Below are 108541 nucleotides of genomic sequence, written 5' to 3' on the forward strand. Positions count from 1 at the left end.
AGTCTTACGAGGCAAGCTCGACAGACCGGTAAATGTGGCGAGAATTGGGTACGTATTGCAACGATCTTACTGCCCGAACCGTATCCCGAATTTATACAATTTTCGAGTAAAACCCGGAAATATTTCTGAAGAAACGCACCGTTTATCGCATGTGCCATGAGGAAGCTGCAACAGAAATGTTAAATGACACAGGAAAATTTCAGAAAACTTACGAAAGGCATAAGACATTGAGAGAGCCGAGACGGAAGAGCTACTATAGAAGACAGAATAATAAAAGAACGTGTGAAGGATAAATTAAAAATTGATATTTGTGGAAACGGTTAAAATGAACGTCCGCTAATGTTTATTATTTTTTTATTCCAGCGTTATTATTTTTTCCTTTTTCCCAATGCGTCAGGACTCTACTCCTTATACTTCTTCAACAATCTTTCCCTTGATTATTGTTCTATAATAAATTCCTCCCATCAAATACCCTAATTTTTCTTCACAGAAATCTTCTTCATGATTCGAGTATCTCGGTTGCTGCATCTCCATGGCACATGCAAGAGACGGTACGAATTGTGCGAAGTGGTAATTTGTTACTATCGACGCGATGGATGCGGGATCGACAGTGAGATCGTTGCGAATACGGCCGGCTTCTCGTATCACGTTTAACACACGTCTAACGTCGACGAGGCCTTCATAACCACGATACTCTGTGAACCACAATATTCTGTGTCACACCAAGTGCATAAATCACGCGGCTGATAGACGCGACGTGAGGCAATCCACTTTCTGGGGCGGTATGTGCCCACATCCCTCGTGCGTTAATCGTGGTTAATTCGGCTTATCGGCTTGCTAGACGTTGGTCTTACGAGACAAGCTCGACAGATCGGTAAACGTGGCGAGAATTGGACACGTATTGCAACGATCACGCTACCCGGACCGTATCCAGTACTTATACAAATTTCGAGTTAAACTCGGCAATGTGTTTCCGAAGAAACGCATCGTTTATTGCATGTGCCATGAGGAAGCTGCAACAGAAATTTTAAGTAACCCACGAAAAATAAATGAAAATTTACGAAAGGAATGAGGTATTGAGAAAATCTAGACGGAGAAGCTACATTGAGAAGAATGATCTGGTTGGATTAAATAGTAGTTCTTGTGGAAAATGGTCGAACAGAATTTTCTGGTTAAATCTATTAGATTTCTAGTTGAGATAACTAGAATTCTGATTAATATAATTGTTCTGATAAAAATGTGAATCCTAGTAAATTTTACCAGAAATATTGTATGAAACAAAATTCCGGTTGTCTGTGAGTTAGAATTCTGGTAAATTTAATCAGAAAGTTTTGATCTGTCCATTTTGAAGAAATTTTTGTCAATGTACTACAGAATGGATGTTTTAAGCGGAACGTGCGATGGTGGGGGAGAGACGGGAAAGAGAAAATTTAGTTCTCGAAAAAGTTCGTGGATTGGTGCTTTGATGAATTAGAATTGCTTTTTATAATTTTTATATTTAATTTTGGTTAATTTGTTTGTCGTTTCTCAATTTCGTCTTGAACACATATGAAATATGACATTAAAATATATTGATTTTAAACTGATTAATGATATAATTAATTTTTATAACAATTAATATATCTAACTATTTTTTTATATTTTTATTTTTATGTCACGCTATATGCAAATACTGTTGTGACTTTGCAAATCAAAATATTTCTTTATAACATTTAACGTAATAGTATAACAATTATTTACATTTATATAAAAAAAAATCTCTGTATTATCGCGACACTGATCATTCTGCACACGAACACGTTACACACGTTATTAAAATAAGTTTCCGTTTTCTATTTGATTTTTGAAAGATATCTTCAAACTCGATGTAATTATGAAATAATCGTTATTTCTAACACTGGGTATGTTTTATAAAAAAAAATTGTTAACAATATAATTCATAATTTTGCAATTTATATTAATTTCACAATATGAATATCTTAAATTATGCCTGGAATTCTTATGTTTGCACAACGTTTATGTGAAATGGAAATAATTGTAAAGATACAACGAATAAGAAATGGCAAAATTGAATCATCATAGACCCAGTACATAATAACTGTATTTATAGCGACTAGATAATTTTATATGTTTTATCTGTGAAAATATTTATACTAATCGCGCTAATAATATTTTTATCATATTGACACTCCATCATTACTTTAAATTATACACTTTTTCTCTTATCATTTTGACATACTGAAGATAGCCCAGTTTTGGCCAAAACGTCTATAATTTATTATCTTTGTATAAATATGTACATTTAAATATAACTACCCGGTAAAAAATTTTTCATGCATGAATATGTATAAATATGTATAAACATACATAAACACAAATGTTCATAAACATGTATAATTATACATATACGAAATATGTCCATATAGCCTTCTTTCTTTTGTAAAATTACTTTTTAGTGTAATAAAAATAATAATAGTAATGTGAAAACATAAAAAATAATTAAAGGGATAATTTTCGCATTGCTTGTTTTAGAATAAAACAAGGTTGGAAAAATGTAAAAAAATTGCTCATACATAATTATGCATAATTTTATATATAATTATATATAAATTTTTTTACATTTCTTCAAACTTGATGTTTTCTAAAACAAATAATGCGAAAATTACCTTTTTAATGTTATTACATTACTATTATTATTTCTATTACAGTAAAAAGTAATTTTACACAAAAAAAGAATGTATGGACACGTATGAACATGTATGGACATATTTTATATAAAATTAGATATGTTTATGAATATTTATACATATGTATGTATATTTATACATATTCATGCATGACAAATTTTTAACCGGGTACTGCGCGAAAAAACCCTGCATTGTGACTTATAAACTCCTTATCAGTTGCATTTATATCATTGTTATATCACTTATAGTTGTAATGTGTATTATATGAATATCTTTTTTATAGAAAATTTTTCATAAAAAAACGTTAACATAATTTAAAAAGTTCTTGTGTATTCCGCTATGAGTAACTTATGGAATTTTATGTCACTTATTTTGCTTTATTTGTTGTAAATTTATTTTTTCAATCAAATGATTAAGCTACAATCTATTATGTTAAAATTGATGCTGTGCGTGTTCAAAAATTAATTATTTATAGTCATATGTAGTATTGTATTTTATATACTTATATAAGATATAAGATTATTCAGTCGTTGTAATAACATTATTGTATCTTTTTCTTGTAAAGAAGGACAATTTTTTCATTTATACGCATTGAAAAAATATTTTTTTTAATGTACATATTTTTTCTTTGCACCAATTTATAGCATATTTAATCTTGGATGAATATTTGGGAATGGGATTAAGAAAAATAAATGCATAGCTCGTTTAATTAATAGGTTTTGCTGTATCAAAATATTCTTTATTTTTATGTCACATATATTGAATATGTGAATATCCTGTACTAATTTAAGAATAAAAAATCTGTGGAAATCTTTGTATTTTAAAATATATATTTTATTTATACGAAACTTTATTTTTTCTTTACTTCTTCATTACTTATTTCATCAATTTTAATTTAAAAACCAATTATTTCAATAATTATTTTTATATCCATCAGCTTATTTTTATTAAAATGCAGTTTTGTATATAAATATTTTTTCTGATTTATATTATTAGTGAAGGAATTTTTGTTGGATATTCTTTTGAATTAAAAAATTTAATTCAAATATGAATGAATTAAATAATAATTCAATAAAATTATTCTAATATGTATGAATCAAATAATAATTCAATAAAATTAAACGGATTTATGTTCTTGTTTGATTTATTAATATTATATAATTTTATTAATATTATATAGTTTATAACACTAACTCATTGAATTCTATTTCATTCTCTTTTTTTATATGTATATTTGTATGAATATCCGGGAAAAAATATTATATATATTATAAATATATTTTATAATAATTATATATAATTGTATAGAAAATATGTTAATTTTTAATATAATTTTATATAATTATATATGAAACATTTTTTTTCCGGGTAACATAATAGCTTCAAGCATAATAGCACACCAAGACGCTGATCAAGTTGACAAATAATGATAAATAAATCCAAGATTAAATATGTATCATAATCGTTTGTAGCTAATCCATTTTAAAGTAATGGGTCTATAAAGCGTTATATTCATTTCTAATATAATGATAGATCTGTACATTTTTTATAGATTCGTTACCTGATAAAATCTTTGTCACTCACCGATCGATGCCTCAATCTCTCAGTACAAAGCCGTGCAAAATCTCCATTATATTTTACTGCACCTTCACAAACTGGCTAATAGCCTGATCGCGGCCGAGGTGGTTACTCGTACCAATAAAAGAAGAAGAAGGAAGAATTGATGCGTAGCAGTGGAGTTATCAGCTATGTGGTTACATGATTCTGTAATGTACAAATACAAGAGACAAATTAAAATAGCGTTCAAAATAATCAATAATTAAAAAACTAATTTTTATACACATTGAATTTTTCAATAGTTTTTCAATTATATATCCATTAAAATAATTATACATTTTCTCACACACACAAAATTGTCTTTATGAAAATAAATTTCCGTAATGTTTTAGATTAATTTTTTTTTCCAATTATTATTTTTAACCATCGAAATAAAACAACCTAATGGGAAGAAATGACTAATTTTTTATGCAAGTAAGCAATAAGTTTGTTTACCGCAAAGTTGGTCCATTGCTTTTCCTGAGTCTCCTCCTTCTCCTCATAAAATTGTCAAGTCTGCTTCTCACCTCTCTTCTCTTCCCATTGTTTGGTTCGCGACAGCACCTATCAGTTGAAACAAATAGTTTATTAAAATTTATATTATAGTTTATCAAAAGTGCAGTTGCAAATAATTGTTAAGGGTGCGCCCTGTTTTGCGCTTACAATGCTTGCAAATATCATTTATCCTTGTTTGATATTTGATAAACAAGGATGAACTAATGCTTACATCGTGTGAGCGTGAAAGCGGAACGTACCCTAAAAATATTATGCGACCATGTCATATTTTGTTTGTATAGTTGATATTAATTAAACGTGATGCATAGTTCATTACAGCAGAAAAATAAGAACGCAAGAAATTTGTTATGTTCGATACTCGCGATACTTTACAAATAAAATTTAGACATTGAAATGCATCTAAGATGGCGAAAGATTTTTGCACAGTTGACTTTATAGTCCGCGATATGGTATTCGGCTGCACGAGTATTGTGAAATACGTGCTCGAACGAATTATCCACATACTAGTGCCGAAACTATATTACACAAACAATTATTAGATATTTTCACATAATATATTAGATATAAATAAATTAATAAATTTTATTTACTAATTCAATAAATCGCAACAGCACTCATTTGGAGCCATCTCTTTTATATTTGCGCTTTATTTATCGAGATGTGTAAATGAATCGTAGTTATAATTAAGATTAGGAAGGCTTCGTTTTTGCGTGGTTAATTTTGCGTGCCAAAAGCGACGTGAACGACGCGGCGTAGTGATGCACTTCTCACTCTTGGCGTCGCGTTCATGAATTTTCCGTATTTCAAGATATATCTGATGCTTGAAATGCGACAATAACAATCATAAAGGGCAAGCGTATATTATAATATACGTTCTTCTTTTATGATTATTATTTCCGTATTGCAGATTAATATTCGAAAATCTTATTGTCAATTATTTAAGCGATATACTTTCGGTGAACAAGTTTTACGAAATACGCGTTCGAACGGATTATTAATATGCGATTACTGAATCTATAGTCACGCGGTAGTTAAATATCGCGTATAAAAACATATATTTAAATTATACATTCAGGTATTCAGGTATTATATACCTAAGCAGAACAACAAGTCATTATGATGTCAAAATGATTCCAAAATGATCATTAAAAGTCATTTTCCAATCATTTCCGATTTATTTTAATATCATTTTGACATTATCATGACTTGTTCTGCTTGGGTAGGTTTTAATTGCCATATTTGATATTTCACTTGTCTGAGAGCCAGTCCGTTCCGCCATGTTATTCTCTATCCGCCGCATTTCGCGAATGAAGTGTGAATGCGATCGAAATGGAGGAGAGGCGTCGTGTTCTGTGTGCGGCGTGCGCTCAACTTCACGCGTATAAAAAGCGACGCGCGACGACACGACATATCGCGCGTCTTGATTTTCGATCGAACGAGTACGCGAGAAATATACTTTCGATCGAATAATTAGTGCTAGTACTATACTAGATTCTGTAATATGCGATATTTACACTGTTACGAGAAGTAAAGGCAAAGTTAATTATTGATACCTTAGTAAAGAAATTCAACGATGAACGATCCTTTCATGCCATTTCTCGTCGTTTTATATTCTAAGAGATTCCGTTGTTTTATATTCAGCAGAGATTAGAATATAGAGAAAAAGTAGATTCGAAGACAGGGCTGCGAACTTTTCCAACGTCGATTTATATTCAGCAGAGATTAGAATCTCAGAGAGGAGAAAAGTCAATCGATTCGAAGACAGGGTTGCGAACTTTTCTAACGTTAAAATGACAGAACCACCCCGGCACCCCCGTCCCCTGCTCGAGTCGCAAAAGCGTGAAATTGCGATTTACGCGCTATTTATATAAGCCGTCAAGCGGCGAACCCCACCACTCGCATGCTAGCCAATGAGCGCGATGCCTCGATCGCTGCGGATGCTTATTGGATCGCGTTAGCTATCGAATTTGGTATATAAACGCTACGCGCAAAAAATTCGGTCTTTCAGAATTTATGATTCGCATGCCGCGCTTAGTCGCCCTGATTATTATGAGCAGGATGGACCTGTGTCTTGCCTGCTTCGGGTATTGCATCATCTTGCCCACATTTTTTGAAGAGCGTTTCCGGCTTCGACTGTGATTTGCATTACATTATTTCATCTATTACTCTTTTAGACTTTTGTTACTCACCGCATTAGCGGCATTTTCGATTCTGGCCGTATCGACGTTGTATTAGAGTCGGGTCAGTCGGGGCCATTCACACAAGAAGAAGAAGCGTGCCGCGCTTTGTAGAGAGCGGACGTGTTTTGATTTTGATCGGAAGTAGGGATGGGCGATGTACAAGGAAAGCATCGATTCTATAATAATCGATTATGATCCAATCCGATTTTTAATTAACCGATTCATCGTAGAAGAAAACATCGATGTTGGTAAAATCGATCATTGGGGGAAAAACTGATTACTAAATTTTATTTTTTTTTTTTATTATTAATTTTTAGAAATATATTGAATTATAATTTTTAAAATTATTTTTATCACAAAATAAAAAAAGAAATAGAGTACAATTCTATGTACCTCCACAGAAAAAAAAGTTTACTTGTTTCAAATAAACACATTTTCTTGAACTGTAATTTATTGATTCAAGAATTAATTACTTGCCACAATAAATTTGTTTTTTATTCCAATAAAATATTATCCCGAAGCAAATAATTTATCAATGAAGAAAATATTTTATTCTAATAAAAACATAATTACTTATCAGTAGAAAATTGTTTTATTAAATCTAACAAATGTCATTACTTGAATCTGATTGTTGTTAATAAGAGAACATTTTTCTTAAATTTATGACGACTATTAGAAACCGTACATTGATTATTTTTTATAAAATATAATTTTTATTTCAGAAAGCAATTTCTTGGTTACCAAAAATATTTACTAGTAATGAGAAAATTGTTTCATAAATAAATTAAATGCCTGCTAGGGACTGCCTCTCTAGTCTCTAATAAATCTAGAACTCTTGGATAGTTATATCTTTGGGTAGATCAATGAGAGCCAACCATAATCGATATCATTAAAAAAAAGATCGGCGTACCGATTAATCGAATTCTGAAACATCGAATCAAGCATCGACTATTGAGCGGGAAAAACTTCGATTTTTGTATAATCGATGAGACATCGCCCATCCCTAATCGGAAGTGTTATTGCGTCAGCATTTTTGGAAAGTGTGACCGGCTTCAAACGCGCAATTGAGTTCGTTACTCTTTTAGACTTTTGTTACTCACCGCATAAGCGGCATTTTCGATACTGCCCGTATCAACGTTGTACGTGATCGAGGCCATTCACTTCAAGAATTAGAATTTTTTCGGAATTTGTGGCTGTTTGCAGCTGTGCGTTTTATGAAGATAAAGAAACCTGTACGCATTCGGTAAGCGCTTTTACGATGTTAGCATGTATTTAGTCCATAATTCACGCAAGTATAGAAATATACTTATTACTTAACCCTTACCGTACTAATATATGGGTAACTATAGTGACCGAGCGATTCCTGTTCGTGCAAGTTTCTTTGAGTCTTTCGGTAATTATAAATTATACTACATTTTATTATTTTCCAAAATAAAGAGTCAATATTTATTCTAGAAAGTTGAAAGTATGTTGGTGAATTTTTAGAGATTTTTTAAATTATTTTGAAGAGGTGAGAAAAAACGATTTGAAGTGACCCTTGATGGTATGGATGAGGCACCAGATTGTAGATGGTACGGTAAGGGTTAAAGTTCTATAATAAAATTTTAAATATTAATATAGCAGTAGAACTTCACTGATTTGTTATGTTTAATATGTATATATATGTGTGTGTGTGTTTGTATAAATTACATGAATGGAATTTTTGTATTCATTATTAGGATTATTAAGTCATAAAGCGCCTATCTTATCGACGGTGCATCTTTTGAAATAAAACCGACTACTGACCACGTTGTTAACAGGGCCTCCAAGATCCTCTTGAAAACTAAAAAAAAAATTGGAATGCTGTCGAAAAAGGATACGGACATATTTAACGAACGAGCAGCCGCAGCGGTAAACTTTTCTGGCAATTAATTTCTAATATTGTAGATTATTATGATATTAGAAATTTATGATAATTTGATACTTTCGATAACTCAGACAGTTGTGAGGTTATGTGATTTTCATGCTGTCCAATATTGCAGGAGAGAGAAATACTCGGTTTAAAACAGCAACTTGAATCGCTGCAACGGAGCATTACGACTGATATTCCGAGTAATATAACTAAGGAGTTCGAGAAATTGCAACAGGAAAACGCCAAATTGACGCACAGGATAACGATACTTAAAAGGGTAGATTTTAAGTGTAGAGAATTTGTATTATTGTAACAGAATTTATTTAAGATTTTTATCTGTTTCACATTTGTTTATTCTTTGTTATAATTTTTTATAGACTGTGGAAATGCAGAGAGATAAACTAGATAATAAGATGGGATTATTTGGAACTGCAGATACAATTAGTATAAAAGACCATCTTTCTGCTGTTTTTCACAAGGCTATTGGTACTGCTTATCCTGATATACTAGATCCACCAGTAATAGTGACCACTAGCACTAATCCTAAATTTGGAGATTATCAGTGTAACAGTGCAATGCCTTTAGCACAACAACTAAGTAGTTCTGGTAAAAATTGACTACTTAAAAATATTTAGTATTTTATTCTCAGTATTGTATTCAACAAAACTTAACGAGAAAAAACATAAATTCAATATTATTTTTATTTATTATCATTATTATTACAGGTACCAAAATAAGTCCACGTGATGTTGCTAAAGAAATTATGTCCAAGCTGAAAGTATCCTCTGTTATTGAGAAATATGAAATAGCTGGTGCAGGATTCATAAACATATATCTAAAACGTGAATTTGGGCAGTCTGTTCTGTGCAATTGGTTATGGGCCGGTGAAGTTCTTCCTCCGTATGTTAAGAAAAAAAGAGTAGTTGTAGATTTTTCTAGTCCTAACATTGCTAAGGAAATGCACGTTGGACACTTAAGATCTACAATAATCGGAGACAGTATCTCAAGATTGTTAGAATACTTAGGACATGACGTGTTGAGACTCAATCATGTAGGTGACTGGGGCACACAATTTGGTATGTTGATAGCGCATCTTCAAGATAAGTTTCCCAACTATTTAACCATTACTCCTCCAATTGAGGATCTTCAGGTAATTATATAGAGGTAGTCATATAGTATAATTACTTTATAAATATACTGATAATTTATATATTATATTTGTGTACACATACAGACATTTTATAAAGAATCTAAGACTAGATTTGATGAGGACGAAGAATTCAAAAAACGTGCTTACGAATGTGTCGTTAAATTGCAAGCTTTTGAGCTTAATATGACAAAAGCATGGAAAATGATATGTGATGTATCTAGGCAAGGTAAATACAGTAATTAGCTGTATTGATATAATTAATCATTCAGAAAGAAGAATATTTTAATTATTTTTGTATTTGTTACAGAACTTGAAAAAGTGTATACTCGATTGGATATCAAATTGATAGAAAGAGGTGAATCATTTTATCAAAAATATATGGAGTCTATAGTTCTAGAGCTAGAATCAAAAAATATGCTAGAAGAAGATAATGGGCGAAAGATAATGTGGGGAGAGAAACATGGTAGTGGGGTACCATTAACTATAGTAAAATCTGATGGAGGTTTTACATATGATACGTCAGACATGGCTGCTATTAAGCATCGTGTCGAAAAGGAAAGAGCAGATTGGGCAAGTATCATTTCACATTTTATAAGCATCTTTATATTCCTATTATGTCAATAAATAATTTTATAATTTCTATAATTTTACAGTTGATATATGTGACAGATGCTGGCCAATCTCTGCATTTCCAAATCATAAGAAGTTGTGCCAAAAGGGCAGGTATCTTGAAAAGCTTTCATAGGATGGATCATGTTGGCTTCGGTGCTGTTTTAGGTGAAGATAAAAAGAAATTTAAAACCAGATCCGGTGACACTGTGAAACTCAGCGAATTATTGGACGAAGGTAATAAAGCGATCTTAATTATTAGTTTGGTACTTTTATTTCATTTCTAAAAATTTAACTGTTACGCATATTGCACGCACTTCAGGCCTGAAGAGAGCACTGCAGAAACTGAAAGAGAAGGAACGCGACAAAGTATTGTCGCAAGAAGAGCTAAAGGCAGCCCAAGAATCCGTGGCATACGGTTGCATAAAATATGCCGATTTACTACATAATAGAAATCATGAATATGTATTTTCATTTGATAAAATGCTAGAAGATAAAGGCAACACAGCCGTTTACTTACTGTATGCTTTAACTCGAATTCGTTCTATCGCCAGAACAGCAAACATTACGAAGGACGAGTTGCGACAGCGTTCGCATGAAGTTCCGATCTCATTAGAACACGAAAAAGAATGGAAACTGGCCAAAGTATTGTTAAAATTTCCCGACGTAATTCTTGGCATTACCGAAGATCTATACTTGAATTCGCTCTGTGAGTTTTGTTACGAGGTTTCATGTGCATTTACGGAATTTTACGACAAATGTTACTGCGTGGAAAAGAATCAGTCTGGTGAAATAATAAAAATAAATATAGGACGTCTCTTGCTCGTGGAAGCTACTGCGCTTATTTTAGAGAAATGCTTTAGTCTATTAGGTTTAAAACCTGTTGCACAAATGTAAAAGGATAAGAGAACAAACATACCATATATGTATACTTTAATATAATAAAATATAAAAAAGTAAATTATAAGAGAGTGTGAAACTCATTTATAGTATTAAAATCTAATAAAATCTAATTTAATAAAAAAGCATTATAATATAAAAATATGTCGATTTTTTCTTTTATGTAATTTTTCTATATTATTTATTCTGCTATATACAAAAACTTGAAAAATTAATAAATTATATTATTATATCCTATATAACATTAATTTTAAACATGTAAATAAAAAATTTATGAATTAAGCGTTCAAGAAATTGTATATATAAAATTTGTTTTTCAACAATTAAATATTTATAGATTAACTTGTTCTTTTTAACTACACTGATTCTGCATTGATGGTTCGTTCTTCTTTTTAAGGCACAATTTTATTTCAAACAATACCTGTGTATGTTTCGTCATCATATACGTATGTATGTGTGTGTGTGCGTCATGCGTGTGTAACGCTGGTTACAGGTTAGAGGGGTTCCATGCCGTCCCACGTTCCACGCCTTGAATTTTCGTGGAGTTCGCGACATATGTAATATTGTTACTTATTGCTGTTTGCAATAAATTAAGATGGTAAATATATGTGATTATTAAATAATGAATTTTGCTATTTTTATCACATATATATGTATATATAAGCATAAAGCAAAATATGCATATCTTTATGCATCTTAACCTATTTGCCGAATATGTAAAAATGATATATATTATTATATTATAAAAATCAGATATATTGAACGGTCAAACAATTGTTTTTATTACATTTATGGCAATTGAATATTATAATAGTTACATTATAATTTACCTATATCATAATTTATCGTAATTTTCAATTGTCATAAATGCAATAAAAAACAATTATATTATCTGGCCAATTTGATTTATAATAATGATATTCATATATTATTTTGCATCATTGTTAAAAAAATATTTTTCATAATAGACCTCGGAGAGGAAAGGAACCTTTAAAGTTGAATATCTTCAAGAAATTGAGAAAAACATACAAGCAAAATGGGAATCTGCAAAGGTATATGAAGTGGATGCACCTTCTATAGATAAGACTTCACAAGATGAAAAATTTTTTGCAACTTTTCCATATCCTTATATGAATGGACGTCTCCATCTCGGTCATGCATTTTCATTATCAAAATGTGAAGTATGTATATGCAATATTAAAAAATTTTTTTCTTTATTATTTTTATATATCTTTTTATCTGTTATACTTGTTTATTTTAAATATACGAATAAATTAATAATATGTGACAGTTTGCTGCTCGATACAATCGTCTTTTGGGAAAGAAAGTACTCTTTCCCTTTGGCTTTCACTGCACGGGTATGCCTATTAAAGCATGTGCTGATAAATTAAAGAGAGAAATTGAAACATATGGTTATCCACCCAAGTTTCCTGAAGAAATTGAGATAGTAGAAGAAAAAGAGGATGATGTGTTAAAGGATAAAAGTAAAGGGAAAAAGGTAAAAAATTCTAATAATTTTAATTTTAATAGCATAATAGATATTTTTAGGAAGATAGAGAAAATTATTTATATTAATTTCAGAGTAAAGCGGTTGCCAAGGCTAGTATAATTAAGTATCAATGGCAAATTATGCAAACTCTTGGTTTACAAGATGAAGAAATCAAGAACTTTGCCAATGCTGCATATTGGTTAGAATATTTTCCACCGCTCGCTGTGCAAGACTTAAAATCTATCGGTCTTCATGTAAGATAAAAAGTAGAATATTTATACTCAAGGACTCTTCTAAAATCAAAAATTAATATAAAGATAAGGCCAATAATAGTCAATTTTGTCGAGTGCGAGCGTGGCGTAGCAGGCAGCGCATGAGACTGCTATGCCAAAGATCCCGAATTCGATCCCAGGCAGAACCGAAAAATGTTTTTGAACACTCGTAGCTCCTCTCAGAAGGTAATGGCAAACCACCGAGAGTATCCCTTGCCAAGAGCACTTCTCTAATAAATCGTTCGGAATCGACGTTAAACTGTAGGTCCCGTATGACTGTACAACCAGTGTGCGCACCACAGGCATATGAGAGAAGTCACAACGCTCGGCCACAAGCAATAGGACTGAGGAGGAGGATATAATATTTAATGTAAGATAAGTAAAACAGACCAAGACGATAGGCAAAATCGATCGAAATGTGCAAATTTGTTTAAGTAGTTTGCTTAAAATCCATTTATGAGAGCAAAGTTATAAAATGTACCTCTACTCTCATATATGGATTTCAAGCAAACTACTTAAAGCAACATGTGATAACAATATAAATATCTGAGGATAGCTCAATCCGAGAGTCAAAACATGTAAGCTTTTGGTTGTACGTATATTTTTTTTACTATTAATAATGGTTTAAAGTTTTAGAAACAAAATTGACTCTTATTGGCCTTGTTATCTTTATATTAATTTTTGATAAAAAGTAGAAATTATTTTTATAGGTTTCTTAAGTTTCATACATCTGATTTAAAAATTTCTAGGTGGATTGGCGAAGAACATTTATTACAACAGATGTAAATCCATTTTATGACTCTTTTATACGCTGGCAGTTTCATCATTTGAAATCTAGGGATAAAATCAAGTATGGAAAGAGATATACTATTTATTCGCCAAAAGACGGTCAACCTTGTATGGATCACGATAGAGCCTCTGGTGAAGGTGTTGGATCACAAGAATATACGTTGATTAAAATGAAAATTCGATGTCCTCAAAAAATTACTAAGTAATACTTTTTTTCAGATTATATTAATATTATTTTACGATTTACTATTTTTAATATTATTTACAAAAAACACTAAGATTTTTTAATTCGTAAACTAAACAGTATAACTTTTATAGGAATTTTGACAATAAATCAGTTTACTTAGTAGCTGCAACTTTAAGACCAGAGACAATGTATGGTCAAACAAATTGTTGGGTTCATCCAGACATGAACTACATAGCGTATAGTTTAGCATGCAGGGATGTATATATTTCTACAGAACGTGCGGCTAAGAATATGTCCTATCAAGGTTTCTTTAAAGAAGAGGGAAAGATAGATGTTATACAAAAACTCACGGGCAAAGTAATATTTATTCAATGTGTGATTTTTCAAAATCTTTACATAAGAAATGTTTATAGGACTTACTGGGACTCGAATTGGAAGCACCTCTCACATCTAATAAGGTGATTTATGCATTGCCTATGTTGACGATAAAAGAAGATAAGGGCACTGGTATCGTAACTTCCGTTCCTAGTGATTCCCCAGATGATTACGCTGCATTAGTGGATCTAAAAAAGAAACAACCACTTAGAGAGAAATATGGAATTGCCAACAAGATGGTGTTGCCATATAATCCAGTAAGCAAATGATATATAATGTAAATTACTTAACTATAAAAGATTGGAAAAAATCATGATATCTTTCACATATCTTTACGTATCAGATTCCAATCATCGAAGTTCCAGAACTGGGCAATTTAGTAGCAGTAACATTATATGACCAGTTAAAGATTCAATCCCAAAATGATAAAGTTAAACTCACGGAAGCAAAAGAAATAGCATATTTGAAAGGATTTTATGACGGCATACTATTATTAGGTCCATATAAGGGCAAAAAGATACAAGATATTAAGAAATTAATTCAAAAAGAGATGATTGACAATGGCGAAGCAGTGATTTATTATGAACCTGAAAAAACTATTATTTCAAGATCAAATGATGAATGCGTTGTGGCTTTATGTAACCAATGGTATTTGGATTATGGAGAGGAAAATTGGAAGAAGGAGACGCTTGAGGCTTTAAAAAATCTCGATACCTTTCACGATGAAGTTAGAAAGAATTTCCTTGCTTGTTTTGACTGGTTACATGAGCACGCATGTTCCAGGACGTATGGACTTGGTAAATGAATTATCACGAAATAATTAGAATTATTTTTATAAATATCTTAATTTCAAATTTTTAGGCACCAAGTTACCATGGGACGAATATTGGCTGATAGAATCTCTGTCAGATTCTACTATTTACATGGCTTATTACACAATAGCGCATTTTTTGCAAGGCGGAACCTTTAAGGGAGACAAACTTAATGCATACGGAATAAAGTAAATAAGATTAAAGTTGATGTATATTGTATTTGTTTGTAATTAATATTTAATCGTTTTTGTTAGAGCTTCTCATATGACTTCGGAGGTGTGGGATTACATCTTTTTCAAAGATGCTAAACTGCCTGAGACAAATATTGAGAAAGCAGTTCTAGATCGTATGAGGCACGAATTTCAGTATTGGTATCCTGTAGACTTGAGGGTGTCAGGAAAAGATCTAATACAAAATCATCTTACATATTTCCTTTATAATCATACAGCAATATGGCCAAATCAGCCTGAATTATGGCCGCAAGGAATAAGAGCAAATGGCCATCTACTTCTCAATTCAGCGAAGGTAGTGCAAAATTATTCAAAATGTTTATATTATGTATAAAATTTTAATTGTTCAAATTACACAGATGTCTAAGTCAGAGGGCAACTTTTTAACACTTGCCGAAGCTGTAGAAAAATTCTCGGCTGATGGAATGCGTCTCTGTTTAGCTGATTCTGGTGATTCGATAGAGGATGCTAATTTCATTGAAAGTACAGCTGACGCAGGAATTCTGAGATTGTATAATTTTATAGAATGGATAAAAGATATACTAAATACGGATGCTTATTTCTGTCAAAATAATGTTTCACATGAATTGAAAAATTTTCATGACAACGTCTTTATAAGGTACTTCTATTTTTTCTTTATTTTTTAAAATTATTATAGAACTGAAATGATTTATTTTATGTATTTATTTGATGTAGCGAAATAAATTTAAAAATACAAGAAACTGGTGAAAATTATTCGAAATTACTTTATAAGGAAGCATTGAGGACAGGATTTTATGAGCTTCAAACAGTTAGAGATAAATATTTACAATTAAGTCCAGAGGTTAATCAGGATTTAATTAAGAAGTTCATAGAGATTCAAATAATTCTTCTATCTCCTATTTGCCCACATGTTTGTGAATATATATGGGGAGACTTACTGAAAAAAGTGAGTCTTAGGATTGAAGCACAAATATTTATAGATTATTAGATTATCTTGATAGAAATACAGTTTAAATAATATGGTTTATTATAGGATGGTAGTATATTAAATGCAAGATGGCCTGCTGTAGGAGATATAAGCGAAATTTTAATAAAATCGTCTCAATATCTCATGGATGCTGCTCATACATTTAGAATTCTTTTAAAAAATTACATGACACCGAAAAAATCTAAGACAAAGAACGATATTACCAACATAGAAAAACCTAGTCAAGGGATTATCTGGGTAGCTAAGACTTATCCTCCTTGGCAAAGTGTCATCCTTGAAACGATGAGAGAAATGTATTGCGTAAGTCGTAGTAACAATTTAATATGTTGTATAATTAACATTGCTTGTACATTAATATTTTTACTACTCTATAGAAAAATGGAAATAAATTACCAGACAATAAAGTTCTTTCCACAACGTTTGCCGGCAAAGCAGAGTTGAAAAAATATATGAAAAGGGTAATGCCATTCGTGCAGCTTGTTAAAGAGAAGATGGAAACTGTTGGTCTTAGTGCCCTGAATTTGACCCTTGATTTTGATGAATTCCATGTACTTGAGACCAACAAAGAGTATCTCAAAAATACATTAGGCGTAAGCATACACTACTATAATTTTGTACATTTAATGTTAAACAAGGACAGATGTTGAATTCGAGGCATCGGAGGCATCCAAGCGACATTTCCAAACGCAGCCTATGTATATATTAATGTATATCTACTATATTTTTTTATTTATCACCAGATTCATGATATTGTCATTAAATATACGGACGAAGCTACAGAAAAGACAAGAGAAGAATGTTGCCCAGGTGCTCCGTACATTAATTTTTTTGCAAAGCCCACAGTTCTCAAACCGATATATATTATTAATCCACAAAGTGGTAGCAATTTATTTGAACTGTCTATGAAAATTTCAACTGCGACAGTTGCAGATATCGTCTTCCACATAGTAAAAGAAAATACACATATAAAAGGTATATGAAAGTTTCTGAATAATTAAACTAATGTATAATACAGACTCTCTAATATATATTTTGTTCAGATCCTGCTTCAATCGTGTTATATCGATATAATGATCCGCACCTGGGACCCAGAATTAGACCAGTAGTAGGAAATATTTTAAAGGGAAAAAGTGAAATTCCACCGGATTCTGTATTTAATGTAAATGCAGAAACAGAAAGCATCGAAGTTAGCATTGCAGGTAGCACATATCCAGTTGGTGAACATTTAATATATATCGATAAAACTCTGAAAGAATAAACAATACGTTTTGATCCTAGCGATTTTATTATTATTGAGTAAGTATATAATTAATTATTTATGAAAAATTCAAAAAATATTAAAATATTTAGAATATATTTCATAAAATAGCAAATGTCGAAGTTTATTTAAAAAAAAAGGCTTTATCTTACATAATCTCGTTCACAATTTTTTTCGTAATATCTATATTGCACATGTCAGTATTTTCATTCAGGTTATCATTTTAAGTTATTTTCTTGACTATTCAATGTTTATATTTTAAAATTCTTAGATAATTAAGAATCGATAGGATCTCATCGTACTTTTAAGGCTCTTGAGTTACCATATTGAACTTACATCAGAAGCGAGAAATGACACGTTAATTTTAATTACGTGCCATTTATAATTAAAAACAATTTTGATAAAATAAAATGATGGGAAAGTTTTCAAAACAATTGTAGAAATGGACAAAAGCTATCCTTATCTCCCTTGATAGTAAATAATATTGTAAAAAGTGTGTGGATAAAAGGCATGTGAAGTGCTCTTATTCATGCGTAATTTATTTTCACAATGCGTAGTTTATTTTCACTTACATGTGCCTTTTATCACTTTATTCTTTGTAATTACTTATAATTACGCATAATTAATATCGGAATATACCACAAAATATTAATTCAATAGCGAAATAATATGTGTCCAAATAAATTCATAACGATGTTCGTACGATAAATATATTTGTAATAATATCAGTTGATAAACTATTTTTTACGTGAAAGGAATTAAATATGTTGATAAAGCAAAGCTGAAATATCAAATATCTATTTTACCCTAATATACTTATTATTGGTATATACGTTATACATACACAACAACAAAATTAAAATCGAAAAGTGTCCTATACGGTCAATGCTGAATCTTGATGCCTAATAATGTTTGTTAATAATATTGCTTAATAATGATACTTTTATGTGAATTTTTAAATCATTTCACAATTTTACAAATTGTCAATTACTGTCGGACTTGAAACGCATTCTTAGAAGCTGGAATTAAAAAAAAGAAAGCTTAAAATTGTTTGAAAACTTAAATGTATAATAAAAAATAAGTCAATATTTGTAAACGTTAGATATGTATAATATTCGACTTATATTTGTTTTCATTTTCTATATACATAACAAAAAATTATAAAAATCTCGAAAATATGATACAGTTTGTCATACTGAAAAATATGATGTTGAAAAATATAATGCTTTATATATTATCATAAAAGTTGTGTGCGATAGCATTCTCGATATATAATCATTAAATTAATGTTTAAATCGCTGATCTACTTTAGCTCTTATAAGTTTTACATCTGTAGCACATGTCCTGCAACATCCACCAATGTAGTGAACGCCAAGGTTCAGCCATTCATCAATGAACTCGTGCAAAGTGGGAGCATCTCCTTCCTTCTTCCACCCTTCGGATTCCGTATATTTTTCTCCGCTGTTAGGATATACTACCAATGGTATAAAATCATCTGACTTGTCTCTATTGATGCCTTGGAATAGAGAGGTAACATATTTTGGAGCGATACAATTAGTGCCAATAGCTAATATTTGTCCGGGTGCCGCGTTTTTGTAACACCTCACAGCAGTTTCTTGAAAGTTGCTGCCGTCTGCCAAGCTCTTTCCATCTTTACAAGAGAAGGACAGCCATGCACGCGCATCCGGAAATTCCTTGAGTAGATCGATTATAGCTTCTGCCTCGCGAGCGCAAGGTATCGTTTCCATTGCTAATATATCCACACCCTTCTCTAGCAATGTTTGTACGCGAGGTCTATGCCAATCCATTAAAAATTCTCGCGATACACTTGTACAATACGAACCAGTATATTCTGAACCATCGTGCAAAGAAGCGCCGTAAGGCCCACAAGATCCAGCAATCAATGGTTTTTGGTTCGTCACGTTTTTATTAGTCTCTATTTCTTTAGTATAAATCTTTACAGCTTCTTTAGCGTAATCGACGGCTTTACGAATGATCTCTAGACTCTCTTCCTTGGTGATGCCTAGATATTTTACAAAACCGTCAATCGTCGCTTGATACGTGACTGTTCGTATGATATCCGATCCAGCACGCAAGAAATCCAAGTGAGTGGCCAAGATAGCCTCCGGTTTCGTTACGAGGTAACGTGCGGCCCATAGAGGATCACCATCGGTCTCTCCACCTGCGTTGGTGAACAGTTGTGTGGCCCCACCTTCTAGCACTTTTATCTCCGACATAATCTTTTCTTCTTTTCTAATTTTACAAATTTAATATTTTATATATTAAGAGATAATATCGTATGATTACACGAAAATTTGACTTGGCGATAAATACAAGTGTACCGTAAATCTACAAATGTGTATTGTGTGCTGTGCTTCACAATAATATAAGCAGCTGATTCAATGCGCGGGTTTTATATGAGTTGAAACAAAATGTCTGGCATGACGAGGCGTTTTCGATGTAACAGTAGATGATGCAACTAATAGATTATTCAACGCTCCTTTTCATCTGAATTTCTTTCTGTAACTTTTTTCTATTGAGAAAAAATGAAAGAAAGAGGAAAGATAAACAATATACGATATTGACTAATGAAATTATAAATGTTCTAGTAAATATTCATTCATTTCTGTAATTTTCACGTTTTAAAATACACAATTGACTTTCGTAGTCTCCGTGACGAATATATGACCAGCCTCTCGGTTGCCTGGAAAGGATATCTAATCATTACTTGTGATAATTTTTAACGCATATGAAACATAAAGTTAAAAATGTATATTTGTATGTGTACTTGTATGTGTACATATAATTGTATGTAAGTGTCCGCAATGTGCTGATGATGAACTTGGGTCCGTGAGTTTATTAAAAATAAATTTTAAAAAATTATAAATATCAATTCTCTCTTGCGGGAGGTCATACGTTTTACTTATCGTGCGTTGATGTAATAAAATTGTATTCTATTAACAAGTATCATCCGTTTCATTAGATATCATTTCACAACAAGTATATAGAGTATTATATAGCAGTCGCTCAGTGAACGTTTGCGACTCGAAAGTAGCTATGCGATCTATAGATTGATATATGTATATTGGATGCAAGCGCTCTCTAAGCCGCTTATAGTAAAACGGTCACCATATTAATTTGAAAACACAATTTCTTTCATGTTAGTTATTTGTTCTTATTTTTATTAAATTTAAATTGATTTCCGCGAAATTTAAACTTTACAATCTCTATGTAAAAAATGTATGTATACAATCTTTTTGAAAAAATATATATTAAATAATTATTATGCATACAATTCAAAAAACTATTTTCTGTAAAAGTTTTACTTTTATAAAATAACCTTCCCGACTCTGATTTTTCTAACTCTGAATTTAATTGGAATTTTGCCTGAAAAATGTAAAAGTAGTATTATTAAAATAAAATAAGTCTTTTTCTTGTCATTATACAAGCGATTTTATGTATTTTTACCATATCGTTTCCCTGGACAAGCATTTTATAATCACGACGTTTCTTGATTTGTTCATCTACCGTGATATTGGTATACATCATAGCAAATTGTTTACAAAAAATCGTTTAAAAGCGATGTTTAAATAAAGATAAGCATAGTGGTACCTGCAGTGACAGTGTGATAATATTACCACCTCGATCTCGGGAAGGTAATATTTTTCGCAATAAGTTCTTTACAGGTTTTAAGATGCTTCTAATTAAATTTAGGAGGATTATTAATATTTAATTTAGATTGATTGTGTTGAAAGTCTGAAAGTAATCATATTTCTGAGATAAATTTATTTAAGGAATGCATTTGTATGTATTAGTTTAACATCTAACTTTGACCGAAAGTGCCACTTCTCTCGTACTCAGGTAAAAAAAAAAATTGATTAGATTCCCGAGAAAATATCAAATAAAGGATTGTGCTAATAAGAATCAGCGCTGTACACGATATACAATTTTTGTAGAAAAAAAATCATAAATAATGAGGGATATATTAGGGACATATCTTTGAGAAAATTTATTTTACAATTAGAAAACTTAAAAAAATTGAAAATTTACTGTGGAAAAAACTTAAAAAATATGAAAGGTAAATTTTAAATTTTTGTTCAAAATATATATATCGTCTTAAAACTTATTTAAAAATTACTTAAAACTCATTATAAGAAAAATTAAACGAAATTTAAAAAATTAAAAAATTTTTTTTGTGAAGAATAAATATGAACAATTTTAAAGTTCATTTTTTAAGAAGGTTATAAGGCAAATGTAATATGTTAAGAATTACTTGAAAAAATTACAGATTATTCTAAATTGCACTTAAAAGTAATATAAAAAAATTAGAGGCAGTTGACTATCTGGATCAAAATTTATTTCGATAAAAAGTAATATTTTTAAAATTTGTACTTTAATAGAAATATATGAAAATGTATTATAAAATAATGATAAAAATCTCAATTTTTTTATGTAAGTACTTTATGAATTCAAAAATATTTATGTAAAGTTACATTGAGATGTAAGCATTAATTGTTCAGTAAATAAACAAAATATTTATTTGTTATATAATAAATTAATTAGGGAATCTCAATGAAACTTTGCATGAGTCATTTTTAATACTTAAAATATTTATATAAAAAAATTAGATTTTTGTTATTATATTTTTAAAATTTTGGTTTATAACAATAAAACTAATATCAAATAAAATTAAAAATGTGTTGTTCAATAAAAACAGAATGTTACACAACTTTTACATGTATGTAATTTGTTTAAAGTGTAAATATTAATATATGTGTTTTATCAACCCTTACAATTTCGTTAAAGAGATTCGATATTTAAAGTTTTTCTTTAAAATAATAATTGCAAAATCATGAATTTGTTTAAATTTCAAAGCAATCCTTTATTTAAAAAAAAATTCGAAAAATTATTTTATAAAAACACGAATGAAAAATCTCATAACACTGGACCTTTTATCCCATCCTGTATGGATCTTACTTATGAGAAAATGTAATACCGCCGCGTCCATCTGGCGATATCGCGTACTGTTCCCAAGTGAATGTTTAGCCAACTTAGCTTTACTTTAAAACTTTAAAGTACTTTGAAAAATCCAGATGCAATAAAAATAAAAACTCACATCAGTTTTTCTGAACTTATTTTAAAGTTAACTTTGAAATACTTTAAAGTTCTTAGGTTACTTTAGATCAATCTTTTACACATTTTTAATTAACTCAAAATTTTTAAGTAAACTTTTAATTACATTTACGAATATTAACTTTATTTAAAATAAATTTTTTTTAAGGGATAAAACATGCTAATTTACGTTAATTTTATCAGATAACGCAAATCAAAAGAATACTTAAGAGGTTTTGATTTCTATAGAATACTTAAGAGGTCTACATCCATTCATAAGGCAGTCAATCATCTTTCATTGGAGAATCTCAAATTAGTTAAAAAAATGAATGGAACAAAGTGTATGCTGATACAGTTTGGAATGAGTGATCATTTTGCCTGAGAACATTATGAAATTTATTGCCAATTGTTTTATGATCATTAATGTGTCACGTTACATATTTTGGAACACACACACACACACTTGATGCCAAAATCAATAATATTAATAATAAATAATATTTTAGCAATAAAACTGAATTAATTACTATGTTTCTAGTTTTAACACCAGTATATATGTATAATTATGTATAATTATGTGTAAGTATATATAATTATATATAATTATGGACTTGTTATATAACTGTTTATCTAGCTATAATTATATATGAAACATTTTTTATCGGGCTGTTAGTCGGTGTATGTACTGTTATATTTATCTTAAAGTTATTGTTTATTTTATTATGCAATATTTTCATATAAAAGTATTTTATTAAGTTTATATTGAACCAAAAATAATAAAAATATGATGCTTATTAGCATAAAAAAAATGAATTGTTAAATTGCTTGTTAATTTAATAAGTAGTTGATATTATACTATTCTCTCTCTCTGGTTTTGCCTATGAGAGCGTTTTAAGACCGAAAAAGATTTCGGCGTGCAATTTACAGAATCAGATATGTACATAAATTCACACAGAAATATTTAAAAAAGCATTAAGATCCTTTTTAAACAATATAACCATAATATAAAACGTGTGTTATGTTACAGTTATATTGCTGAGTGGAAAATTACAACGAATCGCAACGTTACATGTAACTTGTGTTCAATGGATAGGCACTGGTGATCCAAAATGACACTCAAATTGAGTGTTAACTCTTAAATAAACCTCCAACTTAAGGGTTATCACTCAACTTGGGTGTTATTTTGGACCTTTATTATTTAATTGAATACACATTTTTATAAGGGTATTGCAGCAACATTTTACAACATTTTTGTTATCCTGTAATGAAATATTTTTGCAATGTTTCTACAATCCTTCTGTACTTACTGTATAGGTTTAGCCACCCCCACTCGCTTAAACATCGTATGACTAACATCGCGGAATGTACAATCTTCAAAGAGATAGTACTTGTTGTCTTTGTGTACGGGTAAGTGCGCGCAGGAGGTTTTAGCGGGTGTTCGGCACCAATGATTGTTCATTGTTAAACTCATAATATCAAATTATACCCAATTTGAGTCATTTTTAATCATTTTTATAGGTCGTTATTGCTCCTACTCAATATGTCGTTAATTCGTCTTAAGCAATAGAATTAAATAGTCTAATTCAAAAAAACGTATTACATTTGACTCAAATTTAATTTATTATTTACTAAATGTATATATTTTAATATGGATGTTGTTCGCTTTGAAACTAATCACAGAAATGATTGATTTTGACACACATAAAAGTTAAAGATAATAAAATGTTATTTAACTCAAAGAATTATCTCAAACAGTTATCATTACTTTGTTCTTTTGATATCTAATAATGGTGAAAGTGGCAATTCATTAATTTATTCATCTTTAATCGTTTGTGTGTGTTTTACAAAAAAGTACCGTAATAATAGCTTGTGTCTCGCGCACGTGAAGATGGATTTCACAATGTTTAAAAATGTATGTGTTACATTTAAAAACAATACCAAATGTATAAAAACATAAATTGTTCTATTATTATATCTAAATATCTGTGTAAAATTTATGCACAATTCGCTTATCTAAAAGTTATTTAATTTTTTTAATTGGTTGATAACAGTGATATATTAGCTTTGGTTTGACTGATATTTTTAGCTAATATTGTATAGCCAAAGTATTTTTTAACTTAACAGCAAAACACCTATAATCGTGATGGATGTCGGCTTGAGCGCTCTGTTTCAAAATAATAAAACTCGCACCATGACGCTTCGCTTGCTTAGCGCCGAGATTTTACTGTGTCTTCTGATACGTACATACAATCGAGCAAGGAGATATGTGCATAGAAAATCTCTCATTCTTGAATCGCGATGAAAATGATCGAGGTTCATAAACGATGCCTTCGTAAAATCCTTTTCTTAAATGCGAGTTCACAAGATACGCAAAGAAAAGAAAAAAAAAAGAATACGTGTAATAATCTACCGATAGTCATCACCGTTATCAGCTACAATTACACTAAAGTATGTATTTGTATAACGTCAGGATGTCAGTGGTATCGTCACATCTGTACGCATATATTAGGAAACTGATTTTCAAATATATCAAAACGAGGGATAAAATAGGATAATATATAAATATGTTCTTGATAGTTTTCTTGTGTTATAATTGTTATATGCTTGCTAAGTTTTCACAAAATAGATAAGGTGATATATTTCTAAAAGATGTACTGATTATAGTTTTAATTGCAAAAACACGTATCCAAATAGCATTGCAGGACATTCCAAGGATGTCCATTTTAAGTCCAATTTATGTTCTCACGTCTATGTAGATATAAAATAAATATTTATTATTGGAAATAAAAGAGATATCCTGTTTGGAACGCTCTAACAGATATTTAATTATGTTCGCATTTGATTTTAGATTTTTCCCTCCAATTAAATATTAATTGTATAAGGGCAAACAAAATGAAAAACAATACAACTTTGTCCTATATGACATACACAGAAACTTGCAGTAACATCGCTACAACAATGCAACATTGCATATTGTAATGCAAAGTTACAAAGAAATTGCTAATATCTTTTTTGCAATATTACTTCAGTAATATGTAGCAATATTTCAAAAATACTGTAGCAATATTTCAAAAATATTGTAAAAAATAATGTTTTATGTTTTGATCGCGAGCAGTACTTATAGTAATACAATCGGCGGAGTTCAACTTCTTGTATGTAAACAAAGATACAGAATAGAGAATAAAAAGTGCAGAATATGATTAGAAATTATACATACGTGCCAAAATGTAATGTTAATATAATGGCATCTAAAATATTAAAAACACCAAAACATTATATTGTGAAGTTACTGCAATATTACTGCAATATTATAATACTTCTAAGTTAGACATCTTAACATTGCAATGCTGCAATGTTGCAATAATATTGTAGCAAATTTTCATAACGTTTTTGCAATATTGCAATCTTTCAATATTTTTGAAATACTACAATCCTTCTGTGCCGTATGCAAACGGATAAAAATCATGTTTAATCAAATGTTATTTGAAAAATAATAACATCTTAAAGTAGGATGCAAAAATATTTTTCAAACTTTTACAATTCTTAACTCCCTTGAGATATAAACAAAATTAAAAATGTATGTATGCTACAGATACAAATTTAAGGTTCTTGAGTAGTTACCTCAATCATATTGAATCGTGACGTCATAAACGAGAAATGATACGTTGATTTTTCTTACATGGCATTTGTAAGTAAAGAGAATTAGGGTGAAACGGAATGATGAGATAACTTCAAAATACTTGCAAAACTTGGGCTGAGACTATCCTTATCTCCTCTTGAGAGTCAGTAATTAGTCGAAAAAGGCACGAGAAGTGATAATAGGTTATGCACGCACATTGAGTAAAAACTAGTAAATACATTTTACGTGTCTTTTACGACTATTTACTGATTGTCAGGGGAGGTAAGGACAGTCTTGGCCCATTTTTACAAGTGTTTTAAAGCGATCTTATCATTCCGTTTTATCCAAATTCTTTTTCTGGCTTGGCTCCGTAGCCTTGTTATTACGTATTGTTAGAATTTATTCGTTGGAGCCTATATCGAAATTAAAGCTTAAAATAAAAAAAAACTTATAAATATCTTTAAAAACGTTAAAAATGGGTTAGTCACCTTTTCTTATAAAAAAAAATGTTTATTTTAACGTTTTCAAAAATATTTAAAAAATGTTTTTAAAGTGCTTTTAAAAACATTTTTTAAAATATTTTGCTGATTGTTTGCTGATTGTTTGCTGATTGTGTATGACATTATTATATAGTTATAAAAGTTTGACCTCACTATGACACTACAGATCAAAATAATAATATGATATAACAGTAACTATTTAACGTTTTTGTTTTAATATTTAATAAATATTTTTTAATGTTTAAGAAAACGTTTTTTAACATTTAAAAAGCATTTATTTAAAAAATGTTTATTTAAGATTTAAAAAATAATTATTTACATTTAAAATATTTTTTTAATATTTGAGAAATGTTTAACTCCAATCGTTCAGCGACGAAGTTGTTTCCTCCCTCTCTCTCTCTGTCTCTCCCCTCTCCCCCCTCCTTTCCTCTCTCCCTCCTCACTTGATACGATTGATATTATTTTTTATTCGCGATGTTCCTAGAAAATTTGAAACATAAAGCGCCATATTGTATGTTTGACCGGCTGCCGCAATGGCGAATTGATTTTCGGTAAATAATAGTATAAATTGCGAATATGATTACAGCTTACGAGACGATATCATGCGGCTGTGTTGCTTATTAAGAAGGAACGGAGTTGATCCGCGATCGAGACTGGAAAATGGTATGAATGACATTCACAATTAACATAATCGTGAAATGGTAATGCAAAAGCGATATATGTGTTGGAAGAATGATCTTAAATAAAATATCGCAAAATATTTTTTACTGTGCAAATCGATATTATATTTAATTGGCTTAATATATCACACAAAATAATATTATATTTAACATAACATAGCTTAAGGTAATTTTTTCTGTTATATGATTTCTTAATGCTTCTCGATTAAGAAATCATAACAGATCATATAACAGAATCTTTATTCATTTTTATAGAAGCTACAAATAATCAATCAGTAGAGAACGATATAGAAAAATTTGGACTTTATCAGATAGTAATATTCGCATTCATCGGTATAACATTGATGCTAACGGCAGCATTTTCGTTTTCTTACATGTTTACTACGAGCGAAGTTAAATACAGGTATGTATAAAATAAACCTATTTGAGACAATGTCAAACTTTTATTTGTGATTAAGAGAGAATTTAAGAAGAAAAAAGCAATTGTTTAAATTGAAAATGTAGATGTTTAGTGCCGGAATGCGAGCATGCAGAGAACACGACGTTCGAACCGCCGTGGTTGAATGCTTCCGCGCCAACAATCAACGGAGTCATTTCTCGTTGCACGCGTTACGTAGTACGAAATGATCAACTAGGTACATGTACAGAAGCATCGTTCACCAACGTCACTCGCGACTGTGATTCTTGGATTTACGATCCGGATGAGTATACGATACTCAACGAGGTAATGTGACTTGCAGTAATTAAGGCGTATTTTTAAAGTATTTTTAAACTCGCCGAGATTTAACGGCAAATTGATTTCCTTTTTCTTCACTTATTTCAATGTAGTGGGATTTTACTTGCGATGATAATCAATGGAAACTCACGTTAGTGGGCACAATACAGAATATCGGTCACATTGTCGGTTTAATTTTCACTGGATACATATCTGACAGGTGAGAGAATAAAATATGTATATACAGTGAGTGCAAAAAGTATTTGTATGTAGAAAATATTTTTAAAAAAACTTTATTTTTAAAAAGTAAATATTATCCAGCGAGAAATAAGTCGAATCGATATAAATACGATAATTTCAAGATCAATTTGACGTCGATTCGATGTTTAATTAATGATCAATTCTCGTTGGATAATTAACAATTTATTCATATAGAATAAAATAGACCGTATGTGTCTTAAAATTATATATACCAAAAAGATGTGTATTAAATATAGAAAATATATCATTTGAAAAATAAGCGAAAATTAAAAATTGTATTGTTTGAATGCTCAAAAAGTATTCGTACAGCGAGAAATTTTGCTTCTAAAATCAGTAATACATGTGAAGCTCGTTTATTTGTGTTAGAACAGAATATATTCATTGTATAAAATTGCTAATTAATATTTCATAACGATAACATCTTCTTATTCTAATTATACATTTATGTTCGGATATGTACAGTTATTGTGATATCTTTTGTGCTTTTCTTGCATTCTTGCCTGCAGGTGAGTGTTTTATTTTATTTTAGAAAAATTAGTGCAATTAATAACGTGCAATTCCCTCTTAGAATTGGTATTTTTACAATTCATCTTTGGCATGGAACCAAATTGAAGGGATTTAAATTTACATTTGAGCAGTCACTCGATCTGTTTGTGAGTTTGCAAGGAAATCTCCACGTGTTTAAATTTCTGTATTTCACTGATGATGGCCTCAAATGTTGGCCGAAATGTTCGGAATTTTAACATAGTTTCTTAAATACATCTATGTAAGAAATTGTCACAAGTTTTTATAATTGTATCTGCGTTCCAATTACCGCGCCTTACTTTCATTTGCCTTGTATTGTTAACGTTTTTTTTGCTAATTAATGTTTATTTTCTACAAATAAGATTTTTTTATAACAAATTGTATGAATATTTTTTGTTCTCACTGTATGTATATTGTTTAACGAGAAAATGCATCACTGTCATGTCCATCTGGTGGCAATACCACATGTTCACGAGCGAATTTTAAGCTTAGCCTTATACTTTAAAACTTTAAATTCTAGAATAAAAATAATAAAACCTTTAATTTTTTTAAAAATTATTTTAAAGTTAGTCTTTAAAATTTTTAGATTACTTTAATAAAATAAGCTTCACACTTTAAATTACCTCAAAATTTCTCAAGTAAACTCTTAAAAAGTTACCTTTAAAAACCTTAATTTCATTTTGAAGTAAATTTTTAAAAGTAAAAGATAAATTTAAATTTTATTATATTATATGACTAATTTATAGTCATATAATATTATTACGCATAATAATTAGCTATTATGTATAATAAAATCTAGGATTATATTTACATTAAATTAACTGTTATACGACCATGTAACTTGTAAAGGATGATGTTAGTCTCTTTCTATCATATACAAAATAATCGAAATGATCAGTCTAGTTATATAAATCTGTGAATGCACATCTGTGGGTCCATGTTTACAATTTTATTTCCAGATATGGGAGACGAGTCGTTTTGACGATGGCGACGTTTTTATCTGGAGTTAGTGGTTTGATACATTCCTTCTCCGTGAATTATTATATGTTTCTCGTTTTCCAATTCCTTAATGCTTTCATAGCAGCTGGAATATACGACGCGGGATTCATTTTAGGTGCGTTAATAATGGTACAATAAATACGTATCTTTGAGAATAAAAAATATATGCGACACCTATAAACGTTATACTTATACGTCCTATTCTGTTTATAAGTGTTCACAAATGGTGCAGCGGAACAAATTCTTGATGCAATGCTCTTTATTCGCGTTTGCAAATACGCGGATGCAAATATGCGACATATAAATTTTTTCTAGTTGTTTATTTTGAATTTACGTGGTTTATTAAAATAATCAAATTGACAGAACTCGTTAAATGCAAACCGTAAATAAGAAAAATTTAATAGTCAATTACGAGTAGATTGAAGTTTGTGTTGCTAAAACATTTATTTTCATTCCATGATGAGAAAGAGAGAGAGAATCAAAATAATAAAATAAATGAAGTCTAAGCAAATATGTACGTTTATTAAGATCATAGTTACAGCTTTATGGAACATGCATTTAGATCTATATAAAAACATATTCTTTGATTCCCGCTAAATGTAAAACAAAAATATGAAATTTTAGACCCATCTTGATCCTCTCGAATGCATTAGAGTCGAACAGATTTCAAAATATCTTAAGTACTGCAATATATCTTGGATCCTTATTAATCTTTTTACATTTGTATACACACACATATATATGTATATATATATGTATATATTTCTACACCATAAAAATGTTGTTAGTAGCATATTACGTAAAAGTCATTTAATACAGGTAAAAATTGTTGTTATTTTCCTCTTTATATTTTATATTTCCCTAGCTTAGAATCACAGATTGAAATCCCTGCATGGATTTCCCAATATTTATTAATTCCTCTTGTTTCTTTTCAACTTATATGTAATTTATATGTGGTTTAATTTATATGTGGTTTTGTTCGCTCTCAGGGATGGAGATGATGGGAGCGAAAAACAGAGTCTATGGAAGCACTATTATCAGCTCTATGTACGCCATAGGTGAGATTTTATTGGGATTGTTCGCCAGTTGGCTCAGATCATGGCGAATGCTTCTTAGAGTAGTGTACGGACCAGCGCTGCTAGCTATTTTCCTGCCTCTAGTCATTCCAGAATCAGTTAGGTAATTCTTTTCAATCTTAATGAATATTATCGTATCGGGATATTCTGATCGATTAAAAAGATTTTAATTTTCAGCGAATATTATCTACAATTTATTAGATTACATTTATTGATTTACATGTGCAATCGATTCCGGATATTTATCCCGAATTCAGTTGAAAGTAACGTAATTAAAAGTTTGAGAGATTTTACAAATTAACAAAAGCTAATAAGTTTTTATAGACTCTTTAAATTAAAACAATTTTAAAAAAACATATGACATACAGTACAGGCAATAGGAGTCAACGCTGGTTATCAATTAGCGAAATTCTTCTTAATATTAAAAATATAAACCTTGATTTTTTTTTGAACGTTTCCACTCATACTTTGAGTCTTCATCAGCAATCTTTCCCCCTAGCGCAACGGTTGGAGTATTGCATAACAAAAGAATATCTCCAAAGTTTTTCCTCTCAAAATTTAACTATAATTAACTGTTGTGATGTAAGTCACACACTCACAAAGTTACATCACAACAGTTAATGGTTAAATTTTGAGAGGAAAAACGTTGGAGATATTATTTTGTTATGCAATACTCCAACTGTTGCGCTAAAGAGAAAGATTGCTGATGAAGACTCAAAGCATGAAACGTTCAAAAAGTCAAGATTTATATTTTTTGTATTCAGAAGAATTGCGCTAATTGATAATCAGCGTTGACTCCTATTGCCTGTGCTGTATATTATATGTTTTTTCTAAATTATTTGAAAGATTTGTTAGAATTATTTATTATCTTAATTTTAACTTTTTATACTAAACTATTAATCGGAACTTATTAAAGAATTTTTATATGCGGTAGAATTCTTTTTATTTGCGCAAAGTGTGTATAACATATAATATAATTTTGAAGGTGGCTACTATCTAAGGATAAACACGAAGAAGTAAATCAAATATACCATAAAATGGCCCGAATGAACGGTTTGCAAGTAACAGACGAGGCCATCAATACGTTCAAAGAGCTAAGTGTAATTAAGACTAAAACGGTACGTCTCTTTTTTGTAAATCCACATGTCTAATTATAACATTAAAAATGTCTTATTTGCAAATTGGCTACTGTTATCTAAAATATTGTTCGTAACTTTCAGTACAGTAAGCAACTTTTGTATTATTCTCTATAAACGTCAATATAAAGTAGTGAGTTAGATATGATCTTTGTGACTATGAGATTGATATGATTTTTCAGAAAAGCGAGCTAGTGGTATCGGACGAGAGAAAACCGATTGTGCAAGTTTTACATAGCTCAGTGGTACTCATTCGATTGCTAGTCTGCTCGTTCTGCTGGCTTGCGAACGCGTTCATTTATTACGGAATGTCGTTGAATTCCGTATCGTTAGCCGGGGATAAGTATATCAATTTCGTGCTAATCGCGGTAGTTGAGATACCAGCATATTACATCAGCTGTATATTGAACAATTATATTGGCCGTAAGCCAACGCTTTCCAGTGCATTTCTACTGAGTGGAACATTCTGCTTCACATCTCTGTTTATACCAGCAGGTAAAGAGATAAAAAAATAAATTTCTCGGATATAGACATTCTGTTTTTTCATTGATGGATCGCTTGTGAAAGCTGTTGAATCGAATTTACTAGAGAAATTTTTGCAAGGAGAGAATTTTGAAAGTATTTTTTGAAACAATAATGTCGACAATGTGCACTTTGCTATATTATGTCTGCTATTATTTAAACTGTGAAAGTTTTCTTTCCTATTTCTTCCTTTTTTCCATGAAATTATTACAATCTCTATATTTACATATGTCCTCGTTGAAATCGCGAAGTTTAATCTATTGCAAGCGCGCGTGAGTTGTAAACGCGCAGAAACATAAGTTGCAAATGTGTGACACGTCGCATGTTACCCAAGTAATACTTGATTGTGACGATAAAGTCGAGATGATATCACGTTTTGACTGATTGTGAGATTTGACGAAATTGAATTTTGTGTCATTTATCTGTAAATTGTATAGTTACTTAAGTACATATGTAATCTACATCCAAAGGCAAAAAGCGTGCTAACGCTACGTGTCGGTGTCGTTCAGCTTAATCGCGACTGTGTTTATATAATTATGCTGGTTATAATGGGTTACCATGAATGGAGCACAATCCCGATAATTTATCGCCACTGTTTCAGGAGCCTGGAATTATGGATTTTTACTTTTATACATGGCTGGGAAGTTGTCTATCGCTATGGCGTTTTCGACTGTGTACCTCTTCACAGCAGAACTGTTTCCGACAACACTCAGGAATTCCATGCTCGGAATTTGCGACATGATGGGCCGCATTGGGGCAAGCTTATCGCCGCAAATACCTCTTTTGGTAAATCAAAAGACACGTTGCAATAAACAGATGCTCTTTTAACTCGCGTTTCTTAGATTGTGCTTTAATAACGTTATACCGTAAAGGTGTGATAAAAATATGGTATAAAGTATACTTATAATTACTGTTTTTATTGCACGATTTTATTTAGTATTTGCAATTTCATTAATATAATAAATGTAAATATGATTTCTAAAATAACTACACATATATTTCCGTTTTTAAATTTAATAAGTGTGATATAATTTATATAATTGGAGTAGTATTTTATAATATTTTGTTTCGAACAAAAAATATTCTGCAACAGCATATTTACAATCTTTTTTTGAAATTTTCAATTACTGTTCAGAAATTTATCATATAAAATATACTGTTTTAAATGTTTCGTTAATTATTATTTATATTTCGTTAATATATTCATATCTTTATTTATGTTCAGGCACGAATAATGCCTTCGCTGCCACTAATCCTATTCGGGTCCATGAGCATGATTGCGGGCATCCTGTCTCTGATTTTTCCGGAAACTTTAGGATTGAAACTTCCAGACACCGTACGAGAGGCAGAGGAGATCGGCAAGTCAAACAAGACTCGAAAAATCCCGGATCTTAATACACTGCCGTACCACATGAACATTCGCTAAGGACGTTTTATACAAATGCCTAGCACCTCGCTGTTCGTTTTGCCATGCATTTTTTTAGATATAAGTAACTTTCCTCTCTTCTACATTTTATAAAAATGCTAGTTATCTCTTCGCAAGATGCTAGCATGTGAATGAAATCATCTCAAGCTTTGAGATTCGTGTGATAATAATATTATGAAATATTAGTTCTTTTTTTTATGTATTCACCTGAGATATCATGTCAATTGTGATCATGACTAATATATTACGTATCGTTATAAAATTATGACTATACTTACATAAAGAAAATTTTGAAGTAATAACTATTACCAGATTATTACACAATGAAGAAATCAAGAGTTTTTTAAGGCTGCGTTCGGGAAACACATTATCAGCGTTTGTATCATTCTATCTTTATTATCTCTCTCTTTCTAAGCTCTCTCTCTCTCTCTCTCTCTCTCTCTTTGTTTCTTTCTCTTTTTCTTTATGCTAAGAAAATAGTGACAGCTTTTAAAAGTTTAATCTAAGAATAATCACATGTACCCCGATTCTATAGCTTTTAACAACAATATCATCAAAGTAGGTATTGTTATATTGTCATTACGCAAGTATTATACATAATAATGATAAAAAAGCAACGATATCAATATAACGGTATCAAACTGTCATTAAAAGTTACAGAATCGAAATGTTGGGGTGTTTTTCGTACCCTAGCGTTGGAAAACTCACGTCACAGTAGGTTTTTTTTGCCAGAAATTCGTACTTTTCATCAGAGTTTCCGAGATTTAATCTGCATTATAGAAAGAATTTATGACGCCTACATTCGTAGTACTTTCTTCTTTGGTACCAAGCTATTGGAACTTGTTGAAGTGCGTAGAAACTAAAAACATTTCAAATAATCGTTATGTAATATTAAAAGTACAAATACGATAAGAGTGTATCATATATTATAAATTTGAAATAATAATATAAATTGAATAACATAAGTTAAGGTTATCAGTACTTATAATATATGCATAATAAATAAGTAATAATGTATAATTGGAATAATTAAAATAAAATAAATATTGTATGAAAACATATTATATGTAAATGCTTGAAATAATAGCAAGTAATTGTTATAAATTTATCTAATACAAAATAAATTTATTAGTAAATAAATTAGCTACTAAAATTTATTATAAATTAAACAAATATTTTAGAAGATATCGTATTAATATACATTTGTAAAATTTATACTGTTTTACATATTATCAATCACACACATACCCGTGCGTGCGCACGCATGCACAACACTATATATAATAATTTTATTGACTATATATAGTCCACTTGATGCTACAAATGCTTTGAAACATTCTTTGATTGGTCAATTAATAAAATTCTTTCTTCTGATTGGTCAATCAAATGCTTCGAAGCATTTGTAGCATTAGGTAGTTAAATGGACAGCACCCATTATCCTGTATCAAATAAGGTAATCGAACTCTGTATTGCCTCGTATCTAGTACCCAATATTAGTTGTTTGTGAATTATACAGTGAATTTAACAGATAGCATTAGTAATTGAGTCGTGCATGCTGTCCATCTAACTTGATTGCATTAGTTCATTGATCAATTTATTTATTCTGTTATTCAGTAAAATAAAATGCAGATCGTCGGGATTGTGATGTAATATTTCATAGCTAATTGCTTTCCATAATTAGAGATTGGTTATTGATTTTCGTAGACCATATTATGATAATAATATATGATATAATTTGAAACAAAAACTTACGAAACGTAAACGTTCCTTTACGAAAAGAAGGAAAACATACAGTCATATTGGGAACATATGTATAAACCAATAAGATAAAAATGCTACCTTTTCTTAAAATCTTCGTTGCACTCATGTAAATATTTGAAAACGTTTCATTATTCTTTTAATGTTCAGAAATATTTACTCTTTTGAATATATCAGTTTTCAATTTAGGACTGCAAAAAAATAGAAAAATTCAATACAAAGCTTTATAGGATCTAGTTACCTTTGTGATTTTTCTAATTTTTTGCAGAGTTAAACATTGAAAACTGATGGTCAAGATTCAAAAGAGCAAATATATGTAATGATCTCGCGTTCATGTATATATGTCAAATTGAAAAATAAAATTCAATAAAGTCGCAGTTAAAAGATGACGTCATCTTGATCTTGTTCTGATTTTTCATCTTAAAAGTAGTTATACAGTAATTATTTTTTGAGCGCATGTATTTGGTTAATATTTATCCTAGCACTTTTTTACTATGTTAAATCGCTTATCTCGAAAACACTTTTCGAGGACTTTCCGGATATAAGAATTGTCCATTGAAGATACATCTGCCAATAGTCTCAACATTTATTTCTTCACAATAAAATAAATCGTTATTCTCCCATAAATTTAGCCGTTCTATGAAAATGTTAGACTTGTCTTATTATACTTGCTCAAACATCGTATGGTTATCACCGTAAAATGCATTTACCTTCAAAGAGATAGTACTTGTTATTTTTGCGAAATGGAAACAGGTAGGTGTATACAAAGTCCAACGGGTGTCCGGCAGTGGTGGTATTGGCTGTAATTCATGAATTCACTCATCGTTGATTGTCCATGTGGACGAACAAAAACTGTATCGTATAGCTTGCGTCTCGTGTGCGTAGAGACGGGATTTACAGCGTTTAGAAGGCTGAACGCCCTTACTCATGACGGATGTTGGACTTATTGAGTGCTCTGTTTTAAGGTAATAGAATATGTAGATACGGTCCGCACGAAGAAGAATACGTGCGCTTAAAATATTCTGTCGCTTTTGGATCGCGATAGAAGCAAGAATCGTAAACGTCGACTTGGTGAAATCCTTTTCCAAAAAGCGAGTGTACATAATACGCAAAGAAAAGAAGAAAAAGAAATACGTGGTGTTCTAATATTATCAGCTATAATTACATTAAAGTATGTATTTTGTGCGTAAATACGTCGAAATGCCAGTGCTATTGTGCAGATAATTCTATTATATTGAACTGTGTGGAGACTGATTTTTAAAAGTATCGAAACAAGATACAGGATTAAAGTAAGATAATAATATGGATATATTCTTAATAGTTCTTACGATAGTTATTGTTATGGTTATTAATGTATTCTCGACAGGTGAGATTTCCAAAGCATATGAATAATTTTTTTAGTTGTAAAAGCGTAATATATATATATATGAAGTAAACGATAATAACAGCTTAATAAGTTTTATTTTTAGTCTAAGAACATTTGAATCTATCACTTGTAGAATTAATTTATCATTGACTTAATTTTTTTTAAATATTAGTAAAATATTAGTAATTTATAAAATATAATTTAATCCAATTTTAGAGCTTCGAGTTTAGTTAATTTTAAGTTGTGTGTAATTTCGTTATTTATAATTAATTATATATATTATTATATATATAATTAATTATATTATTATATATATATATGTATAAATTATAATAATTTACAGGACCACAAACAATTTTTTGGAGAAACACAAATCAGAGTAAGTGTTTCCTATAGATTTTGGATCTCGGAATCCGAATTCGTAACTCAATAAGCAGAATGTCCAAAATTAGCTTAAGTATAAGACAATTTTATGACATCTTTAACAGCTGTTCTTTAAGAAATATCTTTATTATACGATTCATAAAGAACTCTGAAAGATATCTTAAAATTGTCTTATACGCCATTTTGTTACATCACGTGCAATTTTTTTTAAATAATCAAGAGAAATAGAGGAATATTTGTAAAAATTGAAATATTTAAGAAAAGAGCAAAAATAAATGTCATTAAAATATGATCGCAAAACTCTGATTTAAATATATTTTGATAAATTAAAGAAAGTATAAGAAACAAAAAGAATTTACTAATGTTAGGTATTATAGTCTGACGTGTTATAAAACAAGTTGGTGTAAAATACTGTTGTGCAACAAACAGTCAGGCGATTTGCGTCATGGAAGGTTTTATTGTAATTGTTATTTTATCTTCCAAAAGTAATTGTTAAAATATCTATTTCTGAAGCTAAAAAACCTTTCATAACACGCAGATCGTCTGACTGCTGTAAAGTAATACTTAACACCAATTTGTTTTATGGAGTATTAGAATGTGTTTATTTTAGAGCAATGATAAAAATTATAAAAGCGGTGATAAGAGTTGCGATAATGACTAATTACATGTATCTTTCTTTGATGTGTTTATAGTGGAGCTGTAACGATAGTATATTTCTAACTTCTGACTGAGGTGAATCGTCTCCGAAAATGAGTGATTCAGAAGAACTACTATTACCTACAGATATTATAAAAGGGCATGTTGAAGATCTGCGTAAAGTACTATTACAAATGCGTTTTTTTTAAGTGGAATAATATGTAAAAAATGTTTAACGATTTCAAATTGGTTTATCCCTGAAACTAAGTGTTGCGCGTTACGAAAATATACAATAGTTATGAAGTGAGGAATGGGAACGGCAATAGTGGCACGAACACCGACAAACTTCAATTATAAGCTTAAAATTATAAATTCTGAACAACATTGTTATAATCGATGACAGCATAGAAGTTCAAATTTCTCTTTCTTAACAACTTTTATTGCTGGTTGACTACAAAGCCTCGCTCCGCGCTCCAATATAAATACTTAATTATATATGGAAACCAATGCATTTATTTTCGCTACTTCGCTAGTACCGCTGTACTTATCGTTTAATTATGATTGCTCCAACATAAATACAACCTTAGGCTATACCTAACATTAATAATAAGCAAATTCTTTTTGTTTCTTACATTAATTTTTTTAATTTACCAAAATATATTTAAATCAATTCTGCGACCACATTTTAATATCATATTTATTTTCGTTCTTTCCTCAAATATTTCAATTTTCTCGATTATCTAAAAAATTGGACGATGGAGCAAAACGTCTTACGAATTCGAATTCAGCGACCCAAAATCCATAAGGAACACCTACTTTGGCTTGTCTTTTTCTTCAAAAAATGTTTGTGTGATTCTGTGTAATTGTGTATATACATATATAATATATTTACATATATATATGTATATATATATGTGTATTATTACATATAATATTTTTTTATTATATTGTTTTATTTGCTGATGAGATGTAATATATTTGTGCGAATACAAAACCGCCCTTGCTTTATAATTTGAGTATGATTTGCCTCCTGATATTTAATTACGATCGTATTTAGAATCCATTATATATGAAATCATATGGCTCGACTATTACGCAAGAGCTCCCCTTTCGCGAACTAAAAGAATATTTAAAAAATCATGGAACTAATAGCTCATTTTTTGTTGCCTCATTTCCTGTACCGCGTGTTCTCCAAAAGTAAAATACATGTATGTCTTCTCAATATCTCCAAGATTAATTTGAACCGTTACGCGTTGGTTCACTGAATCATATTTGGTAGAGATGGGCGATACAGAAAAAAATCTCGAAAAAAATCGGAAAAATTTCGTTTCGCGATATATCGTAAACAGAAATATTGATATTTTAAAATATCGGTTAGATAATATGCGATATTGTTGATCGATATTTCTATTTTTAGGCAATGCATATTGATACGCGATGCACAAAAAAGCGATCTTTTTACAAAAATAACGGTTAGAGATCATTTTAAGACTGTTTCATCGATCCTTTGAATAATTATTCTAATCAGAATTTAAAAAAAATTATTTTTATTGCAACTAGTACATTATATATATAGATGTATATAATGTTATGTATATAACTTGTAAGTGAAATATATTATATTTGCATATACATTTTACTTTTTATTTTATATAACGTATACACAGTAAAAAAGAAAATGTTAATTTTAACATTTTTTACATGTCCCAGGAGATCTACTCTAAATTTTAAGTTAAAATAACTCATTCGTCTCTTGTGTTATTTATTAACGAGCTAGTTAAATAATTGAATGTTAAATAATTGACACAATACTTTACATTTATATTTGTTATTTTGACTTTAAGGGTGATTTAAAACTAATATATAAAATAAGTAGAGTACATAGAAGAGTAGTTGCAGTAATTCGTAAGAAAATGTTAATAAAACATTTTTGTTCGTATAATGTGAATAAAAAAATTCTTAGATATTAAATTAACTTTGAGATATATAGATTAATTGAAACAATTGTATTAAAAATACTCAAAATAATATTCCATTTTTAAATGACATACGCAATTGTTAAGAAAGATGACATGAATCTAACACATCAAAATATTACAAAAATAATAACATATCAGTTGTATGTTTATTTTACATTGAAGTAATAATCAAAATGTAGTAACACAAGAAAAATTCTAAATATGGACGCACGATTTTTTACTGTGTATGTATAGAATACACTTTTATATTTTATATATATACATTTACACATTTTATTTTTATTTTTATTTTATTTACTTACATGATTCTAATCTTATACATTCTTGCAACAATGAGTACCTATTAATAATGAAAGTTTCAATCCAATCTTAATCCGTACTAAATTAACATGCGGTTATACATAATTTATAATGAACTGTGGGACATTTCGTCTTCACGCTCACATGCTGTAAGCATAAATTCATCCTTGTTGTCAAATATTAAATGAAGATAAATGATGACAAGTGCTGTAAGCATAAAACGGAGCGCACCCTATATCAGAAGTTCGATATTCTTGTTCAAATATCGATTCAAAATATTGGGAAAATAGATAAAATGTCGATATTTAAAATATCGACGCTGTACCGACCATCCCTGATATTTATAGAAATTTTCTCGAGTCACCTCACGCGAATAATGAATGGAATAGCAAGATGTTCTATTAATTTATTAACATTTTCTTATAGTTTCTCATAAACCTCGTTTTCGCGGAAATAATGCCTATCACGCATAAATCGCAAAAATAGCTAAACTTTACTAAAAACTTTCGCAAAATAGCGACGCAACATTAGTATGTATAATAAATATCGTAATATACGCGCTGATAGTTACTTCCTTTACGCAATTTCACCATTCGCATGGTGACATTACGCAATTAATAGGATAACTACACAATTGGGGCAGCAATCTGGCGCAATTGAAAAATTACTTTATCTTATTTGGCGGTTCAACTTTTTTCTGTCTCTTCCTTTCGAGTGTGGCGGTTTTCCGGTTTCCAATATCGTTAAAAATCAATACCCGTATGTCACATACAGAAGTTAATGATCAACAAGCACCCTTCGACGGGAGAAAGGGCACTAAAATTTCTCCTGGTATTTTTCAAACATTTCACAATTATTTATTTATTTATTAAGTATATTTTGTATATTTTTACGAAAATTGAATTAGAAATACGAGAATCGCATACATAGCTGCTCCTCTGCAAATTTCCACATTAAAACGCGTACGCTTAAATAATCTAACAGAAATTTTTGTAAAAAACTTTCTATAATAAGTTCTTTGAAGTAAAATCTTTAAAGAGTAAAATCTCATTCTTTAGAGATTCTATCGCCCAGTGACAAATAAAAAAAATATGACATTAGAAATAAATAATAGTTGTTCAAAAACCGAAAATGTGTTCCATCGTATGCTCAGCGATACGACAAGGAAATGATAAAATACGAATCGGACAATTACTTTGCACAAAGTCTTGTTCTTGGCTTTTCGATTTACAATGTAAAATTATTTTGCATTATGTGCAAATAATCGATTACAATATGGACTTAGCATTTTCAAAAATAGCACCTTTGTAAAATGCACAGTAGCTCTCTAAATTATTGGAATTTTTTGTTTATCGTTCATCATTGTTTATTGCGCGATGTTATCAGAAAACTTGAAATATAATACAACAGATTCGATTGGTGACGATATTTCCGATAAGTAATAAAAAATACGTAAATGAAAGTAATATATTTTAAATATGATTACAGCGTACGGTATACGACAGCATGTGGTTGTGCTGCTCGAGAAAGGGCAAGGTTGACCCGCTGCGGTCGGGATTAGAAAATGGTATGAATGATTATACTCACATTAACGTAATCATAAAATTGCTAAAGCGTCAGAAAAATAATTTTTCTTATTATGATTTCTTAATCGAGAAAAACGGATCATAGTCTTTTTTTTTATAGGAATTACGAACGATTCGTCATCGGAAAATGCTACAGACAAATTTGGATTTTATCAGATCATGGTATTCACATTTATTAGTATGACATTGATGCTAACGGCAGGATTCGCATTTTCTTATGTATTTACTGCGGGCAAGGTTAACTACAGGTACACATATGAGTATCTTTACTAATTAAAGTAATCGGACCCTACATGGCTTATCTAAGCTTTACGATTATTTTTAATTTTTTACTGAATCTAAAATTGAAAACTGATGGCCAGATTCAAAAGAGAAAATATTTTTGAATATTAAAAAATATAAGACATTTTCAAATACATATTTACGTTTGTGAATGTAGTGAAGAATTAAAAAAATAGTATAGCATTTAGGTCATATTAAGTACATGTTAGTATTACTCTTTGTAGTATTACTCTTTGTAACGGAAAATAAAGAAATCCAATATAAACTTTTATTAAGATTATAAGTGTATTAACACATCGACATGTTTATATAAGAATATACAAAGAGCTATTTTTCAAACAATTAACTTATTTATTTATTTACTTTTTTCCACGATATTTAGCAGGTGAATTAGAAGTCATAATCTGGAATAATAAACGTAACAAAAAAAAAACTTTGCAATCGATATGTGTATACTCAGTATATCTAAGCTGGCCATATTAGTTCTACTTTACAAAGAGTTTTCTCTCTTGGTAATATAATAACAGTTTCCTCGCACGTTTTGGTACATAATTTAAATCAATAATTTAAAACTCCTCAATGTCGAACTTACTGACAGAAAATTAAAAAAGAAAGAAATTATTTATTATTTAAAGATGTTTCGTGCCGGAATGCGAGCATTCAGGGAATACGACATTCGAACCGTCATGGCTGAATTTTTCTGCGCCGATAATCGACGGAGTTATTTCCGGTTGCACTCGTTATGTGGTACAAAACGATCACTCGGACACATGCACAGAAGCATCGTTCACCAACGTCACTCGCGACTGTGATTCTTGGATTTACGATTCGGATGAATATACGATACTTAACGAAGTAATGTGACTCAGTAATCAGCGTGTATTTTGCATCTGCCGAGATTTAGTAACAGATTAATTTTTTTTCCTTTGTTTATTTTAACGCAGTGGGATTTTACCTGCGATGCTAATCGATGGAAACTCACGTTGGTGGGCACGATACAACATACCGGTCAATTTGTCGGTTTGATGTTCTCTGGATACATATCTGACAGGTGAAAGATCAGCGTAATATTTTCGAAACTTTAATTAATTAATTTTATATAAGGATACGTTTAATTTTGCATAATGCAGAATAGTAAGATGATCCGTAACAATGTTCCTACAAATAATCAATTTCATGAATTCTTGATAAAAAAGAAAGTGTAGCGTATGACGCGTATTGCGAGGAATTAGAAATATGCTTTGTCGGTACAACGAGAAGTGCATATCCGTGTTTATTCTTTCATTTTCAGGTATGGGAGACGAACAATTTTAATGGTGGCGACGTCTCTATCTGGAATCAGTGGCTTGATACAGTCCTTCTCCGTGAATTATTGGATGTTTCTTACATTCGAATTTGTCAATGCCACTATAGTGGCTGGAATTTACAGCGCGGGATTTATTTTAGGTACGTTAATAATAGAACAATAAATATGTTCAGGAAGAGTAAAAAATATACACCAGTAAACGTTACGTCGTTATTATGTCTTGTAATGAGTTCACGGACGCAGTGCTCTTTACTCTCGTTTGAAATATACTTAAAATTCAACATGCAGATATTGTCGAGTTACTTATTGAATTTACTATGTGTACATTTAATTATTTATTAAAATTGTAGTTGTAGATTTATATAGCATGCATTTAAATTTCTATAAAACAGCATTTAGAGCTTATATATATATATATATATATTAATTCCACGTTTCTTTTCAACATACCTTACGCGTGATCATGTTCGATACTAATTTATGCCATGCACTTGTTCGCTTTAGGGATGGAGACCATGGGAGTGAAAAATAGAGTCTTTGGAAGCGTTATAATATCTAGCACATTCGCTGTGGGTGAGGTTTTACTGGGATTAATCGCAAGTTTATTAAAATCTTGGCGAATGCTTCTTAGGATAGTATACGGACCGGCACTACTAGCTGTTTTCGTACCTCTGGTCATTCCAGAATCAGTTAGGTAATCTTGTATAATTTTAATGAACATTTGCATATCGGTGGAATGTCATTTTCATTCTCTTATCTGCGAAATGTATGTACAATACATAATATCGTTTTCAAGATGGTTAATGTCAAAGAAAAAATATGAAAAAGTGGATAAAATATACTATAAAATGGCCCGAATGAACGGCCTGCAAGTAACGAACGAGGCCATCAATATGTTCAGAGAGCAAAATGTAGCTGAAACGGTACGTTCACCTATCTTTCTTTTTTCTTTTGCAAACGTATATTTAATTATGGCAATAAAAACGCCTTCTCTGCAAATTTACTTACTATTATCTAAGATACAACTATAGTTCGTAACTTTCAGTACAGCAACTTTTGTATTACTCTATAAATATTACGCTAGTATAAAGTAGTAAGTTGCACATGATTTTTGTAATTATGACATTAATACGCGGATCTTTCAGAAAAGCGAGCTGGTGATATTGGACAAGAGAAAACCGATCGTGCAAGTTCTACATAGCTCAGTGATACTTACTCGACTGCTGGTCTGCTCGTTCTGTTGGATTACAAATACGTTCGTTTATTACGGACTGTCGTTAAATTCAGTGGCGTTTGGCGGCGATAAGTACCTCAATTTCGTACTCGTTGCGGTAGTCGAGATACCAGCATTTTGCATCGGCTGCGTGCTGAACAATCACATTGGCCGTAAATCAACGCTTTCTGGTGCATTCATGCTGAGCGGGCTATTCTGTCTCGCAAGTCAGTTCGTACCGGCAGGTAAAGAGATAAAGAAAAGAGGTTTCTCAGACAGAGCTGGTTGAAGTTTGGTACGTTCCTGGAGTGACTTTTCAGAAATGATTTTGCCCATTTCTCCTTTCGCACAGTTACTTCTATAAAATGCCAGTCAATAAACAAAAAAATATCCCGATCGAATACGCGTCGGCATCCTTTTGTTCAAAAAACTATCCTTCCGTCACTTAAAATATTCTTCAAAATCAATTTGATCCATATGCAAAAGGAGAAATGGATCGGTTTATAATTAGTCACAATCGTGTTGTTCGTGTAATTAGATCAGTTTATAATGGGTTGCCACGGCGCGCGATTCTGATGATTTATTGCTGCTCTGTTTCAGGAACCTGGAATCATGGACCTTTATTTTTATACATGATCGGGAAGTTGTGTATCGCCATGGCGTTCTCTACTACCTACATCTTCACGGCAGAGCTTTTCCCGACAACGCTCAGAAATTCCCTGCTCGGATTTTGCAGCATGATCGGTCGCATTGGGTCAATTTTAGCGCCGCAGACACCTCTTTTGGTGAGTCAATATAAACAAATGTTGCAATAAACATAGATTTTCTTAATATGTGCTTCCCGAATAACGTTGTGTCGCGAATACTTCAGATTTGCGGATCTATTCTTCTGTAATTTCGGATCTAATAGGATTTTCAAGAAACTTTTGTTCTTATAGATAATATTATATATTCAAAATTATCATTGATACATTCTCGTGTTTATATTCTCTCTAAACCTGATAAATATGCATATCAGTCCCTTGCTTTAAAAGTAATAAAAAATGTGATTTCGAGTTATTACCACGTGAATAAGTTATGTAAAGATTACTCTATCAGTCACTTCTAAATAGCACTTATATCGACTCTCACAATTTTCAAAGAGATCATACATAACTTTTACAAGAGCATTTTGAGTTGTCATTTTTGTAAATAAAAAGGAAAGTCTCCTAGAGAGAACATTTAGAGTTAAGACAGTTTTAACAATAAAATTTTAAAAAAGAAATTGTTTTATTTTAAATTTAGTTATTTCAATTCAAGGTAAATACAGACAAATTGTTGGTTAATATTTAAAGTTATGTTACTTTTGATGAATTATTCCTGATTTGTTAAGATTTTATAGGATACCAAAATCGTGACAACTCAAAATAGTAATAGATTTTTAAGAACTGTGAAACAAAAATAATACTTGATCATATTTCTAAGAGTTATACATTCTTCTTGCTGATATTACACCGATGATCAGTCAATAATTTTCTATTATTAAAAAATAATTTCTAAAAAGTTTAGTTTTTTTAATTGTCACTTCTGAAATATAAGGGAACAATATGATTTTTATAAATGACATTAGTGGTATTTTATAATAATATTTTATTTCGAGCACGCGAAGAATATTTGAAATAGCATGTTTGCAATCTTTTTTACATGAACTTTTCAATCACTCTTGAGAAATTCATCGTACAAACTACATTGTCTAAAACACTTCATTAATGACGTTTTCTTATTTACATTCAGATGCAAATAATGCCTTCGTTGCCATTTATTCTGTTTGGGACTATGGGTATGATCGCAGGCGTCTTGTCTTTGATTTTCCCGGAAACTTTAGGAACGAAACTTCCGGACACCGTATGGGAGGCAGAAAAACTCGGCAAAGAAACTCGCAAAATTTCACATTTTAACATGTCGCCTCGTCAGAAAAGCAGCGTAGAATGTTAAGAACGCTTTAATTTATGCAAATGCCTAGCATCCCTCGTGTATTTTTTCAGCATCTGTCCTTCTGGATTTTATAGAGATGCTAGTTACCTCTCCACAAGATGCTAGCATGCGGATAAATTCATCTTAGACTCTGAGACTCGCGTGATAGAAATGTTTAACAATATTATTATTATAAATATTAATTCCTTTTACAATGTACTCATTACTACTCATTAGATTCAGATAGTGATTAAGAAACTAATATCTTTAAAATTATGGCTATTTATCTAAAGAAATCTCGAAGTGATTACATTTATGAATTTAATTATAGATAGTATAGAAATCACACACACACACACACACACACACAATGCTTTTTACCATTTTTTATGACAGTAATGTATTTCATAAATAAGCAATAGCTTCCATTTATTTATATTGTTTTAATATATGACGAGATAAATGACAAAATTCCAGGCTACGATACGTTAGATTTCTCTTTCTCTCTCCTTTCTCTGTCTCTCTCCCTCGCTCCCTCTCTCACTCTCTCACCCTGTATAGTTCAATTGTACTGACGTAAATCATATCAGTCGTTAATTTATTGTATAATTATTATAAATCATTTTGACGAAATGTATATTTTAGTCGTTTTTAATTTTACTGTAGTTTTTTTATACGCATGTATTATACACGCGGAAACAATGGCGTACCTGACAATAAAGAGTATTACAATTCAGAGCAAAAATTCCTTTACATATAAAACTTTTGTTTCTTTTGTACTAACGAAACGAGAATACACACATTATTTATTTTCGAGACATTAGATATACCATTGTATCGAAGTATTAAATATCAATAAAAATTTTACAGATTTTAAAAAACGTAGTTGATATCGCATGATGTTTAGCGTGAAAAATAATGTATTATATCTCGTTGTAAAGAACTTATGTAAAACATTAACAGAAAAAAATGAATACTTCATTGAATAAATTACTTAAATAATATGATATTTGTGCGCATAAATGTCAAAGATGCAAATATATAAATTATTCTTTATGTATCAATTTCATGTTGTTTAAAATAGATTATATCATTATAATATATTATAGGATATATATAGTGATAACACAAACTATAGAAATCAACGCCTAAAATGGTTTAGCTGATCTTAATGCTTGTATGATTCTTATGTGAATTTATATACTACGTGTGTAGTCCACAGAAACGCGCGCCGAAATAATTTTTCGGTCTTGAAACGCTAACTCTATTAAACTACCGCAGTAATATCACGAGTTAAATTGACTAGCAATTTAGCAAATTTTTGATGCTTATTCGCATTTTCGAAACGATCTTAATAATAAGATGTTGAATGACATATTAAAATCTATAAATAATTAATTCTTATTGTGAAAAATATTACCTCGGCCGGGATTTATTAGTCGAATCCGGATCTCTTGCATTCCATGCGAGCGTCTTAAACCATCAGGGCACCTATTATGGAAATGTTCCGAATTGATTCCGATCGAAATTATTCAATTATTCCCTAGATTTCTATTGTATTTTCTGGAGAAAACGAAATAATTCCGATCGGAATCCATTCCGATTATTTCCATAATAGGTACCCAGACTACCGAGGCGCGTTTCTGGGGACTACACACGTAGTATATAAATTCACATAAGAATCATACAAGCATTAAGATCCAGCTAAACCGTTGATTTCTATAGATTATATCATGATGGAAAAAGATCACCATGGATTATATGACACCTTTTTTGCGCGGCAAAATGGGAAGCCCGGTAAAGCACATACATTTACGACGGATCTGAGCGTTGTAAATAGCTTTTATATATTATTACATAAATAGTCGATAACGAAATTATAATTTTCCAATTTTTTCTCATTATAAAATCTCGATATAAAATTGTGCAATCCGGAGACCGTGTAATACCGGTAATATATAAGAAAAATTAATAGAAAAATGATCACATTTGATAAAATGGACAACGCATACCCAGGTTTTAATCAGATGCCGTGAGAACAATAGGAGTTCGTAATCCCTGGTTTTAATCTGGGGTATATGTATCAATATCTGTAAAAAAATATATTTGGAAGTCGCTGGCATCACTTGTTCAGAATTGCTTGCTATGTCGATTCACTTCCGATCGAATTAGTTTAATGTCCTCTGCGAAGATCTTGCAGCAACCGCCGATGTAACGAACTCCTAGGTCCAACCATTCTGATATGGGCAGATTCAGAGAATGATCGTCTTTGACTGCGATCCACTCGCCGCTTGTAGAATAGCTGCCACCTCTGTTAGGATATACTACCAGGGGAATAAAATCCTGTTCCGATGAAGCGCTTTCGTTGATACCCTTCAGTAAGGGAGTCACGTACTTCGGATCGATGCAATTTACGCCAACTGCGACGATCTGCAATGGCAAAGTGCGGTAACAACGCACAGCTGTATTTTGGAATACACTACCGTCCGACATGAATTGACCATTTCGACATGAAAACGAGAGCCAGGCACAGGCGTGTGGGTAATCCTTCAGCAATTCTAGAATGGCTTCCGCTTCCTCGACGCAGGGTATAGTTTCAAAAGCTAGAAGATCAGCACCAGCGTTCAATAGTGCCTTAACGCGCGGCCTGTGCCATTCAATTAGTTCTTGTCGGGATATATTCTTTCCGTAGGAGCCAATATATTCAGACCCATCGTTTAGGTAAGCGCCGTAAGGACCGCACGATCCAGCGACCATAGGTCTCGACTCGAAGGGGATGTTCTCTTCTCGAATGTAATCATCCACAGCTTTTCTAGCTAAATTTACAGATGTGTTGAACAAGTCCAAACTTTCATGTTCACTTATATTCAGATATTTCATCATGCCAGGTACAGATGCTTGATAGGTATTAGTCTCGATAATATCAGCACCAGCACGCAGAAAATCCAAGTGTGTGGCATATATGGCATCAACATTGGTTTTAAGGAATCGCGCTGTCCACAGCGGATCACCATCGATTTTTGCACTCACATGCCGTGACAATTGCCCGGAAAAACCGCCGTCCAGAATCTTAGGAGCTTTTTGACAATGTTTCATCATTGTTGATATAGATGGTTGCAGATTCAAGTATCAACGTATGTCAATATGTTTTAATATTACGTGTCAAAATCACTTGGATTCAATTTTAAAAAGAGAATTCTCCCACTTCCGTGGAGGACGCTTTGAAATTCTCTCCTATTAATTTCAACCGATCGAAGCGTGGCTCATTATCAAGTACACTGGTATTTCTTAGTACTACCTTGATTAAAACGAATTGTTTTTATTACCTTTTGTCGCAGAGTATTACGACTTGCTCATAAAGAATAGTAAATTGTTAAAAAAGATCTTTTACCTGATGCAAACAGACAATGCGAAAGCACAAAAGATATTTGGATTATTTCAAATCAAATCAAATGTTAATTCTTCTGATTCTTCATTGCGGTCAACTTAGTTTACATGGTAAACAACACGTATTAACTATCATGAATCTCGGAACAAAATATTTCCATGATTTTCACGAGAGAAACTGAGCGGTAAGGAGCACAGAATATATACAAAGGTAAGGAGAGACGTGACCACACTGACCACAGTAATAATATAACCTATACGGGCACTTCATGTCGACATCTTTGATCTCCGCGTGAAGGTCCACGTAACGAAAGTACTGCAAAATATTATACCTTATGAGTAAATTACTGATAAAGTAATTGCATATTTTACAACAGCGGGCAGGAAACTTCCATAATAATTTAATGATACTATATTCTATAAACTAAGTTTGTTTAATAACAAATGCAAGTTACAGCAAAAGTTGACATTAAATTATATGGTGTATAATTCCCGGTAAAACGCATATTTTCTTTTGTTAATCAAAGATTGGCAGTAGCCAGGAGTAAAATATACTTGTAAAAAATATACTTTAACTATTATTATATACTTACAAAATTAATATTTTTTTTAACTAATATACCGATATTTTCTTTATTGTAGTATATAATATTGAATGCAAATTTTTTCATATTTATTGAATTTGTTAGATATTAAGATTTGGCAATTTTATTAAAAGATATCGCCAAAAAAAGAAAAAAACCTAATATATTTAACTTACAAAAATTATACAGAATTAATTTATTAATAGTTATTAAGATTATATAAATTTTCATTTTTTATTAAGACAAAATTTTTGCAAGATGAACATTACAATATTCCAAGGTGATTTTCTACGACGGCATGTGGTTGTCCCATTTGTTCTCTGAATTCAGATGTATTGAAGACATCTTCAAATCTATAAATAATAATACATAAATAGATAAAAATTGTTAAATACAAACTGATTTGTCATTGCAGTAATATATTTGTTGTAAATACCCTATACTCTGATCTTTTCCAAGTAAAACATCTCGCATCACATTAGACGACGATAAAAATGGAAGTCTTCCAATGTTTTCAGTGGCTTTCAATTCCATTGCTATGCGCAGTGGTGCATGCAGTCCTTGCGTATTTCTAAGCAATATCATATCCATGCGATCTTGATTTTTTTTATACTAAAACAAATACAATTTACTATTTTAAAATTGTCCATGTTGAGAGAGAGAGAGAGAGAGAGAGAGAGAGAGAGAACGAGAAAATAAATCTTACATTTCGTTCTGATGCTTCCAAGGGATGTGTGTAACCAACACTCTGTCGGATTGATGACAGACTAAATAAACAAGAGTAATGTTAAAAACTATCTCTTAAAAGAAACTATTTTTAAAGATATACAAAGATTTTGTAATACATTCCATTATTTATTGCAAGTACTGAAAATCTATAATATAAGTAACATGAACTACAGATTTTTAGTATTTGCAGTAAGTACAGTAGTCTGTACATCAATAGTGAAAGCAAATTCTTTCAAATGAAATTATGTTAATTAATTTTTGCAACTTAAAGTTTTTTTAAGTTTATTTAAATTATCATACCCTGATGCCATAGGATTGGGTAAGTCATAGTTAGTTCCATTTTTAACGTCGAATTGTTCAGGTACGACAGGCTTGGGTATGAGTGATGGCAAACCGAAGCTCTAAAATTATAACAATTATAATGGAGATAAAATAAAATAATGGAGATATAATGGAGATAACACTTTGTGTGTTGAAGTCCAATTTTCTCTACTGTTTCACAAAAAATAATAGTAAATACAAATTAGTTTGAAAACTACAAACAATTTAACTATTTTTACAAAACAAAGCACAAGCACGATTTATTCTTTTCCAAGTTATTGTATAATTATTAATTGACATTTAATCTACGACACAAGGAAATCTATAGAATATAAACAGTCAGTAAAATCGACTGTCATCGTTAACATAACCTGTTCATATATAATATATTATATAGTATTGTCTTAAAATTGATACGTAAATAACACGCAATATACTGTTTGAAAAAAATACGTCGATTACCATTTTACTGCTTTGCTATCACAACAGAAATCACACCAAGAAAATGTTAAAACGATTCAAAAACACGTTGACAATCCACTCCAAGAAACAAGAATCTTGTAATGTCACACTTCACAGCGTTCGTAAATTCACAACATTTCGGTGGAACTCGTATCGATTGTGAACCAGGCTGTGTTCCAAAATTCACTGCTAACGCTGAAAATCTACAGTTTACGTTACGTGTACTATACATGTTCAGCATTGGCAGTGAATTTTGAAGAACACAGCCCCAAGTAATGCTAGTTTCCAATTTGTTTAAAACCTATATCAGACTATAGAGACTGATATTGAGATTGAATTTAATCAATCGAAACAAAGTTTACTAAGGACCTCTTTCACCAACTCCGATTAACTTAATCGGTCGATTAGTCCATCGGAATTGACCAATCCCATTTGTCATTTTGTTTGACGATAGATGCGATTGGTCAATTCCAATGGAATAATCGGCCGATTAATCGGTGTTGGTGAAAGAGGTCTTAAATCTGATATCGATTTTCTTTCTTCTGATTGATTAATGCTTTGATTAATGCTTTGAAGCGGTGATGCATAGTCATACTATTCATAGACTTTATATGAAGGGGGAATGGTCTATCCAATCAATGGGTGCATTCAGTACTACGACCGCTCACTGAGCGCTCAGTGAGCTCTTGTATCTATTTGGTCTATATTTTTATAGATCTAACGGAATATGCCAATCAGATCCAAGAGCTCATTGAGCGTTCAGTGAGCGATTGTAGTACTGAATACACCTAATGGCTGCGTTCAGCAGACTCAGCAGTTTTGCAACCGTTTTGTGATTCGTCGCGCTGATTGGATTATACTTTTAGATTTAAAGGAATAGTCCTATCTCACAGCGAAGAATCACAAAACGATTGCAAAACTGTTGAGTCTGCTGAACGCAGCCAATGAGTGGAAAGTGTGAGCAAGGCTGATGCTGATGTCACATTGAGCGATTCATGCGGCAGCGGAACAAAATTCAACGAATCACGAAGTACTTTTATATTTTCTGCACGATATCTGTTTCTATTAGTACTTTACGATTGGTTGAATTTTGTTCCACTGCCGCATGAACCACTCAATGTGACATCAGCCTGAGAGACAGAAGATGTATATTTCTGTCCTGCTCAGTAACTTTTCTTCTTTCGATAGTAGAGAATAGAAAGATATATTTCTGCTGCTCAGTAACTTTTCTTCTTTCTTCGCATGTGCCAAAAGAGGATAGAAGAGGACAGAAATACATCTTCTGTCACTCAATCTTGCTCACTGCTCGACGTCTGTATTCCTCCTCTAGTAGTATAAGTTCTATGTGCATATTTGGCTTTGGGCACCATCGAGAATCTGCCCTTCTACTTATGCTCCACCAATTAACGCTGCTCTCAACTAGCCGAACGCGACGTTAATTGGTGGAGTAAAAGTGGTAGGGTAGATTCTCGATGGTGCCCAAAGCCAGATATATTCATGCCTAAGGTCGGAATCAGACTATGCATTGAAGATTGAGATTAAAGATTAAAGATTGAAATTTCACCAATGAGGACAAAGAAATTTTGGCTCCTTTTGTTCTGATTGATCAAACTTTAATCTTTTAATTTTCAATCTCATTCTTCAATACGTAGTCTGATTCCGGTTTATTAGCCAATAAGAACGTGGCACCATATGCCGCCATGTTACCGTGGTTATTTGAATTAAGCATTATCATAATAAAAATTGATTTTTCACAGTCTTTTTCCCATTTTAATATTAACGTTTTCTCTTTTGAGAAGTGATAAAAATGTATATTTTTTAATTCTTCTATTTGATGATCATTTTTACATGTTTTTATATGGCAAATAGTATAGTCTCTCGAGCTGTCACTTTAGTTTACCGCGGTGCAAATATTTTAATTTAAATAGTCACATTTGGAATCTGCGCAAAACCGTACTTAAATGTAAGACTTGATTATGAAAACACAGATCTAAAAAAACGTCTAAAAAATTTTTATAAAATAACTTATATTTTGATTTTGAACTTTGTGTTACTTGTTTTTATATAGTGTAAAGTTTTTATATAGTGACCATATTGGTGCTATAACTGCTATACGATTTCTTCGATACGAGCGATCGACCAAACAATTTCATCACCTAACGTCAGTTTGCCTCAGTTGTTAGTACTTTGTATACTTACACAAATAAGGAATTTAGTTAAAAATTTATGAACGATAAATTTCATATTTTTCTATCGCAATGTCTTTATACAAGGCAAGAAAAATTAGTTCTTTGCGTCAATCGCTTGCGTATAAATTATTACCGAGAAAGACTCTGATTAGGGTAAGTAAAATAGTCATTACGATAACATTTTGAAATGTTATCTTATATGCAATTTTTTTCTTTAAATATACACACTGTGAAATAATACAAATTTGAATTTCTTATAAAAATGTAAAAAATTTATTTATAATCTATACATATAAGATCATTTAATTGTATAGAGAATCATTCATATAATCGATGGGGATATATCTACAACAATAAATTCGTATTTAAAATATTTATAAATTACTTTGCTTATTAATAAAATAAATATATATTCTTGTTTAGCAATTTAAAATCTTTATAAATACTTTGCTTATTAATAAAGTAAATATATATTCTTGTTTAGAAATTTAAAATATTTACAATTATATATTATAATTTGATTAAAGACAAAGAAAATGAGAAACAAAATAAGGACATAATAATTTTCATTTAGCCCGATAGATTAAAAGGTCGTTATTTATTTCGATCAGCCGTGCGGCGAGTTTTGGAATATATGGAATGGATAACAGGAGAACAGATAATCGAGGAAATTAGCGATGATGTAACAATTAATATTAGAATGGCTCAACAGAGACACAAAAGAGAAAAAAAATTGCTTACATTAAAGGTATTCAATAAAACATATGTGTACATAGTACGCTAAAAATAGATAAGTATAAATAAATACTCAGAATTTAACATGTAAAAAATGTATTGCTGATTCAAGGATCGATCGATACTTCTAATAAGACCGTTTGAAAGATCTTCCGCGGATAAAGCATACATATATGATCTTATCACAAAGTTCCACGCATTCACAAAGCATTCTGAGAATTTAAGAGAACATCTGGCAGCTGTGTGCTTTTATCAATATTTACCGTCTGGTCGGGTAATCGTTCGTCAGGGTCGTAAAGCGGAAAATCTTTATTTTATTATGAATGGCGAGGTCAATTTGTCAAAAGTAATGATTGATGATTTAACAGGTAAGGAAAAATAGTACTACAAATTTTCACAGAATCTTGGACACGAAAAGATGACATAAAAAATCTCTAATAAATTGGAAAGAATTTTTGTACTGAATATATAGAGAATATTTGCTGTTTTATACATGATAGAAACACAAGAATATGATGAGATGGAAATATAAGATATATCAACATTTTCCATTTAGTTTGTAATATTTGAATGAATTTCTTATTGTTAGTTTAACATTACATCATTTTTTGACAAACTTTACTTTATAAGATAAGTTATATCTATATTTTGGAAAGAGAATTACTTCTGAAGGAAAAATTATGTAACTTGATGTGAAGAATTAAATCAATTAGATGTAATGTTTTCTGTTAGGTGATGAAAAAATTGTAGATATGGGGATCATACATTCGGGAGATATGTTTGGTGAAGTTGCATTATTGCACACGATACCGAGAACGTCAACGATAATTACTAAAAGTTAGTAGAAACGAATTATGAAAATAGACGTGCTAATAGATTTTATCAAAATTTATACTACTTCTTATTTGAATATTACTTAGCGTCGGTTGATTTGCTTCTAATTACTCGAGACGATTTTGATAACATCTTGCGCAGTAGTTTGACAAAAAAGTGGGATGTTCTGCGAGATGCGTTGGTTCATTTTAATTATTTCAAGTTGTGGGATGAAGAGACGGTACGAGAATGTTGTATTTTGAGCAAATTAAAAGACTTCAAACCTAATGAGGTAAATAATTTGGCAGTGCAATAATTATTTCTTGATAGAGGAAAAGATGATATTACGAGATCCTTGTTGACCTCTTGTATTATGGCCCTTTTAATATTTCCGCTATTAGGTAGAAAAAAAATTATTTATGAAATCATTTGTTCAATAACTCATATCAGTACCCTGACCCTATAACGCATGTCAAAGACAAAATCATTGAAGAGATATCTTTGTATATTTAAAAATAATATCTTAAGTCATAAATATTTTATAATTTAAGTTTAAGATTGATTGAACAACACTTTGATAAATTTAATCGTTAAGTATCAATTTAAATATTGATTATTTAGTTATTCTATAAAATGTAATGAGGGGACGTAATAGCACTTTCTCCTCTAATATTTCGATAGTTCATTATTCTCGAGAATATTTTAAGAAATAAACACAAATCTGAATACAAAAGATACAGAAAATATTAATAAATTAATTTGAAAGGTTTTGTTAGGTGATGGAAAAGGCATGGTGAATTATGTGCATTTTATTCTGAAAGGTAAATGTCGCCTTATTGAGCATATGCTTGTTCGTGAGCGTTCTTCTTATCATGGAATGCAATACGAATTATACGATTCCGAAACTTTCGGTCCACAACTACGAAGAGTGCCGAAAAAAATTGCAAAATCTGACGAGCTTGAATCAAACCAATTTGATAAATCCATTCCAGTACGAATTAAGAAGAAATAACTTTATTCTCTTATATATTATTTATTTTCTTTAGTTTTAATAAAACTATGCACTTCTTTCTTTGCGCTTGTACTTTTTCGATGCACTATTTGTGTACATACATCATGTTTAATTTTAAATATTAACAGTTTTAAATAATTACGTTAATATAATTTTAATACAGTGAATATAGTTTGTATTATTGTATAAAAAGATTACATAAAAGATTTTATTTGTTATAAAAGTCTTGTATGCGGATTGAATTATTGCTAATCAATTATTATATGTATATAATTTAGGCAACTCTTTTAATCATTAGTGCAAAAATATTTTATTACTTAGTGCTGTCTGATTATACCGAAATTTGGTACACAGAATGTGTATGTTTTCCGATCGCATTTTTTTTGCAGAAATCTGTTGAAACACAAAACGAAGTTGATCGATCAAGCATTGTTACTACCACACTTTTAGACGTCGTGAGTATATACAGCACGCTTTTTTCTTCTTCTTACTAATCTATCTCAATCAGTAAAATTATACGAAGCTATCTGATCGAGTAAATTATTGAAGTTTGTTTATCAGTTAAACTTGAAACGGTATGATTACATCTTTGGATAAATTCGATTTTATTGGTTAGTAATGTAGGATCATAAATTGATTTCATAATTTAGAATCATAAATTGATTGATTCGCATATGTTAATAAATATTACAAAATCAAGGTTAAAGGATGGCATGAAATTACTGATATTGCGGAGATATTAATGCGAGAACCGTCTGTTACATCTCAATTACATTACCCTAGTGATGTTCGCACTATATTCATGCAAATATGCACTTTTTCACGGGGTGCGTGTTTCGGTTTAGGTGAGAAACACATATTATATAAATTATATTTTCTTTTATCTAATACGATGTAATGAATCAATATTTAATTAATTAAGGAGAGAAAATGCTTCATCGAAGAATCGTAGCGATTACGCCAGTACGATGTTTTCTTATCCCGCGATACTGGTTGCTCGAGCATAATCGTGCTAATATTTGGGGGCGTGTGAAACTGTTCATGGACTCAAAATATCCAACTAAGAAACAGCTATTTAACGAATTTCTTTTAAATCGAAAGTATGATAAATTATTATATTAAACATAATTACAGTATTATTTTCAGATTCTTTCTAATTATCAAATTTTCATCTAATTATTGATTTAATGATTTATAGAAATTGTTGCACTATTCTCTCTGACTTTTATTTCAGGTGGATGACGTACAAGCAGAATTTAGTTAAAGATGTCATTAATCGACGTGGCCATTTTCATAGCAATATAACGATACATGACGTGCCGTATTCCATCAGAATTACTGATGAAATAGATCCAAAACTATAATATTATTCTTCTTTGTTGTTTCTATTAAATAAATATAATTTTAAATAATACTCTCGTAGTATAACAAATTGTGTATATATATATATATATATATATATACGTATATATATATAAATTTGAACGCGCTCATTATTTATGTAAACATTTTATATGTAATATATTTTGCATTTGTGCAGGCATTTAATATAAATTCATTATTATAAAGATCGTGTGAAGTAATCCTCTCACTGGCTATTAAATTTACATAATATATATGTCTATGTTCGACTTTGGTCCACTTTAGATCTTATTTGTTCGATGTCCGTAGCGTATGTTCTACAACATCCGCCGATGTAGCGAACGCCAAGATCCAACCATTCATCAATGAACTCATGCAAAGAGGCAATTTCTCCTTCTTTCTTCCATCCTTCAGATACTGTATATTTTTCTCCGCTATTAGGGTATACTATCAATGGTATGAGATCGTTTAACTTGTTTTTATTGATATCTTTCAGCAGAGCGGTAACACATTGTGGAGCAATACAATTAACACCGATCGCTAATATTTGTCCGGGTAATGCATTTTTGTAACATCTCACGGCAAGCTCTTGAAAGTTGTTGCCGTCTGCTAAGCTTTTTCCATCATTTCTACAGGAGAATGACAACCATGCCTGCGTATCCGGAAATTCCTTGAGTAGATCAATTATAGCTTCCGCTTCGCGGACACAAGGTATCGTTTCTATCGCCAATAGATCAACACCTCTCTCCAGCAATGCGCGTATGCGAGGTCTATGCCAATTGATCAAAAATTCTCGCGATATGTTGATGCAATACGAACCACTATACTCTGAACCATCGTGCAAACAAGCGCCGTAAGGACCGCAAGATCCAGCGATTAGTGGCTTTCGATTCCTTACATTTGCATCGTTCTCTATTTCTTTACTATAAACGTTAATGGCATCTTTAGCGTAATCAACAGCTTTACGGATGATCTCGAGACTTTCTTCCTCGGTGATACCGAGATGCTTTACAAAACCGTCGATAGTTGCTTGATATGTATTTGTCTCTATGATATCGGCACCAGCACGCAAGAAATCCAAGTGGGTAGCGAAGACGGCTTTCGGTTTCGTTATGAGAAACCGTGCAGTCCACAGAGGATCGCCGTTAATTTTTTCACCTAGGTGGGTGGACAATTGCGTAGAAAAACCACCGTCCAGCACTTTTATCTCCGACATGATTGTTTTTTTTTTTCTCGTTTTTAGAAGTTTATTAAAATCGTTTAATTTTAATTTATTAAAACTTTATATGAAAAAACCGATGTCACATAACGACACAAAAAATTTTACTGCAATACGAATATAAATGTATAGCTTGCATCTCGATTGCTTGATGTGCTCTACGATATTACAAGAAGTTAGTCCAATGCACGGACTTTATAAACATTACGGAGATAACTGTGAAATGGCTTATTGCTGTGTCTACATTTTGATAGTTAATCATTATAGAAGTACGCGTCATTGTCCAAATAGTCGCTTCTTCCGGAGTATTGCGTATTGGTTGTAGATTACTGTATCACGCGCAGCATGTAATCATATCTAATAGCTGATGCAATGTCATTCTTTTTTTATCAGGTATTCATACAAGACGAAAACAGGAAAATACAGATAAGAAACCATCTAGCAATATAAATAAACGTTTATTTTTTGAATCGATCGTTTGACCTTGCAAGATATTTGATACAAAGTTCAGAATATAATCTAAGGCTGCATTTCGTTGCACGCATAATGCGCATGATGTATCGTAATCCTTGTTTAACAACTCTGCGAACAACAAGGATAAAATGATATTTTATGCGCATTACGTGTATTAAATGACGCATATTAAATGACTAAAAGAAAAGAAAAAGCACTAATAATCTTTATCTGTAATGGATTTAAACTATTTCCATTAGTCACTACTACTGCGACGAATCAATGTAATTCTTTCAGTTAATTAGTAATTGACGAACGATGATGTGTGATAATTAATATAACATCGATTTATTGCACAACAGTATTAAATAGAAAAATAGCTTAGAGGAAAGTGGGGCAAGATGAGGTATCCATATATCTTCTAAACAAAAACGCGCGCGCGCGTGTCACAAAGTAATATATTCATAAAAAATTTCTTTTTTCGTTTTGTTTTAGAATGGTGAGAAACTATAAATTCCTATAAATTTATGGATTTAAAAAATTGAGAGAAAATCAGATAATTGTGGACATTCATATTTACCAGTTAGATAACCGGTAATAAAAGTTGTAAAATAGAAATTTTATTTTATTGCAGAAGTCAGTCTATCCAAGATAACAATCAACACGTTAATAGATAAGAAGAAATGATAATATTCATATTATGTATGTATTATTATACATACAGTGAGTGCAAAAAGTATTTGTATAGAGAAAATATTTTTTAAAAAAACTTTATTTTTAAAAAGTCAATATTATCCAGCGAGAAATGAGTCATCGAATCGATGTCGAATCGATATAAATACGATGATTTCAATACCAATTTAATGTCGATTCGATGTTTAATTAATGATCATTTCTCGTTTGGTAATTAACAATTTATTCATAAAGAATAAAATGGACTGTATGTTTCTTAAAATTATATATACCAAAAAGATGTGTATTCATTTTTTATAGAAAATATATCATCTGAAAAATAAGCTAAAGTTAAAAATTGTATTGTTTACATGCTTAAAAAGTATTCCTACAGTCGAGAAATTTAGCTTCTAAAGTCAAGAATATATGCGAAGCTCATTTGTTAATGTAAGAACAAAATGTAAGAACAATATGTATTGTATAAAATTGCTAATTAATGTTTATATTCTACAAATAACTCTCACTATATATATTTGCTTTGATTCTTTTTCGTTTTTAGATATCATTACTCCATTTTATTATAAAAATAAAACACTAGAATATATTATGTATCTCATATGCGATATATTTCACTTGTACAAAAATTTGTTTCTAATTTAATATAATTCAATCCTAATATAATTCAATATAATAATAAAGAAATCCTAATGTCCTAATAAAGAAATGTGCAAATGTTATAAATGTTAAGTACAAAAATTGAGGAGATCTTTATTTACATATTTAATATTGTTACACACACACACACACACACACACACACACACGTCCGTGCGCGCACACGCATGAATATTCACATATAAGAAAAAGCGTATTTTAGTATTAAGCACTTTTATACATTTGCACAGTTTATTTTTCATAAAAAATTAATGAAAGAATTCTCTTTGTCATGAATATGTGTTTGCGATAAAGTAAAGAAATAAAAAATAAAAGTGAATAACTATATATGTATATACATATAAACTTTGAGTTGTGATAGAAATAAAACATATTAGTGATCAAATAGAAAATCTATAACGCATTTTTCCTTATTTTCTGTATGTATCATCTTGCTTAGATATACATGTACTTCTAAACATGTCATTGTACTTTGTACATCATTAAAGACATTATTGTAACGATAGAAATATTACAAATGATGATACCCTAATAATATCACACTAATTAAGTATCTAAATTTCATATTTTTTAAATAACAAATAAATGTGCACAATCCAATTATTTCACATTATACTCTGTATAAGCAAATAAATCAATAGCGTGTAAATATATAATTTGTCAAATATTTTAATTATTTACTTGAAAATAGTATCTCAAAGAATTTTTAATTTAATAAATATTTCGAATTCTATGCATTTTTCCAATTGTTTGCGATAAAGTAAAGCGTCACAATATTTTAATGTTAATTCTTAAAATTAGGTAGTGGCACTTTTTCGTACTTATTAATAAAAAATGATTTTTATAAACATGAGAAAGTATGTAAACAATTTTCGTATAAATCGCTATTACAAAAAATAAATAAAATAAAAATATTTGCGTATTATGCATGAATATACCGCTTCTCTCTCTTGCCTTGACACAATAAGAAATGGTTTTTTTATTTCTACTTATACTAATGCGTTCTCGATATGCTATAATCGCCATATGGCACATTAACTGAGAAATATTTTGCGAAATATTAAATTCGATATTATATCGCGTATTATTACGCGTATTATTAGGTATAATTACAATTATGACAATGTAAAAGATCGTAAGATCATTGCAGTGCAGAATTATGAATAAAAATTACTAAACTGCACTGAATCTTACTATTCAGTAAATAATTTAGTATTCACAACGGCACATAACTACAAAATTCTCAATTAAGCTTTCTGGTCCACCTCGTGATTACTGATCATCACGTAACTAGGATTGCTAAAACTATCCGGTATACCCTTTCTTAAATCATTCTTCTGTTTTGGCATGTTTACATAATTATCTTGCATGCAGATGATGGACGGCGTATAATCTTTTTTATCCGTCGTATCCGTTTGTGCATCATTCACGCCCGTGTCGTTCAGATCTATTAAATGAAGATTCCGTGGCGCGTTGCAATAACCGGAATCTCGATCGATCGGTCTGTCAACTGTCTGATCCTTTATCGCTTGCCTTTGTCGTGCGAATTCTGCTCTTCGCTCGTGAACATTGATCGGTTTCAGATAGGGATCCTCCTCAGAATGCTTTAGCATGGGAGACAGCTCGACCGCGTCCTCGGAATCCGATGCGGGCGATGGAAACTCAAAGTGCGAGTGTTCCTGATGTGGTCTAGGACTAAATATTCCGGACTCATCTGTCGGACAACCGGGGCTCATACATAAGTACGATGAATCCGGCGCGCTTTTCGAGAATGGCGAGTTCACATAATCGTGACTCGGCGACGATAGAACTGCGTGATCCGGCGCGGACATCATTGTCAAATAGTCGTTTTTGCCGCCTTCCAGATTCATCGTATTCATATCCATGTACGGTGTATTTAGACTAATGTAATGCTAGAACAGAGATAAAAAACATTTTTATTATGTATTGTGTCTACTTTGAAACTTATATTATTAATATATTAATTAATCACTTAATTAATATTATATCAATATTATATTAATTATTCAATAATTTAAATATATGATTTCTTATTCTTAATGCTAAACATTTTTGTTGTGTTTTATATTGTTTATTATGTATTTCTTTTTTGAAGAACTATTTATTTATACATATGTTATACTTCTTTCGGTTTGTGTTGCGATCTAATATTGTTACCGTTAAACAAAGATGAAAAAATAACTCACCAATCTCACACTTTCTTCTAATAAATTTCCAATGTTCTCCACGAGATCCGTAAAGCTTGGACGTAGCGTTGGTTTAGCTTTCCAGCACTGTAACATTGTGTTATATACTTCGCGAATAGCGTAATCGGGTTGTTCCATTCTGTAGCCCTCAATCAATTTTTGATACTGCTTCTCTGCCTCCATGCCGGGGTACGGCGTCTCAGCCAAGGTGAAAAATTCCCATAGTACTATGCCAAAACTCCATATGTCGGATTGCGTCGAAAACACTCGATCTCTGATCGATTCGATGGCCATCCATTTTATTGGCACTGGGCCGTCACCTTTTTTCTTATAATTGCCATCTTTGTACATAGTCTTTGCTAGACCAAAGTCACAAATCTTGACTATGTTGTCCTCGGCAAGCAAGATATTTCTTGCCGCCAGATCTCCATGCAAGACCTGAATAAATATACATGTGTTATTATTTAGTTAATGAAAGTATTATTGAAAGTATTATTGAAAGCATTATTTTATGCATTTTATGCATAAAATATTATGAAGTGTGAATATTTGAATAGGTTCAACAAGTAAATTTTATCATGACTAAGGGATGATTTTGCAAATCCAATTTTAAAGAGTTAATTATTTACGTTGTTTGAAATTACACAATTTTTATTTATTCTACATTTATATTTTATTTTTATTTATTAATGAAATTAAAACATTAACATTTTATGCTTCTTTCGCAATTTCTCATTTATCTATATCAAAACTTACGTTTCTTTGACAAAGGTATTCCATTCCACGTGCTACTTGGAACGCCCAAGACAATAGATCTTGAGTACAGATTGGTTTAAGATGTTGGTCTTTGTAGTCACCGCAGTAATTTGATCTCCATCCTGGTTGAGATGAATTACTGTTGATACAGCCATCTGGCGAGAAGTTAATATCTGGAGAATCCGGATTCGTTCCTGGACAATAGTGCACCACCACATCGCCAGTGTCTGAATTCGCACTAAGACTGCGAGAAAAGGACAATGCCGCATATTTTATCCTATCATATGGGCAGAAGAGAAAAGGAAAATCTTGTTAAACCGCACCCATTGCATGCACTAGTTTGTGTGTATGTATTTTACTTAGTGCTATTTTTATTTAACAAAATACATTTTATAATGCACAAATGGTTAATCAAGAATTAGAAATCCTTCCTTAGAAATTCCTGGAATTTCTCATGCAGATTAAATTATTAATGCAAGATTCTTTGGCGTTAGTAGTATATAAATTTATTTCATTAAAAATACATTTAATTAAAATTATAAACAATATAAAGTCATTAATTGTCCAATTTTAATTCGATTGATATTTTCTCTATAAGTATCATACATGAAGCAAAAATATTTGCTTTTTAGTTAATTTATATTGTATTTATATAAAAGCGTGAGATTTTAAATGCAGCCAGTTTAGAATGCAATCAAAAATATTTCCTAAATGTTAGTTATACTTACTAATAAAAAAAGATAAGTATGATAGTTATAATAATATCAGATTGTTTGAAAAATGATCGGTAGACAAACCTGTTATTACTACTGACGCTATTCGTTCTCATCAGTATATCCATACCGATATTAAGATCGAGTTTCCCAGTCTTAGGATCGATTTGATTAATAAAATCATTTCTATGTCGTAAAAGGTAATTATGCAAATTGCCGAAACGACAATATTCGACAATCACCAGTAATTCGCCTATTGTATAATAAAACAATTTTAATTATTAACGCTTGAGCATACTTAACTTTATCCATTCCGTCTTTGCTCACAATTGAGTAGGTATATTTTTACTTATATATGTATACTTTTTTAAAAGTGCGACATTTTAATAAAGCATAATTATTAAATGTAATTTTTGTTTTTCAACAATACATACGTTTGGATATATTTTTAGTGCAAGCACCAAGAAGATTAACGACGTTTAGATGCTTTCCAAGATGCACCATAATTTTAAGTTCGCTCGCAAGTGCACGAACATAAGTAGGATTCGTAGTTCGACGAACCATCTTCACAGCAACGGTAGTAACAGTTTCACTTTCGCATATTCCATGCGCTTCCGCTTTCATTACAACGCCGAATTCACCACTTCCCAATTGTTTTCCTAAAAAATAATCAAAATGATTATTGTATTAAACTGGCTTGATATTTATTATATTATGTAAAACACAATCACGCTTACCAAGCTTTAATCGTTCCCTTGGAAACTCCCACTTTTTATCGTAAGGTAGTAGTTCGGCTTGATCATCAACAGTCAAATCTGGATTTAAACATTCTAAAGCACCTTCTTCAAAGTGCATAAGACCCGCTTCCATCAATTCTTTCCTCATTTTCTACGTGACGATTCAATTTTAATTTAATTAGACTGCATTATCCATAAAATATTTTCTTATAACGTTATATGGAATTATATTTCATATAAAATAACAAAACAGTTTGCTCACTTTTGTATTTATCAAATCATTATAATATATTACTATAATAATTTTATAAACATACAAAACTTTATCACACAAACTTTTTTGTTGCTATGTATGTTTCTATATAAATTATAATTATAGAATGTATAATTTACCTTTTCACGACGAACTTTAATCGTGAAGAAGATTGCTAATATCACTAGGAAAAAACCCAGAATAGCTATTGAAGTAGCTAATATTATGTCAAGTTTGTGCCCTAAAAAAATTTTAAGTTTTGTAATATTATTCTACTTAACATTATTTCTTTTTTAATACAATATTTGTTGTTGTAATATTGTTTAAAGCTTACATTTTGCATTTTTCACCGTTATTTGCTGATAAGTCTCGTTGGTGCCAAGTCGGCTAATAGCCCGACACGAATATTTACCACTATCGTGATGTTTTAAATATTTTATATTAAGTTCTTGATAATCATATTTAAAAAAATATTGATCATTTTCTTTCAATAATACATTGTCCTAAAAGTTATTAAACATAGAATATAGTATACATCGCACTTTTTTTATTTTATTAAACGACAATAATTATAAATGCATATGTACCTTATACCACATAACTGTTGGTTTGGGCATTCCTTCAGTAAAACATTGCAAAATTACCGTCTTGTGACCTTCGGCCATCACATCGATAATTCTTATTTTAGTTTCATTCATATTTGTTTTGGTAAAATATGGTGATACAGGATCTACATAACATAAATTATATAAAAAAAATCAGTTTGGACATTTTATCGTGTAAACAGGTATTGATTTAGAATAGTAGATATATTTTTATAATAAATGAGCTTTAGGTATACGAAGATATACAAAGTATTCCTCGAATCGGTTGCCACGATTTTTGAGATACTTTCGATGGGTTGACGATAAAATTTTTTAAGAAAATTTGTCGATTTTTAATAAAAAAATAATTGTGTAGAAAAAATTTCAAAATTGTTCATTTTTTTAATAAACTAAAATCAAATTATGTTTTTTTTAAATAGAACCATATTTTTTCTATATTTTTATAATACATGAAAAGATAAATTAATCGATATATATATATAATATTATAATTGACATATTATATATGTTAATTACTTGATCCCAAGATAATTTAATTAATATTTACAAGATAATTCACGAATTTTTGTCATCGATAATTAAAGCAGAGACAAATGTAAATAAACATGAATGTAGAGAACATATATAGGAACATACACACAGAAACAGTAATCGTCGAATTGATTCGTCGAAATACGTAAAGAAGAATCGAAACACATATAAAGTAACAACCGATTTGAAGAATATCCTATATATTTTCATATATTTCATATAATAAAATTTTTAAAACATTCTGAATTTATTAAATATTAAATCTCTGTATAAAACTTCTTTGAAAGAAATGTATTTATAAAATATTGATTGTGAATTAAAATCAATTATTAAATATATGTATAAATACTATAAATTGAATAATTATATTGATGTACCGTGAATAATTAATTTGTAGTTTGTATAATCAGAAAGAACATCTGGGGCCTCATAATACATTGTATTCATAATTTTTCCAGTACAGAAATAATTTTGGGCATCTGATTCTTGGACACGATAGAGTTTCAACGTTGATCGATAAGTGAATGGAGTTTTATGTCGCACAATGTGTAATCTTTCTAAAAATAACAAAGGTGTAATTAATATTTGCGTTAAATCATCTGTAAGTGTATATGCGCGTGCGTGCGTGCGTGCGTGCGTGTTTTTGTTCAAATTTATAATATTTTATATACCATCATATATAATATAATATAAAAATAATACACATATATGTATAATATATAATAATATAAAAATGAGATATTATTAATTATTACATTATTAATAAGATATTATTATACTTCTTAACTTAATTGAAGGAACTAATAATTATTATTATAAAAATTATATTATAAGTTTTAAGTGTAATTACAAATATTAAATTATCATACTCATAATATATAAATTGTATTTTTACCTATCATTTTTTGTAAAAGCATTAACATTTTCAGAATTTATTTTTCTCAAAAAAAGATTCTATAATTTATATTATCTTTGATATTTATAAGTACTTTCATTTTTTAATTTATTTCGATTCAATTCTCTTAAAATAATTACCTGTTTCCATAAGTGGTTCTTCAGTTTCATTTACTAATGTGGTCCATGTAAACTCATCTGTATAATTGTAAACGGAAGCAGCACATATCAATTCTATGTCATCACCTTTTGTCACAGGCTCTTTTGGTCCAATAATACCAAACGCACCTAATCCATCTAATTGAAATTTAAAGAAAGATTATTGTATTTGTTTTTTACATGCAAATCAATGATTGTCATTAATACTTTATTACGATTAGTTTCTACACTTACATTCACTAAAGAACTAAAGGTAAAAATCAATCATATTTAATAATCAACCACTGATTCATTGATCTGTCTTGTCTGTTTTTTAGAATTTATAATTAGAATAAACAAATCTTCTTAGTTAAAAAATTTAACTTATTAATTGACACATATCCGAAGTATATCAAACGATGTTAATTTGATTACAAATATGATTTCAAATTATAACAGTTAGACAAAAAAGTATCCTTAAGTATTCTTAAAATATTCTTACCTGAAACAAGAATGTTGTCAGTCACAGAATCACAGGCAAGACCATTGCAAGCTTTACATTTTATTTTTCCGGATACTTCGATAGGCATTTTTAATATCGATTCGAATCTATAACTAGAGCTATAAGCTGCGCTTTGCGTCATGTCCTATAAAATTTATAGAATTTTCCTGTTATAAAAACAAAGATAGAGACGTACCTAATAAAATCAAGTTCACATAAAGTTGTATTTACCATCGGATATACAATTGTTGAATTCTCGAGTGATGGATAATTAGGACATCTCAGAAAACTCCATGTTATATTCGGAGACGGATTTGATATCACTTCACAATGAAATTCTGTACTTTCGTTAGGTGGATAGTAAGAGTCAATACGCGTCAGTATAGAAACCGGCTTAGCTGAAATTAATAGTAATGCAATATGACTAAAGTTATAAACAAATAGTTGTACATTATTATATTTACAGTGTATTTACGACAATCTTTTTTAGTTAACGTTAAAAAATAATTTCGATACCTATGACATTTAATGTAAAGTTCAATTTTTCGATCATGTAGTCATTTTTTGCTTCAAGTGTATAGTTTCCTGAATCTATGACACTTAATGACATTATTTTCAAAACAGTAGCTGTTGCACTTGTATTCACAAAATATTTTGGGCTCTCAATAATTTCCTCAGAATTCGGTTTAAACCTACAATAAATAAAGTACATATTTAACATACTTATTACGAGTAACGAATAATAAAAAGAATATCTTAATTACACGTGATTGATTAATTTATTCGCATTTATATACATGAATATATTAATATAATTTTCTAATTTTAAAAAGTAGATCTTCTTATAATACATTGTAAAGCATTGTAAAACTTTACCACTCTAAATGAGGTTTCGGCCATCCATCGACGTATACGACCCACTGAATATAGTTGCCGCTTTCAGTTTGATAATATTTATCAGTATGTTGAGGGATAAGATGGATATATTTCATTTGAGGGTCTGAAATAAAAACATATCGATTCGTTTTATACACAAAAAATGTACACAGAATTTGCACTAATTTTATATTGAGCATTGTAATGGCGCATTGCATGCTTTTTAAAAAATATGTATATACCTGTTTTATGATACTTGTATATAATCAGCCAATTGAGATTTATTGCATGTATATATATGTATATATAGTTTCACCACAAATATAGGTTCTTCAGTTATATGTATCTGATAATAAGTTAATAATAAACTAACCGTGTATCGTGATATTCTTCGTTATCTTCTTGATGTCATGAATCGACCTAATGACGCACTCATATTCTCCCGCGTCCTCGTCCGTTACGTTAAGTATCGTCAACTGACACGTAACTAGGACAGAATTCCCGTCGAGCTGTTTTCTGAATTGTTGAGTGCTTATTCTACTGCTATTCTACAAATAAAAAAACAAGGTCACATGTGTACATGTATGCAAATAATAAATATTGCAATCAAAAAGATCTAGAAAACCTGTATTGCTTCTATGTTAAAATATGCGTTTTCAATTTTTAGGTAAGAGAGTGAAAAGTCTCTCTCTTAGAGTCTCCAAATTAGGATTTTGCTTTTTAATTTTTATTTGATGAAAGAATAAATAATTAAATATTAACTTCGGTGTTAAAAAATTTTCTCCTATTTTTCTAAAGAAATTTATATTTTAATAAAAATAATTAACATATTATGTCCGTGAGAAACTGGTTAAAAAAGATATAAAAAAATCTGTGGAAAGAGGAAATTCTCAACGTTACTAGTTGCGCAGATTTTTTTCTACATTACCAATTGAGGTAATGTAAAAATGTTGCACTTGTACCAATTACACATTCATAATTAAGATTTAATTTTACTCTAATTCTGTTTTTTATTATACTGAGATGGTGTATTTACCTGTTGCGGCGTATTCCAATCAAATACATATCGCATGGATATCTCTACTTCAACAGTACAATTTACACGAAGATCTTGTCCGCGTGTAACATGCAGAAGACTCTCATCTTGAATTTTTGGATCGGGTAAGGTTTGTTTTACTATGCAAACAATTTAATCATTCTTATTAAACGGAACAATCGACATTGTTTTAGTATGAAATTTGAACGATTAAAATTTTGAAGCGGTGCTTTCGAATGTCATATATAGGAAAGAGTGGGAGAATTGCAAATACCTAAAAGAAAAGTTAAATAAACAATTATTTATCAACTATATAGAAGTTCTTATTCAAAGCATATTGTCTTTAAACTAAAATAATTATCATTCTTATATTATCAGTATTAATTATAATTTTAAACAAAAAGACAAGACTCAAGATTATCCCGCGTGGCAACAGATAATTCCGAATGATACAAGAGTTTTGTTTTTTGTTTAAAATTGTATTAATATGACTATATGAATGCTAATTATTGTTGTTTAAAGTCAAATAACTGAAGTGTACTTGTTTAAAGACTACTATGTTTGATAAATAATCATCAGTTTTATTTAACTTTTTCGTTAAGTATTTGCAGTTTCTAGGTTCTTCTCTATATATACTTACATATATTACATAATATATGTGGCTAAATTAACATCTCGAATCGAGACCACACTTACAGTGCACAGACAATACGTAATTGACCGCGTGCTCCTCGTCGTCCTTCTCTATCGAGCATTTGTACCAATTGCTATCTTTTACTAGTAGGTTCCTAATCGTGAAACCAATTCTGGGATCAAATGATGCATTCTTTAATTCTTCTTCCTGCATTAAAGTTGAAAGATTTTAGAAACATTGCAATGAATAACAAGTTAATAAAATTAGCTGTTTTTGATGATATTTTATCATGATATCAATTTATAATATATATTAGAAAAAATGATCTTACGGTTTCTACTGTGAATAACTAATTTGCTTACTGCTTTATTACGTTTTATTGCTTAAACTTTTTTTGTGTGCCCTTGCTCTAAGCGTGAAGATAAAATATATTGATATATGTATATTTCAACACATTTAAAGTTTTTATATTTTTGAATCTATATTTTAATCGTTTAGAGCCAAATATAATTTTATTTAACTTTATTTTTAAATTGTTGCGAATTATCTTCCTCTAATTTATTTGTGATATACTCACGTTATTATCGGACAAAATTGGTATTAGATCTGGCGATGTAGGTCTGCATGGTATTACGATGCTGCCGCCAGCAACAGCACTAAGATGGGCATAAGTATCCGCTTCAACAAATAAATTTGTATTGGCTGCAATAATGTGAAGAATGTTGAATGCAATGCGAAGACACAAATATGTCAAGTAAGATGCAAGCACAAATATTTCCTCATTGATCCGCATATTAACAAGATGCACGCGATTTGATCTTACATTTTACATAAACGTACAACCAGTTCACCTCGGGATCCTCTCTCTCGTAGGAATTTGTAATAATTTCAACATTACGATCGGCGCAACCATACCAGCCTGTATCACCGAAAACGGTGTTTGGCCTTTGAAAAACATATTTGTAAATGTCATTAATTTCATCATTTTTTTCGGTCTTTTTAGGGGTTGAAGTATTAACCTGTCAGAATAATAAAAAGTTTGATATATCTACATGTTAAAAATTTAAGATAGGAATACTGTAACTTCTAATGCAACTTTTATTTTTATAAGAAAGTACAATAATGTTGCTTTATAGAAAATATATCTCAAAATTTTTTTACCTGTAAAAGAAAAAATATCAATTTCTCTAAATTATTTAGATAATAATTATATGAAAGAGCTTTATATATGTAATAACTATAAATAAACAATTAATCAAAATTATTTAATTTTGTAATAGATTATTCAAACAATTTTTATATGGGAATGAAAAATATTCCAATCCTTCTAATGTAATTGAACTTGTAACTTGAAATGTAAGATAAGATAGCGATATTTATTAAGCGATAAATACAATAGGTAATGTCGGAAATTAGCTTATAAATAAAATTTATAGTGCATACCGATTCTCCAAAATCGTTGGGATAAATAAACTTAATGGGTGTGAAGCCAGTGCATATAATTTCTAAAGGTTCTCCTTCATTTATTACGATTTGATCTTGATTGGGCGAGATAATTGGTTTGTTACTTGCCGTTACTAAAAAAAAATCAAAATTATTAATTTATGTGATTTAAACACGACCTTTGCTTCTGTTATATCTATATTAATAAAATTTATCAGATAATTGATAATCTTTTTTTATAATTTTAACAGAGAAATGTTATTTATTCCAAAACTTCGTATCAATAACATCCAGTAGCTACTTTTAAATAGCGATTTGTCTTACGATAATGCTACCGCGCATTTCTGTCGAAATACTATAGAAGCTAATGTCGCGCAAAAGGCGGGAATAATGGTTAACAGTTCCGAAAGAAACGTCGTCACGTTAGCCGCAATGTCCTGCGGATGATTGGCTTTATCTGACTCTCCTCGTTACACTCTCGTCTATATGAAAGGACGCACGTGCCGTCAGTCTGTTTCTGCGCAAATACGACTGTGAGGAAGGAAGTCCTTTTTTCCTCTCTTGATAATGAGTTCATATTATCAGCCAGCGTGTTTGTTGCAGAAGCCGTAAGAAATATAGAAACGCGAGCAACTGGGATTTGTAAATGAATGTAAATGATTTGTACGAATAATTTCAAACTGATTCAAATATAGTAAAGAGAGCTACATATGCAAATTTATGACGGGAAGTTTATATGTTAATCTCTGCACAGTCATGTACGTAAATATGATATGAAACTTGTAAATAGCATAATAAAAAAAACTGTTGCGTTGCTGGAAATATCTCCGTATTGTCAGGTCACAAAGTCATAATTAAAAATGATTGCGAGATATGACGGAATAAAATGAAAGTTAATAGGAAGAATTATTAATTAAATTTGAAAAAATTTGATCTTCGAATTTAATCCTAATTTTCTAATAAAAAGTTTAAAAAATTTGATAATCGAATTATATTTAGATTTTAAAATATTTAAGATGGTTCATTAGTAAAGTATCGAAAATAAGGGGTGCCTCATCAGGGCTTATCTAAAATTACAAATATCTGTTATAATTTGGATAAAATATTGAAACTACGTGTATATATTAATAAAATCGTATGAAACATACGTAATAAATCAAGAGCTGCATTTTTATCAAACAAAAACAAAGAGATATTGTGTTTACTTTTCGAGGTTAAATTTGTATGCAAGTTTATGTATGTAAATATCTTTCCAGAATGGCCGACAACCTATTACTTTTTTGTATCTTTATAAAAAACTATGATAGTAATAATCTCTATGGAACTTTTGGATTATATGGCATTTTATAAAATAAATATTAAAAATAATAAAACTATTATGTTACACACACAAATATTATTTCTTTGAAGCATTAAAGATGCTATAAAAATAAATTTAAAAGGATAGCAATATTAACAAGAAAACATAAAACGACATTATAATATTGTATTTTTAAAAATATGCGTTTCTGGTTGAACTACTCTGAATATGTTGTCATCGAACAGAACATGTACTGCACAAATGAAATGACTAATGCTACCACGTATTATTCGTTTGCAATGCTGTCGATATCATCGGTGTTTTTTTTTAAATGATGTTCACATCTTAGAGATGACTCTACTTTTGTTATCCATGTGATCTGTATGAAACATCTTTAGGTGCTACATTACGGGTAGACCTTGGTTACATTAATTGATCATATTACTGGACGTCCTAATAAAAATCATTATTATTTGTTAAGACGCCGCATGAAACCTAGTTCAATAAAATTTCATCAATAGATATACCGCTAAGAGATCGGCTATGAGAAATCGTAAAGAAATATCTTATATAAAAAATAAGTACGTAAAAAGTAAATATATTTTATAAGATATATTTTATAAAATATCTAATTTATTTGATACAAAACGTTATGTTATTCCAAATTGCTAATACAATTCGGCAACAATTACTTATTATGTTAATTAAAATCAAATTGATTAAAAATATTTTAATAAATAATTTTTTAAATTAAAGAATTTACTTTTTACAGAAATAATTAACTACAGTTACACAATTTTTTTTTTTAAAAGTTACTAGTTATTATTTGTTGACTCTAAAAAGTAATACTCTATAGTTATAATTATTCAAAAGGTAACGAATCAGTATTTTTTAGTCAATTTTTTATTGGTTTTTTGTAATATTTCTAAATTGCTAATCTAATAAATTAATATATAAACTTGCCATGGAATTAAAATTATGGGATTACTTTGATTTTTAGTTAAAAAGTTTGTCAAATTTATTTATGGTTATAATTTCACGAAAATATTAAGATTACGATTTGATATTTATTGATACGTTTCTATCATAAGCTCTGATTCTGTTAAAAGTTTATTGTTTTTCTATGAATGTATTTGCCTATAATAGTCGTTTTATTGAGACTGCTTTATTGGCTTAGTGTACAGGTGAGAGAAATTTGCCGTTTTACGGGTCAAAGCATGAGTCACATAGCATTCATGCTACGTGTGTCTTCCAGTCTACTACTCCATTCAACTAACTCTATCGATTACTCCATCGACTCACAATTATTTATAAAAGCGGTTCCAGTAAATTTTAATCGTATTAGTGTAGAACAATATTCGCTGAGAAATCACTGCAAAATTTTGTCATTAAGTTGCGAAATATAAAATGGTTCTATTGTGAACAAAATAGTACAGTGATAAAAATATTAAAAATCAGTGAAAACTAAAACCGAGTTCCTAGTAAATTTGATAATTCTGACATTTCTGTGGAAGCTATAGTTACAAGATAATATCTACATGATCGTGTATTAAGTATTTTCAAATTGTCAAAATTTTTTGTATGAAATTATAATTAAAATAACGGGATGAAAAAGTAAAATTTTATCATATTGTATAAACTACATTATAGATCTGGTATATGAATTATTACGATTCTAAAAACTCATATCATATCAGAAAACTTAGATATGATACGACGTGACAGTTAAGTCGTTTTAGAAAGTTTTAAGAGCAAAAATCATGTTTGAATAAAATCAAACAAAATCAAAGTTCGACATTCTTCAGGCAATTTATGAAATGACGCTAATTTAATCAACCGATCGGTATTTGCTGAATATGCTTCTACGTCGCGTCGTACACATCGAATAAAAATCCGACCCCGACACCGATAAATGTGACTCAATGGCAACGCGACCACGTGACCACGTTACGTTTCAGTGAAGGATCTCCTTACATACGAATAATGTGCATCAGGTGTGTCGTATTAATTACCTTGGCAGAGCGCTAAGACAATAAGCGCCTGAACACGTCGTGCGCGGTACGGCAACATTTTCATTTCTCGCACATCTTATCGGTTTCTCACATCTTCGTACATCGACACAGAGCAACTGAATTTTGTACACTGATGCAACACGAACAGATTGGACGCGTTGCGTCCCAAAGAGGAGGTACCGGAATCTCTCTTTGTGGACCCAGACACTCTCTACTCCGGAGACTTTCATACTGAAGCTCGCCGCAGGCGCGACTCAACAGGCCCCACCCGGCAGGTTCCCCGTTCGAGTACTTACAAGAGACAACGTCATCTCTCGACATCATTCGCCTCTTACGAGAGACATTTACATTGAACTGATTTTTAGATCGTCAATCGTACCGACCGGCAATCGTGTGTATAAAAATATATATATAAACTACACTGTAGATTGGTATGTGAAACTACTGCTCCAATTCTGAAAAGACTCGCCTATATCGTATCGGAGAAATTAGATATGATGACGTGATCGAATAATATGGATCATCTACGACTTTTAAGAGCGAAAAATTTTTGAATAAAATCAAATAAAATTTTGTACTCTGTGTCTCACATATATAAGTATATTATAAATACACTTATGTTAATCATATGTTATACTTATCAAAGTAATAGAAACATCAATTTATGAGTTAATATCTAAATATATATTTCATGTTCTCATAAAATATATGTTAAATATATGTTAAATATATATAAATTAATATGTATTCGAAAATACTAAAATTTATTTGAAAATTATTTCTATTTCTGTGAATTTATACAACTTGGGTGTTTATAAATTTGCTTAACGTTCAAATATCGAATAAATAAATAAATAAAAAGGTAATATTTTCATCGAGATATCTAATTTGCCGAAAATATAAATTATTATTCTTTTTACGTAGCTTTTACATTATATAATTAAAATTTTTATCTTTATCGCCATGCATCACATAGACAGAATTATAGTGTTGAACAGGAGAGTTAAATAAATAAAGTTGATATAGTACACGCAAATGACAAAGCACCAGCAGAACTGTTGTTACAATTTTTGCCAGTAAAATGGATTTGAAGTAAAACTTGAGTTAAAACTTTACAACTTTAAATATTAAACCTAATTTAAAATATTGATATTGAAAAGTTTTTATATAGTATTGATGTTTTATTATGCAAAAATTGATCAAATAGTAATGTTTTCAATTTTCTGGTTTCGAATGGAAATAGGCTATTCAGACCGAAAGTCTAAATTTAAACCAAAATTTTAAACGTCATTTGAAGATTAACATTTATCAAAAAATAGTACAAAATTAAGCTTTATGTTTTTTTCGCATAGAACCCGAATTTGCAATACAAAATACCTTATTTTATTAAAATATCGACTTTTAGTCTGAATAACCGATTTCCATTTGAAACCGGAAGTTGAAAGTATCACGATTTGATGGAGTGTATCTGCCGATTCATTTATCAAAATTTTTAGAATTTTTCATAAAAACCACTTCCCTAGTTTTTAAATAGGTGGCGCAGTTAATCTGGGACATCCTATATGCATATATACAGGGTGTACTCATTTTAATTTTAATTATCTACCTCGAATATCGAAAAAAATGTATTTTCGATAAAAATGCTTTGGATAAAAATTGTTTGATTTATGTGTATGATAATCACAAACTAGAAATGTATATGACTTTATCATCATAGGCTTAAAATGTGTTATTATAGAAAAACCCTGAATTTATAAATCCTTAATAACATGACTAAAAAATAAAATAATGAAATTTCTAAATATGTGTGTGTGTGTGCATTGTATAGGGAATAAATAATAATTTTTTTTATTTATAATTTCTTATTGGAATTTCAAGATAACATTAACCTTCTTTACAAAAAATATCAAATATTGTCAGAAAAGCCATATTCTGCACATTAAACCTCAATTATCTTTGAAACCTGACGTGCTAAAATTTTTTGGTTTGAAGTATCACGCGCGTTTTCAGCGTTCAAATAAATATTTATAAGAAATACCTAATCCGGTTGAAAATCATTTTTGCTGTAAACAAGTGTAATTCTCATAGAATGAATTCATTTACATATGTACACATACGCCCGTAAATTGCAATTTATTAAAGATTTCCTTTTTAGAAGATTAGGAAGTTGTATATAAATAGGGATGTAGATATTTTGAATCATACAGCACGAAATATTAAAACAGTTTGTTATTTCGGGTGTGAGATACTTGCTGCTAAACGGCTAATTTTTAACGAATTTACAAAATAGTGTCACTTTTTTTATATTTAGAAAGCTGATAATTTTATTTTATAACAATTATTTACACTGATTCTTTGCGTTAACATTTTGTGTGCTATCCCTCTTCCAATGCGACTCTATGTTATTGAAACCTTTATATTAGCATGAGCTAATTGTGAAAACTGGCGATTATTAAACGAGTTAGCAGGAAGAATTGACGTAATTAACACGTCTTTGTTTCTTCAGAGTAATTTTTTTGGTAACATTCTGTAACTTTCTTTTAACTAGTATATAAAAAAGAAGCAATAAAATTATATATAATTTTATATACAGTTTTTATTATTTTATTATAAGGAATATTACTATTTTATATATTATTTGCTAAATTATTAAAATAAGTAAACTTTGAAAATATATATAATTAAATATTATTAAAGATCATTATTAAAGATTGTAGGTAAATGTTAGTTAAAGCTTATAAATTTATATAATAATGGCATTATAGTGTCTGTCAATGAGTTATGAAATTAAAATGTTATTAAAATTGATAATTGAATTAAATTTTATACTATTATTAGTTAAAATTTAATGTAAAAGTTATTATAATAGCAAAGTAGATAAAATAAACATATTATAAATAACGAAGAATATTGAGTTGCCAAAGAATAGTAATAATATTATTATATAAAACTGATGAATAAAAGATAATTAAATTTAAACATGAATCAAATAAACATAATATTTATATCTGATGTGTAGCAGTATTTATATGGTAACTTCCTTATTGCAAATATTTTAGGTGTTTCTATGTTTCATATCTCATCAGAGTGTATAATAATTTCTTTGGACATGATAATAAAAGTGTGAGCTATATCCAAACCGCAGTTTCCGTTATTATATTCTCTCATTTTATATTTATAAATAATCATTAACTTTTCATACATTTCTTTGTGCAATTTGATATTGTTGCAAATAAGATTGTTGCTATTATATAAGGTCTCTTTGTGCAAAATTTATTTAGCATCCACTTAAAAGAAATCGAAATTTCTGAATGATAAAAAAAACTTGACATTTTTAAATAAAAAATATAAGAAAACGGAAAAAGCTAAAACAAATAACTACTTTTAATTATTTCAAGCTTTTTTAATTATTAAAAATTTAGACATATAATAAATTCTTAATATATAACAAAAAACTTTAAAATGTAAAATGTTTTTTAAATAGATATAGATTTATAAACATTTTTAGACTTTTTTCCTAATTTATTAAAAATTTGTAACTAATATTTTCTTTGCTAATAGCATATAATTCGCATACTAGCTTGTGGCGTCTCTAGTCGCAGACAATAGATTAAATAATATCTGTTTGAATACGACCCTAAAAAGTTTAAGATAGAATGTGGACTGTATTGCTATCAGCAGCAAGTTTCCGATACTAATCGCATAGGAATTGCAGTCAATGACACGTTATCGTTACATTGTTATCTTTAATTTTATTTTCTCGTTTAAAAAGATCGAGTTTCTGTTAAAGTCAAACGGTTTATTAATTATGCTAATTTCTTTTCTTTGCGCGAAAAGTTTTAATAAATTTTCTTTAATTAATATAAAAATTTACGTTATACCTAAATATCTGATATATGTTTATAATGACATTTATTCAAAAATAGATATAGTAAATCATTAGCAACGTATTTTAATATTTGCCGTAGATTATTCGATTGTTGTTGTTCAAAAAGGTTTTATGTTTGATTATTGATAGAAAGTAAATCTGAAAAATACGATTTCTTGAATGATATAAAGTTATAAAGCATGCATGCATACTCATGCTTAACGATAAAATTAGCACAATTGTTTTTGAAGATGAGCTATAGGTAAATCCATTTTTAATTTTTTGATTGGTCCGTGCAAGAAAACAACTTTATGATTTATATGCATAATAAGCATAGAAATCATGCATATATCAGCATCTCGCGCTCAATGCATGAACATATTTTAGCGTGCTTGTCATTCAAGAAATCGAGCATTGTATGATCCCTTAATGCTCATTTCCACCAATATAGATTAACTTTAATCTCGGTTCAACTTACTCTTTGTCTTTTTCTAATCTTTAGAACTAGAAAAAGACAGAGAGTAAGTTGAACCGAGATTAAAGTTGATCTGCGTTGGTGGAAACGGACCTAAGTGGCTTACATTGACAAACATAACAAATATAATAATATTGATCGATTAATTATTGTTTTGTTCATTCGAAGAATATTCACGCTAAAAAGAAATAAATTCTTGTACAATTAATAAAGTCAGTATTACGCTTCTCTAATAACTATATAGCACACGTGTTATCCGAATGTTTATACGATATTATTATGAAACTATTTATTGCAATGAGTTATGTTATATGTGACCATAGAAACTTAATACTATTTTGCAGTCTTCTCGTTAAATATCCTTACGTATATCACGGCTCAAACAATAATTTTTTTACTATCAAATAATTTATTTCTAATTCTACATTTTCCTTTTCTAGTGTAATAGGAAATAAACTTCATGCTGCAAAAAAATAGAATGCAACTTGAATTTTTGCAATTTTTTTGAATGTCTAAATTTAGTAACAATTTTGGAGTAAATATTCTTTTCCAACAAAGTCATTATTACAATACTACAAAAAAAAAAAAGAAAATACAATTTCCCTTTTTAAAAAAGATTATAGTACTTCTGATTTCTCAATACGCTAACATGACTTCAAATATACTTGAGATTGTAGTTACGATAGCACTGATAAATTTTTATCTACTAATTTTGTTTATCAAATGAAAATAGCTTAAAAATCATGGCGTTTATTGTGTGAACGTCACACGTAATCTCTTTCAGGTAAGACAGTACCAAGATTAAAATAATTAAACTGAAACAATTATCTGCCTGAATGATAGACTTAAGATACGACGCTGTGGTGTAGATTGCTATCGGCAGTTACAGATGTTTGATCGACATTTGTAGATATTCGATTGGTTAAATTTATCGCACAGGCACTGACTTCAGAATTAACATTTACAACGCTTTGTATTTGTTTCGAGTGACGTGCATTTTCGTTTGTTGATTTAGGCACAGATTCTTCTGATTTTGAATCGCTCACAGTCCGTTCTAGGGTTTCCTTCTCATTGATAGTAAACTTTTTCAAACTAATCGCATATACAGCTGATGTTTTCTCCTTTTTATCGTATCTTCTATTGATGGTGTGAGCATCTTTCACCGACTTGCATGCGTCCTCCAAAAAGTTTTCTCGCGAGCAACATTGGGAAGAACTGCAATGTTCCCCATGACATGCAATAAGGCAATCAGTTTTCTCTGTATTCGGCTTCATCTGTGATACAGATTATTATTCAATAAAGCGATTTTAAACATAAAATGATGTATTAACAAGTTATCTTACTTTATGGAATTCTGGCTGTACAGTGACCTGCGTGATACCCATTTCGACGAAAAAAGCAGTAACTTGTTCTGTAATGCTAGCATAAACCTAAAAAAACAAAAGAAAAATGAGAAAAATATATTTTTTTAATTTAAAAAAAATTGAAAAATATCGAATAAAACTATCTTTGTTTCTTAAATAACAATTAAATGTACATTGAAATCTCGTAATAGCACATGATCGTAGGTCTGAATGCTATAACTGTTGCTCCTACTTCATTCCAAATCAACAAAATTCAAAATTTTAGTGACTATTGCTACTTTCCACTCCTGCTACTCATAGCACGGAAAGGATTTTTCGCGCTATTTCGAAATTCGCTATAATGAGATTCCAGTGTATTCCCATTACATGTATAAATTATTTTAATTAACTTCATAAAATTTGTTTTTGTGTACCATTGGATTCAAAAATACAATATGGACTGTACAAATAGCTTGATGTTTTGCTAATTGCCACACGTGTAAGTCATGAACGTTTACGATACCCGGAAAAGCTACCAATAGTTCTCTTTTAAGACAATCGATATTGATGTGATTTGGAATTGTTTGTAGTAATATCAGGCCTGATTCTTTCACTGTAAAGAAAAATAATAAAACAAAACGGGAGTAAAAAAGTACAAGTATTAAAACTAAATAAATAAATTAAAGTATTTTCGAAAATTACAATATTCACGACATACAAGGTACATAATAAATTAATACTTTAACTTATTATATGTATTACGAATATAGTTTTCACTTTGTATTACTATTTATACATATATTATTTATGCTACTTATAATATTATATTTATATATAAATATACTCTTATACTATTTACGTATTATTTATCCTACTTTTTTCTTTTCTTTTATCGCACATATATTAAATATGAGTGCGAGCATGGCATGGTAGACAGCGCACTGGTCTATCATGCCAGAGATCCCGGTAAGAACCAAAATATTTACGCTCGTATCTCTCTCGGAAAATGTCGGCAACCTCCCGAGAGTGGGTCCTTGCCTACATATAAATACCTCTCAAAAAATCGGCCTTTCGGAACCGGCATTAAAAAAAACTGTAATAACCCATACGCTTGTGGCAATTGAATAATCAGCGTATGCACCACAAGCATATGAGAGAGGTGTACACAGGCCAGAGGCCTAACGTAAGAAGAAGAAGATATTAAATATATTAAAATATACTTACTGTAAGGATAACAGAGAACAAATAGCGAAATTGATGAAATAATAGCGAAGACCGGATCAATGAATTTGGCTACATCGGAATTGGTGAAATAAACTAAAATTGATACTAATATGACGAAAACACACCCAAGAACATCTCGACACATTTCTCTTAAACCTTCACTTTTTGGTATCGCAAGCGGACTTCGCCTAGTCTGTGCTGATAGTTGTTGCTCACCATCCTTTGTTTCTTGTGAACTCACATTTCTGAAATGTCAAGTGTCACTAGTAAACAATATACGTAAACCGGTTTCTATTAAAATTTTAATAAACTTTTTTTTATTGATAGAAATACATAAAGGAACATCTCGAACTTCAGAATTTTCTTATTACTTACGAAAGAAAAAACTTTAAAAAATTTTAGCATAATCTATAAAATATACATTTTAACAATATTTTGAAAACTGATAAATGTATGTGTAACTTTATTATTTCGTATATGATAAGGAGCAAAATTAATCGATACAAAATTAATCGATACAAACTTGTAAAATGTTCAAACGTACCATGTTATTGTACATTTTTTGATTAATTTGTTATAATTGGAATTTATTATAAAATGCACAATTACAAAAATTACCTGCGTAATATTACATCACCACTCTTTGTGACATGCACGAAGATGCCCTGATTGAAAGTAAATCCCCCAATCAAAATGTAGCAGAAAGCATTTAGAAGTATCCCGGAAACACCGATACACAGTACTGGCAATGGGTGATGCATTTCATCTAGATGATCGATATGCACCAATGTCTGCAATGCTTCCATCAGTAAAGAGAAACAAAAAGAAGCAAGGATGATGCAGCAGACGAGCATCGTAACAATGTCGATTCTCGCCCATCCAAACGTGTTTTTCATTCTTCTGTCCGACCATGATTCCTGTAAAGCGAGATTTCCATATTTATGTCGATTGCACGTTTGACAGAATTAATAAGAAGCTATCAATATATGTCCTTCCAACCTACAGTAAACAAAAATTGTTGTTACTGGAGACTAGGATAACTTTCCCTATTAATGTGCCTTTTAGCCAATTTACTTATTACTGAATTAATTATTGTAGTTTTAATTTTATCTGCTTGCAATCAATATCGGTTTTTCAACTACTTCTTTTTCTTATAATGTTTGTTTAATCTAAAAAATGTTAATGCTTTATAATGCTTTTGACAAAAATAGTAAACATGTTTTTGTCCCTATTAGTGAGTCCTCTAAGCGGCGATGGCCCTATCAATGTGCCTCCAATTTGTGTGCCTACCCACATTTGACTCATTTTAACATATAGTTACTAAAACAGGTAATAAATTTAAGCTAATTGTTTATGTTAATATTACATAAATCATTATTTCAATTATATTTATTTCAAAGTACACTCATAACACAACGTTCTCACCTCCAATACAGGGCACATTAATAGAGACAAGCTTAAAATATTGCGGTACGTATTGCTAGATTCACATAAATTCCTCATAGCTTTCGAAAAATATTTAAAATACTTTAATACTCAAAAAATAAAATATTATCTTCGATATCGTATGCATTAATAATTTAACTAAACTAAAAAAAAATTTTTTTCTTATTTATTTGTGCTAGTTTTCTTTATGACTTATCGAAATATATAAAAGCACACTAATAGGACACGGTAAATTATAAAAATGTAAGAATATAGATATTTATTTCCAACAAACAAAATATAATATCCCTCAATGTAATTCTTCTACAATTTTAGTTTTATAAAAAAGATTAAAATTAAAGAAATTGAGAAGATACTTTTTTAATCTCTATTTTTGAGTATTATTGAACGTACCTTCGTCTTTGTCGATAAGGATGTAACAGAACCTTGTTCCTCACCGTTAATACAAATGGACGAATTTCCTAATGAATTGCAGTTACTGTTGTTACTGTATCTTTCACGATAACTATACTGTAAGCAACATATAATTACTCAACATATATAATTATGTAATTACGAATTTGCATTATAGAGAATATACTATTATACATAATGTTTAAATGTTTTAGTAACACAAAATTGTCTCTAAGACTCTTTATCAATTTATTGCATGTCACATGCATATCGAGTTTCGCTAAGGATAATCCACATTGTTATGAATCTGGTTCACTTATTAAAGCGATGTGTATCACAAGTTTTAATAAAAACATTCTAGATTCTCTCTCAGTATTTTCTTAAAATTTTTGAAAATATATCAATTCATATGGAAAAAATAATATCTCACGCGAGGTTTCTATCTGTGTTTTCATGTGAATCGCATCAGCAAACAAAGACATATATGTATGTATATAGGTTAGATCAAATAAATGTAATTAGCAGTATTTTTTAGTCATATTTTTATGGTTAAATTTTATTAAAAACAGGCTGCCACCATGCTGTTTCTGTACGAAATAGCGAGTCGCGAGAACAGATTTTAACACTCTGTCAGGAGTTTGTTAAAAAGTTTTATAAAAGTCTGTTACCTTGTCATATATATGTATATATATATTATGCAATTTATTTTTATTTTTCTGTTCAAGCTATCTTAAATTGATAAAAATAAAGAATAACGTTCAAATTATTTGAGAGCAAATTTTTTTGTAATTATATGACTTTTACTACTTCTTATTTATATTTATCGATTGCGTTATAATACCATTAATATAGCAAAGGATTAATAAGGATAGTTATTATGATATTTAACCCGTATTAACTATAGTGTCGTAGAAAAATATTATATTGAAATTAGTGTATATTATAGGTCTAATAAACCCACGACACCTGCAGTTAAGGGTTATTAAGAGTAAGGCCCTAATTTAATTACCAAGAGAAAAGTTAAGTTTCTCTTTGATAGTATCCGTTTATGATATGAGAAATTACGTCATAAGAAATATATTTAAAATTACTACGTAATAAACTGTAGTTACTAGATCAAAAGATTAGTATGACACCGTGCGCATAGATTTAGGCTATTTTGTGAACGACTGACAAATACGAATTTTACGGATCTTTCGCACTTACCTTGATCGAAGCGATGCAACCAATAAGTGCCACGATATTGCAGAGCATATGGTAAGCATTGAGAAGAAGGGTCAGCGAATGCGTTATATGACTGGCGACGATCTCGACCAAAAAGAAGGCCGTGGTGAAGAACAACACCAGGTACAGTTGCACCGGTTGAAGCCTCCTGAACCACTCTTTCACAGCCATGACCCTGTCCACAAAGTCATGTAAACGTTTTTACTCTCTGTAGCGATACCGCGTATATAGAGATCACTGTTATTCTATAACGGTTACACGATATTGTCGCAACTAATTATTTCATACTGCCTACAACCGTATTCAATGTCATATAAACTTTACTTACGATAATTTGTAAGATGTATATCTTCGATCTTTCTTCGAACTTTTATGTGAGACGAAATTTTATTATAATACTCACTTACAAAAATTTATTGATTTTATCGCAAGTTAAATTTATTTTTCTGAAAATTTTCGAAATACGTTGACTTATGTTAAAAATAGAATTGTATGTAAAAAATAAAGACGGCGATCATTTTTTCACGTAAGAAGCTTACTTTGTATAAATCACAATTAATTTAGACTTTGATATGCAGAATATTAAATTATCTATTTGGAACGATAATTTGTTGTGCATTTATAAATTGTTAAGGTCAATTTATATACAAAAGAAAATTGAATTCAATTGAATAAGTGATTTGAAGAGAGTGGTTCAATTCACAGTTTTGCTTTCATTGGCTGGAAAAGTTAAATACTGCAGTTAAATACTGCAAAAGTTAAATGCTTCTTTAATAATGACATATATAGATAAGGAAATGAGTTCTCTAGGGGGGAAGATTATTGTTTATGAGATATTTTGCAGTCACATAAAATTGATTGTGACAAACATATATGTATTATGCAGAGAGACAAAAATAAATGCGCTGAATATATAGCATTCAATAAACACGATCTCTATTAGCTTTTCAATCAAACACAAGCGAACTTTTTCATAAATAAACTTTACTAAATAAAAATTGTCTTTAAATTTTGCACAAAAAAATGCCTATTTTATTTTTCATTTAAAATTTTTCTGAGATTATGTGCATATCTTATTTTATAGCATCATTTGGTAATTTGATTCGAACTTCAAGATTCACAAAATAGATTAAATGATTGGTGCTACTCTTTACGTAAATGCGTAAAATTATAAAAGTTTTATTTAAAGATTACAATATATAAATAAATATATTTAAAGTATGTGTGGAAATGATTTATAGTGAATTTATAGCGGTCTTATACTTATTAAAATTTCAAAACCTTGCTGCTAAATGTAATAAATAGACGTGTAATCATTATTTTGATGCGATGAAATCGATTTCTTTTTCCTCCCATGAAAAAATCACAGAGATTCTGAAAGTAGATGTAAAAAAAAACGCCCGTGTCTCGGCGTTTTACTAGATCAAGATCAGTTAATGTTTTTTAAGTATAATCAAATGTCTTTTTATAATACTGTATAGCACAGGTTTCCTCCTATGAAAAATTCAAAGAGATTCTGAAAGTAGATATTAGGAGCATCCACTTCGCTCAAAATACATTTTCTTTACAGATTTTTTTCCACCGAATTTGGGTGAATTCATTGATAAACATGGTGAACGCTTTCATCAAGATATTACGATCATCGAGAAACGCTTCAAAGGAAAAGACATCAAACACATGCTTGGTGAGAATACCATTGGTCTATTGTTCGTGATATTCAACCAGAATTATATAAACGACAAATCAAACGACCAAAATTCTTATAACAATTATAATTATAATTGTATTATTATTATTATTATACTAAAATTTGAAAATATATAAAAAAATAATTCTCAATTGTTTTTTTTTATTCGGATTCATCGCATAATTTCACATGTAAAACGTCAATTATTTATTTAAAAAAATTATTATATTTAAAACAATTATAAAAAGCCAATATAAAGCAAATACGATAAATGGCTGCATAAAAAACGTTAACGATTTGATCTAGTAAAACGCCGAGACACGGGTATTTTTTTTTATTTTTTCTACTCTCAGACTCTCTTTGATTTTTTCACGGGAGGGAATATGTGTTGTACTGTGTTATCACTCAAAACATTTATTGCACGTCTAGTACATTTAGCGGCAAAATTTTGAAACTTTAATAATTAATAATTAAATTTAATAATTAAATCCGTTATAAATTTATTACAAATTATTTCCACACACACACACTTTAAATCTTTATATTTATTTATAACTTTTCAATAAGACTTTTATAGATTTATATAAATTTATTCTTTTATTTTTATTCAAAAGGCATGCTAAAACAATTAATCATGGAAACTTGGAATAGCTTCTGTATAGCAAAGTATTAAAACATACCTTTTACGATCTTTATGAACAAATCGTGAGGAATCAAGATCGATGGCAGGATGTAAAGTTTCACTATATTGCACAGTGGCGAAGAGAAAGAAACACTGCTTTTGAGTGACTGATATCACGTTCCTTACCGATTAAGCAACGCTTTTCGAGATAATAGAAGATATTCGCAGGTAGATCGATAAAAAGTAGACGTTTGACTGAACGAGTAACCGACGTTTTGCGGATAAAACGATATTGGAGCACGGAGCGGTTAGATGTCCGCAGTTGTCTATCCGTTGAACCCGATGAATTGAATCGTTCTCCGTCCGTTAATTTGTGCGTCCGTAACTAATTTTTAGTTCCTTAGACCGGTATTTATCCGTGATGAATCGTCCGCGCAAATGATCTGTATAGTCGCGCGACTACCATCAGTTACTGTCACTTCACCAGATAATCTGCATTTCGTGATGTGCGCGCGCGTCGTTCGATCTCGATCTTGATCTTGATGTTAGATTCGTGTACCTGCACAATGATGCTGTTGTTTAATCGTACGATCGTTTACCAGAAGATGTTCGTTAAGTCGATAAATTGCTTTTTGTCTCTTCTAAAATATTCGTTCTCTGATCTCACGGTGTCAGTTTCTATTTCATCTCGGAGCACAGAGAGAAGAGCACTCTCGCCCACGTCGGATGTTAACGTGATGAAGAAGACGACGCAAGATCGTTTTCACGCGACGCCGACCTTCGACAAGACAATTTATAGTCAACTACGCGTGCATCCGTTTAATCATTACTGTTATATCGCGGCGTACAGTGAATTTCGTGAATCGGGAATTTTCGATACATAGGACATGGACTGAACTGGATCACCACTTGGTATGTGCGCTACATCGGAAGTATATGATATACTCAAATGATCAACTTTGTTGTTATTCATACATGTAATTATGTTTGACTGCCGCATAACTATGTTTGACAAAGCAAAACCGCAAACAAGAAAGTAAACCACGTGCTTTAAAACCATGTAATCTAAAATCAAATACTAGAGTGATGTTGAAATACGACATGACGTCTGTTTCAGTCTACTAATATTTGTAAATTTGAAAATGAACTTCGAAAGATTTATGTATATTGTCCTAAATACAGGAATCGATTCTGTTGTCTATGACTGCAGTACAACTAACATATCTCTATTAAAGGGAACTATATCTATAATATACTGCATTGTAAAATATTAACCAATTCGGCCGTTTTTTATTTATAATATTCAATAAAAAAAATTATATTCCAAATGCACTTCGAAAGATTTACGTTTTGCTAAATGTATAACATAACTAAAAAAATAATTTTTGAGTTATTACCATGAAAATATTAGGTATAAAAGTTACTCTATCAATAATTAAAAGTAAACTAACTTAACTTCACAATCCGTCCATCAAATAACTATGTTGTTCTTAAGATCTTCAAAAATAATATCTTCTACATAATATCTTCTACAGGAGTAACACATTTTGAGTTATCGTTTTTGTAAATAAAAAGGAGAATTTTTCACAGAGAACATTTAGAGTTAATACAGTTCCAGTTTCACTAAAAAAATTCATATCTGTTTACGAGAACAAAATAGGGGGGAACGTATCAACATGGCTCGTTTCGATACCGATCTAAATTGAGAGCGTGCAGATTTCTCGAGTGTACACAACGAGTGCAATTCGTAGCATGTCACACATACATCGTATTTGACATGTCTGCGTATGATCTGAAAGGGGGACTGTCAAAGCGTTAGTTGCGAACATCCGGGCGCAGTAATGGGCTTGAACAACGAAATTCCCTCTCCAACAATCGACGTCATCTTGAACGATCAACACATTGTGACACATTGAAAACGTAAAAACGCGACAAAACTATACTGAGAGACAGTTACGTGCCGGTAGATAGTTACGTCGGAGCGATTTATAACTGATTCTACATGTTTGTATTTTCCCCGACTCTCCATTAAGGCAAACTGGAAGATTTTCAAAAACATGGTTGTTGCTATCTTATCGGGAGACTTATTCAAATAATGCAGTAACAGCGATAACTCTTTTTTTAACATATTGCCATTTAATACGTTCTCTAATTCAGTGTTCTAAAACGTTTCGAGTTTATTGCATATAACATACAGCTGACTTGCAAATTGTCGCGAACAATTATTCACAAATAATTCGTGATCTGCGCAAAAATTACGTATGTATATTTATAATATGTATTTATATGTATTTATATGTGCGTACATACGTGTATAGATATTTTTTTCAATACTCTTTCGAAGAGACGCTTTATCTCTATGATAATGAGAAGTTGTATTGACCTTTGAACTTCAGGGAGTTGTTGAAGATATTTGTAAGAATATCAACACTCTCGGAAAGAGGAACACAATTATCGCATTCTATATAGTGACATTCCGTATTACTTTTTACAAAATTTCCGCCGAAGATATTCTTGAAGAGAGCCGAATTCGCACAATGCGCGCATATTGCGGAGGCGGACTAACGTTCGTTTCTGATCACGCGTAGATTATATCGGCAGCCCATTGTGATGGCTACAAAAAAAAACAGCAAGCGAGACTATGTTAGATAATCAAGGATCCAGGGACGTTTAGGCTTTCTCACTATCTAAACCTCGATAAAAATCTAATGTTATCATAAAATTTCAAGGATTAAACGTATTCTAGTACAGGTCTGTAACTGCATGTTGTACTCCTATGTCTCTTTTAACTTATTAAAAAGCATTACGAAAATATGTGTAGAGTACTGACTAATATATTTGTACTGGTATTACAAAGAAGGGTACAACGTTTTTCGCAATTGTTTGAAGTTTGTTTTATTTCTACATTTCCTTATATATTTTTTTCGTAGAGACCGGAAATGATCATAATAATGACACTACATTCAAGAAAAAATTGGTACATTGAAATAAAAATAATAAAATCCTTGTTCACATCGTTACAAAGTCAATTATGCTTTAATCATTTAAAAACTAATTCAGAGAGTTGTTGATCCAACTCTTTGAATTACTTTTTAAATAACTGAAATATAATTGACAGCGATTTCATAACAAAATGAATAAGGATTTTATTCTTTATTTTGATATATATGTTAATTTTTCCTTGAATATATAGAATCATTATTATATAATTTTCCAAGAAGAAGAATGCATTAAAAAATGTAGAAACAAAATAATTCTTGAACGATCGCGAAAAAGTGGAAGTTATTCTCGTTTTTACATAAGTACTAGAGATTTATCGATAAAAAGACAAAAAAACAAATAGGACAATGAAAGCCGGAATTATGTTGCACAAAACAAGTACATACCTAATTAAATTGAACAAAAGTTAAAATGATGAAGCCCCTTTTGGTCAAGATCGATGAAAGATAATATATGAATCAAGATATTACTACTCGTAAAAAGTAAATTATCTAAAGCTTTAAAAAATTTTCCTATTTTATATTACAAACGTTCCATTATATACACACTTGCTACGACAATCACACTGAAATTCGTTTGTCACGCAAGTAGAGTTCGAATTCGAAAACGGTTCTTTATCCACAAGTGGAGAGCTGCTCGTTAAGTCTTATCGACATCGTTTGCGCGTAATTATAGCTTCGTTTTACAACAGCTATATACACGTCCACATATTCTGTTTTTTAGAATATAATCATTGCAAAATATGATAGAACTGCTATAAAAAAGTAAAGAAAATATAAATCTTCACAATAAAATTTTCATATTAAAATTTTCACAATAAAAATCCTATAAACATGGTTTTGATTTCTAATTAAAGCGTGCTTTCATCGCGCTCAACAAACGTTCACTATGTGACAATCGGTCACAAGTGACATTTATTTATTGAAAAGTGTGATATAATTATTAATTTGATAAGTTTATTAACGTATTTCGTACATGTGTGATTAAACTTCACATGTGACATATTATCAATAAATAAATTGAAATTCTCTCTATCACTGGTTAATTAAAAAAAAAGCAGTAACTCAAACTTTCTTAATTTTAAATAATGCAGTCGATTCATAAAAAAGTTCACTCGGTTCAAAAAAACAATCTCAAAAATTTAATTTTTGGATTACACTGTATTAATTGCACTACAAGATTATATTTTAGATTAATAATTATCTAAATTTTATAAAATATATTCTTAATCTCTCTCTCTCTCTCTCTCTCTCTCTCTCTCTCTCTCTCTCTTAATACATATTATGTTTGCATATTATTTATAAAAATTAGGAACATATTTATATCAGATAATATTTATCCAAAATGTAATGTTGCAAACTAATACAGTAAGTTTAAGAATTAAATTTTCTGAGATTATTTTAAATGAAATTATCGAAAAATCCATCTCAATATCAAATATTTTTTTAAAAGTTACAATATCTTAAAATCCTTTTTTATATCTCAGACTTGTTTTCGTATGATATCCGTACGATATATATGATAACTGATTGATGTTTGTTACCAGTTCCGACATCTTTGATAATACAGTTTTATTATATAAATGACAAACAAAATGTCTTCATAAATAATTCATCATACGAAATACAAGCGCATTAAGTATACAAATAAAATTTTATAATCAAGGACAAATTTCTAAAACCGACATTAATGTTTCAGGAAATAGAAATTTTTTTCAAAACTCATTTAAGAAATTTAATTAAGTAACATATGAGATTATATCTAAGATTTAACGAAATAAAAATTATTTTAATTATTACTATTTTTAACATATTTAAAATTATTATTTTGGATTAATATTTTAACCTACTATTTTGTTTGTGTAATCAGCAATTAGCTACTTTCTAATAAATAATGAGTTAAGAGAAATGTTGCAATTTAGAGATCGCTATCAATTTCATAGTGACACAAAATAGTATTATTATGAATGTTTTATGTATATATTACTACTGCATGGTTAATAGATGCTGAAAGTAAATACAGGAAGTGACAATTATTTGCGAAAAGAAAACCCGATCAACTGATTCATGCATTTCTCTTGAGTCTTTCTCCAGTTTTTTCCTTAGAAATTTTTTATGTAGATAGTAGTTCTCTCAGTTAGATGATCGTCATGTAGTACTTATCAAAAAGCATTTTCTTAATTTTGGAACTTGTATTTCTCAAAGGATGATTTGTGTATGTGTGTGTGTGTCAGTTAATTTTAATGTAAACGTGATATGACTACTTAAAGATTAGCACTCAAGTTATTGAGAAATGATGTAGTAGTAAACTGTGAATATAATTCAGTCAATGTTAGTGTGAGATAAAAATTGTGCATTATGATTTATCACATTTCAATAATCGCAATATATAAAAAATTACGTTTATTTATTATTTATTTAACATTGGAGATATAATCTTCAATAAGATTCTTGTCTCACAATTGCAATTATCCTTTTCTAAATTTTACAATTTTTTATAGAATCTATAAATCTTTCGTTTAAAAGTAATTGAATAATTTTTTAATTTATTTATAAATTACATTAATTACATCGATAATAATCAAAATTTTTTGCATATTTTATAGAATATTTATAGAATATTTTCTTTAATCGTCTTTTTTATCCAAGAAATAAGAACTATTCAAAACCAACATTTGTATTAGCAGCTCGTTTAGCTTTCTGTAAATAATTACATTTACATCTTATAAATGAAATCAATTATTTTGGTACGTATGCAATTGTCGAAATTATATATAATTTTGTTTTAGCTCAATAAATGAAAGTTGCTAATCGCCGCTATTGTATACACCTCTTGTACACACTTGTTTAATAAGAGAGTTTTAAGTTATTAAGTAGTAAATCTATGTGCGTGTGTGTATAAAACTGAGGAGACTCTTCACTGACTCATAAATCCGCTCAAACTTGACCGCTCGACCATGTCTGTTTAATTCGTAGCTTTCACACGGGCAACGTTCGTTTAATTATTAATGACTTGTAAAATCCGTATCATGATCGACAGCGTAGTAAATATAAATAAAATATAGAGGCTTATCTAAGTAACATTTCTCGTCTGGGTGCAACGTCGGGATGCAACTGGGGACAAGAATGAGATAAAATGACGCTCATCTGAATCCGTTTTTTTCAGCAACAAAATCTTCATGTCTTTTAGTCTCTTTTTTTGTGCTGATGTTGCTTTCCATTGATGGTGTCCGTTTCTGCGACGTCATAATAAAGAATATACATAATAACAATACATCAAACAAATATATGTATTTTTATTAGTAAGAAAAACAATATAGTAAAATTTAAGCAACTAGCACATCCTCTGCGCGCGCGTAGCGCGCGCTCCTCCATTATACTCTCCTTTTTAGATATTATGAAATATAATATTACGAATGTGGATTCAAAATGTTTGAATAAGATAAATGACCGAATCGTTATGGCGGGTTTAAAAATTTAAAAATCAAAAAGGAGGTTGAATCAACATGGCGGATGGAATTCTTTAGTTAAATACCATAAACAATTTTATAATACAATTATTTATTATCGAACGTTAATGTTACCATGTTGCTTCCTTTTATTTGTTTTACGTTAGAGGAGAAAATCTTCGTACACCTTCTGCCAGGTGATGTTTCATTTGAACATCAACCTGACCAGAGGAAGACACCTGGCGCCCGAACTCACCGCGTGTGTTGGATTTGTTCAGTTCGTGTTGTCTATGAAACGCCGAATGAATTATTTAATTATTAAATTTTTTATATGTATATATGCATCATATAGACCTCTGTTATACAGCATGCTTTACGCCGAAGTTATAACATCGATATATGAAACTGGCCAATCATAGCTATTCCTCTGAAGAATGGAATGACTGTGATTGGTCAGTTTCATAACATTGATGTTATAACTTCGGCGGCTTCGGAGTAAAGCGTGCCGTGTAAACGTAGTAATAGATATTAGGTCTGTTCTTTATTCCTGCACTGTCTGAACTGATACACATGGTGAAATTAGAGATCCTTAATTGCTGGATTTACCCTGCATCCGATTTGCGTCGTACGAAGCTCTGCAACCAATCAGAAAACAGGATTCCGATGATATGAACCAAAATCCATCGGAATCCTGTTTTCTGATTGGTTGCAGAACGTCGTACGACGCACATCGGATGCAGGGTGAATCCAACATATGGCATGGTCCCATGGTGCGGAATTGGCGGAATGTTCGTGATTGGTCGTGGTTTCATTCCGCCGATTCCGCCGTTTTCTGTTGTGCAAATTAATTTCTTTTGCGGATTCCGCTGATGCATGCGTGTGTGCGTGTGCATGTACATACATGTACTTATAAAAAATTACCTCATTAATCCGATTTAGGCCCGATTGTTCCACCTTTCGGTAAATTTTACCTGTTGGGTAAGTAGCAAGATTATCCAATCACATGCGCAGATTGCCAGATTTACCTAACAAGTAAAATTTACCAAAAGAACAACCGGCCCTTAAACGGAGAAAAGTCTCTTTTATACAAACGCATGATTAATCACCATGCTGAGATGTGTCGGATTCCTACCTGAGTGTTCTCCGGGTGTCATTCTTATTTAACGTTCGATAAATAACAAGATTAAAGTGATACCTGAGTGGCACTCGAGTGATAATCTGAACATAACCCTGAAGGTAATTAATTAAGTCTCCAGATAAATACAGAGGTCAATATGGTTAGAATGTCGTATAAATAGCATACAGAAAGACGAAAATGTAAATCAAAATCAAAATGGGTACACAAAACGAAGTCAGCAATGTCCCTGTCATATATATGTGTGATTTCCGATCTGCAGGAATACATTTTCCTATGTCTCATTGAGCGGAACTTGCGGATGCACAATCAATGCGAGCCAATGACAAACGCTATTCCGGTAGATCTAATGAAAGTGATCTACGGGATCTTTTGCGATTGGTCAGAGTTAATTGTGCATTCTGCAAATTCCGTTCAATGGGACATAGGAAAACACATTTTAGCGGAACGGAATCGGCGGAATGAAGCCAGGACCAATTACGAACGTTCCGCCAATTCCACATTGTGCCAATTCTGCACCATGGAACCGCGCCATAAGGCCTATGGGTCGCAGCACAGACTAATCAGAATCATTCCTTTTCTCCCATTCCATGAAAAAGAAGAATTTCGATTGGTTGATTCCCTTATGCACTATGCGTTATGCTTTATGCAAAAGTTTGTGTCGCGGCCTTTAAGACCATTCCACACAAACTTGCATAGTCGCATAAACATGTGCATAAAGAAAATCATCCAATCATAGTTTACGTTTGTCTTTATGACAGAAATGTGATTAGATAATTTTCTTTATGCATATGGTTATGCGACTATGCAAGTTGTGTGGAATGCCCGTTAGTCATGATCTTATCAAAGATTTATCATTCTAGTCACGTGGCTTAATCTGTGAAGTGAAATGACTATAATTGATGCTACTACGATAAATATGAAAAAATATACATACGTACTACATATATAAAAAATTGTGATATTGACAATACAAGTGAACTTACTGTCTACTGTCAATATATGTAAAAAGCCACATTTGTAGCCACGTTTCTTTCTTTTAAAATTGTTTTAAATATACTGAAATAATCACTTTCCAATTTGTATTTTTAACCTGGATATTATAGAAATACAGTTTATTCTATAGAATGTTCAAGCTTTTGAAATCAATAAAAAATATTGGTTATTGTTTCAATGATCGTGTATTAAGGGGCTTCTAAAGTGCTGAATGGGTAATTTCAGCGAAATCGGTTGAGAATTGATCGAGAAATTTCTGATCTATTTCGGAAGCTGGTTTCAGCCTAAATCACTTCAACGTTAAGTAATAAATAAAATTGTTATTTCTGACCCCATCTTAATTACGGATTAAAATTTTACGTATTTCGTATTTAAATTTGTTCGCGCGCGCGATGTATGTATGTACTATAATTCTGGGTTAGGTACGATAATTTTACGGCCCTGGTACGATCGGCCATTGCTTTTAGGTTACACTGATCGGAACTTGCGATAGTAATAGGCGGTACAGTAGTTCACAGTAGTTCCGCTTGTCAGCTTCTGTCTTTCCGCGAGTTCTGATTGGCTTCCGCTTTTCCGCTTTCTACTTTTCCGCCAAGATGTGAACACTTCCTAAGCGTATTTTGAAAATTTTGATTACGGGCATACGGGCCTATAATTTTTATATCATGGGAATCATGGATCATGGGATCGCCTAGCGCTTAGCACAAGTGTTTTCGTTCGCTAGTCGTTACTGGTGTCTCGTCTCTAGTCGTGTTTCGTGCATTTGTTAATCAGTATATCGACTCACGAACTCATGTTCTTGATTCCTGAATCCTGCGTTTCGTAGGTAGGGCGACTATTCAGGTTTCCTAACTTGAATAGTCGTCAACTTTAACGATTAATCTCAGTTCGCTGAGCAGAGTGAAGCTTTTGTCTATTAGATTCACTCATTTCGTGCGAAAACATCGAATAAGTCTAATTCTCTCAATATCAAAGGTATGGTAACTTAACTCAATAATTATCTTGATGTCCTTCATAGATATCTTGTTGTCTAATTTAGTAAACAAAATGATTATTTGTAGATTATGGAAACGTCGGACAACTCAGTAGAACCTGCTAAGGTCGCCGAGGAAAGCGAAAACGTACGTATCTGCAATTTTGTAAAATAGAAAATATTTTTTTATTTGTGTCTGTTTATTGACTTTACACTTATTTGGCAAATATGAAATTAATTATTGTTTGTTATCAAACAAAACTACCTCATGATCTTTATTTTTATCCGTTTTAACATTTGTGTTAATGTGTATCATTTATTTGTAAATATCTATTTACAATTTCGTTGCACGCAGTGTGAGGAGAATATCAAAGGCTACGTAGAGCCTAGATTTGAGTGTCCTATATGTCTAACATGGCTACGCGATCCAGTTTTAACATCTTGTGGCCATAAATTTTGTTCTCAGTGCATTTACACTTGGCTTAAGTAAGTTGTATCATTTCATTAATGATTCTACCGTTGTATATAAGTTGACTGGTCATTATGAATTATTAGGAAAGAAGGCGCTTGCTGTCCAGTTGATAGTCAACCTTTGAAATCTGAAAACCTTTTCCCAGATCTTTATACCACTAGAGAGATATCTCAGAAACGTACAAGTTGTATTTATCAGCAATTTGGTTGTCAAGTAAAATTGTCTCCTGTGGATATGGAAACGCATATCACTCAGTGCACATATAAACAAGATATTTCAGAGCCTCGAGGTATATTTTATATAATACAAATTAATATACAAAGTAATATAAATTGCCCCTACTTTTTAAAATTAATTGTTATAATTGTCTGATAGTACAAAATAGCACTAATGCAATGTCTGTGGAGTCAAAATTATGGGATCCACCTCTAAAAAATAGGATACAAGTTGCAGACAAGGAAGAGCCTTCTCCTGATTGGCAACAATTGCTCAAGTAATTTAAATATGATTTTAAAAAGATTATATTTATATATACTGAAATACATACGAAAGATATAAACTTTGTTTTTAGAAATCTATATGAAAGAATAGTAGTTTTGGAACAAGAAAACCGGGAGCTCTCTATAACAGTATCTAATCAGAAAAATCAGCTAGCGGCTATGTGTCTACGAAATTGTAATGGAGTTTATATATGGAGACTGAAATCTTTTCAAGAAAAACTCGACGCTATGACAAACGATCCACAAAAAATGTTCTATAGTCCAGGTTTTTATACAAGTCCAAACGGATATAAGATCTGTGCGAGGATTAATATATCGTCCAAGAATCACGATTATCTGTCTTTTCTTTTACATATTATGAAATCAGAAAATGACGATGCTTTGGACTGGCCGTTTAATGGTACAATGTTTTTTGCATTGGTACATCCACAAAATTCGGAAAAAAATATATGTGAAAAGACATCGTCAATATCAGGTCTTGAGGCATTCCAAAAACCCATGTGTGAATTGAATAAACGTAGCTTCGGTTATACAGAATTTATATGTATACGCGACATAACTGATTTTCTACAGCACGATACTTTAATTTTTAAAATTGAAGTTTACCCTATATCTTATAGAGATAACATCAAATAGTTATTATGAATTGAAACATGAGTAAACTTTATAAATAACATACACATATATGTATAAATATATTTATATATAATTTTTATATGTACTACAAAGTGTTCCATTTTAATTCTCCCAGGTAAATATCTCGAAAAATATATAAGATACGAAAAACCATCTCAGACAAAAGTTATAATAAGGGATGCGTTCCGAGTTATGCATGAAGCACGTAGACTGCATAGACAATCGTTCCGATTCGAACCAATGTATTTATTGGAAGTATTTTAGTAGCGCTGAGAATTTCCTAGATTGTGCTATCCGTATTGAATTCTTAGCACTTCTTCCAGTGCATTGACTGCTTTAGGGATTCTATTTCGACTTGAGACAGTTGAAGCGTCCGATGCGCTTCATGCTGTTCGGAATAAATATTCATGGTACTGTGATTCTTAAGTGGGAAATCCATTTAAAGGTTCTAAAAAAGAAGAACGAATATTATAGTAAAGAAAAAGTCTAAACGAATAACGGACAATTTGAAGCCTTAAATGAAATAATATTTTACATTACAATTAGTTTATTTCATCTTAATTAATTACAAGTTTTAAGTTTGGAAGTCAATCTTTAAAGTTTAATGTATTATGTTAAATACTTTTAAATAATAAATAAAAATATAGTGAAGTAATATATATAATAACAATATATCAATATAATAATAATAATATTATATAGGTATATTGTACACATTATATTATATATTATCATTAGAGTCCGATCGTAACTGAAAATGAACACTCATTACATGTCAATTTCGACTGAAACCATATAGCTCTTCTTCATAAATAATTTCTGACCATGTCACCTTTAAAGATCAAACAATCGACACCATCCAGCTGCCTAACTGGTATGGGACTGCATAGGAGGGACTGCATGTATCATCGTCTTTTTGTAACGCGATACTGATGATGGCTAAAAGATTAGCCGAAATGTCTATATAGATATATGTTTGTAATGTGGAATTATTTCAATAATTAAATTGTTGATGTTTATGAAGAAGTACTTATATTCTTTGACCAAAATTGACTCACAATCGAAATTTCGGTTTTTGATTTTGATCGAAATTTAATTATTATTTCAATAAATTGTGATATTTATGAAAAAAAGTATATGGTATATGCGCGCCTGTCTGTGACATATGACCTTTACAGAATTCCTATTTTTTAATTTTAGTTTCGGTTTTGGTTGAGATTGACATGTAGCCGAGTGTTTCGGTTCAGTTTCAGCAAAAGTTTCGGTCAGACTCTAATTATCATATATGATATAATAATATAATTAAAAATATATATTAAATTTTTTTAATATTTTTATAATTTGTACTAATGCGCGGACCGCGTAGAAAATCGTTTCGAATAACTAAAGTGCTTTATTCGCATTGACAAAATAGAACGATTTCAAAGCGCAACAGTAATGCAGTTTTATGCGTAACTGGAAACGCACCCAAGATTTGAAAGGGGACAAATAAAGTAAAAATAATTTTTGAAAAAACCTGTATTTCAAGGATATATGAAAGTTATAGTCATTTTTTTAATGCAAACAATTTTTTTCATTCAATATGATTCTCTAATTATTCTCTAATTATTCAATATGATTCTCTAATTATTCTGCATATAAAAGTATGGAGATATCGAAAAATCAATTTTAGAGTTATTTTATACATTAGTCTGGCACATATTACTTAATATGAAATATTTCGTATAATCTTGATACTTCTGCACATTGAATAATGAGATGAATCAATTGATGTAAAAAAAATGAAAATTTTACATTGTCGGTAGAGAATTAACTATAATTAGAAATTGTGTAATGAATAAAATAAACAGATAGGACTCTCGATAATATAATTTAAAAGGATAAGCGACAATAGGCTTTTAAACGATAATTATGTATTTAACTATAAATATATTAATTTAATAAATTTACATGAAATATTACACGATGAACGTTTTGGCTAATATTTTTAGCCATTCTCGGTTATCTCGTGAAAGTAGGACGCTAATTCACATAGTACGTGCATCAAGCTGCAGTCACAGTAACAGGGTGAAAGTATAAATCACATTATACATGATGTTGCCCAACACAAATTCAAAGCTATAGCTATGTAGTTTTTGATTATAGCAGATTTGCATTAGTGCTTGGAATACCGGAGAATCCGAGTCGCCCGTTAGTCATTTGTTGCACATGAGTGAAGACTGATTCCGCGAATATCCGTATCACACAGGTACCCATAAAATGTTCACCTCATAGTTTATATAAATATCCACATTGCTATTGATTAAACAATTTTGCAAAAGAGAAAAAAATAGAAATAAAAAAAAGAAAATTACAAAAAAATTGTTACCAAAGAATTTATACTTCGATAAAAAGTTTTTTATATAAGAACATATATAAATATTAACATATATGTAAACATATATAAATATGTCCATATACATATGTATACATATGTTAGTTTCTTTTGAAGCACTTATTCTGTTCGATACAAAAAATAATAATAAAAAACATGAAAAAATTAAAAGAATAATTTTTACAATTTTTTTATTCTTATTAACGTTAAATTTGAGAAAATAAGAAAAAATTGCCATATATATTTACATATATAGTTTTCATTTTATTTTAAATTAAGAAAGTTCATATGAATACGTGTCTCAAATGGCTTGGTTTCCAAAATACTGGCTGGGTTTTGAACCTGGGATCTCAAGGGTTATGAGTCTCGTACTTTATTCATTATGCCACTTATAACTGTCGATACACACAGTTCTTATTGTCCATAAGTACACTTACCACAATTATATTGTGTTGTTAACTTATCTTCTATGATTATTTTATTATTCCGACACATTCTTTATTAATTTGTGTTTTAAAAAATAATAACATTTTTTACATATTTATAATAATAATGTCTATTGTTCTTCTCATGTTCGACCGTGATTGATTAATTTTTTGCGACTTAAGACTCTACGACCACTACGATTCCTATTGTAGATCCAGCATAACACGTCTACAGTTGATCCATACAACACCTAATAATCATCTACGGAAGCTCTATAAAACAGCTACATTTAATTCACACAATGTCTTTTAAACATCTATTAGAGCTCTATAAAACATCTACTTTTGAATCATATAACGTTTTTTAAACTCCTAATGGAGCTCTTTAAAACATCTACAATTGATCCATACAACGTCCTTTCAACGTCTGTTGGAGCTCTATAATTCATTTATAATTGATTTACATTATGTCTGGCTATTATATCAATTCTAGAAATTTAAAGTTTCTATATGTATATATTGAAATTGATGTATACATATATATAGTATTTTAACTTTTGTAGAATATGATTATGAAGTCAGTTGAATATATTAATTTCGTAATAAAATGTAAATATTAGTCTATCTAATGGACGCGTCCATCGTGGATTTTTAGTGGATCGCATATCGTAAATCTCTAATGAACATCTATTATGGATCTCTAATGGACATCTATGTGACTTCCATCGTAGATAGATGTCGCATGGAGAATTATAGAGGTCATGTGGACGTCTAATAGCCCTTCTACAATAAGCCGCAAGTCAGAAGTTCTAAGCGATCTTAAATCATAATCGGTGAAGTTGACCAATAGCCAACTTAAACGACTTGGTTAAGACTGGTTAAGACTTCTAACGTTCTGACTTGCGGCTTATTGTAGAAGGCCCATAATGGATAATGTGTTCTGTGTGAGAGGTGAATGTTAACAAATGTTCGACGATATGATAAATTGCGTTGGGGATATTCTTTTGCATAAATATGCCTTGCTTTACGTGAGTTTAGGACACATGTTCATATATACTTTTTTTCTTGAAATAAACCAAAAAATTGCCCTCTTGAAAATGACAATGTACTTAAAGAACATCCTGCACATCCTAAAATTTAAAATATATAATATAATATATTATAGGACCGTGTATGTGTGATAACACAAACTATAGAAAAGCCTTAACCGGTCTAGCTGGATCTTTAATGCTTGTATGATTCTTGTGTGAATTTATATACTACGTATGTAGTCCCTAGAAACACGCGCCGAAATGTGTGATAATACAAACTATAGAAAAGCCTTAACCGGTCTAGCTGGATCTTTAATGCTTGTATGATTCTTGTGTGAATTTATATACTACGTATGTAGTCCCCAGAAACACGCGCCGAAATGATTTTTCGGCCTTGAAAACATGAGAATAAAGTTCAAGGCTGACTTCGAGATTATAACACGCGATAATATATGACACGTGAAATCTTTATAAATTCAGCTATTTTATCATCAGTATAAGTGCGATTTCAGTTAATTTGATTAACGCTGAGAGGCGCTATCGTATTCCCTGTAGTAGGATTTTCTAAACGTTTGATTGATGATCGCTATCGTTAACTAGCGATAATTCTATTCTCGTCTGCCGACGTGATCGGACTGCGTCATTATTTTTGGAAAGTGTGACCGGCTTCAAACGCACAATTGGGTTCGTTACTCTTTTAGACTTTTGTTACTCTTATCTCGAATAATATTTATTTGTGATGCGATCTAGCCGTATCGACTTCCTATTACTATTTGGAGGCGAGAGCCATTAAGTAAAGAAGAAGTTAACTAGCGACAGCCAATAGCAGGACTATCTTGGAAGAAAGCGCGGCACTCATTGGCTATCGCTAGTTAACGATTGCGACAATTGTTGATAAATCGTTTAGAAAATCCTGCAACTGATCAGTATACGCTCGTTGAAGTGAGTAGAAACTATAGTAAGAGCATATATTAATTGTTAGAGCATGTTAAGCCATGTGTACACCTAGCGAACGAACACCGAACGCGAATGTTCGGATATTAGTGTTTATATTTGTGAGCAGTTTATTCTTTTTCTTGATTGTACGGAATACTAGTATTCGACCAGATTCGATGTTCGTTCCATGTAGCAATTAAACTTGTGCGACTTTTATGTAATAAACAACAATACAAATTTTTACGTTTGCTGTTCGTTCGCTAGGTGAATACGCGGCTTTAGAGTATGCGACGCGAACAAATCTTATAGTTACAGCTATGGGGGATCAATTGTAACGAAGTAACTTATTAACAAAGTAAATTATTACAACTGGAAAATAAATTTATAAGAGGAAGAAATAATTTAGTAATAAAGTGTTAAAAGTGCGTGTTTCTTGAAGCTTTTCGTATCCCTGGTAGCAAGCTGACGTCAAAAAGACGTCATTTGACGTCAAAACGACGTCAAAATGACGTAGCTTGCTACCTGGGATACTTCTATAACCAGAAAAGTTTCTTTGTTGCACCGAAAGATACAACACCGGCCTTGGTTATAATGTTTGTACATACTAAAATACACTAAAATCTATTATAAAATATATATATCCCTTTTTTGTAACTTTTAACTATACAAATTTTTCAAAATTGTAACGCGATAGAATAATTTGGTAAACAGATCGTATTTAGTGCTGAAAAAAACTATAGGAAATAATTGATCTTTATTCTTGTGTATTTTTGTTGAATAGTAATACATAATTATCATTTCGAATATTTCAATGTATCTATAAATATTAGTTGTGTTTTGATATATGTCTGACATAGACGTTCTGTTTTTATTTTATTTACTGTGAGTGCCGAAACCATGTAAATCTATGTTCACGTTACATATATTGAGGTGCGTTCAGAATTACACTCAGATAATTCTAGTGTGCATTTTTATTATAATATACGTAACGCAAACTGTAGCTTAGAGTTATTTGGGCGCAATTCCTGAATGCATCCTTATAGATTTTCAATATTCGCAATCAAACGCGATTAGTAAAATACAGTCATTTGAGTACGTTTAACAGAACGCAACAGTTTTGCATTTTGTATATTGATCTAAACATCATTTATTCTTGTTTAACATTCGGTGAATAACAAAAATAAATAATGCAGCATGCGTGAAAAGGACTTAGGACTGCGTTCCGTTGCATGTATAATATATATGCGCATAAGATATTTTATTTTTATTACTCGCAGAATGTTAAACAATGGAACAAAAACAAATCATAAAATAATACATCGTATGCATTATGCATACACTGAAATGCAGCGCCTAGAATAATTAGTAGAATACTTAACATACAATTCATAACACTTACAATTCATCATAAACAATTGTATAATGGGCCTTCTACAATAAGCCATTAGTCATAAATCAGAAATCAGAAGCTATAAATTGACCAATCACAATTTTTTTTAGCTTCTGACTTTTAATTTATGACTAATGTAGAAGTCCATAACAGTATTATGAGCCTTCTACAATAAGCCATATAGTCAGAAGTCAGAAGCTAAAAATTGACGACTGTGATTGACTAATAGTTTTTAATTGTAGAAAGCCTATTACAATCTACTTCGGACCCGACTACATCAACGTTATTTTAGTTTTAAACGAGCTCTAAACTCTCCTGTGTCGCTCTCTCTCGGTTTTGAAAAGAGAATTTTAAGCTTCGCTTAAAGTCAAAGTAAGTATTGGTATAATCGAGCCTAACACTGTTCTAAAGTGCCTTTCATTTAATGACACAAACATGGGCGCTGATTTTTGTGGGGAGGGTGTAGAGTACTCCACACATCAGAATTTTTCATGTGTGGAATTCTACACATGAACTATTTTTTTTTTTAAAGAAAGTTGAAAACGTATTTGCATTCTATGTGATGCAGCAAGTTCGGTTGAAATTAACATACTATAACGTATACTATAGATAAAGCAGGGGTGATCCCGATTGACCACGGCTCGATTGGACACCACCAATCACAGCGACCGGTGCTTAGGAGCTTTGTAGTCTCAAGCGCTGTGAGTGGCTCGCGTCCAACTGGGTGCCACCCGATAAAGCATAACCTGCATAACTAAGGTCATGGGAGGGGGGAGACGCCACACTTAAGCTTCTTGAATAACTTCTTAATGTTATTGAATTAACGAACGAAAAAATATTATTTATATTTTAGCAACCTTCTTTTATTTATACAAATCAATGAATTAAACTTTTGCCGTATTATTAAAAAAAATTCATATGTTGTATCCTGCAAAAGTGGCATCTTCCCCCTATATATACGGGTAAGATGCCACCTCCTATGGAAAAAGATGTCACAAACAATTAAATAATATGATGCAATATAAACTTGCATATTTTACTTATCTATAGTTTATAATCAAGGGTTTACCCCGGATCTACAATAGGTGTTTTAAGCCTTAAGCCGTAAGAAATTGACCAATTACAGTCGAATCCGAGAAGAATAAGCGACTGTGATTCGCCCATTTCTTATATGGTTTAAGGCTTAAAACCCTATTGTAGATCCGGACTTAAGCTATAAGAACACATAAAGGTATGATAAAACATAAATTGCCGGAATATGAAAGAGAGTAATTTAGGAAGTAAGTTGGACATACTTTTATTCGTTTAAACAGCATTTCATTAACTTAAAATATTTCAAATTATATAAAGCATCCAAAATTTTAATTCATAAAATCGTTTTAATGGCGGTTTCAAGCAGGAAAAATTGTGTTTTGTATTTACTGTCATCTTATCCCTAAGTGTAAGAGGAATATTCAATTGCAACTTTTACGCATATAAGAATATTACAAATTATGATCTATATCATCTACATGATCTCCAGGGAACACTGATTAATGCCCATTTCCACCAATATAGATTAACTTTAATCTCGGTTCAACTTACTCTTCGTCTTTTTCTAATCTTTAGAACTAGAAAAAGACAAAGAGTAAGTTGAACCGAGATTAAAGTTGATCTGCGTTGGTGGAAACGGACCTAAAACCGTATATCATTTGCCCGGTTTTACAGTAAGCATCGAAATACAAACCTTAGCTATTAGCTAGCATACTAAATATTACAAAGAGCATGTTTCACGACCTACTTTTTCGTATTTCGTATAATCTTCATCAATCGACTTTGGCATTAACATGTTTATCTCTGCCGATAACTGCGCAACTATCTACCACGGGTGGCACCCAGTTGGACACGGCTCAATTGGACACGAGCCATTCACAACGCTTGAGACTACAAAGCTCCTAAGCACCGGTCGCTGTGATTGGTGGTGTCCAATCGAGCCGTGATCAATCGGGATCACCCCATCTACCACACGCTTTTGTACAGTCAGTATGGCCAATGCATGTTTTATAAAAAAATTATAAACAAAGTAGTGTCTTCCCTCTTGTGTCATCTTCCCTCGAATTACCTTATATTGCATATGCACTCCGATGTTGCTGAGACTTTGGATATTGATGCATTTATGGATAAATTCATTACAAAAAAATAATATTCAGAGTTTTCAACATTTGTTCTATGTGTTCCAACAAATTAAACAAAAATGTTTATAAGAATTTATTATTAGAATTTATAAGAATTTCGTTGTTCATTATTCTGTTATGATCTTGATATGAAAGTCTATAAAGAAGTCTGTAAAGAGATTTTGAAAATAATAGTGAAAATTTTGTTGCACCCCTCCTTCCCCTTCCATCACGTTGTCCAAGTCCACACATGACAAATTGACTAACGAATCCACGAGGGAAGAGGGGGGGGGGGG

At 30.5% G+C, this 108541-nt stretch overlaps 13 protein-coding genes across 26 annotated transcripts in view; 7 read left to right on the plus strand and 6 right to left on the minus strand.

Annotated features, from left to right (window-relative positions):
- The first annotated feature begins 8020 nt into the window (after positions 1 to 8020).
- ArgRS (arginine--tRNA ligase-like protein) lies at positions 8021 to 11555 on the plus strand. Its single transcript, XM_018507443.1, has 9 exons — positions 8021 to 8222; positions 8698 to 8869; positions 9001 to 9147; positions 9248 to 9476; positions 9596 to 10020; positions 10105 to 10246; positions 10328 to 10590; positions 10674 to 10866; positions 10952 to 11555. Exons 2-9 carry the CDS (start codon positions 8819 to 8821, stop codon positions 11524 to 11526), a joined length of 2025 nt encoding a protein of 674 aa, XP_018362945.1. The 5' UTR covers positions 8021 to 8222; positions 8698 to 8818; the 3' UTR covers positions 11527 to 11555.
- A 480-nt stretch (positions 11556 to 12035) lies between these two features.
- LeuRS (Leucyl-tRNA synthetase) lies at positions 12036 to 17944 on the plus strand. The gene is made up of 16 exons (XM_018507575.1): positions 12036 to 12127; positions 12498 to 12710; positions 12821 to 13027; positions 13111 to 13272; positions 14040 to 14281; positions 14398 to 14623; positions 14680 to 14898; positions 14985 to 15438; positions 15503 to 15641; positions 15708 to 15978; positions 16043 to 16302; positions 16380 to 16611; positions 16699 to 16953; positions 17028 to 17243; positions 17394 to 17625; positions 17694 to 17944. Exons 1-16 carry the CDS (start codon positions 12125 to 12127, stop codon positions 17909 to 17911), a joined length of 3549 nt encoding a protein of 1182 aa, XP_018363077.1. The 5' UTR covers positions 12036 to 12124; the 3' UTR covers positions 17912 to 17944.
- Positions 17945 to 19104: 1160 nt separating this feature from the next.
- On the minus strand, positions 19105 to 20402 carry LOC108761103 (homocysteine S-methyltransferase-like). Its single transcript, XM_018507455.1, has one exon. The coding sequence runs from the start codon at positions 20146 to 20148 to the stop codon at positions 19195 to 19197; it is 954 nt and encodes a 317-aa protein (XP_018362957.1). The 5' UTR covers positions 20149 to 20402; the 3' UTR covers positions 19105 to 19194.
- Positions 20403 to 27744: 7342 nt separating this feature from the next.
- On the plus strand, positions 27745 to 34532 carry LOC108761112 (organic cation transporter protein). Its single transcript, XM_018507465.1, has 10 exons — positions 27745 to 27805; positions 28078 to 28225; positions 28327 to 28546; positions 28651 to 28757; positions 30283 to 30437; positions 31312 to 31501; positions 32384 to 32516; positions 32717 to 33029; positions 33658 to 33842; positions 34282 to 34532. Exons 1-10 carry the CDS (start codon positions 27745 to 27747, stop codon positions 34480 to 34482), a joined length of 1713 nt encoding a protein of 570 aa, XP_018362967.1. The 3' UTR covers positions 34483 to 34532.
- A 7868-nt stretch (positions 34533 to 42400) lies between these two features.
- On the plus strand, positions 42401 to 47471 carry LOC108761099 (organic cation transporter protein). 2 transcript variants are annotated; one of them, XM_018507448.1, is made up of 10 exons: positions 42401 to 42472; positions 42592 to 42739; positions 43409 to 43628; positions 43718 to 43824; positions 44065 to 44219; positions 44584 to 44773; positions 44876 to 45002; positions 45225 to 45537; positions 45893 to 46077; positions 47066 to 47471. In XM_018507448.1, exons 1-10 carry the CDS (start codon positions 42412 to 42414, stop codon positions 47264 to 47266), a joined length of 1707 nt encoding a protein of 568 aa, XP_018362950.1. In that variant the 5' UTR covers positions 42401 to 42411; the 3' UTR covers positions 47267 to 47471. The 2 variants fall into 2 exon arrangements, with proteins under 2 accessions (XP_018362950.1, XP_018362951.1); XM_018507449.1 differs by lacking the exon at positions 47066 to 47471 and adding an exon at positions 46164 to 46221.
- A 1785-nt stretch (positions 47472 to 49256) lies between these two features.
- Positions 49257 to 50805, minus strand: LOC108761105 (homocysteine S-methyltransferase YbgG-like). Of its 2 annotated transcripts, none has more exons than XM_018507457.1 (2): positions 50637 to 50805; positions 49257 to 50479 (listed from the first exon to the last, which is right to left on the minus strand). In XM_018507457.1, the coding sequence occupies exon 2, from the start codon at positions 50342 to 50344 to the stop codon at positions 49376 to 49378; it is 969 nt and encodes a 322-aa protein (XP_018362959.1). In that variant the 5' UTR covers positions 50345 to 50479; positions 50637 to 50805; the 3' UTR covers positions 49257 to 49375. The 2 variants fall into 2 exon arrangements, with proteins under 2 accessions (XP_018362959.1, XP_018362958.1); XM_018507456.1 differs by having other exon boundaries at positions 49257 to 50543.
- A 666-nt stretch (positions 50806 to 51471) lies between these two features.
- Positions 51472 to 52850, minus strand: Pomp (proteasome maturation protein). Its single transcript, XM_018507466.1, has 5 exons — positions 52729 to 52850; positions 52246 to 52346; positions 51923 to 51983; positions 51653 to 51828; positions 51472 to 51569 (listed from the first exon to the last, which is right to left on the minus strand). The coding sequence occupies exons 1-5, from the start codon at positions 52729 to 52731 to the stop codon at positions 51482 to 51484; spliced, it is 429 nt and encodes a 142-aa protein (XP_018362968.1). The 5' UTR covers positions 52732 to 52850; the 3' UTR covers positions 51472 to 51481.
- Positions 52851 to 54986: 2136 nt separating this feature from the next.
- Positions 54987 to 58877, plus strand: LOC108761100 (uncharacterized). Its single transcript, XM_018507450.1, has 10 exons — positions 54987 to 55070; positions 55492 to 55665; positions 55765 to 56020; positions 56385 to 56489; positions 56573 to 56757; positions 57232 to 57456; positions 57867 to 57932; positions 58178 to 58322; positions 58400 to 58577; positions 58712 to 58877. Exons 1-10 carry the CDS (start codon positions 54987 to 54989, stop codon positions 58839 to 58841), a joined length of 1548 nt encoding a protein of 515 aa, XP_018362952.1. The 3' UTR covers positions 58842 to 58877.
- A 140-nt stretch (positions 58878 to 59017) lies between these two features.
- LOC108761162 (homocysteine S-methyltransferase YbgG) lies at positions 59018 to 60381 on the minus strand. The gene has a single exon (XM_018507555.1). It carries the CDS (start codon positions 60053 to 60055, stop codon positions 59099 to 59101), a length of 957 nt encoding a protein of 318 aa, XP_018363057.1. The 5' UTR covers positions 60056 to 60381; the 3' UTR covers positions 59018 to 59098.
- A 2286-nt stretch (positions 60382 to 62667) lies between these two features.
- Pvr (PDGF- and VEGF-receptor related) lies at positions 62668 to 76879 on the minus strand. Of its 2 annotated transcripts, none has more exons than XM_018507554.1 (22): positions 76495 to 76879; positions 73183 to 73316; positions 72563 to 72758; positions 72317 to 72441; positions 71802 to 71946; positions 71106 to 71245; positions 70443 to 70617; positions 70070 to 70193; positions 69710 to 69885; positions 69425 to 69591; positions 69194 to 69338; positions 68695 to 68850; positions 68037 to 68216; positions 67111 to 67253; positions 66858 to 67026; positions 66664 to 66764; positions 66271 to 66421; positions 65968 to 66192; positions 65618 to 65786; positions 64821 to 65064; positions 64065 to 64502; positions 62668 to 63770 (listed from the first exon to the last, which is right to left on the minus strand). In XM_018507554.1, the coding sequence occupies exons 1-22, from the start codon at positions 76556 to 76558 to the stop codon at positions 63105 to 63107; spliced, it is 4233 nt and encodes a 1410-aa protein (XP_018363056.1). In that variant the 5' UTR covers positions 76559 to 76879; the 3' UTR covers positions 62668 to 63104. The 2 variants fall into 2 exon arrangements, with proteins under 2 accessions (XP_018363056.1, XP_018363055.1); XM_018507553.1 differs by having other exon boundaries at positions 64821 to 65097.
- Positions 76880 to 81508: 4629 nt separating this feature from the next.
- Positions 81509 to 92180, minus strand: ZnT77C (Zinc transporter 77C). Of its 5 annotated transcripts, none has more exons than XM_018507501.1 (8): positions 92163 to 92180; positions 86450 to 86642; positions 85244 to 85360; positions 84023 to 84321; positions 83405 to 83649; positions 82615 to 82793; positions 82181 to 82267; positions 81509 to 82111 (listed from the first exon to the last, which is right to left on the minus strand). In XM_018507501.1, the coding sequence occupies exons 2-8, from the start codon at positions 86636 to 86638 to the stop codon at positions 81683 to 81685; spliced, it is 1545 nt and encodes a 514-aa protein (XP_018363003.1). In that variant the 5' UTR covers positions 86639 to 86642; positions 92163 to 92180; the 3' UTR covers positions 81509 to 81682. The 5 variants fall into 5 exon arrangements, with proteins under 5 accessions (XP_018363003.1, XP_018363000.1, XP_018362998.1 ...); XM_018507498.1 differs by lacking the exon at positions 92163 to 92180 and adding an exon at positions 89336 to 89405 and having other exon boundaries at positions 86450 to 86643; XM_018507496.1 differs by lacking the exon at positions 92163 to 92180 and adding an exon at positions 88835 to 88852.
- Positions 89613 to 99966, plus strand: LOC108761134 (TNF receptor-associated factor 6). Of its 4 annotated transcripts, none has more exons than XM_018507504.1 (6): positions 89613 to 89688; positions 98417 to 98476; positions 98684 to 98814; positions 98884 to 99089; positions 99176 to 99293; positions 99372 to 99966. In XM_018507504.1, exons 2-6 carry the CDS (start codon positions 98420 to 98422, stop codon positions 99934 to 99936), a joined length of 1077 nt encoding a protein of 358 aa, XP_018363006.1. In that variant the 5' UTR covers positions 89613 to 89688; positions 98417 to 98419; the 3' UTR covers positions 99937 to 99966. The 4 variants fall into 4 exon arrangements, with proteins under 4 accessions (XP_018363006.1, XP_018363005.1, XP_018363007.1 ...); XM_018507503.1 differs by lacking the exon at positions 89613 to 89688 and adding an exon at positions 90442 to 90876; XM_018507505.1 differs by lacking the exon at positions 89613 to 89688 and adding an exon at positions 90926 to 91035.
- A 4423-nt stretch (positions 99967 to 104389) lies between these two features.
- LOC108761136 (polyprenol reductase) overlaps positions 104390 to 108541 on the plus strand; it is a 9744-nt gene continuing 5592 nt past the window's right edge. Inside the window, exon 1 of one of the 4 annotated variants that reach the window (XM_018507508.1) lies at positions 104390 to 104450. The gene's annotated coding sequence lies outside the window, so the exon portion shown is untranslated. Of the gene's footprint in view, positions 104451 to 104487; positions 104725 to 106404; positions 106465 to 108541 lie in introns of those variants that run through there. The other 3 variants (XM_018507510.1, XM_018507509.1, XM_018507507.1) reach the window with 3 other exon arrangements.

This window comes from Trachymyrmex cornetzi, unplaced genomic scaffold (assembly GCF_001594075.2).
Source record: "Trachymyrmex cornetzi isolate Tcor2-1 unplaced genomic scaffold, Tcor1.1 scaffold24, whole genome shotgun sequence".
NCBI lineage: Eukaryota > Metazoa > Arthropoda > Insecta > Hymenoptera > Formicidae > Trachymyrmex > Trachymyrmex cornetzi.

Excerpts from the sequence above, each read along its gene's own strand:
- ZnT77C (XM_018507501.1), bottom strand. The coding sequence starts at position 86,638 with ATGGCTGTGAAAGAGTGGTTCAGGAGGCTTCAACCGGTGCAACTGTAC. Across the intron at positions 85,361-86,449 it reads GTTGCATCGCTTCGATCAAG|TATAGTTATCGTGAAAGATA; the intron begins GTAAGTGCGAAA and ends TGTTGCTTACAG. Across the intron at positions 82,268-82,614 it reads TTGTATTTTTGAATCCAATG|GTTTATGCTAGCATTACAGA; the intron begins GTACACAAAAAC and ends TTGTTTTTTTAG.
- LOC108761134 (XM_018507504.1), top strand. The coding sequence starts at position 98,420 with ATGGAAACGTCGGACAACTCAGTAGAACCTGCTAAGGTCGCCGAGGAA. Across the intron at positions 98,815-98,883 it reads TGCATTTACACTTGGCTTAA|GAAAGAAGGCGCTTGCTGTC; the intron begins GTAAGTTGTATC and ends ATGAATTATTAG. Across the intron at positions 99,294-99,371 it reads GATTGGCAACAATTGCTCAA|AAATCTATATGAAAGAATAG; the intron begins GTAATTTAAATA and ends CTTTGTTTTTAG.
- LOC108761100 (XM_018507450.1), top strand. The coding sequence starts at position 54,987 with ATGTCTTTATACAAGGCAAGAAAAATTAGTTCTTTGCGTCAATCGCTT. Across the intron at positions 56,021-56,384 it reads AATGATTGATGATTTAACAG|GTGATGAAAAAATTGTAGAT; the intron begins GTAAGGAAAAAT and ends GTTTTCTGTTAG. Across the intron at positions 56,758-57,231 it reads AAGACTTCAAACCTAATGAG|GTTTTGTTAGGTGATGGAAA; the intron begins GTAAATAATTTG and ends TTAATTTGAAAG.
- Pomp (XM_018507466.1), bottom strand. Across the intron at positions 51,984-52,245 it reads CCCAATCCTATGGCATCAGG|TCTGTCATCAATCCGACAGA; the intron begins GTATGATAATTT and ends TTGTTTATTTAG. Across the intron at positions 51,570-51,652 it reads GGAAAAGATCAGAGTATAGG|ATTTGAAGATGTCTTCAATA; the intron begins GTATTTACAACA and ends TATTATTTATAG.
- Pvr (XM_018507553.1), bottom strand. The coding sequence starts at position 76,558 with ATGAAAATGTTGCCGTACCGCGCACGACGTGTTCAGGCGCTTATTGTC. Across the intron at positions 71,947-72,316 it reads CAATTTTGTCCGATAATAAC|GAAGAAGAATTAAAGAATGC; the intron begins GTGAGTATATCA and ends ACTTTAATGCAG. Across the intron at positions 69,592-69,709 it reads CTTTACATTAAATGTCATAG|CTAAGCCGGTTTCTATACTG; the intron begins GTATCGAAATTA and ends TATTAATTTCAG.
- LOC108761103 (XM_018507455.1), bottom strand. The coding sequence starts at position 20,148 with ATGTCGGAGATAAAAGTGCTAGAAGGTGGGGCCACACAACTGTTCACC.
- LeuRS (XM_018507575.1), top strand. Across the intron at positions 15,439-15,502 it reads TTCCAGGACGTATGGACTTG|GCACCAAGTTACCATGGGAC; the intron begins GTAAATGAATTA and ends TCAAATTTTTAG. Across the intron at positions 17,626-17,693 it reads AGAAAATACACATATAAAAG|ATCCTGCTTCAATCGTGTTA; the intron begins GTATATGAAAGT and ends TATTTTGTTCAG.
- LOC108761099 (XM_018507448.1), top strand. The coding sequence starts at position 42,412 with ATGTGGTTGTGCTGCTCGAGAAAGGGCAAGGTTGACCCGCTGCGGTCG. Across the intron at positions 45,003-45,224 it reads AGCAAAATGTAGCTGAAACG|AAAAGCGAGCTGGTGATATT; the intron begins GTACGTTCACCT and ends CGGATCTTTCAG. Across the intron at positions 46,078-47,065 it reads CGCCGCAGACACCTCTTTTG|ATGCAAATAATGCCTTCGTT; the intron begins GTGAGTCAATAT and ends ATTTACATTCAG.
- LOC108761112 (XM_018507465.1), top strand. The coding sequence starts at position 27,745 with ATGCGGCTGTGTTGCTTATTAAGAAGGAACGGAGTTGATCCGCGATCG. Across the intron at positions 33,030-33,657 it reads ATCTCTGTTTATACCAGCAG|GAGCCTGGAATTATGGATTT; the intron begins GTAAAGAGATAA and ends CCACTGTTTCAG. Across the intron at positions 33,843-34,281 it reads CGCCGCAAATACCTCTTTTG|GCACGAATAATGCCTTCGCT; the intron begins GTAAATCAAAAG and ends ATTTATGTTCAG.
- LOC108761162 (XM_018507555.1), bottom strand. The coding sequence starts at position 60,055 with ATGTCGGAGATAAAAGTGCTGGACGGTGGTTTTTCTACGCAATTGTCC.
- LOC108761105 (XM_018507457.1), bottom strand. The coding sequence starts at position 50,344 with ATGATGAAACATTGTCAAAAAGCTCCTAAGATTCTGGACGGCGGTTTT.
- ArgRS (XM_018507443.1), top strand. The coding sequence starts at position 8,819 with ATGCTGTCGAAAAAGGATACGGACATATTTAACGAACGAGCAGCCGCA. Across the intron at positions 10,021-10,104 it reads CTCCAATTGAGGATCTTCAG|ACATTTTATAAAGAATCTAA; the intron begins GTAATTATATAG and ends GTACACATACAG. Across the intron at positions 10,591-10,673 it reads AAAAGGAAAGAGCAGATTGG|TTGATATATGTGACAGATGC; the intron begins GCAAGTATCATT and ends ATAATTTTACAG.